This window comes from Cibotium barometz, chromosome 57, assembly GCF_041138505.1.
Source record: "Cibotium barometz isolate CiBa-2024 chromosome 57, ASM4113850v1, whole genome shotgun sequence".
Lineage (NCBI taxonomy): Eukaryota > Viridiplantae > Streptophyta > Polypodiopsida > Cyatheales > Cibotiaceae > Cibotium > Cibotium barometz.
In genome coordinates this window covers 2,198,068-2,342,246 of record NC_141102.1, presented here as the reverse complement: position 1 = coordinate 2,342,246, position 144,179 = coordinate 2,198,068, and the positions used below count along the sequence as shown (strand labels likewise).

General features: G+C 44.9%; 1 protein-coding gene across 2 annotated transcripts; it reads right to left on the bottom strand.

Annotated features, from left to right (window-relative positions):
• Nucleotides 1–44,740: 44,740 nt before the first annotated feature.
• On the bottom strand, nucleotides 44,741–138,920 carry LOC147606324 (mediator of RNA polymerase II transcription subunit 33A-like). 2 transcript variants are annotated; one of them, XM_086791760.1, is made up of 12 exons: nucleotides 138,535–138,920; nucleotides 121,922–122,032; nucleotides 117,617–117,970; nucleotides 102,112–102,434; nucleotides 101,938–102,029; nucleotides 101,457–101,829; nucleotides 65,524–65,731; nucleotides 65,280–65,394; nucleotides 64,799–64,960; nucleotides 64,002–64,704; nucleotides 46,173–46,379; nucleotides 44,741–46,076 (listed from the first exon to the last, which is right to left on the bottom strand). In XM_086791760.1, exons 1-12 carry the CDS (start codon nucleotides 138,804–138,806, stop codon nucleotides 44,929–44,931), a joined length of 4,068 nt encoding a protein of 1,355 aa, XP_086647886.1. In that variant the 5' UTR covers nucleotides 138,807–138,920; the 3' UTR covers nucleotides 44,741–44,928. The 2 variants fall into 2 exon arrangements, with proteins under 2 accessions (XP_086647886.1, XP_086647887.1); XM_086791761.1 differs by lacking the exons at nucleotides 117,617–117,970; nucleotides 121,922–122,032; nucleotides 138,535–138,920 and adding an exon at nucleotides 102,573–102,692.
• Between the last annotated feature and the right edge of the window lie 5,259 nt (nucleotides 138,921–144,179).

Below are 144,179 nucleotides of genomic sequence, written 5' to 3'. Positions count from 1 at the left end.
TAAGACTATGAGGATGAGACATATTAAGATCATCCCTAATAGTAGGCTTGAGACTAGCAATGAATTTTTTTCCTTGCTCTCTTTCTTTAACCTTCTCGATCACTTGAGTCTGTAATAGAATGCCTTAGTATTTGTCGATGTATGCTTGGACATTCTCTTTCTTGACTTGGTGTAATGTATCCCATCATTGATGAGCTTTAGCCTTGTATTGAGAAGGTAGAAAGTGCTTCTTTAATTTTTCTTGGAACTCCTTCCATGTCGTAGGTTGATGTTTACCCTACTTGATCACATTCCACCATAAAGTAGCACTTTCAATCAAATGATTACAATCACACTTAATCTTGTCCTTTTTCAAGAAATTTTCACCTGAAAAACAGTCATCCAATCGATTGAGTCATGCGATGAGTACTCGTGGGTCTTTCTTGCCATCATAGTTCTAGAAAGTGAATGCCTTTTAGCTAATCCGTAAATCTTTGTAGAAACTCTAAGCATGCAAAGTAGCTTCGATAGTGCGCCTAACATGATCACCTTACTCCTCATCAGAGTCGAAAGAGTCACCCTTGTGTTTAGAACGCTTCCCGTTGCTCTAGCTTGTGTCGAAGGTTACACTCACTTGAAATTTTCTCTTGAAATATAAAAAATTTCTCTTGCATAGCCCATGGGTTGTACAAGTAGGTTCGCCCCCATTGAAAAAAAAATAAATAAATAAAGTGTAATTTAATAATGCGGATAAATAAATAAACACAAGAAACCTAGCTCTTGAACCGTGTTGAATTCGGGTTTGAAATTTATCAAGCGGTTGATCTTAGCATCATCCTTTACTCCAATTCCAAATGAATCCTAAGGGTGGTCAAGAAGCTTGAGTTTCGGTTGACTTTGGCAAGATTTTTAAAGCCACTTCAAATTCCTTGAGTATTCGAAAACCCTACTGAAGCTTGATGTGATGAAGAAACTGACATCAAAGATAACACCTTTAAAAAAATCAGTTTTTGATCCCCTTTGATGATGCCCAAATTTTTTGGTTGCAAGAGACCTTCCATTTTTTTTAAAAGAAAGGAGAAATCTAAGTTTTTCTATAATTTCTGGCAATATTTAGCAAAACTAAATTTTCCATTTTTGTAGAACTCCCTCTCTTTAACTGTGAATGGTTTTTGAGCTTTATGAGATATAGGTTTTGTGAAGGCTTTTATGAAATCTTCTCAGTGTTATAAGCTTTTTGAAAGCTTATACTTAAGACAAGATTTAAAGCCTAAGATTTTTTTAAAAGTAAATAAATCGCGGTCTTCCTTGGCTAAATAGTGTGCATCGCGTCTGAGAGGATGAAGCTTCTACCAAGCATTTTTGCCACTATTGCCACCCACGTGAATGGGAAAAAGAAAGGAAAAATTCAATTGCTTCAATTCCCACTTACAAGATTAAGTTTTCTCCACTTGATTAATCTTCTTTTATGGAATTTCATTAGAAGCAGTGGTTTAGTAAATTGACAGTGGAGCTAGTTCCTCCCTTGTATGCTGATTAATCTTCTTTTATGGAATTTCATTAGAAGCAGTGGTTTAGTAAATTGACAGTGGAGCTAGTTCCTCCCTTGTATGCTGATTTAATCCGTATAGATGGATCAACAAGAGGTAGAAAGAATTTGAAAACTTCTTTTCAAGAGAAAGGGTAGTTTGGTGGTTCATGCATAGGTGGTTTTTCCATTGTCTTTTGGTCTTTGCCCTTTGGATAAAAGCTTACAACTCTTGAAACCTTTGATTTATGCTTTCAAGCTTTTAAATCTTGCCTCTATCTTCCTAGACCCATAGCTCTGATACCACTAACACGGATCCACTTCTAGGAAAATAAAGACTCACAAGAAATTAAATTATTGAACCCAATTAACTAATCAAAGACCACAATTTCAACATATTCAGGAATTAAATTTAATAAATAATAAGTAAAATATTTAGCTCAAGATAGCCACTCAATAGTGGGTGCAATTGTTTCCCCTCATGTGTATAGCCTTTCCCCACCACCACACATGAGTATTTACGTAATTCTTTCATTCCAAAATAGGCCATAGCTTCCAAAAATACAAAAATGTGCTTTTACTTCCATGGCACTCTCTTATGCTCAAAATAGAGTGTCCATAAAGTGAGGCTAGAGTTAAAGCATATCATGTTGTACCAAAGTCTTAAAGTTCAAGTCTAAGCTTGATAAATCAAAGCTTTCAAAATAAATCAAAATGTGCACAAGCTAGGACATGTATTTTACAAAGATTATTTACAAAAACGTGTACCAAAAAATAATATTATGCGCATTCTCCTCAAATCTTTTGAATTCTTTTCACCTATAAAATAACTCCCTATAGTCTATAAGTATACAAACCATCACCACACACATATTTGACAAGCATAAGTAAACCCAAGAATCACCCTTCCATACAAACCAACTGTAATAAACATTGGAGGTCCCAAACATACGTCAATGTATACCAAACATATTAATATTTATAATAGCATCACCAATGATATTATCATGATTTAGCATGATACAAAGATAATCCCAGCATCCCCAAATTATCTAAGAGGGTTAAATAATATTTTAAGAGATTAAAATATATTCTCATAACAACTTCAAATGCATTTTTCTTGCCTTGGTACTTGTGCTATACAACTTAACCAATGTATTCCATGTATCCTCACAAAGCGATGAGTTTATCAATCTTGTAACAGCAAATTAGTTTATCAATCTATTTTTTATAATTGTATTACTTTAGGTTTTTGGTAAGGCCTTGATTCGTTAGGATGTTTCTACGATTGAAATGACATGTTGGGCGCACACACACACACACACCTTTAGGTCCACATATCCTTAGATTTTTCTTTTTCTTGGCCGTAATTACAATTGGGAGAAACCTAGTCAATATGCTTGATTTCATAAATGAATCTCATAGCAACAATGAGAGCTTATCAATCTTCTCCTTTTAACAATTTATGTGAGTACTTTGGATTCATTTGGTAAAGCTTTTAAAAGCTTGTGGGTCAAAATCTAGTATCAAAGGGAAAGTGGAAGGGGAAGGGGCTGCCAAGCCAAAATCCTGTATCGAAGGGAAAGGAGCTAACAAGAAGTCCTGAATCGAAAGGCAGAGGCCAGGCACACTAGGGACCGGTCTCTGACCATCCTTTTAATTTAACCCAAATCACTTTCCAGCCTTCTACTCATGGATTATTAGCCCAAGATATAGAAGGCATTGTTAGGTTGCCCATTCAGGAAGCTGTCAAAGATATTCTTTTGGACTTTGAAGAGAAGCTATACGCCAACCATAAGACCTTCAAAGAGAAGCTATAGGCCGAACATAAGGCCTTTGAAGAGAAGGCCCTTCTATGATTAGAATAGTATGTTACACCACTTCTAGTTAAATACCCTTCATGCCTATGTACTTTCAAACAAAGCAATCCTTGAGTTCTTTTAAGATATCAACCACTTCTTTTTCCTCATCAAGGGTCAAGTCCTTAGTAATGAATATTAGTTTGCAGTCCAAGTTCTACTATGTCAATCTCCTTGACTTGAATAGGCCCATCATATTGATATGTCTCTTCTTGCCCCTCTTCTTATTTTTGAACCATGATACTCTTGGCTTCCCTTTTAGCTTTAGTGAAGGCTTTATTCCCTTTTCTTCCTCTCAGTCTTGGTGGTGAGTTGAGGCTCTGTCTTCTCCTCAAGTTTTTCTTTTGTTTGTTTCTCATCACCATTGTTCACTAACTTTTTTTCAAGTCTTCACCCAATTTCTTAGAGAATTCCTCATGTACTTTTGTGGATTTAACATATCTCAACCATTATTGAGCATCTCTTGGCTTTCCCTTTTAGCTTTAGTGAAGGCCTTATTCCTTTTTCTTCCTCTCATGGATCTGTCTTCTCCTCAAGTTTTTCTTTTGTTTGTTTCTCACCATTGTTCACTAACTTTGTTCAAGTCTTCACCCTATTTCTTAGAGAAATCCTCCTGTATTTTTGTGGATTTAACATATTTGATTGAGCGTCAATTGGTTTTTTCCCTCCAGAGGGTATCATTGCGCTTAGCACTATAGCATTTTTGTATTTTTTGAGTGGCAAACCTCTCCGTTTCTCCTCATTATCTAAGCAATTTTTACTAGATGAAGTATTATTGGTTGTGAATCCTAGCACAAATATCAAAGTCAAGAGGTCTTGGATTGTTATGTCCCTCTCTATCTACTTGGTAGCACATCAATGGTGGCTAGCACATGTGTATCGAGTTTGCACTAAAATCAACAGGAGGGAGCAATGTGTACATCCTATCCTCTTCTAAAATGAGTTTTTGTCTCCACTACTAAACCAAGGTAGTCCACTCTGTTGTGTCAATTCCAAACAAGTTGCCCTCCATTGGTGGATGCATTTTCTTAGTCTGTAGGTCCACCTTCAAAACTTAGGTATTTCTTCTCAAGTCTAATGCCCAATCATGCACCAACTTGGCTTTTCCCTTATGAAGAGTCTGCCTAGAATAACATTGTATGACTCTGGTTTGTGTAAGAAGTTCATTATACCACAAATTTATAATGGTAATGGAGCTTGAGACTTTCATCATCTCAGGTTTTTCAAAACTCTCATGGGCCTTACTAAAGTTCAATTTGCCATTTTCACTATGAGATCCATTTGTTCTTCTAAGGTAGTTTTTTTTTCATTTTTCTCCAACATTTCTTAGTGATAATGCTAACTCTTGCTCCTCCATCTAGGATCACAATTTCCTAATATGCATTATGGTGGATTGGAATCGTGACATTAGTCTCACCACTCTTGTAATAGGCAACCTAGTTTGTTCAATGGGATTTGGAAGAATTTGGGACTCACCTTCTACTCATTCCTTAACATCTTCCCACTTCATCATAGAAATAACCCTATATTAGCATATTTGTGATGATAGGAATTCCATAGAGCTTTCCATGTTTGGGGATTCACTAAGTTCCCTAAGTCAAGTGGAAGCCTCTAGCTTGTGTACAAGAGAATTTGCTTATTCTTGATGATATGGTGTTGGAAGTCTATCATTGGGCCTATTGATCCTTTTTTGTAGGATTCGCCACCATCACTTTCTATGAACATGCCCTCTTCACTAGATGAGATAACCTTGAATAATCTATGGTTTCTCATTGCTTGAACTATCCTGAATCCAGACCATAATTTCTCCCTACCCCTATCTTTGTTTGTTTGATTCAGAGGTTGAGATTGATAACTGAGCACTTACCTCATATATACTTGTTGTTGGTGGGTTAGGGTATAAGTTAAAACATGGGGCCACTAAACATCTAGGTTGCACTCTAACTATGGCAAGATTTGTAGAGTTGATGCCTCTCCACTTGATTTGTATGGTCAGTCTTTGATTAAGTGATTCACTCCTCATTTGGATTATATAAAGGCTGAAACACTCATCATTTTCACATGAGCTCTTGGTTGAGTTGGCATACTTAAGTGCCTTGAGTGAGGTGTCACTTTTTGGGGTCCTTTATAATGGAAGCATTGCATTAGGGCCCTCCTCACCATTGAGTTAATGTCCCATCCTTTCACTAGACACTCAGCTAACTCTAGCTGACTGCTGACTCTGGACAACATTCTACTCACTAACCAGCCTGACTATTGACTACTCACTACTGACAATTTTATTCTCTCCCCTTTGTTTCAATTTCTATGTGCATGCATACTTAGGTCTTGAATTTTTTCTTCTTTTTCTTATTCTTCTCACTTGCTTGTTTATGCATAGCTCTATTTTGTTTATTATTGTGCCTCTACTTATAGAATGGAACTTGTTTTTCAACGAAAACTCTACTTCTCAACAAACATTCAACTCCTCTAAACTAAGGTAAGAACACGTGTATTTTATTGTGCATGTAATTATTTTTTAAAACTTATACATAAAGCCTCTTTGCATAAAGCTCATGAAACCTTTATGCATGAAGGCTTTATGCATTATGGCGTGGTCTCAAAACATTACTACTGTATGGCTCCTTGTAGTGTAGAAGTCACAATTTATTCTAAATATTCCTCAATCAAGACTTGATTAAATGATGGCTAAGGTGGAAGTGGTGGGTACTCTATACCTACCCCTTGGATAATTTTGCACATTTTGCATTGGGGCCAATAGCCAAGTTAGCTTGAAAAGTGGTGCTGGAAAGATTGCTGCCTTGGTGCAAGAAAACTGATCTATTGGTTGTGTAGTCTAGGTAACCTACACATGGTGGTATCATGATTCCCTAAGCAAGAACAATAGAGAATTTGTTTGGGTTGCAGATATATAGGCACTCTATTCTTGTATATGTCTACTTATCAACAACAAACACTAGATTTTAGCTCTCTTCTTGTCATTGTTGAGTCAAGACCCGACACTTCAGTGATTCCAGACCACCGAGTCAACTCCTAAAGAGCAACCACTAACTTTACCTGTGCCCAATATGATAAGCCAATGCCGAGCATTGAGCTACTAGTGTGCCCATACATAGGGGAGGTAACAAGGATTATGTGTAGGTTAGTTTCCAATTCATTCAACCTAATCTAGCCTCCATAGGTGTACTCAACTTAGTCATAAAATTAGCTATGTCATTCTAGTTGGAGGGCCTTAAGGCTCCTGCTTGGTGTGCAATGTTCACCATTGCTGCATACCTTGTGTAGTGCTTTTTCCTTCCATTCGCTTAAGCTTTTTTGTCCCAATTCTTTTTGTAGATTTAGTTGCCACTCTTCTTTAACCTTTTTTTCCCAATTGGCCCAACCTTGGAACCATTTTCTCCTTGGACTGTAATTCCTTAGCATGAGCTTTTCTCATGGCGTCCATTTGTTCTGCTCTCTTCTTGATTTTAGCATTGGCAGTTGTCAATGCCATGTTAAGCTCATCAATACTCCTTGCCTCTACCTCCTCCATTAAAGTTTTGATGGTCTTGCCACCTTTCTTCTTTTATTCCTTGTACTCCTCGATACGTACTCCAACTCATCCACCCAGACCCGTAGTGCTGCTTCATCATTCATTTTCTCTTTGAATTTCTTTGTGGCCGCTCACGCATGTTATTTTAGCTCATTTGCAGGGATTTGATCCATTGTTGAGCCGGTCCACAACAGTATTTCTTTGCCCTTTCCTTATACTTCTTCTCTACTGGTTTCTTTCCCTCTCCTTTCATGGTGGCATCTCGAGTTCCTATCATAGCTCTACATTTTGTTTTTGTAGTTCTTTAGACTGTCTACATCCATTGCTACCTCATGCTTCCTTTTCAACTCCAGTTGAGGCCAGGGCATTCGTAGCCTTTCCAAATTTTGGTGCCAATAATGTAGATGTATCCGGATGTCCTAGCACTCCATGCAGATTGCTGGGGCTGATGTAGAATTATATGTTTACAGGTAGGTGTGGGTGCTTCCATTACTGATTTTAATTTCTCCAAGTATGTCTCCCATAGCTCCTTGAGGTCCTACAATGCATGTATCTTCTATGTCTCCATCCTCTCAGCCTCCAGCTCGTAGACCTCTGGATGCTCTTTGAAATTGAGCACTACCAATCGTGCCTCCACCTTCACCAGGTTCACTTTGTCCTTGTCTACTCTGTTCTGGACATCTATTACTATTCTTAGGTGTTCCTTCCTTATCAACGCAACCTGTGCTTTAGTGCTCCTTTGCCTCTCTATGGCCGTGTTCAACTCCTCCTGCATATGTTGGGCTTCTATGTCTCGTTTGGCCATGTTTCTTTTTAATTCTTTCACCTCCTACCCTAGCCCTTTGTTTGCCTCTTAGAGCATTGTTAGCTGCCTTTGCAGGTCCTCTACTTGGCTAGCTTCTACTCTCCTCTTGCACAGTTCTTCCTGTAGTGGCTCTTGTTGGCTCCTCAAGTCCTGCAGTGACTTTGTCCTCTAGGCACATACCAAATCCTTCTTCCTGGAGTTCCTTGAGGCCATCTTCTATGCATCTCTACAAGTAGCTTAATGCTCCTTATACCTAGTCCATTTCTATGGTCTTCGAAAAACTGGATGGTCCTGGTACAATTGGGGATGATTTGGACATGGTAGATTCCAGTTGTGGAAGTTGCATCCAATTGTATAGTAGGGTGATGCACTTTGGTTCAGTAAGTCCTGTCAGAGGAAGCCGATGATAGGTCATTGTTTGCTACTATTGTTGGCTCGAGCCTCTAAGTCAACAACATGGATCAGCCCAGTGCAACCAGATCCTCCTCCATCTATTGGCAGCATGCTTGGCACCTCCATTCCTCCATTAGAACCTCCTTTGAGTATCTTCCTCTTCTTAGTGCTAACCTTCCTTTCTCCAAACTCAAACAATCTCTTTTTGCCCTAACCTATGCTGGGTGGTTCTTTGGCTTTTTTGAAAGACTAAGAGATTTCAGGTTTTCCAGTGGCATGGTCCTTTGTGCCGTCCTCTTTTTTCCCTCTCTGCTCTCCTGGTTGAACTCTACCTTTGAATAGGGTGTCAAGATACGACCCGATTTTGATTTTGGTGTTGGTGTTCAACCTCGCAAGCTTTTTGATGTGCTCTTAGAGCACCTCTGCCCATGCCACCCCTATACCTGCCCTACCTCTGCAGCTTTCGCCATCCCAAATGTTTTCCTAGACATACAATAGGGTTTATGTATGAGGTTTATCATTTCTACCACAAACCTCATTTGCTTCTACCTGCCTTTCCTTCAAGTGAGCCAAAATCTACGATAAGATCCTCATCTTCTACATGCTTGATTTTTATGTCCCCTTTTGGCGGCAAGTGGAATACCTTGGATACATACATGGGTGTGAACTCCTTCTTCTTTCTTGATGAGGGCAATGTGATGCCATTGGAGTGTTGAAGCTGCTCCAGCTGCTCTTCTGCCTTGAAATTGTGCTAGATCTTCTCCTAGGGAAGCTTTGCGCATTCTTTCAAGCCCATCTTATCCAACCACTCTATGAGCTTGTTTGCTTTTTTGTACAAGGTGGATGATAAGTACTCGAATTTTACCATCCTAGGTAGCTAGAAGAGGGTAAGAGAGAGTAAGGATCACAACAAAGTTTTAGCAAAGAGAGGGCATGGAACATACAGCTTAGTGAAGAGAGAGCATGGAACATAGATGTTGCACAATAGCGAGATGCAAACCAAGCAAGGGGGGCATTTGAGTGAGAAACTATAGCGTATGCCTCCCCTTGGTATGGCCATAATTTCCTAATATTTTCATAATTTTCTAAAATTCTTTTTAGATATTGTTTCTTAGTACCTATTGCACAGGTTATAAGGTTAACATGTGTAATAGGTACTAAGAAATTGATGTGACACCTTTGCCCTTCCATCCATGCACTCTTTTATGGGGTGCCACTTAACAACTGGCTCTTTGCTTTCTATACATACTAAAATTACATTTATATCGATAGTTTTTTATCTTAGATCTTGTTCTTATTCCTTTTTGCTCTTTCCAAAAGTATGTCCCGATTCCAATTCCTGATCTTGACTAGATTCGGATTTTGCTCCTCCCTAGATACTTTTCGGTTCCTGATGTGCTTGTCCTGCTTGTGTTCTTTCCTATTTTGACATCCTTCCATGATAAGACTTTAGCCTATATCTGTTCACCAACTTCTTTAACCTCTCTCCATCTAGTTTGGCCAGTCCAAAATTTCATGTTTCTATTTTCTTGATGATTCTATATGGACATGTCCATCTCATTTTTAGTTTTCCTAGGTGAGGCCCCATTTGTGAGGAGAATAACATGATTATATCTCCTTCCTCAAAGATTTTGAATTTGGCCTTTCTGCTCACTTAGAGCTTCCTTCTCTTCTGCACAATCTCAGCTGTCCATGCACTATACAGTCTTTTTTCATCTAATTTAAGGAGTTGCTCGATCTTGTGAATTTTTTATTCTTTCAGGAATAATATTTCTACCCATGGCTATTTTGAGACTTTGTGTGAGAAATTCCATAGTCACTATTGCTTCTAGCCCATACACCAGGCTAAATGGTGCAAGTCCTATTGTATTCTTGTAGGCTAGAATGCCCACAATGTAGAGTGCAGTTTGGTGTCCCAATCTATCTTGTTCTCATTGACTATCTTGATCAAATTTCCTTTCAGGATCCTATTCATGGATTCCGCTTGTCCCCATTGGCCTATGGGTAGTAGATTGTTGATTTCTTGTATATAATCATGTGCTACTCTATCAGCCTCTTGATCTCTTCATTGAGGAAATGGCTTCATTGATCGCTAACTATCTCAATTGGGCATCCGAATCTTGTCATGATTATTTCGTACATAAATTTTACCATTGATGATGACTTGCAATCTTCAGAGCTTTTACTTCTACCCACTTTGAGTAGTAATAATCTATGGCAAAACGAGTATGTATTTGTTTCATGTCCTTTGAGGAGCTACTGGTTTAAACAAGCCTACAAAATCCAAACCCCATTTTTGGAATGGCTCGAGTGGTAGTATAGGGTTGTGAGGCATTCTATCATTCGGCTGCCCTAGCCTTTGGTACATGTCACACTCTTTTGCAAACGTGTGGGCATATGTTAATGCTGTTGGCCACCATAGTCTTGCTTGGAACACTTTTCTTCTCGTGTTTTCTCCAAAAAAGTGGCCTTTATTGATTCCTTGATGTGCAGAGGCAAGCATAGCTTGCTATTCATGTTCAGGAACACACCTTCTCAAGATTTGATCTATGTCAATTTTGTATAATTGTCCTACTACCACCATGAATGACTTGCTCTGGAGAGTTAGCTTTTTTCTCTGATCTCTTGACATGTCCTCTGAAAAAAATAAGTCGGAAAAGAATTACATCATTTCATCATACCAACTTGGTCTTTCTCCATCTATGATGATGAAGAGGTGCATCTGGAAAATCATCCTCCACCCCATCTGGAGCTTCTCTTGATGCTAGTCTGGATAGCAAATCTGCCACATTGCATGTTTATTTCCTATGGGTGTTTAATGGTGAACTCAAACTCCTACAACAATAACATCCATCTGGCTAGCTTTCCGAGTAAGTCTAGCTTGTTTACCAAAAATACAAGAGTCTTATGGTCCACATGAAATTTAAAAACATTCCCCAATAGATAGTGCTTGAATTTCTTGATTGAGTAAATCATTTCCAATGACTCTTTCTTTGTGGTGGAATGATTCCTCTTTGGTTTTGACAGTTTTGCTTACATAATACATTGGTAGAAACCATCCTTCATATGATTCTTACATTAAAGAACTTCATGAACCTGTTGTGCCACTTGATTAATCCCAAGAATCCGGCTAACTTCTTGTTATTCCTAACTTCACTATGATCTCGACTTTCAGTGGGTCCACTGCCAGTCCTTCTGTGGAAAGTATATGTCCCAAAAAAAGGATCCACTTGCAACGCACACTTAGTTGGGTTAAGACTCAATCTAGCTCCTCTACATTTTTCTAGACACATTATTAAGTACTTTATGTGGTGTTTTTTTCCAAACACACTAAAGTCATCTACAAAAACCCTCATGAAGCGGGTCAAATATTCATAGAATATTTCTTGTAACATTCTTTGGAATGTGGCTGGAGTATTCTTCAATCTGAAGGTCATCACATTAGAGGTAAAATCCCCCTATTCGGTCACAAATGCTATTTTCTCTTTATCTTCTAGAGCATGCGCACTTGATTGTAACCGCCGTGCGTTGAATCCATCTAGAACTAAATATATCTCATGTCTTGCGATAATATCCAATAATGAGTCTATGAATGGAAGTGATTTGATATTGTAAAGGCATTCAACTTCTTGTAGTCTATGCAGACTCTGAGCTTTGTAAGTGATAGCCATTTTGCTTTGCCTATCAAGTAGATGAATCCCACTCTTAATAGCTTATCTATCTCTTCCGTTATTTACTTAGTGTAGTTAGGATTCATCATATATATACTCTGCCTTATTGGAATTGCATCCTCTAGATTGATATTGTGTTGATAGAAGCTGGGATCAATTCCCTTCAGGTTAATGTAGTTCCAAGCAAATACATCTTTGTAGGATCTCAACAACTCCATGAGTATTTCCTTAAAAACCTGGCTCAATTTTGCAGTGACTTTAACTATCCTTGGCTCTTTTTCATCTCCTAGGTTTATCTCTTCAAGTTCATCTTCTTGCACTCTGATGTTATGTCTCTTCAATTTATCTTCTTCCTGCTTGAGAACAAACATAGCCTTTTTCCGCTCTACTTGTATCTCTGTTATCTCATCCCGATTGTCTTGACTGTCTTTATCTTCTTCCCATTTTGTTCTTTTTTATTTCCTTCATTCATTAGCACCTCAAGTTGAGTCCAGGACTTCTAGATCATACCTTTGAACAATCTGCTCTATGTCTACTTCGAAGAGTGACAACAGGTCTAGATTCTCTCTCAGGATCTACTCTTCTTCATCATCTTCCACTCTTTTCAAGTAGTTTAGTCATTTCGCATGCACAGCTGACCGAACGTGTCTTTTTATGCAACTGAGACGTACACCTTCTCCTTTCCTTTCCTAGTTGTAATTATGTCAATTTTCTAATTATGTTTGATTTTTCCACTCCTGAGCCACGTTCTTCCCAACAACATGGAATACAGCAGTGAACATACTTCTTGCCACTTCAATCTACTCTCCTCTAATAATTTCGATTGGCCAAACCCTCCGCTGATTAGCCATCCTGAATTGGAATGGAGTAGGCTACATTTCTATGATTCCTAGCTTCTTCACCATGTTGTCTGATATTATGTTGACTCTATATCCCCCATCCATGATGACTCATGACGCAGACTACCCTCTTATTTTTATAGTCACTTCAAGAATAGCTGTGTTGTAGTCCTGAACTGTTTTCAGACTTCTACTAATGCAGTCAGATTCTTCATTTCCTAAGTGGGCACTTGCATCAACTTTCCACTTTTTGGCACTGTGGCCTGGAGAAATTTTTGCCTGTAGTTGGGTACTAGATTCACCATTTGTTCTAGTGTTATATTCAACTTCATTTTGCTAAGAGCCTCCCATAGGTCATATTCATGTTAGAGTTGCTACTCCTTACTTCTCAACTTGGCATAATTTGGCTTCTTCTCATCTATCTTTCTTTCTTATTGGCTTCTTTTTCCTTCTCCTGATCTTTCCTTGTTAGTTCTTTTATTCAGACTTGCTCCGGATTCTTTTTCAATTTCTTTTGCAAGATGCTTTTGTTGCTCTGGGCTGTTGTAGGCTCCAAAGGCATTCTTGCATCCCTTCTTGAGTCATCTTAACACTGCCTAGTGCCTTTTTGTCTATTGCAATGTCTTGTCTCTTCTTGACCAAGCTTGCTCTATCCAGATTAGTGTAAGTATGCTCATTTAGAAGGAGGCTTTCCTACATCATCTCTATACCGTTCCTTGTGCCCTCTGCACAAGTTTAGTGATTTGTTCTTGGACCCTCTACTGCCTTACCCACTATTCTAGCTTATGTTTTTCTTCTGGATCAGCATTCTTGCCTGTCACTATCTTGTCAGGTCCTTGTAACCTTGTCACTACCTTTACTGCTCATTCATCTACTTTCATTATGCAGGATCCTGAACATCCATTGCCTACTTCTTGCCTTTCTTCTTTTGGGGCTTCCACTCTTCAGCATCCAAATCTTGACTGGATCTAATTTTGAGGTGTACACCTTCACCACAGAATCCGACTCATAAGTTTCTTCTTCCTTCTTTTTCCTTTTATCAACTCCTTTCTTTTTCTTCTTGTGGGGTCTTTGCTTGTCTGCCTCAAAATTCCTTCAGCCCTGCTTAAACCTCCTACTACCACTTGTTGAAAGGTGAGAGTCTCCAAATCATAAGAGGCTACTGCTGTCCGGAGCTTCCCCCTCAATCCTCTCACAAACAAGTGACTCAATGTGGATGTTGCCTGCCTTTCTTCTTGTAGGGCTTCCACTCTTTAGCATCTGAATCTTGACTAGAGTCTAATTCTAAGGTGTCTTAACCACAGAATCCGACGTAGAAGTTTCTTCTTCCTTCTTTTTTCTTTTATCAGCTCCTTTAATTTTCTTCTTGGGGTCTTTGCTTATCTACCTCAAGATTTCTTCGGCCGTGGTTTCTCCTACTACCACTTGTTCAAAGGTGAGAGTCTCCAAATCATTAGAGGCTACTGCTCTCCGGAGCTTCTCCCTCAATCCTCTGACAAACCACTGACTAAGTGTAGATGTTGCAGGTTTGTTGGGCTTGTCTAGACACATTAAAAATGATCTAAATTTTGTTGCATAATCTTCTATTGGCCTCTTCTTCTGAGTCAGCCTTGGCATATTTTCTAGTACCTCAGTGGCGGTCTTGTCTCTTTGAAATCTATTCAAGAAAGCTCTCTTCAGTTCCTCAAATATTTGAAAGTAATCTAGACACTACTAGGTGTACCAATTGGTGGCCTTGCCACCTAGGGTTATTGCAAAATACTCTATCTTGTGTGGCGATGGGGCTCTGGTGGCTAGAAAGGTGGTCTCAAAGGCAAAGGCATGAGCATCTGGATCCTCCTCAGGTTTTCCCTTAAACTTTGGGTATTTCAAAGACATCCTTCCAAGGCTACTTGTTCCTCTCCTTCTTGATCTATCTACCTCCTGTTTTAGAGCTCCTAGTGTTCTTCCTCTCTCTCTCTCTCTCTCTCTCTCTCTCTCTCTCTCTCTCTCTCTCTCTTAGAGGCTCTTGATTCTATCATCCTTGCTCTTGCTGGTACAGAGTCCCTTCCAAAAATCTTCCTATACGATGTGGCTACCCTTTATTTCATGAGGCATGCGACTGCTTGTAATGCAACGGTACCACATTGCTCTTCTTGAACTTCCTTCATTCACCATGCACCATCCATTGCACTACTTTGACTCACTCATGAACATACTCGACACCATGATGTGCACATTTCCTCCCATGATCTACCCCAACTAGCCCCTCTATGTCAGAAGTGTTATAGAAGAACATGCATGTCATGCACCACACAATTCAAGCTTCATATGCAAACTAACACCTTACCTTCCTACTCCCCTTCCTAGTGTACCAGTTCCCCAATGTGATTGCCAAAAGTGTCATCCCATCAAGACCCAACACTTCAGTGGTCCACTTGGTCAAGCAACACCTTCCTCAAGTAGGCCATGTTGTTGCACATACTCCAAAGATTGCCAAGTAGCCTTATCCATGGGCAAATTGCTTCCACTTAATAAGGAATTCTTCAATGTTCCCATTCCTCAACTCCCTTGTCCTCTTTTCCACAATCCTTTCTGGCTGGAGAGAATGCCCACCACCACTAGGGAGGATAAGGCCATTTGGGTAAGCAAGGATAAAAAGGAATTGGTGATTACCTTAGGCCATAGTGACACTTGTATTGATCACATAGATGGAAAAGAAACTTCCCTTTTTTTTCCAACATTTATGTAGAAGTCCATTACCGAGCTTCCATGGCACATTGACCCTAAGAGAGAAGAAACCGCTTGTTTACCCTTGGAATTCAACCACCAAAGGAAAAGAAGTCACGAGACCACGATTCCCATAGTAGCCTTTCAACTGTGTACACAACATCAGTCCACAAGTTAGCCTGGCACCTTCAATGTTTATTAGACAATCTTTCTCATTTGCGAGCTTGTTTTTTGAGCTCTTGCTTATTAGCTCTCTGATGTCGTTGCACACAAGTTTCTTACCCTTCTTGTATGCATCATCATTCATGAAAGCTCCCCCTATCTTGATCTAACAACCCACCCACCTTGTACTCAACGGTCTTTTAAATGTACACTCACTTCAGGCTTCTTCTTTGGAGGCTTGCAAGCTTAATTCAAAAACTCAAAGATCCACCAACCTACTCACAAAGTTTTTTGAACTTAAGAAGAATTTAGATGAGTGTCAACTTAACTATATGAAGAGTATCCTTACACAGATTATAGGTATCAAGAAAAACATTAAGGAAGATGTCACTATAGTAGTTCTTCTGAAAAGTTCTCGCTTACAAAGAGTATACTAACATTGTTACCAACTTGCCAGCACCTTCACTCATGGATGTTGAAGCATCTTTATTGGGATGAGTTCACAAATTCAAGCAAAGGCAAGGCAACATGGAAGGGGATTTCTTCAAAACAAAGGACACTTCAAGAAGTTTGGTTCAAAAGCACCATGGGATATTTTGTTGAGAGAGGGTGTTGAAATAACACACCAAAATATAGCTAATGTGACATGTGGCTAGAGGGCAAAGGCTCTAAGGTCCTTAGGTTGATATTATACTACTATAATATGTTATTTGGGGTTCACATATATCAGTAGCTAGAAAAGAGATGCCTAGAGCAAGTGGTGATAGCTCTAGGTGGAACCCAAATCTATGATTTTGGTGCTCATTTCGATGGTGCTTAGTTCTAGAAGAATCTATGTGGAGCTCAGTACTTAATCTCTTCCTAATCTTTTACTCTTGCGTATTTAAAGGTTTTATCTGATGAAAGGGAAACCATCATTCTCCACTCTCATGTTGTCATTATGCTATCATCATATACTTAATCTAATTTTTTAATCTTAATCTCTATCTTAAGTTATGGCGATGCTTGTTCCATGTGATTGACTTCATGATTACATTAACATATTTCCAAAAATACCAAAATGGAGACATTGCCAACTTCTTTGCAAATGGATTTCTAATAGACTATCCCATCAAGAAGAACAAAGCCATATGCCTCATCAGGATAAGATGACACATAAAGAAATTACATTTATGAAGATGTCTTTGTTTTTGTTTCTTAAGAAAGCCCATTGTGGGATCGTAGGTGGTGGACAAGGTTCTTACGACCAGACTATGACGTCCTACACTCTCTGGAGATGCAAGTAAATTTGGTAAACACTGCAATGACCCTGTAAATTGGTCCAAGGTATTTTCACTAAACTCTAGTGTGCCTTTGAGGTCCGTTTATTGACAACTTTTCTCATGCCCATATTCTCACAAATGCTCACAAAATTTGTCTACCCACTATTGTGCCATCTGTAAGTAGATACGTACCCCTCCCCCCCCACACACACAAAGTAGAATCTCACCAATAAACTCAAGCCTAATATTGTACTCAAGGGACAAAAACTAGAGACGACATAACCATTCAAAATCCTCAACCAAGGTGGCATAGGGGCAACCTAACGACACTTCAAACAACCAAAATTCCTTTGTAGAAACAATGGCTTTCCCTGAAGCCCTATGTCCATGAACGGCCACAACATATGAGATCCATAAAGTCCGAGCTGAGAAGGTTCAAAAGGTACCCACCAAGAATATCTTAACAACCATCATCACTCGTGCTTTACCTCTAAAAAATCCCAAGTTCCACACATAGACCTCTTGCAACACCACAAGATTACCCCATGAGGACCTCTACTAACATATCAAGGAAGTAGTTCATTGACCCCACAAGATGTAGAGACTAGTGTTCTCATAGCTCCACCCAAGTATTGTGTATTTCAAAGTTAGTTGGTGTGGACAACCGTTTTATTAAGCCTAAGTCAAAAGATAAGTCTTGATGCCTATAAAAGCATGTACTTGGGTAGCTGTATCATAACGTGGAGTACCATTTGAATTGTGCAAATCTCTCTCTCTCTCTCTCTCTCTCTCTCTCTCTCTCTCTCTCTCTCTCACACACACACACACACACACACACACACACACACACACTCACTCACTCACTCACTCACTCACTCACCATGTCTATCCTCTATCCATGATAGTCATGCCTTGATCCTTCATCCCTCTTTGGCACTATGAATATTAACATGGTATTGGAGCCACCTTAGCCACATCTCCTCTATACATTTTTTATTTGAGCTATCATCATGCAATGCTAGGCTTTTTTGCATATGAAGCTGTGTGCTTTTCTTTGCTATATTGCGCGTTTTCTCCATATGAAAAGCTGTACGTTTTCTCAGCCTATGTTGCTTTTTCTTTTTTAAAGCTATGGGCTACCCCATATACCTCTGCATGAGATGCCTACTATCCGTACAACCCGCAACCATCTCTCAGCATTCAACCATTAATACAAGGAAGAATATGCTCATATGCTATAACTATAACCTATAGAGCAAAAAATGCAACACATCTAGGGGCTAAACAATAAAAACATAGCACACATATCCAAGGTTCAAATCATCCCATTTTTAGTGTAGTAAGGTGGTCTACTTAGGCAACAAGACTCTCAGTAGAAGGTAATCTTATATCCAAATGTTAACCACTCCGGTTAACATGACCTTCACGCGGTTTACTATGCCGCCCTTTTGTAACTCATCTTTTTGTAACCACACAATGCGCTAATTGTAAATGAGACATGGGATAACTGAGCTTATGACATGTATAGAGGATTTGATGTACATAGAGCTAGTAAAACTTGGAAGACTAGTTTTGGGCCTCCACTTGTGATTGGATGGCTGGACATTGTAAATATAAGCCCATGTCTATAAGACATTTTATGAAATATGAAAAGGGACAATCCCATTTGTCTTAATTGAGTTTTTCCTTCTCTCTCTCTCTCTCTCCTCTCTCTCTCTCCTCTCTCTCTCTCTCTCTCTCATTTGAGCTTATGGTTGCTTGCTTGCTTGCTTTGATTATTTGTGCATATGAGTAGGAATGGTAATGCTCTCCTTTCTCTCCTTTCTCTACCTTCTCCTTGCTATCTACCATGTCTTATTGGCATATGTATGGCATATATGAGATAGAGGTTGAGCTCTCCATAGCTCCTTCCCTCTTGCTTACTACTTAGCATTGGATCTCTCTTGGGGTGACACAAGGAGAGTGTGGAATGAGCCCCTAGCGGCTTCACATCGAAGAGTTAACCCTCATAGGGTTGGCTAAGTGCTATTCCCCAGATTCAACCCCTTTGCATGCACCTTTCTCTTGTGTGTGCAAGGTAGTATGTTACTAACTAACATTTTTGGCATCGTTACCGGGGAAGGCATCTTCATTTGTTTGAGATGCTTTGCCTTTAATCGTGCTTTTGCAACGTGCTATGGTCTCGGCCTCTTTAGCTTAGGGTCCTTCACTTGATTCATTAGCTAGAGTCTTTGATTTAGCCCAGTTGGAGTGGAAATCCATCGGTAGGTTGATTAAACTTGTTTTGTTTTGTGTTTTGATGATGATTACCTAGATTTTGGATTGTTGATCGAGCATTGGAGCATTCGAGTGCTCACCCCAAGAGAGCAAGGAGAAGCAAGTGAGTGTCCTTATCTTACTCTTAACATTCAAACAAATTTTAATTTTTAGTGTTTTTTCTTCATGTTTGCATTGTAGCTTAATCATCCAATTAATTTCAGTTCATTAGCCTAAATCATGCATCAATAAGAAGCTAGAGACTAGATCTAGCTCCTTGTTAAAACAAAAACACAAAAAATCCAGGAAGATACTTGAATCAGCAGGAGAAGGAAGAAAATCCCAGTCGAAATTGCATTCTGTCGGGCAGCTCTAAGAAGCACATGTCCATTCGCTCATCAGGCCACGGCCATGGAAAAGTTTGCCATGTCCATTCCATTTGTCTGCAGACCATATCTGACATCTACTACCTAAATTTGGCAGAGGCATTAAAAATAGATTAAATGCATTAAATTGGGCATAAAGTGCATCGAAGTGCATTCAATCTAGAAGGATATTTATTGTACTGATAGAGAATATCCAGGTTGGCCATCAGACCTGTAGCATTAAGCTCCAGTCAATTCTAAAAATTCCCAGCCTGACAGTGATGCCCTCGTATGTTCCCAAGGGCACATCTGTTCCTAAACTTGCGACGTCTGTTCCTGCCTTCATTTGCGCCACGCTCGTTCCATTTAGCACTCAACTTTGAGCACCCATTCCCTTCTGAAGCACACACCTGTGCCCAAAAGTCCGTTTCACCTTCCATACCCAAAGCACACACTTGTGCCAAAAAGTCTAAGGCGAACGTCCATTCCCTCTTCCTTCAGACGTGAACGCCTGTTCTCTTTTCATTCTGAAAGCGTGCGCCCATTTGAACACAAGTGCACCGTCGTTTTTTTTCCCAAAAAAAACATAATTTTTTTAAGAGGAATTTTGCATAGTAACCTTATACTTCCATGCACCTATAATTGGACGATTGGTTCAAAACAACCCTCTTTTCGACGAAGTAAGCTCTCAAGATGCTCCTTCGCAAGTAAGATCGGACCCATCGGTAAATACCGTAGAGTCAAATGGTGCTTGTCTTTGAGACAGTATTAGTAGTGGATGAGGGACCCCAGAACCCGAGGTAAGAGAACATGAAACACAATGTACGGACATACCGTCTGTCCAGGAACCAACTGTGATCTTTCCAACACATTCCTAGCAAAGCCTTGCATCGAGGCTTCACAATTTTATCATGGGAAACACACAATCTGAAGATCCGCAACCTAGGGTGAGAGATATGGGACAACCCCAAGAAAGTGGGCGTGAACTGCCTTTAGATCCTAGAGTGGAAGTCAGCCATAGCAAGAGCCATCACACCGAGTTACCAGTCTAGAGAGCCATACCTGTCTCAGGGGTGGTTGATTCCTTCAGAGCTCCAGAAACTTTACTGGGCCAAGAATAAGGTCCATCTTTCAAAGGCCTGAGACATCATACCAAAGCAGGTGGATCTACCCGAGCCCATTACAATGACCAGGCCTGCCTATCTATCAGCAGTACCCACCTCAAGGGGCACACCCAGTATACCAAACGGGACCACATGGGCCACAACCCAATCCTCCCAAAGGCCAAAGACCTCTGATAGTCTATTATCCACCCGGATCCACAACCCATTCCCCAACCAGCACCTGCCATGACAGGGTTGACACCTGAAACGTTAAGATTAGCCATGGAAATAGGGAGGGAGGTAGCCGTGGGCATTGATCCCCTTGCACCTATTCAACCCAGACAAGAACAAACCAAACCAGCAAACATCTCTAAGTTGATCACAAAATTTGATGGTATAGGTGACCCCATTACTCACCTAGAGATGTTTAATCAGATTTGTGAAACATTTGGCCACATAGATGACCAGACTAAGATAAGTGCTTTTAGCCAAGGACTTTGGATAGCAAAGCTGGCCAATGGTTCAGATCTTTGAAGACAGAAGATAAATCTTCCTTTGAATCTTTAAAAGAAGCTTTCAAGGTGGGGTGTTCTCGTCAAGGTACCCGATGGAGTCCTGTCAAACAGTTGAATAACGTCAACCTAAATAGGGTGAAACCATCAAGGATTACATTCATAGAGTCAGATATCTCCACTCACATTGTAGTGCCAGAGATAAGTTCTCTGATGAGAGATTAATTACGAGATTTCTAGAGGGACTCAACGATATTTCCCTTCATAACTCCTTGTTTGCCTTAGACTATACCTCCTTTGAACAATGCTACATGAGTGCTTTAAAGTTTGAGGACAACTTCAAGGGAACATGTTCCCGACAACTCCATGAAGGCGCATCAAAAAGCTGCCTTCAAGACCACTAGCACAAAACCTAATGAAAAGGGAAAAGAGTCTACGTCAAAAAGTGTAGAGCAATTGGTTGTTGCCCTAATGCAGCAAATGACCCAGTAATCTCCTTACCCGCACTTAAGAAGATTTTGCGAAGCATCGAGAGCTCGAGGCCACTATCCATGCCTTACAAGAGCAACTGGATGATGCTGAAGCTAGGGCAGCCCTGCCTCCCCCTTCACCCTTTGTTGCCTCATCTAGCACCATGAAAAAGAAAGTACCCTTGATGGAGATCACGACTGAGCTACCAGTTTTGACCTTCCCTTTGCAAACCCATTATTAGCTCGTCGATCTCTAGTTCAGGAGAATACGCCTCAACCTTTTGGAACATAACCTCTACATCGACGAGCTGTTCTCCTACTAGCAATATGCCTATGCTCTCACCAAACTCCCTATTGACAGTCTAACCCTTTCCCACACGTCTTCTTCCAAGGGCTTCTCTCGTTCCAACACCCACATGATTTTTTGAGCTCCCCATGCACCCTCTTCAAGCCATCTTGACAGGCTGGAGCCTTCTCCTCCGCTATGGCTTTCCATCCGACTCCGTTGATTTACTAGATTTATCTATCCCCGATGGCGTATGCCCTTACTCGTACCCCTCCGAAATCTCCCAAAGGGCATTGGAGTACTTTCAGACCCTCCAGTGGCATGTGGTCAATGATGCATACCTATCTCTTCTACATGATCCTCTACCACCATACTCCGCAGGTGGATTGCTCCTTATGTACCACAAATGCTTCCTGAAGATAGAAGTTATGGCATCCAGTAGCATCTGCCAATTTGATGATATGCATGTCACCTTTCCTTGGGAGTATAGTGAAGCTGAGGCTGCCACGGCTGTTCATTTTTTTATGCTAACGGTCCGCAGGTTGTTGCTAAAGCTAGCCTTGCCTTGGATGACGATGACGATGACAATGATGGGTAGGGTAGCTTGCCAGCTCCACCCCCAAGAACTTCTTCAACCCCACCTCCTCCTCTCACCACCAGGTTCATTCTCTTTACCTCCCCCTAACCAACCCCCACCTACCACCCCCCTTAGGCACATCGACCCTCCCTCTTTTTTTGGCACACTCTTCTTCACCTCCCCTTCATTTTCCCACTCCACCCCCATCACTCACACCCCGCTCACCCCCTTTATTATCCCTTCACTTAGGAATGCACACCACATTCCGGGGGATAGGCCCTCTACATCCACCAAGCCCCCACCACTGCTTGACGTTAGCCTTGCCACACAACCCTCATCATCATCAGCCCCTCCACCCAACCACTTGAAGGATAAATCTCATCGCACCACCTTCTCAGCAAGAGGAAGCCGACCCTTCACTGAACCCCCTGAACTAGCACGATCCCCTAGATTGCATGGAGTTTTAGGCAATAGCCATCTTGCTCGATCGACAACTGCAAGCTGAGCCTCTTAGCCGTGTCACCGACCACCTGGACGTCCACATTCTTTGCCCATACCTCAACTCAAAGCATAAATACTGGCGGTGTGACCACCCACCCCTCAACTCATGACGGCTACCACTGGCCCCTGTCGTCGCTGCTCGTTCCATAACGTTTGATCTCATGGGCGAGCAGTCGGCTTGGCAGCAACCGCTCCTCACAAAGCTCTTCATCTAGGAAGCTTACTTTAATGTGCCACGTGCCTTGAGGATCAGCCCCGACTTCCTCCCCATTCGATGACAGTGGGCCTGGAAGACATTCCATATAGAGCAGCTAAAGAGCCCCAAAATCCAGTTCAACTTCCCATGGTTCGAGCCTCCATCCGCACAGCATCCCTGCACCGAGAAGCATATGGTCAAGCGCTTCAAGCAATGCGCTAATTATAAATAAGACATGGGATGACTGAGCTTATGACACGTGTAACGCTAGTTAGGAGGATTTGATGTACATAGAGCTAGTATAACTAGGAAGACTAGTTTTGGCACCCCACTTGTAATTGGGCGGTCGGACATTGTAAATATGAGCTCATGTATATAAGACATTTTATGAAATATGAAAAGAGACAATCCTATTTGTCTTAATTGAGTTTCTCTCTCTCTCTCTCTCTCTCTCTCTCTCTCTCTCTCTCTCATTCTCATTTGAGCTTATGGTTGCTTGCTTGCTTGTGCTGTTGCTTGCCTACTTTCATTGTTCGTGTATGTAAGTAGGAATGGTAATTATCTCCTTTCTCTACCTTCTCCCTGCTATCTACCATGTCTTATTTGCATATGTATGGCATGAGGTAGAGGTTGAGCTCTCCATAGCTCCTTCCCTCTTTCTCACTACCTAGCATTAGATCTCTCTGTGTGTGACATAAGAAGAGTGTGGAGTGAGCCCCTAGTGGCTTCACATCGAAGAGTTAACCCTCACAAGGTTGGCTAAGTGGCATTCGCCGGATTCAACCCTCACCGGGTTGTTCAAGGTAGTATGTTACTAGTTAACACTAAATCAGACACTAAATCAGGTTTGATTCTAGCCACAACAATATAATAGAATGTGTGCTATCAAAAGGGACAAATCTAAACACCTCATCAAGAAAAGGTTACCGTCGCCTATTCTATGAAGGGGACAATATTTTTGATAGTAGGAATGGTCCCAAATGACATAATGAGAAAATGTGTTCATGAGAATGATTACATCGCTATTCTCGAGCATGTGTTGGAGCAAGATCATTTTGGTATAAGTGGAGGGATTTTATCACAGACACAACAACTCATTAAGGTAGGATGCTAGCCTATGGGGTGACCTACACTCTTTGGAGATGTAGCAAATTTATCAAACCTTGTGATGAATGTCAAACATTTGCTATGTTACAAGAGGAGGAGGATTTCATGATGTCCCTTACCCCTATTATCTCAATATAACTATTCTAAAATTGAGGCATAGACTTTGTGGGTGTCCTATTACCCTAGCTGCTAAGGGAACCTAGGCAAACTATATCATAGTCATCATCGAGACTACTTCACCAAGTTGGTTGAGGTTAAAGCTACACAGCAAGATGATGTGAGATCTACCACCAAGTTCCTTTATAAAAATGTATTTACTCACTTTAGATTCCTTTTATAAATAGTGAGTGATCACGATACACATTTCATAAATAAATTGATAGCATTCCTTCTCAAGGAACTACTTGTGGTGCACAAAAGTCAACACCTTACTAGTAACTCATAAGCAAATGGCCAAGCCAAGAGCACAAACAGAATGTTGTGTACACCATCCTCACCAAGATGGTTGAGGCATCTAGAAATGATTGAGAGTAGAAATTATACACTATTATCATGCTAATGGAACACTTGGTTCTAAGCCTCTTGATTGTAGCTAGATATGATCTTCCAAGAAATCCCCTAACAATAGAGAGGGTGGTTATCTTAGAGATGAGTAAGCAAAGATTGCATTCCACATATGGATTGATGATTATTGAAAAACTACTATGTAAAAGTAATGGTTTGACAACCAACTTAAAGATAAATGCACGAAGGAAGGTGACATGGTACTCATGTATAACTCATGTATGTAATGTAAATAATAAAAAAACACAAACTCAGGTGCAAAGACAAAGGTTCTTTGAGCAGGTCACAGAAATCACTCCTCAAGAAGGAGAAATGAAGACACAGACTATCGATGGAGTTAAAATAGTATTTCAATTGTAGTAAGATGAAATGCTATTATGGATAGAGCATCAATTATGGCCATTGAATTGCATAATCAGTTGGCAAAAGAGATCCATTGAGAGATCCGTAACACTTAATCTCCTCAACGAGATAGTTATTGTACCTTAGGTACCTCTCAATGTCCAAATCCTCATCGTCATCCAAATACTTTCTATCAACTCAAGTAACTCGTCAAACTCAACAATCCTCTGGCTTCATTTTGTTGCCTCCCTCCTCAAATTAATATGGTGATTCAGAACTTTGTCAGCAAAGATGAAGACTGCCTTCCAAGTAACAATACTTTTCAGGTGACTCCTCAAACTTAACACTCCTCTTGTCTCATCCTAAGCATTGCATGCCCCCTCAAACTGATATGGTGATCCAAAACCTCATTGAGAGAGATGAAGACTACATTCCAAGCAATAATACCCATGAGCACATGAATACTTGGCAGACCACCTTTTAATCAAAATCCTATCCATGAGTAGAAGTACGACATGATGCCTAAATGGATACTTGGTAGTAGCCACTTTTCAATAAAAACCCTATCCAGGAGTAAAACTATAACACCAAGCAGCACGGGAGCCCCAACACTACCCATAACATGAGCCTATCTATGAGTAGAAGTACAATTACCAAGCTACTAGTAGATATGCTAGTTGATCAAGGCTATTATTTTATGAACCTTTAAGGCTGTTTGGGTGTCCTAAAATCCTCTATCACCATCACAAACTCCTACGCCAAATAGAGTAAAGTGGTGGCCTTAACCTTAGTTCAATCCCACCAAGTAATACCCTACTTATTTCAACACTATATTTTGACAAATTTGTTAGAAGGTCAAGGCTTCTACAAAGGGAATCCTCACCTTTGGGGCCTTAGGTCACCATAAGGCTCTATAACCAAGCCTATGGATTCATCAATAAGGCCAGAGCAAAGATGGAGTAGAGACCTAAGCTGAGCCTAATGGCACACTCAAAGCTTAAGAAAGAATGGAGTAGTTACCATGTCTACTCTCACGACCCAACACCACCTCTACTCAAGAGCTAAAACCACCCCCAAATAAGCCAAAAAATTTCTTGAACACCATGCTTCAAGAGGCAATACCAAGTACATGAATGGTGGGCTCTACCTATTTCCACTTCCATTGAAGTCAATGCCAAAACTCCAAGATACGTACGCACTCCCTTGGCACCACAATCTCAAGGCTCAAAGGGAATGTGTGGGGAAATTCCCCCCTGTGCCATGCCACAACACCAACTCACTAGTTGTTGGAAGGTCAAGACCTAATCAAGCATTGCATCAAAGTTGACTCTAATTTTTCATCATGCATGCTTCACTTGTACATGTAGTGTTACTTGGGAACGATATATATTTGAAAAAAAAACCTAGGCTTCTCCCTATTCTCAAAAGGCAAAGATCTTAAATATATCCTCCTTGTAAGAACTTTCTAAAAACCTCACTTCTGTATTAGTAATTTGGGGTTAGGCTGGCAAATGCTCTGGGCAATACGCCATCTCCTCTATGAGAAGAAAAGATCAATGGCACCTCTTCAAGTACCTACAGCTCACACCATCTCTCTCTTTGACTCACACTCATGCTCTCTCTCTCTCTCTCTCTCTCTCTCTCTCTCTCTCACACACACACACACACACACACACACTCATGCTCTCTCTCTCTCTCTCTCTCTCTCTCTCTCTCTCTCACACACACACACACACACATACACACACACACACACACACTACTTACACTAAACCCAATATGGTTCACCATGCTTTCTTTCCCCATTTAAAACTAACCCATATCCCCATTCTATACAACTTCCCCCTATTCATTCTAAAAACCTCTTCCTCCTTTCTTGTTTTACCCTAACTCCCATTTTGAAAACCTACTAACCCCATAACACTCTCCCATTTCTTAAACCCCCCTTTTATAATTATTAAAGTATATTTCCTATTCATTAAAAATCCCCTTGCCTAGTGGGGATCCTTTTTATTTATTACTCCATCATCCCACATAGTAAACCTACCCTACCTCTATCCCATGCCCTAACCTAACTACCTTTTGCTACCCAACCATGGCCTTTTTACACTACACTTCCCCCATCACCTTCATATTTTCTACACTGTCTTTTAGAGCCCATATTGGCCACCCTAGTCCACCACTCTACCTACACTTTGCACCATCTAGCCTTCTAAAGCAACACTGCCTAAGCTCTCCACACTAGCCACTTCACTTCACTCCACCCAATTGCTTCCCTCCACGTCAAGCTCTCCACACTAGCCACTTCACTTCACTCCACCCAATTGCTTCCCTCCACGTCATGCACTATTATGGCCTTCTTGCTCTCCACACCTTAAATCATCAGGCATATCCGATTGGCCCCACCACCTTCACCTCGTGTCTTCTCATAGTACACACTTTAACACAGGCCCTATATCTGACTCTTTACACCGGGCTCCTCCCTTGCACTTTACATCGACCTTTGCCCTAAGATCTTCACATATGTTCCCTACCTAGGCTCTTCACACCAACCCTTTCCCTTGCGCTTCACACCCTCACCTTGCACTAGCTCTTATAGCCTAGCACCTCACACCAGCGCCCTACCCATGGTAATCATCACCACACTACCTAGTGTCACCCCTAGCCTAGCTACACTAGCTATACTCCACATCACCTAATCTCTCCACACCACCCTAGCTGCACTCCACACTAGCCTTTGCAGCTCTCATAACCCCCCGTCCTCAAGCTCTCAAACAGTGTGACGTGTATCCCAAATCTCACCCACACTAACTCATCTCTACCCAAGCCCCAGCTCCTACCTAGCCTTAGTAGTAATTGCTAGCCTTGCAAGATAAAGAGAAGGAGAGGATAATGCAAGAGTCATACCGGTTTGCACCTCAAGCCTCTCTCGGTAGAGTGACTCTCTCTTGTGGAGAAAGATGATCCTCAAGCCATGCTTGGTAAATTAACTCTCTCTTGTGGGGAGCTAGGGCCCTCAACCCTGCCTCCTTTGTTATCACCACAAGTAAGCTTTGCAAATGGGTGGGGAACAAAGAGAGAGAGAGAGAGAGAGAGAGAGAGAGAGAGAGAGAAGGAAGCATACATCAACACCGTAAGCATGCATGCAATAAAGAAGAAGAGCAAAGCATACAAGCAACTCAATCCAAGAGCAAGAGGACTCAAAACTCAATTGTGAGAATGGGGTTAGTCAAAATGTCTTATACACAATACTCATTTGTATAATGCTCGCCCATCCAACTAATGTCCAAGGGCCTAATAATCTAAGCTAGTCTAGGCTAATGTTTTAGCCTAAATGTACATCACTGGCATTACACAAGTTATAAGCTTGGTGTTTGACTTTCTTCCGTCATTACACGTCATAAGCTTAGAGATTTCCCATGATTGTTTTACATGAAGTGCATTTTGCACTGTATAAAAATATGGCTTGAAGAAGTTTTCACATGTGGAGTAATGTTAGCTAATGCGCTTAATATAGCCCCTCTCTAAATCATAGTTTCGTTCTTGGAAACCGCATTGAAGTTCGATGGGAGGCTAGTGGGTAGAAGTCATTGAAGTTATAGTAAAAGTCAAAGCGGGACTTCGTATACTAGGTGGTTTGATGGAAGGCTTTGTAGGATGTCCAAAAAGATTCAAAAGTGAGCTTTGAAAGTGAGCATACGCCAACCATGCATCCACTGGAGTATCTGGTGAAGTGTGGGACCCTTGTTGATGTCGAAGGCTATGCCTTGTTGACCTTCATCAAACGCATGCCATTCTGGGAATTCCACTACCATTCTTCAGTGTGAGGACAAGGGGTGGTTGAGGTGGAGAGATCCATGGGAAGTTGAACTACAACTTTGGGTTCTTCTCCATTTCCTGCACAAAGTGGTCCCATGCCTATCTGCATTCAATTGGAAAGTAAAGTGGGCTTATCCTAAGATACTGTGGGGCATAGCAGTATAACTTCCAATATCTGGCCCCTTCAAAAGATATGGATGTCGCCATATGGGTTTTTTACCCATAAGATCATGCGTGATTGGAGCTGTGCTAGCCTATGGTTGCTTATATCCTCCCCTGTCCTTCTTGTTGTGCAAGATGAGATCAGGACCACTTTCGCACTTCTTCTCTAGATAAAACTTGATAAGGTTAATATCGAGGCAATTAGTGATCGTGTTGGTGTCAAGGGTAGGGTCTTGGCATTAAATTTGGTGCAAAATTTGGAGGGCATGGTCAATATCTATCCCGTCAAGATCGTGTTGGTGTCGGGGGGGGGGGGGGTAGGGTCTGAGAATTGCCTTTGGTACAAAATTTAGAGGGCATGGTCAATGTATATCCCGTCAAGATCGCACCAGTTGAATGGGTGGTCAAGGGGGTGCATCTACTATTATTTAAGGGGGGAAGGTGCCACTAAGGCTTATACCTTCTCTTTGCCTTTGGTAGAGGGGCCCGAGTAGCTAAGAGGAAGAGGGAAAAAAGGGTGGCTTTTGAAGTTGATGGCTCTTCGGGCACTTTTAGGGATGCTGTGGGATGTGTCACTAAACGCGGTTGACACAGCACATGCCAAACTAGCATTTGGATTTGTAGGATGCCTACCTGGTGGGGGTATCCATGACATTTATCTTTATAATATTGGCAAAGGTTTCACTCGCCACCTGTGGGCCTCTTGGTCCAACTTTTGCTTCTTGTGGATGGTGGGGGACGGAGCCACTGGGGTGGGGTGGGGTGTGGAGGGGGTCTACTTGGGGTGGCTACACTGTGCTAGAAGTTATAAGGTTCAGGAGCACTTCCTAGTCCTCATCGGCTCAACAAAGTACCTTAGTGAAGACCAACTTGTGCTGGTGGTGGGGTTCACACAAATACTATGGAGCTCATGATGAAAGTGGCTGACCCAGTTTGATGGTCTGACCTAGCAAAGTAGTTATATATATCCACCCAACAAAGGTTGGTTAGCATGGTAAGGCCACGGGCATGGGTGCCATGTCTTATCTTCCCGCTTGACACTATCCTTGTTTACTAGGCCCTTATGATATTGCAGACCATGCCATGTGCACGCCGCTCAACTTCTGGTACAATTCTGTGGCTCCAGGTAGTTTCAAGGCCTTACAAACCACATCGATGGGGTGAGGACTCATAGATGGTTCTGATACTGAGATGGGTATTATAGGAAGATAAAAATAAAAAACAAGTGGTGAGGTCGAGGCCTCAAGTGGGAAGAGCAGCAAGGCACTCTTGCGACCTAGTAGCACTCTTGGGTATGGTACGTGAGCTTGTGCTCGACCTTCTTGCCCAACTAAATCGTCCGACTAGATATGGCTATGGATCATGTGGCTATCGACTTCTCAAAGTAGCTCCATGCCAAGTGGGGAGAAGTTAGTGGCAAATTACATGTTTCTGATACTCAGAAGCTTGGCGACTTTGGTGGCCTTTCTCTTCTTGGTGGCAGCAGTGAGAAGTATTGTGTTGAATACCCTAGTAGTAGTTGCTAAGATGAGAGTAGAGGATGCTAAGGGCTAGAATGCAAGGAGAAGGTAGGAAAAAACTGGCATATTTTGGCTAGGTGTAGAGGAAATAGTGGAAAATGAGAGGGAGGCCCTTGTTTTTATAGTTTTTACTTGGGAACATATGTACGCAATAGTGGGTAGGTATGTTTACATGCCATTCTTGGGAACATGCATACGTAGAATGGTATATGCACGTTTAGACCTCCGAACGTGCATGCTAAGGTTTGAACCTGCATGCACAAAACTAGAAACATGTGTGCACAGTAACGTGCATATGTAGATGGAAACAGAAATGTGGGTGTATAGATGGAAACGTGCATGCGCATCTTGAACTGGATTTTTTTTGAGGTGGTGGTATTTTGATCACTAGTAATCAAGGCGATGTGACATACCATAGGCCTTGCCATGGCCCCCCATCTTGAGATATACCGAAAAGGCTAGTTATTAGAGAACCAAATGTGGGCATCCGAGTTGACTCTCCATCCTACAACAACGTTCTGTTTCTTATTTCTTCACACTACTTTCTTTGGCTCTTTTTCTGCTTTCTTTGACATTTTTCAATGAGATTTTTTTTATGAGTGCCTTTCTTCATTTGGCAAGGGTAAGGTACCTATTTTTTGGCCACGTGGTGAGGCTTGCAAGGGAGACTAGTGGCAGTAGGGAATTGTGTGGTGCAAGTCTCTCTACTGCATGAGAGGTGGTTGAGTGCAAGATGGAAGGAGTATCATGTCACAAGTATGTTTGGAGATGGTTCTCGCCTCCATGGATTGGGTAATTTTTTCCTTGCCATTTTCAAGGTCTGCATCGAGGGTTTCCATGTTGCTAGAAACCTTGGGTTGCCATTGCCATTGATCCTTGGTGCTTTTTTTTATGATTGAAGAGGTTGGGATAGTCGATTGTGTGACCTTAGGGGACCCAAATGCCCCTGTTTCCTGCGTTACACCCTTGGGCCACTAGAAGCATGTTAGGAACACCCAGCATCTTTATGGAGTGAATTTTCATGGAGGTCGGCTTGCTCCATGAGGCATCATGAAATGCTTGGCAAAATAGCCCTAGGTCTCCAACAACTCCCTTTACGAACCATGTCTTTGGTTTCGGGGGTTAAGGTATGGTGCTTGTGTACATGGTTTAGATCGTGGCATAGATTTGATTGGAAGATGCTGGACCTTCCACTTAGGTACCCGTATTTTTAATTTCCCTTTTGTAGTAACCTTGTGCTTGGAACAATACTTATGGTACCCAACCACCACTTGTTGCGTCTGATGGAAACATTGGTGTTGGTGGGGACGGATGGGTGGTCCAGATTCTGCAAGGTTAAATGTGTTAGTGGTAGTGATGTTAGTTGGGTTAGCTCTTGGCGAGGCCACTTACATCAGGGGTACTCAGCAATGAAGTTTGATCTTTCATTAGAGTTTGGTTATTCACTCTTGTGGTCAAGGATAGGAGATGCCTCTTTTTAAGCGACTTGAGGGTACCTTTTGATGTTCGATGAATGCGAGTATGTTTGATAGATGCGAGCACTTCTTTGATGGGAGAAAGGTTCTCTGGTGTTGAATTTTGACAAGAATTGTGATCCTCGTATGTCATAAGGATAGTTACTTGTCCCAACAGTTTAGTTACAAGGCAACAGTTCTCGAGAGTCCAAGTCTATTTGGCATCCATTGTGTCCCATCCATCCTTGTCCGAGAAACACTTCTTCATGCATGGTAACTACATGCAGACATAGAACTTCCCTTCCAAGGCATTGTTCCCAATGGAAAACATAGCAATGAATTATCCTATACATGGGGTTTTGATTGTGTCTACTTTTTTAACCGCGTAATTGTGGGTGTCAACAGTGGTCATTTGAAGCGCACACCAAGTTGCATGTGACATTAAGTTATGGCTTGCACCCATGTCAACGAGGGTAAGCTTATGTTCTTGGCCAGTCTCAGTGGTCATGTCAAGACAAAGTTTGGCAGACTTCACCTCCTTATCCTCCTCTTCTAGGTCAACAACTTGGGCCATGTTTATTGAAATGTGATGGTTGTGCAACTTTTCTTGGCGAGCTTTAGCTTCTCATTGGGCCTCTCATTTTAGTGCAGCTTCTTTTATCTTTTCTTCTTTTTTCTAATAATGAATGGTCTTCAAGGCATTCTTAGTCAAGGGAACATAGTAGCATCTAAGTTTGCTACCATTGAAGAAGCCTTGCATTTTGACACCACTTAGTGTTTCAATGCGCATTGATCCTTGTGGGGTGAGTTTGCAGATAAGGAATGGTCCTATCCCCTTATACTTGAACTTGTGCTTTTAGTTTTTTGTGCCATGTCCTCGACATCGATATCTTTATCCTTGATCTTTTCATTGAACCATTCCTTGCACCTCAACTTTTTGACTATCATTCTATAAAATACAACTGCTAGTCAAGCTTCATCCAAGCATTTAAGTTCAAATAATCACTTGATCAGTACATTCCATGTGAATCTCTCCTTGATGGCAATTCTTAAGCTTGGTACCAAGAATTCCATGGGCATGACAGTGTGTATTCCATATGTTAAGTGATAAGGCATCGTGTGGATGGCACCTTTGTAGGCCATCCTATAAGCCTAACGAGTAGTTGGTAACTTATGTTCCTAGTCATTGCGTGAGGCTTCTACTAAAGAGGTCAGGATAACATAGATAATCTTATTGGTGTGGATTTGGGGATAGTAGGGTGAGGATTTGCGATGTACGATCATGAATTCACTCAGCAAAAACTTGATAACATCATGGATAAAATGGGTCCCCTACTAGTTTAAGCGGACAACAAAATCTAGTAATTATGTAAAGGAATTCGGTTGTTGCTCTTGCATCAACCACAAGCCTCTACCCACTTGGTACAATAGTCCGTGGTAGCGATTATGTATCGTGCTTGAGTACCTCGAGCCACTTGGACTAATTAGTCTAACAAAGTCGATGCCCCACTTTCAAATGGTTAAAGAGACACTATAGGGTGCAGGGGCATTTTTGGGGGCTTGATATAAGAATTAAGCACAGTGAGAAGATAGATAGCAAAACAAAGTGCAATAACAATGCAATAGATAGAGAATTTAAATTTTTTTGGGTGGTATTGTCCACCCATGCGTTCTCAAGTAGAGCTTAGATGGCAATCTAGACAAACTCTGGATCCAGGAAGTACTAAGTGTGGAGGGTGTGGATACTCACAAGCATTGGATACCTTACCTTGTGATAATTGTGTCCATATATGGTGCTATGAGTGCACGTCTATATCAGAGACAATTATGCGATATGGACATAGTCACTACCTTCCTATCTTCTTAGTTCAATGTCTTCTGATCTTATGGGCAGCTCTAGCATCTTTCAAAACTTCATCAGTTGTTGGTAAGACTCGGGCCCACTTACGTTCCGCCCTTTGAGTACAAGAATCTGTAGCCTAAGTGACTTCATGAGTGGTGGCTCTCCTCCTATTCTGCATTCTAGTCACAACATTGAGGGGAACCTTTTGTAGCAGTAGATTAAGGTTATTGATGGGTTTGTGCTCATGGGTTGTATCTAGATTTGATGCTCTTAATAGGAAATCCTTGTACATGTCGTACCAAAGGTTCCAAGATGGTAGGTGAAACTACCATAACTTTCTTGATGGGAGACTTTGCCACATGGTGGGATTCCTTGTAGTGGTAGCACATTGTAATGGCATGCGGGCATTGATGTCCCTCTCCCTGTTTGATTGCACTACGGCTATATAAACTAGGTAGACACTATTACACTTTTGAATATAGTGGGTTAGTATTTGCCTTAGGGGGCTTTGAGCCTCTAATGGTTCTAGGTAGTTAGCATCTCTAACTATTCCCTCCTCCTTCCCCTCAAGAATTTCTATTAGGGTGAAGTGGTTTATGGGAGTCACTCGGGGAATGGGTGGTTATTGTGGTAATACCAGAGGCAATAGTGGTTGTTCTAGGATACTACCTCAGGGGAGGTACATTGGAGCAAACATGGGTCTTGTTGGTGGAGCTAGCAAGGCCAGGTGTTGGCTAGGTGGACCTAGCACAACCATTGGTTGTTGCCCTATGAGGTTGACTTTTGTAGCAATGGATAGCGTCATGGTTTCCCAACCTCATGCAGAAGTGCACCAGATATGTCCTTGCCTCTGTCTTAGGTGGGGGGAATTCTATGCTTCTGGTTGGCACAACATATTTAACACCAAACCAACTCTTATACCTATTATATCTTTCCTTACTCCAGCCTTCCATTGCTCAACCATTTGTTGCATAAGCATGGCCACTAAGTCTTCTATGGCTGGCATGGCCTATGATGCCTACCTTGGAAGGTATTGTGCTAAAGGATGATTCTAAAGGGTTCCTTTAGGGAGATTCCTTGAAGAAGGTCCAATGAAGTTATCATCAAATTCTATGGCACTTCTATAGCATTCCTCAAAGTTCTTATGCTTTTTCGAGTAGAAGGCATTAGGTGAGGTCAAATCTACGATTCCTGCCATGAAACTTACATTCAGTTGTTCGTCACAGAACTTGTCAATGTCTAAGTATCATGGTGAGTGAAGGTATCTCACTCTGTTAATATAACTTTAAGGAATGCTATAGAAGTACAACGCATTAGGTAAGGTCGAATCCAAGAAGTACATGTCAGAGAACTTGTCAATGTCTAGTATCATGAGCGAAGGTATCTCACTCTATTAATATATAGTCCACGATGCATATATTTTCTTGTTGTTTGACGTGGTAAAGCTGATCGACTGGGTTCCATTGGGTCCCCTGGGTGGAGTACCCAATTTTGAAAGTACTCTTTAGGGACTCAAAGTCAGATTTGTTTTCTAGTTTTAGTGATCAAAATTGCTATCCTACCTCCCCTTCTAGGGTAAGTCCAAAGGCACTTACTTTTACAAGGTCATCACGCCATCCGCATGTAGCACACATTTGGTCAGACACTTCAAATTATGCAATGGGGTCTCTAGTCCCATTAAACTTGGACATATGTTATTCTCAGGATAACTTTTGTGGTTAAAGTAGAGGTAGCAATGTAGTAGGTGGTGATTGAGGTTGTGGTTGACGGTGGTAGTATGGGTATGGATAGGTTGGTGGAGGCATGGCGTATTCCGAGTGTTTCCCTCATTCTTGAGGCAAGTTTAGGTACTATAGAGGATAACCATGCAAGGCTGGTTCGTATTGTGGCATGTCCTAGAGGTGAGTCTAACCTGGAGCTCCTTGTTGCATGGTTACCATGGTTGTGTATTTGGCAAGTTGGAGTGACTCCTTAGTCCTAGTAGCATGAGTGGTTGCTGTGATCACTATAGTCATGTTGAATCTTAATTCCCCTGCGTTGCTCATACCAAGGTTAGATGCAACAAAGCCTGAGGGAATAATGGGTCTCCAAGCTATTTTGAATAACCCGAGGTTTGTGTTCTGTGAATTGGCCAAGCTAAAAGCTGTTGAAGTAGTTGTTGTCTTAGGAACCTATTCCCATTGTGGTTCAAGGATTACTCCTAATTAGGAGTAGATGCCTCCGTGCTCGGTCTACCTAGTGGGTCTCTCACTTGGTCGGTTTGGTGAGTCTTTGACTCCCACTTCTCATTTAGACTGCCTGCGATGATATTTTTGATCACGTACAAAACTCCTTTGAGTTATTGTATGGGATTCAGGTGCTCCAACTTCTTGGTCCATATGCCTCTTCAAAGAAATAGGCCTCATTGCATCACTTGAATACCCAGTTACTGGGGGTGCTTGGCTTCTGAGGGGTTCTTGAAATTGGGAAGTGTGCACAAAATGCTCTTGTGAGGGTGCTCTACATCTAACATCATTCGAGGCACTCTCCTTAGGTGTGGAATTGAGTTCAAAAATCCTACCAGACCTCGCGTTCATGTAAGGGGGATCAACTAAGAACACCCCTCACAATGGCACAAGTCCTGTAGTGATCCTTGATATTCTAGAGTCACTTGAATTTTAAGTTTTTGTCTCTGTTAAACTTGGAACGTGCATTTTGCAAGTTAGGTACGAGCGACGAACATGCATGGGGATTGAGAACGTGCATGGCCAGTTGAAATATTTGGAGTTACAAACGTGTGTGTTTCAATTTACGAATGTAAGTGGCCAAGAAAGTTAGGGACGTGCATGGCTAGAGATCTATGAACATGTGTTTGCATTGGGAATGTGCATTTCTACTTTGGCACGTATACAAAATTCTGATAGGTCTACCACTCAGCGAACAGAAATTAGGGCCACATGATATGTAATTTCTAACCGATTTTATCATTATGGGCATTTATGTGAGGAATATTTTTTTGACCCCTAATTTGTGTAGATTTTTCTTGTCAAACTTGCAAACGTGCATTCAGACTTGAGAATGTGCAAACCCATGACTAGTTAAGTATGTACATAGGCAAAGAACAATTTTTTGAGTTTTAGCCTAAGAATTTGGAGAGGTTTACTACACAAGGCTCCTGCCCAACAGAGGGCCCTATCCGAGCAAATATCATAAGCTCAGCTCCACGTGACAAAGATTGACATGCTTTCGAAAAAAACATGGAATGAAGTATCTGACATGCAAGACATAGCGATCATAAAAGATCCAGACTTTTCCCTTTGATTACTCAATGGTACATATTTTTATTTTTATTTTCTGATAACAAGCTTTAAACTTATTGTAGCCTATCTAATGATGTGCACAATGAAACCTAATAGTGTCTATACAAAGATTAATGGTGAACAGAAACATAGAAAATTGCTAATGCATGAAGGAATCAACCAAAATCAATGGAAATAGAGTAAGAAACTTACTTGTACTACTTAAGCTCAAGGGATTGCTCCATCTTCCATTATATCAAAGAAAGCAAACTAAACCATTAAAAACATTAACAAACAAAGGTTAGAACTAGTGGATTGACACTCCAACTTGGCTATAATATTACTCCAAATTCAAAGTATAGCAAGGGAACCCTAAGCTAAGGCACTTCATTGATAGTGAGACTTCAATAAAGATGTTCAAAGGAGAGAACACTCAAGCCTTGCAACATAGAGAGAAATAGAGAAGAATGCAAAGGCCAAAATGGTGTGCACCTCAAGCCACTCTTGGGAATAGAAACTCTCTCTTGTGGAGAGCTAAGGTCCTCAACCTTGCCTCCCTTACTGTCAAGGGGGCTTTGCAAATGGATGGGGAGCACACATAGAGAGAGAGAGAGAGAGAGAGAGAGAGAGAGAGAGAGAGAGAGAGAGAGCTATGGAAAGCTGAAGCTCTACTTCTATGCCACAGTGAGTGAAAGCATAGAAGTAGAGCTTTCACTCACTATGGTGTGTGAAAGCTCTACTTGGTGTGCACCTCAAGACACTCTTAGGAAGAGAAACTCTCTCTTGTGGAGACTTAGGGTCCTCAACCTTGCCTCCCTTATTGTCAAGAGAGAGAGAGAGACAGAGACAGAGACAGAGACAGAGAGAAAGAGAGAGAGAGAGCTATGGAAAGCTCAAGCTCTACGTCTATGCCATAGTGAGTGAAGGCATGTAAATGTAGATAATAGAAAGAGAAAGGGAGAAGAGAGCATACAACAACACCATCACACTCAATCACGCAATCCTTAAGCATGCATACGTGACAGAGGATAACAAGAGTAAATTTGGCATGCAAACAACTCAATCACAAGAGCGAGAAGACTCGAACTCAATTGTGAGAGTGGGATTATGTCTTTTCTCAGTAGTCAAAATGGCTTATATACAATAGTCATTTGTACAATGCTCAACGGCCCAATAAACTATTTTAGGCTAATTCCCTATCCTACATGTATATCACCAGCATTACACATTGTAAGCTTAGTGTTTAGGTATCTTCTGGCGTTACATGTCGTAAGCTCAGAGAGTTTCCATAATCATTTTAAATGAATCATATATGGCTAAAAGAAGTTGCCGTGCATGGAGTGATGTTAGCCAATGTGGTTAATAGAGGAGAGCATATAAGATGGTTGTTCCTATAGTAATCAAAATTAATAAATAATAAAGGTAAATTTTAGAGCATGGTTTCATTCGAGCCATATCCCTATGGAGAGTAACATGTACTTTTTTAGAAAAAGAAGGATGAGACTCTCATGTCGTCGTATAATAGAGGATTGAATCATATAACCATCAAAAATAAATATTCTATTTCCAAGGTAAATGAGCTTTTCGATCGACTACATGGTTCCATCAAAAATAAATATAATATTTTGAGGATAAATGAGCTTTAAGATACTTCATGAAACGGCTCCATCGGCCCGTCTCGCATGTTTTCCTTGTGGGTCTCACCGATCACTTGCGTTCGTGCCCGGCTCGGCTCCCTCGACCTCATCTCAGGTCTTGCCTTCCATTCATGATCCGTCGGCACGGCACGGCTCACCGGTTCGCCGGTCCACCGTTTTTCCACCATTTTCGGTCCCGACTCCACGTTCGGCCCGATCATCGTCAAGGCGAGGAGAGCAACCCTCAGGGCACTCGACACCCACGGGAACCTCACCCGCACCCGGGAAGGCCTAACTTGCCTACCCGATGCGTGAGTGCGTTCCTAAGGTGCCTACCATGGGTCCGTGCTTTGCCTCTCCTTGCACCTCCTCCCCATATAGAGGCAAACTATTCGGGGCGGCGGGCTAGCATACCCTCAAGGCACCATGTCCCTTTGGATAGAAATCCCACCTCACATACACCCCCCTTTATAGAATTGACGCCCTCGTCAATTACTTTTGAAACCAAAGGTTGAGTGCATGCGCCTCATAGAATGCTCTATGTGCATAGTGATAGATATATAAGCTTATAGTAAAAGCCCACAATCCTCATCAAAAGGCTATAATTTAAAGCTTTTACCCCTCCTCACGCCTTGCTTCAAAATAAATCTATATCTCTCCCCCCAAAAAGCTAACTTCCAAGAATACAAAAGGGTGTTTTTCAAGAGTTCATTTTGGAGACAAAGGCAAACATCTCAAAGGCGAATTTGGGCTGGATTCTAGAACAGTTTTCTGTTCTTACCAAAATCTCATCCGCTCATATCATGGATACCCATTATTTTATTTCAAGATATATTATTTTGGATGCGTCTTTTATTTATATCATCTACCAAGATTAATGTGTTTAATCAAGTTGTGTGCACTGGTATGATGTTTATCATTATTAATGTGTTTAATCAGTTGTGTACGCTGGTACAATATGGTTAGGATTAATGTGTTTAATCAACTCTGTGAACTTACTAATATTATTTTGGATGAAGGCGATGATTAAGTCACAGATTATGTGTTAATCACGGGTGGAACATGTGTTGGATCACTATGGGATATTTTGGAGGACATATTAACATCTTTTATGGTTTCATATTTGGACATCAATATTTTTTGTAAGGCTTAGGCCTTATACCTTTATACATACCAAATAGTATTTTATACTTTTGGTAGGCCCAAGACTTTATATTAATGCTTGCTATATTTATATCGAGCTTGAACGCTTATAAACTCAAAAGCACCTACTTGTGCTTTATTTTTGGAATTATCTTTTTGAAAAGCAAGCGTTTTTTCTAAAATATATAAATATGGGAGAGTGGTACAAGGGTCACACTCTATCCAAGGGATATTCAACCCAATCTTGTGTCGATGGTGATCTCTACTCTATTTTCCATCTCTCTTGTTCCTTTAATTTGGTTTGTTAAGGTTTATGCTTTTAATTTATGCAAATATATGTTATGCTCTAATTTTTGTGTTGATAAATCAAGATTCCTTCTCCAAGTGTCCAAAAGGTCCACACACACACACACATAGAAGATGGGAGTAAGATGAATTGAGAGAGAGAGAGAGAGAGAGAGAGAGAGAGAGAGAGAGAACAGAGTGAGAGGGAGAGGGAGAGGGAGAGGGAGGATGGAAGAGAGGAAAGAAGGGGAGAGAGAGAGAAGGAGAGAGAGTGAGAAGGAGAGTGGTAGGGTGGGAAGGAGGGAGAGAGAGAGAGAGAGTGGTAGGGTGGGAAGGAGGGAGAGAGAGAGAGAGAGAGAGAGAGGGAGAGAGTGAGAAGAAGAGTGGGACGGAGAGAGAGAGAGAGAGAGAGAGAGAGAGAGAGAGAGAGAGGGGGGGGGGGAGAGAGAGAGAGAGAGAGATGGAAGTAAGATGAAGTGAGTGAGAAAGAAAGATGGTGGGAGAGAGAGAGAGAGAGAGAGAGAGAGAGAGAGAGAAAAGCAAGGAGCTAAGCTGGGCTGGAGGGGCGAAAATGGGTTGGGTTGAGACGTGTGGTGGAGGTAGTGGGAGGAGATGGGAGGAGCTAGTGGTGGAGAGAATGGAGAGATAATGTTCACATCAGGGAGGGTGGTAGGGTGGGGGAAGAGATAATGTTCACATCAGGGAGGGTGGTAGGGTGGGGGGGGAGAGAGAGAGAGAGAGAGAGAGAGAGAGAGGAGGGGGGAAGAGGGTGGTAGAGGGAGAGAGCAAGAGGAAGGGTGGGACGGTGGGGGGACAAAGAGAGAGAGAGAGAGAGAGAGAGAGAGAGAGGGGGGGGGGAGTGGGTGCGAGAGGGAGAGAGCGGAAAGGGAGGAGAGGGTGGAGAGGGTGGGAGAGGGGGAGAGAGAGAGAGAGAGAGGGAGAGAGCAAGAGGAAGGGTCGGAGGGTGCGAGAGAGAGAGAGAGAGAGAGATGGGAGTAAGATGAAGTGTGTGAGAAAGGGAGAGTGCAGGAGAGAGGGAGAGGGGAGAAAGGGAGAGTGCAGGAGAGAGGGAGAGAGAGAAAAGAGAGGAGCTAAGCTGGGCTAGAGGGGAGAAAGTGGGCTGGGCTGAGAGGTGGTGGTGGAGGTAGTGGGAGGAGATGGGAGGAGCTAGTGATGGAGGGACTAGAGAGAGAATGTTCACATCTTTAAGAGAGAAGGGTTGCCAAAAAAAACTCCCTCCATCAATCTCCCCAAAAAAACACTCATTTATGAACATTTTGAGCTATGTCCACCTCCTTTTTGAGAGAGTAGATTTGTGTTGACTCCCAAAGTAGGTTTATGATCATTTTGAGCTATGTCCACTCTTCTTTTTGAGAGAGTAGATTCATGTCTGTGCTACTGCAAAGCAGCACAAGGTTATGTCCACTCTTCTTTTTGAGAGAGTAGCTTAATGTCTGTGATTGCAAAGTTTTTGCAATCAGGGTTATGCGGGTCTCCATGGAAGAGGTGGTTGGCCATTCTTATTTCTAGACTTCTAAGATTTATGTTGTGAGTGTGGCCTAGGTTTGGTGACGTAGCCAAATATGATTGCTACCTTCACAGAAGCCTTGAGCTACATGCAGTTGTTTTTCCACACATCTTTTGATTCCTTGAAGATACCTTGAAATTGATTTACATGGTGGATATACCTTCTTTGTTGGGGCTGAAAGTTGGGTATTTTTTTGGTGTTTGCTAGTTGTGGTTTTTGTTTGTTTGGATAGTGTCAAAGATGAGGCTTGGGTCTACAATAGAATGGTTGCTGATATCAAGGTCACTTTAATGGATTTACCTTTGTAAGGGCCTTTGTTGTTGTTGTCGACTAACTAATGGTGTTTTTCAAGAGGGGCTGTCGATGGTGAGGTTTGGTGCTAGAAGTCTTTTTCTCCTTTGGGGCAGTTAGTCGAAGAAGAGCTCTTAGAGTAGAGGCTTCATCATGGATATTGTTGACATAGAGAATTGGCCTTGATTCTCAATGGTAGGTGTTGGAGAGGTTATACTCTTCGACAAAAGGGTCTATTGATGTTAAGGTTTGTGTGAGGTTGCCTGTCAAAGTAAGATTTGATCTTTGTTGTTGGTGTCGACATGGTCTGAGAGAGTGGGAGAGGAGTGGCTGTCGACTATGAGAAATTATGGATTTTGAATTGTTTTCTGGACAGAGAGGATGGATTGGAAAGAGTAGAGATTTTATCAAAGAAAGCTTTCAACAGAGAAGGTAGGTGTTCAAGTAGAGGAGCGTTCAGGGAGGAAGCTAACAATCTTTTACCCTTGCATCATCATGGAGATCGTTCAGTGTAAGGATCATCTATGTCACAAAAAACGGTATTATTATCTTTGTGTTTATGGAGCTTCAAGGTTATTGTGTTGCTCGTGAAGCATGTGGTTTTGCATTGGCGGTAACGATCTATTCACACCCCAAAAATAAATCTACATCCAACACATACTCAAGCATGAAAAACATGCAACTTAGGGGGTTAGCTCCCATATAGATTCTCATTTCAAGGTATTCCAAACATGGCATATTCATGTCCTAAACTTAGAAACAGCTTGTATTGCAAGTTGGCCTAACAAATTCCAGAGCTCAAAGGTCATGAGATTGTGTTCAGACCATGGATAGGTTTGATCTTGTAGCGTTTGAGCTCGTATCAATTTAATTTCTCTATCCACTAAAAATTCAACATTTATTCTAGGAATCTTTGAGTTAGAATCAAACACTAGGAGTTTCAACTCTTTCAAGGCTGCCTCCTCTTGCAAGAGCATTGTAAAATGCCTTTAGGATTGTCTAAGGAAGCCAACTGCATGGACTTATTAATTATGTAATGCACGTGCATTTCTAGACCCCACCAGGGATGATTCCTTTCGTGAATGTTTTTGGAAGGATCACATAGAACTTGCGTTCCATGGTTCCACACACTGTGAGAGTACAATTTGTTTGGAATGGCCCAAGATTTCAATTGGTTCTCCACTAGCATCTAGCACATCATAGTCTTCTCTAAGGGTGAGATTGTCGGTTGGCCCAAGGATACCTAAGTTTCTTAGGACATGATATTGTGACTAGCACCAAGGGTAACTAATGCTTTTTGCCTTTAACATTCTCACCCACCGGAATGTCTACCCAGACCTTTAAAGGTGTTTGAACAAGAAGTATTGAGTTTGGATTTCACGTTCATTTTCCATTGTGTAAAGTTCATCACCATGACTCTAGACATTGTCACCCTTCAGAATGTCTACCCAAATACCTTAAGGTGTTTCAAGAGGAAGTATTGAGTTTGGATTTCATATTCCTTATCCATTACATAGCAAAAGCTTGAACGACTACATCTTGAGCGATTGCACCATACACAAGGAGAAGATTTTTTTCCTTCTTCTTTTCCAAGACAAGGAAAAGAAATTTGCATTATCTTATTATCAAGAAATTGTGTACAATGCTCCTTATGGGGGAAACATCAAGCTACATCTAGACTAGCATCTATCTTTAACAAAAGTGTCCTAAAAATAGACGACAAGATTGGTGGACTATAATATCTCAATCGAATGCATTTTGCAAGAGCATCTTGATGGAATTCACATGATTACTTCCACATACAAGAACACCCCTCCTCAACCTCGGGAAGACAACAAAAACAGGAACACCTTTCTCTACCCATTGATTCTTACAAGCATGCAATAACTTCATGCGAAAACAAAATGAGATGAAAGCTATTGTCCGATCAAGTTTGATGACCACGTCCACCAATCTTTGCATATCGATGACCACCAAAAAGGTACTTTACCTAGAAGAACTCGACATCCAGGCATAAGACCAGCTGCTAAAAGCATTGAAATCTGCATGTGAACTGCCTCTTGCCCAAAGTTGCCGTGCATGTAGATGTGAACCGTCATCACATGTGCTGCCTTTTATAGAGAGAGGCAGGGCTTTTTACACACTGAAGAAACAAAGCATGTGAATGGCCTGTTGTGTGTAACGGGTTTCCGAGTGTAAAATCAAAAAGGTTTATATTAGAGGAACGTGTGACCGAGGGCTTGTGGAAAAACTTATAGAACATTATAAACAAAGAGGTTTAAAAGCTTCAAGCTTGCTGCAGGCGCCGTTGATTTCTGCGTGAGGACGGAGCAGAGAAGATGGGAGTTCCGCCGATGTGGTCGCCCACGAGAGACGAAACGACCACTTGAAGAGAGACGCTTTTGCTGCTGATTGGGCTGCAACTTGAAAGGCAGCTTTAATAGGCTTAATAACCTTATTTTTAATAAGGTTATTAAACACAGGTTCGCACTGTCCTTCTGCGCCTGCTGAGAGAAAGCCATGTATGCCTACGCTTGCCCGCTTTTGATCCTTCACTAGGGACTACTGCTGCAGACTTCCGTTTGCTAGCAGCTTTTCATAGTGGCTTGACCTTTCATGACTTTAACGCGATTCGTTGATGTCGACCTTTGTGGTGTCTCGCAAAGCTATATGCCTATAACCAGACTGTGATAAAACCAAAAGCAAAATAATCTAAGCTAGCTTACTCTATTCCTACGTACCAAGCTTGAACCACCATACACAAGGAGAAGAAAATAGCATTCTATTATTATCAAAAATACAATACTCCTTATAGTACATCGAGCTAGATATAGACTAGTGTCTTAAAAATAAATGGACTATGGTTCAACCATGTAATATCCAATTTATCAAATAACATTAAGCCCATTCATGCAGGCTGTCGAATATCACGAACTGATACAAACTCCCATCACGAACTGATGCCAAACTCCCCTGCAGCACCCATAGCTGCAGGACCCCCCCTCTCCAGAAGGGCTGCAGCAAGGTCATGTTCATGCCACATACGAAGGGCTACAGCTACTCTTCTTAATGTGTCTACATCAACATCCGAGATCCAGTTGAATGCACATGTTAAAGCTAATGACACAAAACCTGTAATATATGCCTTCCAAGTGGTCAGATCACATGCCAAGGACACCTTGCCATCTAATGCAGCAGCCAAGAATCTCATGTGAGAACCAAGAGCTCGCTTTCTTGGTGAGCTGACTGATGACACCCCTTTTGATTGGGAAACCCCCCACACAAGAACCCCTGAAAAAAGTGCAAAATACGCCATAGCATATCCTTCAAGCAATGCAGTACTCCCACTCTTGACATTAACTGACATTTCTTCCGATTTCTGTCCAGATAAAAACCAAGTGGGTAATGTCTCTGTGTAAAGCAGATGTGCTAAGGTTGTACCTCCAGAAACAAACAGCAAATCAGCTGCCAGAGTTGATGCTTGAGAGACTCTTGATACAGTTGTAGCCAAAGAAGGATGTAAGCAACGCAATCGTGTTCCACTTTTCAAAGCAGCAGTAGAACTTCCCCCTTCGTTTCCTATAGCACCCAATTCTCTCACTGAGTTTACCAGCAGTGTAAGAATTTCACCTGGAAGAAACATGATGTCATGTAAAAATGGGCAGATACGCAAGTAGAGAATGCCAGGTGGAATAGGATGCCAACCTCCTGCAAGATCATGCATCCAGTTACCGTGACCCAGCAATGCACCTACCCCGCCATGAGCTGTAAGCTTACTAAGTTGGTTGCTTGGGGTGCCCAGTGTGACTGCAAAGCAGCTTCTAAGTAGCCGAGAAGCTGCATTTTTATCCTTCTTAATTGCATATTGTGCTGTGCCAAACACAATGAAGTCATGCCATCGACGGACTTTCTGTGCCCATAATGCTGCAACAACTGAACAGCTCGGCCATGGGCTGCCACCTGCAATGTTCTGCAACGCTGGACCCGCGATACTTAAGACCACCTCTGAGAGTTTATCCACTTTAAATGTAATCGTCAAACTCAACAATGCTGCTAATGGAAGTGGCAAAGTAACCGGCAAGTTTCCAGAAATAGATCCTATGGAAGAGCATCCAGTCCAAACACCGTGTTAGTACCCCTTTGAGAACTTTGTTCTTCTTTGTAACAGTAATGCTAATAGCAGTGATTATTCACCTGTTACAGAGCTTGGAATATCGACCCCTGAGGCTGCTAGCAAATCCCTGATCTCTGCCTCAATGGACAAAAGATTGGCAGATGGGCTTGGCCAGTCCTTACCATTCATCGAAGCTGGCTTCCAAAGCCCACGTGTCACCTCAGCCTCTAAGTAGCTTACAATACTGGCAAGGGATGCAGGGAAAAAATCCACCAGATCTCTGAGCCCTTCAATACACAACAACAAAAACAAGTCATCTCTCTCTCTCTCTCTCTCTCTCTCTCTCTCTCTCTCTCTCTCTCTGCTTGGCTGCCCATTTTCATTTTTATTTCTTCCTTTCTTTTCTTTTCTGCTCCCTCCCTGCTATCCCCCGTCTTCTGTCCACTCCCGTCACCCTGACATGAGAACGTAAGGACAGGTCAAGTGAACCACCTGAAATACAGAAATCAGCACCAACAGCCTTTTAAAAAATCCATGACAAGGTCAGCCAAGTTGAATGGGCTGAAGATACCCTGAAGAAGCTGGATAAATTCATAGATGATACCCAAAATTCATCGTGGACCTAATCACACCGGAAGGTATGGCTGTAGTACTACTAGCGCTATGAACGTGTTAACACAGATAAACAATGAAGGACTTGCACAAACGCAACTCATACACTGCAACTACTCTAATCTTGAATTTATAAAAAGAATATTGTATGTACGATAGATGTAAAAATAATTTCTCCAAAAGGTGATCACTGCACAAGCTTCCCCCTGTGCCTGCTCCATGCTCTTGCACCTTTTTGCCTATACTTTAACAAATTCAATGCACTCTACAAATGAAAGAATCAAATAACTGTTGAGTCGAAACTGTATCTTTTCCCGTTGGTGATGAGCCCTTGCCAGTCCCGGAGCCGGCCCCTCCGACCCCACCAGTATGGCAACTGATACCTTGTCAAGATCCCCCCCGGAGCAAACCTACAGATTCTCGCCGTGACCGTCGCATCATTAGAGGCCCCTACCCTAGTCTACAACAAGGTTGCTGCCGTACGTACGTACGGATCCGTACGGTACGGTACAGCATCGTACTGTACGGATCCGTACGGAATCATTTAAAAAATAAAAAATGTGTGGCGTGTGGCGAGGCGCGCGTGTGGCGAACATGCGATTGTAGATAAGCGACCAAAATTTGGGCATATTGTGTGTACTTGCAAAATCGTGTCCCCTGTGTGTACCTGCAAAACTTTGCAGAGCAAATTTCTTCGCTCTCTCTCCTGTCCAGACTTCATCATGCCGCGCAAGACTAACCCAAACTGGGCAATCCACACCAATGTCCTGAGGGTTGTTAACACCCCTTCTCAGCAAGCGTCAGGTACTCGGCTATGGGCATGCAAATATTGCGGGGAGCAGTACACTAGCACCATAACTCGCGTCATCAAGCACATGACAGGTATCGGGTGCACCAATCAATGTGGTCCATGTGATAAAATACCACAAGCTGTGAGGGACCAATTGATTGCGGAGAATTGTCCTGCAATGGGTGGTGCAAGCAGTGTTAGAGGTGGTGAAAGTACGCAAGATGCTCTCCATGATGCTTTTATTGGAGATGTTACAGGTTCAGGTACACTAGATGAGGGTGAAAGTCTTTTGGCTTCAGCCCAATCCACCACAGGCAGGAAGAGGGCACGTATTGCCGATGATGAGGACCTCCTGCCACAAGATGCGAGAGGTACAAGAGAGGCATCAAAGCAATCCACTCTGCGTTCTTGTATCTCATCACAAGCTTGGGTAAAGGAGCAGCAAAGGGTGGCAGAAATGGAGATTTGTCGTACTCTTATTGAGTGTAATATATCCTTCAATGTGTTAAGGACAGACCAATGGAAAAGAATGGTGAAAGCAATTGCGCAGGTAGGGCCTACTGAGACGTGGACAGGTCTTGAGTATACGAAGATGCGTACATCCATGTTGGATGAGCAGAAGGCCTTGATAGACAAGGCGCTCACTCCTGTGAAAGCAGGTTGGCAGGAGTTTGGATGCACTATTATTTAGATGGGTGGGCAGACATTCGCAAGAGGCACATAATCAATATCCTTGTGTCATCTTGCTTGGGCACCTATTTCTTGCGTGCCGTGGATGCAGGGAGAGCAGGAGACAGGATCACAGGGGAGTTCATTTATGGCCACATTCGACAGGCTATCCTTGAGGTTGGGGAGGACAATGTTGTGCAGGTGGTGACCGACAACGCCTCTAACTACAAGGCAATGGGTCAAATGGTCGAGGCAGAGTTTCCACATATAGTGTGGACTCCATGTGCTGCCCATTGTCTTGATTTACTTATGGAAGACATTGGGAAGCTTGTTTGGGTGCAGCCCATTGTTGCAGATGCTGTAAAGATCACCACCTTCTTCCGCAAGAAGCATCAGGCTCTTGCTATCTTTCGGAGCCATAGCCCTTTGGATATGGTGAGACCCTCCAAGACCAAGTTTGCCTACATATTCTTGGTCTTGGATAGGCTCTACAAGATAAGAGATTCACTCTATCATCAACAGTTGTGGATCCAAGGTGGCGACAGATGCATCATTCAAAGGATGAGCGTACAAAATACTTGCAGAGGCGGATCCTGGATGATGATTTTTGGCAGCAAGTTCATAGCCTTTCAGTTGCACTTAAGCCCGTGTATGTCCTTCTCCGACTTACAGACATGGAGGGCTCAACTTTGGGGCTGGTCTTTCATTTGTTTATGCAAATGAAAGACCATGTTGCTCAGTGCTCCATGATGACTGCTCAACGGTAAGCAATAGTTCTAATTTCTTCCTCTTTCTTTGATTTTTATGACTTCTCGATTCTCGATTCTCATGACATGTCAGGACTGACATGTGTACACTTAGCACTATAACCTAAGACATGTATTTTCAATCTCTCATTTTCAGCCGAGGTGAGATCTTGGACATTGTAGACAAACGGTGGACATTCATGAGCCGTCCCATCCATGCGTTGGCTGCTATGCTCCATCCTCTCTACAGGTCGCCAGAGCTATGGAATAATACTGCTTTGAGCATGAAGCAGTCAGAGTATGTTGGAAAGATGTTCTCAGAGGAGGAGCAACTTCAGATCGATAGAGAGTTCACCACTTACATGAGTGGTATTGGAGCTTCATTTGCGAGACCTATGTCATTGAGGAAGGAAGCCATGAAATTCCCTTTGACATGGTGGCACTCTTATGGAAGGGTTGGTCTTCCAAACCTTTCACGCTTTGCTCTTCGTGTTCTATCTCAGGTAACTTGTAATTAATCTCTAAAGTATAGTCTTCGGAAGTGAAGCTTGATGTTTTAGCATTAAAAGATTTACAAATTTGCTCGCATTGCACTCATTTTTACACAGGATTGCTCAGCTGGAGCATGTGAGCGGAACTGGAGCTCATACTCTCTTATACACACCAAGATTCGGAATCGCCTTAGTACTTCTCAATTAGAGAAGTTGGTGTACTGCAGAGCTAACATGAGGCTCGTGCGAAGCTACCATGTTGTGGGGTCACCGAAGCAGGTATAAATTGAAATTTGGACTCAAGAAGAACTTAGAAGTAGAAATTTTTTTCTAGTTCAATGAATATCCAATATGCAATTTGTGGCATGTTTGAACAGGTTGATCCAACACTACTCAAATTGGTAGATGAACCCAGCCCGGAGCTTGTGGATCGGCAAATTAGAGATGAGCAAGATGAGATTTTGAGAGCTTTACATAGAGAGCTTGAGAGCGTGGATCGTTGTGTGACCTGCTCACGTGCACGATCTCTCAGCATTCCTCTACGCCAGGCAGCTCCAGATCCAGGCTCTACGAGACGAGAGAGCATTCACAGGGGAAAGCTTCCAGTTCGTCGCACCCAGCAGAGGCGTGCAAATGAGGCTGTCGAACTCATTCACACTCAGATTCCCGAGGCACATGACGAGGATGCACTGGAGCTTGTTGCTGCTGAGCCAGAGTTCGATGAAGAGGGCAATGGTATCAATGATGGAGGCATGCTCTCTTCAGAAGACTCATCATCTTCATCTGATGATGAGATTTGAGACTCTTGCGTCTAGACTCTAGAGTCTAGACAACTGTAGTGTTTCATTGTTTTGCTTTTTGCACTTGTGGACCAGGACATGTGCTGTAGACATGATATTTGTACTCTTTTTATCATCTATGACTTTCATGGTTCTTGCTTATATCACTATGACTGTTGACATGAGGTATTGTGTAATGGGCTTGGTAACTGATAATTGATTTAAACTTTAAGTAATGAGGTTCAGTCTTTATTTTAAGTATTTTGGTGGCTATGTCTACAAAATATTCAAGTTTCTAGGACTGTTTACAAATGGTACGTACTGTTTACGTACCTTAAAATTTGTTCCGTACAAAAGTATGTTCCGTACGTACTGATAGCGTGCCGTACACTACGTACCTTTCCACCTTGGTCTACAAGCTTGTTGGTAGCCACCGTGCGTGCGGACAACTCTTTGTCTTCATGCATACTTCCGTCACGGTACCTCTTCCCCCCTCTTACAGATACCTATATTGTGATAGATGGAAGCCAGAGCATGCATATGCCCGTGCTCGTACAAAGTGGCGCCACATGGAGGACAGGATTAGTGCCCATCTAGCGCGCCTTCGCCCCCGCACATGGATTGTGACTACTCCCCGTCTAAACCCTTGCCCAAGCCTCTTCGAGTGGAGGGCAGTTCCACTAGTGCCGCATCACACCGAGATTGATATGCGGATTGTTTTATGGAACATTTAGGGTTTAAGGGGGGCTCAATGCTTTTAGAGACGAGGCGTCCTATGAGGCAAGCTTCAGAGGGCATAGTGGGGGGACCCATAGACATTCTTTTCCTCCAGGAGCATCATCTCTCAGAGTGGCGCACCTGCAAATGCGGGAAGATTCTTCCAGGCAGGAGTCATACTTTCTGGTCCCCATCCTTTGGCCCTTCAGGAACGCAAGGAGGGGTGTGTATTTCTGTCACTGAGCAGCTGTTGCGGGCCGTGACAGGATCAGGAGTCATTGTCACGGGGTGGGCACAGTGGATTACCATTACTATTGGGGAGGATAGCGTTGGCTTCCTCAACATTTATGCTCAGAACGCTACTGCAAGTAGAGCCCTCCTCTGGAGCTCAATACGACAGGCCCTCCCTCAGGCTAACTTTTGGTGCTCGGGTGGTGACATTAACATGATAGAGGCAGCAGAGGACAGGCTTGGAGGTGGCACGGCCACAGTTTCAAGAGTAGAGTACTCAGCCTGAGAGGAGATGATTTTTGCAGTTAGGAGGCAGGACCCTTGGCATCTTCCCGAGTTTGGGCATAGACCTAGGAATCTCTACTTCTCGAGATCGGATAGGAGCAGAACTGGCCCCAACCTCTCTAGACTTGACAGGTTTTATGTTGATGAGTGGGCTTGCAACCGAGGGGGTCTGATTGGTATTTTGGTAGGTACTTCGTTATCTGATCACGCCCCGGTTATTTTGTCCTTAGAGGACCCCTAGAGGCATGAAAGGCGTGTGAGCTCGAGGATTCCAGACAGCCTCATTCAGGACCTGAGATATGTAGCAGGATAGAGCAGATTTGGGCGAGATGGGATTTTCTTTCAGGCTCTGCTGCGTGCACACTGGATGAGGGCTTAGGGGAGATCAGTAGTTTCTTGCAGGAGGCAACCTATAAGATATTGGCCAAGGCCATCAGCAGGAGACTTCAACCTTTTCTCCCAGACTTGATCCATGACACTCAGACTGACTTTGTTCACGATAGGAGCATCTTGGACAACATTTTTACCTTCTAGGAGGCGACAACTTTGGCCAGGATGCAGCAGCAGGAACTCATTCTGCTTCTCCTAGATTTCGAGAAAGCATATGATAGGGTGGATTGGAGCTTTCTGGAGGGCACGATGAGCCGGATGGGATTCCTAGAGGAGTGGATTCATGGGGTTTCAGGACTCTACTCAACCTCGCATAGCCAGGCCCTCATTCAGGGGGCCCTAGGTGACAGATTTCCCCTCTCCCGCTTGATTCAGCAAGGCTGTCCACTAGCACCTTACCTCTTTCTTTTCATCGCTGAGGCCATGAGAAGTTTTCTCTTTGCCCAGGAGACCGGGCTTCACGGATTGCGTCTCCCCTTCCATACGCAGGAGTTGCTGGATTTAGAGTTTGCAGATGGCACAGCAGCCTTCCTGTCAGGAGATGTTGGGAATCTCCAGAGATTCGCGAAGGCGATTGAGATTTTCTGCCGCGCATCAAGAGCGCAGATCAATTGGCACAAGTTGTGTGGTTTTTGGGTAGGTTCAGCACCTGCCCCGACTTGGAGACCAGTTGAGGCTTTCCAGTGGATCCCGAGGGGCACTCCAATTCGATATCTCAATTGCCACGTGGTCATTGATATCTCTCCCAAGCAGCAACTCACTAAACTTCTTTTGAGTATTTGGAAGAAGCTTTTATATTGGAGCTCGGCGAGGCTCTCCCTAGCAGGCAAAGTGGTGGTGGTGGCGAACCAGGTACTTCTAGCCACCATGTGGTACATCACTTCGTGTTGGACCTTTTCTCGAGCGTGTATTGGCCAGGTATAGAGATTGATCAGGAACTTCTTATGGGCCGGAAGTGATGGGAGGCCAGCCAGGGCCAAGGTGGCATGGAGAGCAATCATTCAACCACGTAGTAGAGGGGGGATAGCCCTCATCGATCCTGCTATCTAGAGCCGTGCCCTGCTCAGCAAGTTGATTGTTAGAGGACTCCTTCCCGGTGGTGGGCCCTAGAAGGATTTCTTACTGGCCCAGATCCAAAGCCTAGGGGGCCCATGGCCGCAGAGTACCCAATGGATCTTCACAGAGATGCGAGCCCGTGGCTTTAGCCTAGCTTTTGAGGACAGATTTGCAACCAGTTTACTTCGGGCTTGGGATCATCTTAGACCAACCCTCAGACAGATAGTACCAATTGCCTCAAAGGAGCCACTTCGGCAGCCTTTGGTCTAGAACCCCCTGATCCGTTTACCCAGTGGCCACATGTTAGGGGTCCAACTACATGTATCTTGGGGGGCTTTGAGCAGCCAGGTCTCTTGGAGATTGGATTGCACACAGGCAGTTACCCCGGGAGGAGCAAGAGAGAGGCCTCTCAGGGATCCGGGGTCGAGATGGCTATCCCTCAGGAGTGGCTGACGCCTATTCCAGACCCGACCCCCCCCCAGTGTGGCTAGAAGTGTTTACCAGACATGATATCCTTGTGGCAGTCCACAAAGTAGATGAGGACAGTGGTCTGCTCACTTTTTCTATTGGTTCCCAGGGCAGACTAGAGAGATCAGAGCTTCCCTTGGAGTATTTCACAGGCTGCATCTTGCAGAGGGTGAGGGTGATTGGTTTTCGAGCACGAGAATGGCACATAGACCCTGCACGGGCCAAGGTGGCTAGGGAGAGACTATGGCGGCTTTGGATTTGGGAGTGCCGACCTCTCACACGCCTGCAGTCAGACACAGGAGAGTGGACTTGGCATGATCCTGCAAATCGGGAGGAGATTCTGGATGCCCCCTTCTTTGCATATATAGCGCGGCTAGGCCGCATGGTCGAGATGCCTGAGATAGACAGCACATCGGTACTGACAGATCATTGGCAATCTCAGGGCCTATCACAGGGCTTCCTTTCAGACTTCTGGAAGAGGATTTGGACAGCTTTCGGCCTAGAAAGATCACACACTTTCTTTGGCTGATGGCACACAGGAGTTTGGTAGTCGGTACTTGGCTGGCAAATCGAGGTCGGTTAGCGGCCACCATCAGGAGTCTCAGCGACATTGCCTTTGGGATTGCCCCAAGGCTTAGCAGATTTGGCAACAGATTCTCTGCATATTCGCTATGGACAAGGCATCGACCCGGAGCATCACTTGGGGCACTGTCGCGTGGGCCACAGAGGATGGAGCCATCAGGGCTTATGAGGAGGATGGGGGAGGACTAGCCCTTCAGGTCTCTCACCATCATATTGCAGCAGTACCAGTCAGCCCCTCCTACAAGTGACTGGCAGCAAAGCTCATGCCCGAGATGGGAGATTTGCAGTAGCATCACAGCCTGGCACATTTGGCGTCCTGGATGCAACGCGGCCATCGAGGGTATCCACACTCCACCAGCTAATACCATCAGGACCATATGGCTTGACATTATTCACACCCTTTGCCGTCAATGGGGGAAGTTACAGGGAGGTTCTGACCACATGTGGAAGCGACGGGAAGCCTTCTTGAGACTTTGGAGGCATGGCCCTTTCCTCATAGATAGAAGCAGTGACCCCATTTGGCATTACAGACCACCATTGTGGTTGTTCCTCCACCCCCCCCCCCCTTGTATGAGATCACCTTCTCCTTACAGAGCGGCCAGCCAGAGGAGAAGCATCTCTTCCCCTTATGATCATAGCATGATTTGTTTTTGTTGACGGGCAAGGGAAAGAGCTATGGTTTGGCTGTCAAGAGCTATAGGTAAAGAGCAACAATGAGGCTGAATATTTCAGCCTATGCTTGGGTCTTGATGAAGAGTGCAGAAGAAGAGAAATCAAAAGGCTAATCATAAAAGGTGATACCATGCTCATCATACGGCAAGTACAAGGCACTTGGAAAGTCAACAAAGATGAGATGAAGAGCAGGTTTTTTAAGGTGAGAAAGCTTCTAAACAATTTTCAAGCTTTCCAAATATGGCATGTATCCATGGATGATAACAAGAGAGCCCATGAATTAGCAAAGTAAGTCTTTACCAAAGATGTACATGCTATAAAGGTCTAGGAGCCTTTGTATCAAGATAGAGAGTCTCTTCATGAGGAAGAGTATGTTCTTCTTGCAGGTTTTGCAAGAAAAAACTTGGATGCTTCAAAGAGGAGTCATTGTCAAGAGAGCCATGAAGTATGTTTTGATTGGTGATCACCTTTATCACAAAGGGATTGATGAGATTCAGGATTGTTTAAAGGCTTGCCATGAGGAGGGATGTGGAGGCCATTATGGAGTTGACATCACAAAGAGAAGATCTTGACATCCAAGCTTATGTGGCCAAGCATGAACCAGGATATTAATCATTGGTGCAAGAGTTGTCATGAGTATCAGGCTTTCCAAAAAAGGATGCTATTTCCATAGCCTATCCATCATATCATGAGTTATGGGGATTTTGAAAAGTGGGGTGTGGATGATATATGACCATTTCCAAGAACCAAAAACAAGAAGCACTATATATTATCGCTGCAATGGACTATTTGACTAAGTGTCTAACAGCCAAGGCAACACGCAATGCTACAGTAAAACAGGTGTGTAAGTTCCTTTATGAGATGATTTGTTATCGTTTTGGAGTCCCTTTAGAGTTGGTTATTGATCAAGGAAGAGAGTTTAGAGCTGATGTGATGAAGGATCTTTTTTTTTTCCCGGGGAAAAAAATCCTTCAATTAATTAAAGAAAAAACCCACAAAGGGCTAAGTACAACCATGAAGGGCTAAATACAAATTCGCCTCATATGAGGGCGGGAGATCACTATAAACACAAAAATCATACATAAAAATTCTAACAAAGGATCCAAGATATAGGCCAAGAACCCTATCCACCCAGCTCTGAAAACTAGCATATACATTAAGAAGCCCAAAGGGCATACATAATCCTGTAACAAAACACCCCCAAGGAGTAATAAATTGGTCTTCTTTTGGTCTTCTGGGACTATTCTAATCTGAAAATAGCCACTAAATCCATCACAAACTGAATATCTCTCATGCCCTACAACTTGGTCTAATATCTCATCCTGGAATGGGAGAGCATAGTGATGCCTCTTTGTGGCTGCATTAAGAGTTTTGTAATCTACACAAACCCTCCATTTATTAACCTTCTTAGGTACAATGGGGGAAACCCACCCTGCATCATCAACCGCATAGATAAAACCAGCTTGTAACAATTTAGTGACTTACACCTCCAAAAACTGTCTCTGAATAACACCTAGCCTCCTTAGCTTCTGAGCCATTGGCTGCACACCTTCTTTCAGCTTTATCTCATGAGCCACACTTGAAGGGGTCATTTGATTGTAATCATTGGCAAATAGCTTTGGATACCTATCAAATAAAGCCCCATACTGCTCTTTTTCCCAACTAGTCAGGTTACTAGCAAGCATCTCCATCAATTCAGCGTTTGGTACATTGGGCTCTATATCTTGCACACAAACTTGTTGAGTCATATGGCCAGCCATATCAGTCCCTCTAACCTCACCTATATATACCCCACACATGTCCACCTCCAACTCCAACAAGCTCTGATCCAATTCTATGTCATCATCACCTTCATTTGAGGATCCTGTAGAAAAGGTTGAATCAGCCCCCTGTATCCCTTTCCAATTTCTCTTCAAGCTCCAAAGTCTTGCCTGTCTTCAAATCATACCTTATCCTCTTCTCTTTAGGCCTGTCAACAAACAAGTCAACAAACAGTCGTGTCTTGACTTCATAGCAATCAGCCAGGGTCTTCCTAAAATGATGGGATATGCTCCAACCCCTGCAAGCATCACATGCATATCAATCATTACAATCTGGCCAAGAACATTCAGCTCCATATCTTTGACTACACCAAGACACTTCATTTTTGAACTATTGGCCATCTTCACATTGAAAATAGACTTTCCTGTCACCTCCAACCCAAGATTATACACAGCTTCATCGGTTATGACACAACGTTGGGCTCCCCCATCTTTGCTAACCTTCTTGCCATGAACCCAAACATCCACAATAGGCAATACATCAGAAACCTTACTCAACTAAACTACATTAGCCTTAGGTATTCTAAATCTAACTCTCCTAACACTTGCAAGCTTGTGCCACTGTCTTCTTATACTAGAATTCAGTTGCACAAGCTGACCATAAGTGATATTAGCCTTCCTATGTTTAACATTAGCCAAGAGACTATAAGGGGGTTTCCCTCTCCCAATTGAAAGCCATTCATACAAAATTTTCTTCTTCTAGCCCTGGCTCTTCCTTGCTTGCTAGATTCAGCTTGTTCCATGGTTGCCTGGCTCTTGTTTACTTACCTGTATCCTCGGATTCCGACCTTTGCACCCTCGTCCTCTTATTGGCCAATACATCAGCCTCATCTTCCTCTTCAACAATTGCTTCGAGCATATTCACATTACCCAATGGATCTTGAGGTTGATCTTGTCCTTGTCTTTGTCCGGGAACTTGATTCATATTACCTCCATCCCTATTGCCAGCATCCCTATTACCCTTTGGTCTTTGAATAATAGGATATATATCTCTTGGCTCTTGGTTGAGGACATTGAGGCACTATATTACCCTCTCGACAATTGTAGCACTGGAGATACACCATTCTGTTTCTTTGTTGCCTTTTCCCTTGTGGTCTTCAAACTTGGCTTTGAATAACCTCCATGGCAAGATTCAGGTTTCCAATCTGCTTTGTCAACCTCTGGATTTCTTGATGAAGACCATCCTGCCCTCTGTTTGTCCCGACAACCCTTGGAGCCTCAACACGTGGCTCCCTTTCCACATGCATGTCCATAGGGAAAGGCTCCACCACATGGACCTAACATATGGTCATGCCTAACATGTATGCCTGCTCCCCTCTCCTTTCTTGCCGACTCTTGCTTCCTCACCTTCTTCCTCCATTGTTCTAAGGCCATCCTCATTATAACATCAAATCTCTTTGTGGATTCTGCAGCCAACTTCTCCAGAATTCTTTTTCTCTTTTGCTCATGCTCTCAGTCTTCTTCTTCAATCACAAACTGCAGCTAAGTAAGCTCGGTAGCTCCAAGTTCCAACACGATTCAGATAGAGATCCTGAGCTTGCCTCCTGCATCTCTCAGTTGATCATTTGACTCACTCACTCCATCTTCTCTGGCCCTATCCACACTTTTACCGTACTGACAGACTTCACTCTGACCTCACCTTCTCTTTGAGTCTACCTGTGACTAGCCGTATTTCCTTCAGGGTCTCGCGCGATCTCTAGCCAAAAAACCCTCCTTATAAAACCAAAAAAGACCTTTTCTACCTTCCTTCCTCAAAAAAGGGTTGCCACCCGATGCCTTAAATCTCTTTCTTCTTTTTTGTCCCATGTGTCCTTCTAGATCATACCGTGCACCTTCATGAATAGCTTTCCCTTTTTGGCAGGTGTATGGCCTACCCACATGCCCTAGTTGTTTGATTTCAAACTATGGCGACCACCTTGGCAAACAAAAGCTCATTCTAAACTATCATATGTTCATTACATCCTTCTATTCATCTTGTTTGCATAGGCCACAAAAAACCCATCACATATTTGCCCCAACCTCACTGTGAAACACTTTCAAGTGTTTCACCTTGGCTTCTTTGCTCTACATGACTCTGATGTGGTATGGCCTCAACCTCAAGTCATTGACCCTGCTTGGATGCATCTTGCCATCAAGATTATTCAAATGGTAGCTTCCATTAGAAAAAATTTCATGCAACATCAGGACCTTCCCACTTCACTCTAAACTCGGTCTGGAAAGTGGTATCAAGAGCACTACTATATCTCAACACAACCATACCTTTCTGCAAATCCTTGCTGCTCAGCTTCTCATTGAATGCTTCAATTCTCTTATGACTAGTCTTCTCATACCATTTGATGGCTTCATCCCTATCCAAAAGAAGAGAGTGCAAGCTTCATCCTATTTGATGGCTTCATCCCTATCCAAAAGAAGAGAGTGTAGGCTGGTCCATCTCTTCTTTTCTTGTCCTCCTATACTAAATCTTGTTGTAAGATAAAATCAAGTGAAGGGAGCATGATATTAATTGGCAACACACACTCATCACCATAAACCAGATGATAGAAACTTACACACCTATTTTACTGTAGCACTGCTTGTCACCTTCGTGCTTCTGGATCATTCCCCCCACCTTAATGAATAGCGTTCCCTTTTTGGCAGGTGTATGGCCTACCCACATGCCCTAGTTGTTTGATTTCAAACTATGGCGACCACCTTGGCCAACAAAAGCTCATCTAAACTATCATATGTACATTACATCTTTCTATTCATCTTGTTTGCATAGGGCACAAAAAACCCGTCACACCGGGGTGGGAGGAGCCGAAAGATGGGGGTGGGGATCGGGGGTCAAGGGGTAGAGAGGGAGCTTGGAGAAAAAAGGGTTCACCTGCGAGGGAAGGGGGAGCTGGGCCTACGAGAGAAGGGCTGCCAGAGGCTCCGAAGGGTCATAGGGCCTCGCAAGAATCTGGATGCCTGGAGCAAGATCATGACAAGGTAACGGTCTCTAGAAAAAGGAAGGGGGGGGGGGGAGGGGGGGGAGGGGGGGGGGGCAGCGGCATCCGAAGAGGGGCATTAGACTCAGGGGGCTGCTGAGATAACTCCTCGTAATGGTTCTCTGATAACCATATCCTCTTGTGGCTCTTTTCAACCGGATCCTCAGAGGCCGGGACTTGGTGCTCTGAATCCTAGGGGACCGGAATACCCGTATCTTCCCTGGTGAGGAGCTGAGCTAGGGGAGGGGGGGGGGGTGGGCACGGGTGAGGCGCCTTCCTAGACTGGCGACGGGACAAGCTCTAGCAAGGTGTCCCATCTGCCGGCAAATGAAGCATCGTCCGAGGGAGGCCAGACTACACAACTCAACAAAATAAGAGCTCCACGAAGGCAACAAACCAATATGACATGAGGAACTGACTACGAAGAGGCTATACAGATACGAAGAGAGGGAATCCCTGCCGTCCTTGCTAGAACCAAAGCAGCGGTAGGGGGGATTTCATCACTCTCTCGATAACACCACCTATCACCAAGAGGAGGGGAAGGTATTCCTTCCTGAGACCAAGAAAGCAAACTATCACCGAAATGCCTGAGACACCAGCCAGAGGGTCGAAGCCATGCTGCCACCTCACAAAGAAGGGATGTGCCGTGCGCAGTGTGACGGCTCAATAGCATGAGTTTGTCCGATGCTGCAGGCGAATCAAACTCGACTTGGTAGTATCCATGCCCCAAGGGATGAATATCAGTGATCTTTCCAGGCTCGCCAATAAGGCTGGCTTGCAAAAGATCCTTGAACTATCCACGTGCCAGGCGGCTACCCACAATCTTGCAGACCAAGGTGGAGGCCACTAGGGGGACAACTTTTGAAGCGAGGAGCTGGAGGTCCACTTGTGAGAAGTAAAGGCAAGGGACGGCGGCCTCGGTCGGGGATGACGGAGCAGCTGCCATGCAGCTGCCATGGAGTCCTCCTTGAGGTGTGAAGACCAAAGGATGCCGACACTCGCCGAAGAGAAAAACAACCCCAAAGATGATAGTGAATGTAAAATAATTTCCTCACATGTGGCATACTCACCATTTTATGCCTCCAGAGCAACACCAAACTCCCAAAATTTACATGGCCAAACCTGGCATGCCATAACTCTACCTCTTGCATGGTAGAAGTATAAGTGGTGGCCAAGCATGCATCCTGTCCATTCTTCTCATATGTGTCCAAATGATACAAGCCTTGGTACAATGTGCCAGAAGTGACAATAGCATAGGCTTCCTCTCTAGTGGTAGCAAACCAGGTCCTTCTGTGGTAGCAAACCAGGTCCTTCTCGCTTCCATGTGGTACATCACCTCTTGTTGGGCCTTCTCCAAGACGTGTATTGATCCGCAACTTCCTTCGGGCAGGCAGCGAGGTGGAGTGGAGAGTCATCATTCAGCCTCGCCATAGAGGCGGCTTGGGCATTATCAATCCTTCTATGCAGAGCACAGCCCTTCTAGGCAAGCCAATCATCCGAGTACTCCTCCCACGTGGTGAGTCCTAGAAGGACTTTCTCACGACCCGCATCGCCGCCCGCACTCTAGTTCTTCGCGGTCGCTGGTCCCCGGGCCCTAGGTGGATCTTCATAGAGATGAGGACCCGCGGCCTAAGCGCAACCTTCCAGGATCGAGTTGTGGCTAGCCTCTTCCGAGCCTGGGACCACATTTGTTCTCCTCTTCACCAAACTCCCCTAGTCCTAGACGAGGAGAGACTTCGTCAACCACTAGTTTGGAACCCCTTGATTACCCTTCCTAGTGGCCACATGCTAGGCTCCCATCCTCACATTTCATGGAGCACATTAAGTGAGGGAACAGCTCAGTCTCTTGGAGAGTGGCAAGCACCTTCAAGCCGCTCCCACCAACCAGAGGCTCAAGGGGGGAGCCCAAATGGGATCTGACGCAGAGACATGCTCACCACCAACATCAACGACTCCATCCTGCCTGAGTGGCTCGCACCACCGCCTCCCCCTGAGTGGGTAGGGTTTTTTTACCATACATGATATCCCGATCGCAGTCCATGGTGCAGATGGAGACACCCACATGACTAGGGCCACAGGGCAGATTGAGCCAATCCCCCCCCTCCCCCCCTCTCCCCCCCTCGACAGAGGACCTCAAAAGCTGCACTTTATAGAGGGTGACAATGATTGGGTTTCATGACCACTGATGGCACGTCAACCCACCCCTAGCCAAAGTGACCAGAGAAATATTGTGGCGATTATGAATTATGGGAGGGCCAACCACTAATTCTGCTACAATGGGATCCCAATCAGTGGCAGTGAAATGATCCATTCACTCCCGAGGATGCCCTCACATCCCCTTCTTTTTGAGTACACGGTCCGTCTGGGCCACAGGATTCAGATGCCAAAGGGATGATAGTACGCCAGCAGGGAAGTAGTATACTGGCAAACATAGGGCATCCCCATGTGCTTTCTCCGTGATTTTTGGAAGCGGTTGTGGGACAGCTTCTGGAAGATTACTCTTTTCCTTTGGTAGATAGCTCACAAGATCTTGGCAGTGGGCACATGGCTGGCAGTTGGAGGTCAGCCAGCTCTCTGTTCTAGATGTGGAAACCCCTTGGAGTCACAGCGGCACTGCCTTTGGGATTGTCCCAAGGCGCAACAGGTTTGGTTGCAAACCCTCTGCATCTTCACCATGGACCAGGCACCAATCCACATCATCACCTGGGGGGTGGTAGCCTGGGCTTCCGAGCAGCACGAGCCCTAGCATACGAGGAGACGGGGTAGGATCTCGCCCCTCTCCTTTCTCACCACAATGACATGACAGCCCTGGCAGCCCCAGTAGGGAGGCCATAGTAGTCAAATGTTTCAAAAAACGCGTTTTGAAAACGTTTCATACAGGGAAGGGGGAGGGGGGATACTGGCCTCAAAAATCATATATATGCAGCTTTATTTATGTTGCCCTAATAAGCAGCTCATAGAAGCTATAAAACATGCTGCATTTACACATAAAAACAAAGTTAAGATTCAAGAAGAGCATGAAGTCTCTGGTCGATTTGATAAAAACGCCCAATTTCATGTGGATAGGGCTTGGGTGGGTATGAAACGTGTTTCATATGTTTGAAACGTTTATGAAACGTTTCATAAGTTTTGTACCGTACAAAACACATATCAAAACTACTATGGAGGAGACCCACAGACCCCTGTCAGAGGTGGGAGATCATCTAGAGCATATGGATGGACATCATACACACCCTCCGTGGCCAGTGGGAGAAGCTTTCTTTCTATGGATTTGGAGCAACGGTTCTTTCCTCAGGGTCAGAGACAGCGAGGTTACTTGGCCACCTGTTTGGCTGTTCCCCCCTCCCCCCTCTGAGAGCGTCCAGCCAGCGAGCAAGAGCCCCTCTCTGTCCCCTATTGTTTTTCTTGTCTCCTTTGATTGAGATTGGGTCAGGTATTTAGCAGTTTCAGCTGTATTTTTGGCAACTAACGGAAGGATGTTTTCTTGGGAAAAAAAAAGGACAATTATAAGCTCTGGAGGAATCCCCAAGAACGGATACCCACCTTTCCAAGACAGCTGTGATGCCCTAAAACTTTACCTCAGCAAACAGGAGTTGAATGAGCAGACAAGGATTCAAGGGATTCTTTTTGTCCAACAAATATGCATTTCTGAATCTAGTGGTTCGCAGCTTATTATCTACCCATGCTTGCACTTCCCTCATCCATACAGCTAAAGACTATGGGAACTGTGTGGTATTACAAAACCACTAGATGGCTCCTTTCTCTAGCATATCGGCTAAGAATGTTATGTATGTTGCATACTGTACACAAACAGTACTAGTGCTGAAAGTACTGATTGCAAATAAAAGCTACACTATATTAACTTTTAAGTACAACTATAAGCTCTTGCACTTCCCTCATCCATACAGCTAAAGACTATGGGAACTGTGTGGTATTACAAAACCACTAGATGGCTCCTTTCTCTAGCATATCGGCTAAGTATGTTATGTATGTTGCATACTGTACACAAACAGTACTAGTGCTGAAAGTACTGATTGCAAATAAAAGCTACACTATATTAAGTTCAACTATAAGCTCTTGAGGAATCCCGATGGATGGACACCCACCTTTCCAATATAGCTGTGATGCCCTAAAACTTTACCTCAGCAAACAGGAGTTGAATGGGCGGACAAGGATTCAGGGCATGCCTTTTGTCCAATAAAGATGCACATTTGACATGGACCCTATCTTGCAATAAATCTGAGCCTTTGTACATACCTTCATAAGATTGGAATACATCTAACCTTTACATATTGTTCATGGTGAATAATATCTGGATCATATACTTTAAATATATGAATCATTAATTACATGAAAAGCATTAGCCTGACAAGCTCATAACAAGGACTACATACAAGCGATTATATTGAACCATAACCCCTCTCAAAAAAAGGGAAAGACAGATGAACTTTTTTTCTGCGGGCAGGGGCACTGGCACAGAAAACAAAAACAAGACAGATGGAGGGTTTTTTCCCTTTTTTTTGAGGGGGCGAGGGCCACTGGCTTATGTATTCAATGAATGCAAGCTCTAACCCATATCTTGGTATTAGTTTTGGGACTTAGATTTGAAGTGTTTTAAAGAAAGGAACAAACCTGTTGTTAGATCACGAGGGGACAGTTTGCCATGACCACATGCTGTAAGCAATGCATCTACAACAAATGGGACTGCTGCCAAAAGATCCCATGCAGGCAGCAGTGGTTTTCCTCCTGCCTCATCATTGCCTGTGTTATCCACTGAAGTACCAGGAGTGGTGGGCATGCTTCCACTTCTACTAGTCTTTCTCATCGTCATAGTAAGAAGTCTGTCCACCACCTGGTGCACAGAATCACCACGTGCAAGTCCTGAAAGGCTTGATGCAATGCAGGACTGGTGTTGCCAAAACCATGCCTTCAGCTTGGGGAATGAGTCCATTGTTATGTATTGAGATGAGGGCTGCACCAAACCTTTACTAGCCTGAAAAACGCTGCTAGAAGGCAACACTTTTTTGACTGAATTTTGATCATCTGCTCCTGTTTTCTCAAAAGATGTACCCATCAAGGAAGATATTTGCATATTGTGCCGCATGAGCAGATACTCAAGGCTCATATCAGTGCCTAGAGGCGTTCCCCTGCCTGAAGTCCTATGCTCAACAGGAGGTCTATAGAACGTCCAAAGTTTGATCAAGATTAAAAAAGCCAAAGAGAACAATGTGAGCACAGAGATCTCTTCTTTAGATCCCGTCACCAAAGGTACCGTAGGAGATAGAGATCCAAAAACTTCACAGATGGGCAGCAAAGCTGCAGCCAGTTCAGGAAACTGTTTTCACAGGGACAAAAAAATGAAATTTGGCCAGGTTAGACACACCAACGAGTTATAAGTGAACCAACTAATTGAAGTGAGGTATAGTTACCATGCCATATAGTGACAAAATGTGAAGAACGTCATTTGAGTAGATGGCCACTAGAGCAGCATGTAGCATTGGTGCGTGTGGAATCAAAAAATGACCATTTACTCTAGCATCAACTGAAGCAGGAGGTGAAAGTAAACGCAAAACTAAGTACACTGCATGTTCCTGCATCCAAATGAGAAGCATTTAACAGATGATTACTTGGCCTTTCAAACACATGCATATCAATTTCAAAAAGGGACATCTGTGAATCCCTGAGTTCTTGTTTAGTTATATATGCCATGTATTGCTTGCGGGATAAGGCATTGAGCAAACAAGAGACAAGCACAAACACAAACAACATGCGTGCATACACCTGCCACGCACATAACAGAAACAGAACTCACCAGTTGCTTACTGTGGTACAAGGCAGTAAGCAGACTACATGCAGCATGCATGCACAAAATAAACTCAGCTACACGAATGCACATGGATCACTTTGCACCTGTACATTCCAGCCACGCACTAAAGAAGCACCACACAAGATGCTAGCCGCTGCGGGCCTTTCATCTTCTGGTCCATTGACTGCTGCTTGATATATCTTCTCAAGTTCTGCCACACTGCCCAAATCAACCTCTCGGTCAATATAACAAGCTGCACCTGAATAATGATCTAGCACTGCAACCAAACAATCCACTGATTTTCGTGACAGTTCCTAAATCACTGCACTTAGAACCTAACAAAAATACCTTTTTGCAGGGGTAGTAATCAAAGAACTTTTTAAAGAGCCACTTAAAGGAGCTCCATCCATGTACGCATTCCAAGGGGATTGAGGAGGTCCTGAAAGAGAGAGATTGCTAGCCAGTGTCCCCACATATCCAGGCCAGTAATATGCCGAGGTGTCTATTAAGCCACGCCCAATGCAGGCTTCCACAATTAGATGTTGCAAATTAGCCACTGTCACAAGCAGCGTTCATGTTACGCATTATAAAAATTAAAATCGCAGCAGAACCTAACCTAGACCAAGAAGAACGAACAGAAAATCCCTTAAAAATTGCATTAGTCTAGACTCTAAGATAAAAACTGAAGTCAATAAGACAGCACCCTTCCCACAGGCCACAGACTACACTCAATAATTTAGACTGGGAGGTTAATGACAAATAGGAGATTTTGAGAGCCTGATGCAGAATAGTGGTTAAGGACATTAAATATGCTGTGCATGGTACATGAATATCTTGATCACGTAGAGACTCATTTAAGTACGCTACTCTTTTCTATATCCAATATACACACACATGCACGCACATACATGTATGTGCTGCATGCAGACAAGCCTATGTGTACTGAAGTAATCTCAATAAATACAAAACTTAAGTTCATGGATGCATATTACATCTAACATGCTCATTGATTAATCAAGAAGCAACAAAAAAATAGGAGTTTACTGATCTCAAAGCTCAAACTTTTTAAACACTGATACAAAACGGAATATACAGTACAGAAAGGTAAAAATTTCATGGAAGACAGGGTTATATATACCTTCATGTATAATTATCTTCCATCTTCTATCTGGTGCACAAAGTCCATTCAGGGTTCACAAGCCTTTCATGTATAATCATCTAGCATCTTTTGGACTCATGTCACCCACAATCTAAAAAATTAAAAGCAAGAGTCAAGGCAGCTCCAGAATGGCTAAGTTTAGAAGGATAGGTTTCATCAGGAGCCAAAATGTGTGGTCATATCCCGTCACTTAATGCCATTCAAACCTTTCCTGTTTGGTAACATCAGCCATCGGACTATACCTCTTAGGGAACCTTTTGTCTTCCTTGCAAGTCATGCAAAGAGTTTCTTAAGATTTCAAGGGTTAGCCACTTTCCAGCATGAGCAATGAGGAGAAACACCTCTTCATGTCTCACATGCATCTTTCCCAGACAATACATGCATGTGTCATGTCAACTATGGAGCACTCAAATAAGAGTTTTTCACAGAGAATGAGCCATTGTGAGAACTACTGATAGAGGCACAAAGGCCCTAACTGTAAGTGAGGATATAGGTATCAACTTGACATTGATGCCAATGCATTTCCCACAAGGGAATCCGAACCCGGAGGCAGTCACAACACCTGAGAGCTAACGGCTCGAGGATAAGAAGAAGTGTAAAGGAACGCTAGTACCATGGTGACATGAGAGTGTGTATCAACGCTTGCAACCAGCAAGTGTGATGCCTTTCCACATGCTTCCAAGCTCAAGCATCACTTCACCTACTTATGCTTCTCAATCTACCCATACACTTCTCCACGCATTGAACACGTCGCCATTATAATATGCATCTCTTCTCTTCTTTCTCCCACAGAGACAAGAGACAAAGATGTAATTTCTCTCTTCAATTTCTTCTCCCACACGCCTCAGTAAGTTCTGAATCCAAATTGATGAAATAAATTCAGCAATTAAGCTAGCAATTCAACCACTAGCGAGCATCGATTCACAAGTTTACAAAACGAAGAGAAGAACTACTTTTCTCATTGCTTGAGCTAGCCTTCATATATAATTTAAAGGGTTTGCTACTTGGGCTAACCACCTAACCTCTTCATATCCCTTATCACCTCATTTATTAATCTTTGCAAATGAACCTTCGTATATGTAAGCCCAGCGGGGCGTGCCGTGATAGATTCAACCACGTGTCCAAGAGGTAAAGATAGATAGATAGATAGAGAGAGAGAGAGAGAGAGAGAGAGAGAAGGGTATAGAGTGATATCACTTTCAGCTAACCAGGTCTATCATAAGCTCGTATCAGAGAAAGATTGGGTTTCAGCCAAGTCCAATAAGGTGTGGGGATTGCACAAGTCTAAATCATGGTGGCAAAAAACTCTTATGCGTGGTTGGCAATCTAAACTCCCTTACCAAGGTAAGGTTTTCATTTGGAGGATGTTGGTGGGAGGGTTACCTACACACGATCAGCTCAACCGTCGTAAAATTACATTGGCCTCTTGCTTCTTCTGCACGACATGCACTGAAACAGTTATGCATCTGTTCATGAGTTGTCCAGTGGCCCGTCAGATTTGGTCTTTTGTCTCTCGCGTTTGGGAGGCAGTAGAGAGGTCTACTATTTCGGCTTATCAGTGGATATTTGGGATTTGTCCTCAAGTCATTACTTCGGACAGCCGCCTTGTGATATTCCATTTCCTTAGATGGACAGGACTTTGGCATATTTGGACTACACGGAATGGGTTCATCTTTGATTCCTTGTCTGGAATACATGCGCACATTCTACGTATCCGCGGTTTGCTGCTTTGGCAGTTTTCTTCTCTTCTCTCAGCTCAGCTACTGGATGCAGATGTTATTTCGTTATGGTCTACGTCGGCTCGGCTGGCTCATCTTTGATGCTTTTATCTGGGATGCTTATTTGGCTAGGAGGCTTTCTTATTAGTGTACAGGTTTGCATGGTCATGATCCTTTAGAGGATCTTTTGTGGCGGTTTTTTTGGGGCCATAGGTTCTGTGTGAGCCATGTGGCTGATGTACATTTTTACATATAATATAAAACACCATTTCACGAAAAAAAAAGAAGGGTATAGAGATCTTGCACAGTACACCACACTGAGCGGGGAACAAGGCCCACCCCCTCTCATGAATTTTGACAATGACGCAAAGAGCATCTTCATCCCTTCTTCTCGACGCTTGGACAAGGTCGGTAGCATGTGGTATAGGGTTGTCATCTGCATCTCTTGTTGGTGGGGGGTGAACATTAGCACTAATGATGGTGTCCAAGAGCTCATAGGAGGAAAGAATAGCCTTCATCTTGACCTTCCATAGAGGATAATTTGTTATGTTAAGCTTTCTATCAGCACCGAATGGTGGTGGGCGGGTCTTACGGAAGAATCCATTTAAATAGAACTGCTGGACAGCAATTAGCAAAGAAGTTTTGTATCGAGCCAGAGCTCTCATACCATGTAAGTAGATACATCATGTGGTGTATACAAGTTAAAACTCACAAGAAGTAGATCTTTCAGAGCACAAAACTTTCAAACTCAAATTTCACAATATAACAGAGATAGAGAGGAATATTGTATAGCTGAAGTGATACAATAGATGGCAAAGGCCCACACCCATGTGCTCTTGTGAAGAAAGCTCTGATGCTTGATTTGCGACTGCTAAGATGGAGGTTGTATTCTAGTAGAAGCTAGGGAGTACACTCACAGTGATGACTGATAAACTCTATAGAGAAGGGACTGGCCATGTATCTATATAGACCTATATATGCAAGACACCATAACATGACTGCGTAGGTCCACGGTCATAGTCAGTGCCACCTTCAACGGTGTAGACTCAGCCCATGAAGATGAACTACAAATTGCTACACGTATACCGCACCTCCCACGGCCATCTAGGATCATCTTGGGCCTCATAATGTCAAGATAGGGTGTCTAAGAGTAGAGTCTATCTACTCTATGCCTGGACCGTTATGAGATAATGTAGCATTTGAAACCGAGGTGGGTAGTACAATCCAAATTTCTAAGAATATTAAACTTCACATTAAAGACACTAAGTACAGATAGCTTCACTAGTTACAACCACACTCACCGACACTCACTTAATGAGTATTAAAGATTTGGAGAAGCCGACAACACAATGGGTCCGGAACGCCCACCCCTCCCTCCCCATAAATAAAACTTTATTACAGGAAGTATTTACCGATACATGTAGAGGGTGCTCTTGCACTGGATTTCCAAGTATCAAAGATGAAAACAATATAAAACAAGTTCCTCCACCCAAGCCCAAGGCAAGGGGTGTTTCCAGCTTCACACCAGCCTAGCGTGAATCTCACAAGAGAAGCCTAGTCTCACATAGTCTACTATGTGGATCTCACAAGCACTCCCAGTCTCACACTAACTAGATGCTCCTACAAAGCCTTGGTCACTTGGTCCTCAATCAAGAGGGACATACAGTAGCCTATGACAGCAGGCGTTTGCAAGGTGCCGAGAAGCATATGGGTGTTTATGAGCAGGAACTCATGGCTGTAATTCATGCTCTAAAGGTGTGAAAACACTACCTTTTAGGAGCTGAATTTACAACAAAGACAGATCATCAAAGTTTAAGATTCTTTCTTACTCAAACAAAGCCTTCTAAAAAGCATATGCGGATGGCCAACTTTCTTTCCATGTTTCATCTCCAAATCATTCATACCCCTGGAAAGAAGAATGTAGTTGCCGACGCACTCTCACGAAAGCCATATGTAACTTCTATTTCAGTCGCATCACCTGAGGATTTGACTATGATGCATAATGCTTATGCTACGGATGCTGATTTTTCATCTTTATGGGCTGATTTGCAGTCCGGGACAGCCCATATGCCATATGTATGTAAAGATGGATATCTCATGTATGCTACCAAATTATGTGTTACCAAAGACTTTAGGTAAAAAGTTTTGCATTAGTCTCATGCACCGCCTTATGCTGCAGAGCGTAGAGGAATTTTGCCAACCACTCAGTTTATTGAGAAGTATTTCTTTTGGCCTACTATGCGCAAGGATATTGAGGCATATGTACGTCAATGTATTACTTGCCAAAAGTTAAAATTCAGCAGGCACAGGACCCCCGGGTTACTTCAGCCCTTGGATTTCATCATGGATTTGCCTCGTACGCAGTATGGCAATGATGCCATATGGACTATTGTGGACAGATTCAGCAAACATGCTCACTTCATCCCACTGAAGAAGACCATTAAGCTAGACCACATGGTTAACTTTCTCTCACACATCTTTAAGCATCATGGAATGCCTAAGTCCATTGTGGGTGACAGAGATCCCAGGACTACTAGCCTATTTTGGAGGACTCTTTTCGACAATATGGACACAAAACTTAGCTTCCCGTGAGCTTTTCACCCTGAGACGGATGGACAGAGTGAAGCTGCAAATTCAGCCATCCTTGATTTGCTTAAATGCTATGTTGCCGAGCAAAACACCATGTGGGAGAAGTTTTTACCATTGGTAGAATTTGCCTACAACAATACCATACACTTGTTGGGTAGGAGGGAAGCTAGCCTGCACACAACAAAGAAACGTGAGTGCTGGAAAAGATGTACTCAATAATGATATGAAAATGAAAGTACAAGTGAGTACTAAAAGTGCCCAACATACATAAGTGTGTTCACACGAGAAAAAACCCGTGTCCAGTCACAAGGAAAAAGTGCCCGTGAGTAAGCTGGGTTCACACCTGAACTAGCCGGGAGTGGACATGACCAACAAACCCTCCTCAAGTGAATGGTGTGAACAGGTAGCAGCAGGGTGATAAAGCTGTGAATGCTGCCCTGCACTATGCTCCACAGTAAGAGTGAACTGCAGTGCCAATGGAAAAAGCAAGCACTATATGACATGGAAAAGAAGATTCCCCAATGTCATAGTGCTAATGCTAGAGCACTGCAGTACATAAATGCATCACCAGAAATGCATGCCAAAGATCATGTGGACATCACCTCCATGGCAAAGATCATGTAAGCTGCAGAAGTGAAACTCATCAATGGAGGATCCGATGAGGAAAAATCAGCAATGGTAGAGCTGATAAAGGTAAAAATTCAGCAATGTGAAAAGCTGAAAATGGGGAGAAAAAAAATGGGGGCTCGAGGCGGGCATCAGCCAATGCTATGAGAGGATAGGTAACCTCTCAGCGATGCCACGATCAGTGGCATGTATGGCAAGTGTAAAGATGCATAATCCCACAATGAATAATATACATGTGACATGTCAAAACCATGAGAGCAAGCCAACACTGGCCAAGTCTGTAAAAGGCACTCCGTGTAAACATCACATGTGAGAAAGTGACAATGTCAACACTGTAGAAACAATCCCGCTGCAAGGGAAAACAGCATAAAAGGCATCTCCAATAGACATCACATGAGAGAAAGCGTCTAGCATAGACCAGCATAAGGGTCAACAAGCATAAGTGACCATGAGGCATCACCAACTGCATGTGGGCAAGTAGAATCCCCCCTGAAATGCATCTGCCAGACAATGCATACCATGGAGTACATAATATAAAGCATAGTCATCAAAAGCAATGGCATCAGAAGACATCTCTGCAGGCAATGAAGATGTAAGTGTCAAGGCTGACACATGTGGCACCTGTGAAAGAAGATGCTAGCTGCTTCTTTTTTTCACTCTCAATACGCTTCCTGCATTCCTCTATGGTGTGCCCTATTTTCCTACAATAGTTACAGCGCTTTTTCTTTTCAGGCTTGTCCTCTGTCTTGGGAGGATCCGATGGGCTAGGTTTAGGCCCAAATCTATTCCCACGAAAAGGAGCAGCCATTACTGACTCAGAAGACATCATGTTGTTCCTGTTGGAACGAGATTGCTCTCCACTGAGCAAGAGAGTCACAAGGTTGTCAAAAGTGACCGCATTAGGTGCATTGCCAGCCAACAACCGTAAAGTGGTGCCAAATGCCTGATAAGAGTCAGGCAAGTTGCACAAAACTGTCTGAACAAGATAGCTATCTGTCAATACCTCATCAATGTTAATGAGCTGCTCTCGTACGTCATTCACATGCGTAAGGTACTGATCGATAGAGTCACCTTCAAGCATGTGGTCAGTCTCAAGCTTGCCCCGAAGGTAAGCTACACGAGCCTCATTGCGACCTGATTACGCCGCCGCCAAGGTATCCCAAGCACCCTTTGCAGTGATGCAAGAACGAATGTGCGGAATGATATGCCTGCGGCACGAGAGAGCAATCAATGCATGGGCCTCAGCATCCCTAGCATCCCAAGTACGTTGCTGCTGAGTAGGAGGAAGACGAGGAGGTGGACCTGCAAGAGGATGAGCGGGAATCACTTCACCTTCCGCTGAAGTAGGTGCAAGAGGACGCTCCTCAGTGCCATCCACATACAGCCATACATTTTTGGTGACCAAAACATGATGCATCATATAAGCCCACATAGGGTAGTTGTCTCCATTGAGCTTGTCCTTTTGAGATAGCATTCCAAAGAGGTCATTATTACTGTTGGCCATGATAGCACAACAAATCTGTCACAAGTCACCACGAGTATGCAATGCCCAACAAAACCGTAAGAATGAAGGAGATAAATAGCAGGATCACCAATGGGCTTCACCATGAGAAATACATATGCATGTCCCAAATCTGCAAGTGTACTGCACGATGATTCAAATCTGTCAAAGTGTCCACAATGGCATACATATACTGCAGCAAACCTGTGAGGATTACTGTTATTACTTAGTATTTCATCCACTATCTGTGTATTTAAGACTGAAACTGAAAGTAGACTTGAACACAGATGTTTGATTGATTGATTGAAATTGTGATACAACAGGCTCCTTATATAGGAGTTCAAGAGACACGAATGAAAAGACACATCCCATGACCAATAGTCATGACTCTAGGCGAAGAGACACATCCTTTGGACGAATAGCTGCAACCATTGGATGAAGAGTTGCAACCCTAGAGCGAAGGGGTGTGACCAGTCGTCGAAGGAGTGTGGCTCTTGATGAAGAGGCATGTCTCTAGAGTGAATAGTCGTGACCATCCGAGTGTAGGGGTCCTCTGTAATCATGTCACTTCAGTATCTGTAACCATAAGGAGACTGTGTATAATGAACTAAGTCACAATCGTGACATTCCCTCCCATTTAAAATAAAACTAGGGTAGTTGTTGAGACTCTGGAAGAAGGGAAATGATTGAATTGCTTCTGCATCCAAAGCTCTAGCTGCTAGATCCCATGTCATGGCATTATTGTTGACCATAACAATCTTGTATATACCAAACTGAATATTAACTACATCTGCAACTTGTCTCATCTTTACCAAAAGCATGAGAATCATATCTGTAACTTGAGTAGAACTTTTGTTAACATCATTGGTAACTTCAAGCTTTGTCCAAGAAAAGACTGAATCTTTATCTGCTTCAAGTGAAACTATTGGTAAATTATCTGATCGTGTCGCTACGCTTTCCGGCTGAGAGGCGACAACCACCTGTTGGATGTCTGAAAGGGATTCCACTGATTTTTCTGGAACACAAAAATCTTCAAGTGTTGTCGTAGGTTGAGAAGAAATATCTTCCATATGCTTTTCTGTGCTCAGAAAGTTGTTCTCGGGACAAGTTATGTCCAAAGATTCATTTGCACCACTGAAGGTATGGACTGGAGTCTTCATTTTTGAAGAATCATCATTCACCACGGCGTCCGGTATCTGGTCAGAGGCAAAGACTCCGTTTTGCACGGGCGGTGACGAGGCTATTGCTTCTGCCTGGGTCACGGCAAGAAAAGGGGTTGTGGACATTGTATTTGTCACACATGTACCAGAATCTTCTGAATCTTCAGCTTTCTCAGCAGGTATTAAGGCTTCCAATGTAGAAGGGGGAGGTTGAGGTTGTTTGCACCTCTTAGACCTCTCAAGGATCCTCTTGCACAACGTGAGAATGAGTAAGTCTTCAACACTGCCACCAAGAGCTTGCAAGGACTTGAATGTAGGGCATTGCTCGCGAGGGGAAACTTGTCCAACGTCGCGGCGTTCACGACCGAGTACTCGACTAGGGTCGGACACACGTGCCACTAAGTAAGCCCATCTTGATATGGCTGATTTCTTTCCAAGATGTGATCCTTTGGAAGCTTCATGTTGCTGCTTCTGTTGCTGATGATTCCAATGAGAAGTTGGTTGTTTAGAACCGTAACATTTCCAAGAATATCCATGCTAAGGCTTGCGTTGCTCGCACGAAGATACTTTGTGTCTAGTTGTCTCTGAAGAACCATGCTGAGAGAATTTTTGTTGAGAAACATGTTGAAGCTCATCGATACAAGCTTTTGGTTGTTGATGGAACATGGCTTCAAACCACTCGAATGCAGCTTGTTGCTGTGAATGTCATAATAAATAGTTTTGCTGGAGAAGAAGCAACGAGGTCATAGTCGTCAAGCTGCGGAAAACACCGTCATAGACCGCAGGAGCCTAGCAATGAAGAAGGTTGTTTTCGAGGAAGGGAGGCGGCAGCAAGTTGGCGCGCAGAAGACCAAGGCAGGCGCCATTTCCTAGGAACCCGTAAGTGTATGGGTTTTTTTTTTTTAAAATGCGCAAGTCGCTGGCTGGCCGTCTCTTTTTTTTTTCTTTTTCTTTTTTTTAATGCGCAGGTCGGCGGCTGTTCTTCGCTAGCAGGATTCCTTGCTTGCGCTGGCAGTGGGTGGCCGTTGGGTGCCGGCTGCTTCACGTGGCTGGTGGAAGCCACGTGTAATAAGGCTTAATTATAAGCCTTAGTTTATGGGTGTAAAGGTGACAGGCTGGATCGTTTCGTAAAGGCGCCGCTTCATAGGGGTGCGATGCTTCGTAGGGGCGCCGCCAGCAAAGCGAAGAGGTGAAGGGTGAAGGGCTTCGGCGGCGAGGGCTCAGGGCCGGCAGCTGCTTCTAAACAATCAAGGGGTCACGCCTGCCAACACTGCCACGCCGACCCTCCAAGACATTGAGTGAGTGCCAGTAGGTGTATCGCCACGGGTGGAACTCGCCTGTAGGGTGGCCAGGCACGGAGGCCGAAGGGAAACAAGGACCCGTCTAGGCACAAGGCGCGAGGGCAGTGACTCCGGGTGCGCGAGGCACGTTCACGGGACCACCGAGGGCGCGAGCACAGGGGAACGAGTGCAGGAACTCCATCGGGATGAGATGGGAGGAAAAAAAAATTCAGCGAGGCTTAATCTTTAGGCATCTGCTTTGCGGGTGAGAAGATCTTTCCTCCGCCTCCATACAACACCGAGAGGAGAGTAGAGCGGAGAGGGTGAGAGGCTCACAACCGTAGGCCCGGGAAAAAAAAATTTGCTCTGATACCACTGTGAGGATTACTGTTATTACTTAGTATTTCATCCACTATCTGTGTATTTAAGACTGAAACTGAAAGTAGACTTGAACACAGATGTTTGATTGATTGATTGAAATTGTGATACAACAGGCTCCTTATATAGGAGTTCAAGAGACACGAATGAAAAGACACATCCCATGACCAATAGTCATGACTCTAGGCGAAGAGACACATCCTTTGGACGAATAGCTGCAACCATTGGATGAAGAGTTGCAACCCTAGAGCGAAGGGGTGTGACCAGTCGTCGAAGGAGTGTGGCTCTTGATGAAGAGGCATGTCTCTAGAGTGAATAGTCGTGACCATCCGAGTGTAGGGGTCCTCTGAAATCATGTCACTTCAGTATCTGTAACCATAAGGAGACTGTGTATAATGAACTAAGTCACAATCGTGACAAAACCACAAATATATACATGTGCCGTGAAAAACACAATCAGCTAACACAAGTAAGAGCTGCAAGTGCGCAAATCCTGTAAATCTACTAATGCGATTGTCACCTGTACCAAATGCTGTAATGCCCAAAAATTGGGGGAAATGCCCCAATGCCAACCAAATGTGCCAGTAATACCCAAAAAATTGGGGGAAACGCCCCAATGCCAGCCAAATGTGCCTGTAATACCCAAAAATTTGGGAAAAATGTCCCAATGCCAACCAAATATGCCTGTAATACCCAAAACATTGGGGGAAATGTCCCAATGGCAACCAAATGTGCCTGTAATACCCAAAAAATTGGGGAAAATGATGCACCTTAGGCTTTTTTCGCTCACTAAAGCCTTTGCCCTCACCCTGCTCGAGCTGCCGCCTGCTCGCACCCCCCCTCCTCGCCCTCGTGACCTAGCCTCTCCGTGCCTGCTCGCTCCCCCCCTCCTCCTTTTCTCGCCCCCTGCCCGCCTGTTTCATTTGCGCCCCCCGCTCCCCCCCTTCCTCAGCGTCCCGCCCCCCCTGCCTACCCCCGCCCTCTCCCCCTTGCACGCTTTCCCCGCCCCCCCTTTCGTTTCCCGCTGCCCCCCCCCCCCCCCTTTCGTTCCCCCGCCCTCCCCCCCCTTTTTTTTTTCTTTTTTTTTCTTTTTTCCTTTTCTTTCTTTTCTTTCCTTTTTTTTTTCTTTCCTTTTTTCTTTTTTTCTTTCGCCCCCCTCTCCCCTCTGTTTTCTCCGCCCATCCCTCTCCTCCCCTCCCCGCTCCGTTTTCTCGTGCAGCTTGGCTCTTGCAGGACCCCCCCGTTTATCGCTTCGCCCTCGACTCAACTTCAGACTCTGATGGAGGCTCCTCCCCCCCCACCTCAGAGGGACTCTTCCGCAGCCCCCTCGCCCGCCCCTGAGGATACCCCCATCAGGCTTTCTCTTTCGCCAGAAGAGGAAGCGAGCCTCGCCGCAGAGGTGGAACGCCTCCAGGCACATTCCACCATCTGTCGTATAGTTGGCACCCGCCCCAGCAAAAGGGGAGATCCGGGATCTACTCCAGGCCCACCTTCTTGCAGATGTGGGCAAGATCCTGGACGTTCGGTTACTAGGCCGCGGACACTACCAGATTGAGTTCGAGATAGCCCAGAGCGTGGCCCAGGTCCTAGCCATGAGTCCCCTTGACATCACGGGCGCTCGGGCCTTCTTCAGACCTTGGCAGCATGGTTTCGACCCAGCAGCAGCGGCCGAGCAAGGAGAGAGCCTATTCCATGTTACAGATTGTTTCCCTGGACTTCCGCTGCGAGTACCTTCCGCTCCTTTCTAGGATCGGATCATTGGTGGGCTCGGTGCTTGAGACTGGCCCCACAACAGCTTCAGTGATGGCTAGAGCAGCTGGCCTGCCTTCGGTCAGAGTTTTGGTTTCTGACATCTCCTCCCTTCCGAAGGTCATTCAATTACCTAGGATAGGGGGGGGATGGATTGATCAGAGAGTGGAGTTTTCGGGGCGCCCGAACCAGTGTTTTATATGCAGGCAGGTCGGCCACCTGGCCAAGGCCTGCCCTCGCAGGAGACCCCGACCTTCACCGCAGCAGCAAACCCCCGATGGCCCACCCACAGATGCGGCTCGGCAGGCAGCCTCCGGGACACCTGCTCAGCCCATAGAGACCTCGGATTGGCAGCCTGGACAGGGGCGCCGTAGAGGGAGACAGCCACAGCAGCATGCCCAGAGACCGACGACGCAGCAGCAGTCACAGCCTCAGCATCACTGGGTTCCAGTGAGGAACAGCTTCGCTCCCGTCCAGGAGGAGACCCCAGCGCAGGCTGAGAATCAGGAGATGCCAGCACCCCCCCCCTTCGGCCTCACCCCCCCCTCCCCCGTCCCCCCCTCCCACCTCTCTTCCACCTTCGCCTCCTCCCGTTCCCGCTCCCGCTTTTTCAGCGGCTCCTTCTCCACCCCCTTCTCCCCCCCCCCTCCTCCCCCTTCGCTCGCCTCAGCTCCCCGGGAGACACTGGCAGTTCCCTGGCGCTCACCTGCAGTCCGGCGGGCACTGACTACCGACCTTGCTCGAGCACCGCAGAGGAGACCTACCATGCCGATTCGTGCTTCACGGATATCCTCTATCCGCAGTCGGCTGAGTAGTCTCGACACTAGACAGCACTCGGAGGCTTTCGACTACTCCTTCACACGCCTCTTTGGAGCGGAGGGCCCCCATGAGCTAGTACCCATCAGAGTTCATGTGGTGATACCTCCGGCCCGAGGGGAGGAGGCACTTGATTCAGCGGTGGCCTTCTCCTTCCCTCTTTGCGGCACTAGCGACCGGGAGTGGACTCTAGATCTCGCTCTTAGTGTGTTGAAGACTCAGCAGTTGAGTTTTCTCACCATGTGAGCGATTTGGAGATGACAAATGTGATAGGCCGACTCTGGAGTTGGCACATTTCTTTGATACCGGGAGTGCGGATGCCGCTGGGATTCGACATTTGGTGGTTCGCATAGTGGCAGACCTAGCACGAGACCCTGGCTATGTATGCATACATGAGGTTTCTCTCTTCGAGCGGGAGGCAATCGCTATGGGACACAGCCACTGGCGCCTGGTCCGAGACTCTTGCAGCACACCGAGTGGGCAAATTCGTAGCCGCTCGGATGGGGATTACTCTCCATCCAAGCCGCTTGCGAAGGCCCGCCGTATGGCTGAGACAGCCTCCACCTCAGCAAGTCATCCATGAGGATCATCTCATGGAATGTATAGGGCCTTGGCGGCGCACACTATGTACGTTATCGTGGTTGCTTGAGGCAGGAGCTTCAGAGATGCTTGGTTGGGGGCACTAATAATATTCTAATGATGCAGGAGCACCATTTGAGTGAGAGCAGGATTCGGAGATATGGGTCGGTGATGCCTGGTAGATGGGACACATTTTGGTCTGCAGGCTTTGGCCCCTTGGGTGGGCAGGGAGGAGTATGTATGGTCATTGCGGATGTATGGCAGCAGGCCATTGTGGATCGCGGGGTCATTGTGCCTGGTAGAGCACAGTATGTTATTCTGAGGATGCACGATGAGCACTTTGGTGTGCTCAATGTCTATGCGCCCAACCATGCTAGTGCCAGAGCAGAGTTCTAGACCCTTGTTACAGATGCATTGCCCAAGGCCACACAATGGTGTGTTGGGGGAGACTTCAACATGCTTGAGGACCCGGCCGATAGGGTGGGAGGCAGTCATGTTACAGTGCACGGCACAGAGCTTGCAGCTTGGGAGCGATCTTGTATAACTGCGGATCACTGATGCATGGTAGCATGAGGCTTTCTCTCGCTCTCAGGACAGTCTTAGTTTTTCTCGGTCGGATCGCCGGCAGGGAGGGACTAATCTATCACGGATTGATCGCTTCTATGTGGGCGACAGGTTCGGGGAGCGTGGTGGCTCTGTTGGCATTCTCGCTAGCACCTCTTTTTCAGACCATGCACCAGTTATTTTGACACTGGAGGAGAGGACACGGGAGACCAACTTGCAGTTGAGGATCCCAGAGAGGATACTTACAGATCCCAGTCTTTCTGAGGACATTGAGAGGATATGGCATGATAGCCAGAGCTCTGACCTGGATGCAGCAGGCCAGTGTGCCCAGGGACTCATCGAGCTCAGCTCTTTCCTGCACGCTAACAGCCTTGACACGGCTGGGAGAGACTCGAGAGCGGGAGCATCGCTTGAGACGTAGCCTTGCTTCGCTTCAGCGTCTTCAGGAGCAGCTGCCTACATGTGAGTGGGTGGCGTCCCAGCTGAGCCAGGCACGCCAGGAGGTTAGAGAGGCAGAGGAGCATAGACATGAGTTCTACTATCATCGCCAGGCCTCTCAGTGGACACAACTTGGTGATAGAGTGACTGGGGAGTTTTTTGAGATCACCGGACCCCGCCATGCTCGAGCAGGAGTACGCCCGCTCAGGAGGCAGGACGGATCGTTAGCCACTGAGCCCAGGGAGATTAGAGCCATTGCCACTGAGTTCTATAGAGACCTGCTTTCAGCGGAGCCAGCCACGGAGGCACGTGATGCTTGCAGACAGACTGTGTGGGCCCATGTGCAGAGGAGGGTCACAGATCGTATGCGCACAGTTTTGGGTGAGCCCCGTTCAGAGGATGAGCTTGTTGAGGCTTTGAGAGTCCTTCCGCGTCATAGTTGCCCTGGGGAGGACGGATTGACGCCTGCCTTCTTTATGCGCTATTGGGACCTTTTGGGGCCAGGCCTCCGCAGGGGCTTTCAATATGTTTTGGACACTGGGGTGATGCCACAGGGCTTTTCAGAGGGCTTGATCTTTCTTATCCCCAAGGGGGAGGGAGTGTCAGATGATATTCGGCATTGGAGGCCTATTACGATCCTCAATACTGTCTACAAGGTCCTAGCAAAGGCCTTCAGTTTGAGGATCCAGCCCTTCCTTGGGGAGTTGATTCATGCTACCCAGACAGGATTCGTCAAGGAGCGCAGTATCCTTGACAACATTTTCACCTTTTGGGAGGCGACGGCCCGAGCTAGATTTCTCGGTGAGGACTTGGTCGTGATGCTTCTCGATTTTGAGAAGGCATACGATAGAGTCGATTGGGGCTTCCTAGAGGGCACTATGCTTCGCCTGGGTTTTGAGCCAGACTGGATTCGAGGAGTGGCGGCTCTATACTCCACAGCTCGTAGCTAGGTGTTGATGGCAGGAGGATAGGGGCCGAGTTTTGAGTTGACCAGATCAGTCCGTCAGGGATGCCCTCTCGCCCCCTTCCTTTTTCTCTTCTTTGCAGAGGCTATGAGCATGTATCTGACAGCAGAGGACGTTGGTTTGAGAGGACTTCAGCTTCCAGTCCGGGGTGAGGACCTACTCGATTCTGAGTTTGCTGATGACACAGGATTGTTTCTACATGACCAGGAGGCCAATCTGCAGAGGGCAGAGCAGTCGCTACAGGTTTTTGGTGTGGCTTCGGGAGCATTGATCAATTGGCGCAAGACAATGGCTTTTTGGATCAGTAGCGCTCCCGCTCCGTCATGGAGCCCAGACCCGGGATTTCGATGGATTCCTCCTGGCACAGCAGTGCGGTATCTGGGATGCCAGATTGGACTTGATTCGTCACCTGAGCAGCAGATCGCCCCGCTTCTTCTGAGCATTCGGAAGAAGCTTTTATATTGGAGTACAGCTCGGCTATCCTTGGCTGGGAGGGTGGTGGTGACAAATCAGGTGCTTTTAGCGACTATGTGGTACATCACGTCTTGCTGGATCTTCTCGAGCTCTTGCATCAGCCAGGTACAGAGGCTGATCAGGAACTTTCTTTGGTCTGGGCGGGATGGTGAGCCGGCCCGGGCTAAGGTTGCTTGGGTAGTTATCACTCTTCCGCTGCCCCAGGGAGGCTTGGGCATTATAGATCCAGCTGATCAGAGTAGAGCCTTGTTGGGGAAGCTTATTGTTCGGGGGCTGCTTCCAGGCGGCGCTGAGCCTTGGAAAGAGCTTCTTTTTCAGTGGCTGCAAGCTAGAGCTCCCCCAACAGAGGGCACTTGGGCACCAAAGATACGGTGGATCTTCATAGAGATGAGGAGGACAAGCCTCAGTAGAGGATGGGAGGACAGATTTGCCTTGAGCATCCTGCGAGCTCGGGAGCTGCTGAGACCGGGGCTTTCTCAGAGACCTCCCACTTGTGATGAGGAGCGGGCCAGACAGCTGCTCATCTGGAGCCCCACGATACGCACAGAGCATGGTCATATGCTGGGTTCTCGGCCTCGTCTAGCCTAGGGACCATTGGCGGCATGCCCAGCACGCAGTTTTGGAGATTGGCAGGCCTTTTGCAGCCTCCCGGAGGAGATCCAGGCGGAGAGGCTGAGTCACTTCAAAGGGGGGCTGATTATGAGGGATGACATTCAGGAGGCACTCACTGAGGAGTGGTTCACGCCTTTCGAGCCAACGGCCCCACGGTGGTGGGAGCCTTTACACAGTTGGAGATCCTAATTGCTATCAGAGCTTGCACTGAGGAGGGTAGATGCCTCTACTATGAGATACAGGATGAGGGCAGACTTCAGAGAGTGGAGGCGGAGTCGCCTTTGGTTGCAGAGTGCATCTTTCAGAGGATACGGGTAGTGGCTGCCGCTTCTCGGAAGTGACATGTTGATCCAGACCCTACAGATGTGGACTCTGATTGGCGCATATGGGCATATGCTGCGCACCCCTTGGCCCGGCTTTAGTGGGACCCTGGCGAGTACGAGTGGCATGATCCTTATGCGTCCCCCGAGGCCACAGAGATCACCTTTTTCCAATACACTGTTCGGGTTGGGAGGCATATTTTGACGGCGAGGAGGATGGTCTCTCCAGCTGCATCGGAGCATTGGAGGCTACAGGGACTCTCACAGGAGTTCCTGGAGGATTTTTGGACCAGGCTCTGGGCTAGCCGACAGGCACGCAGGATCTCGATTTTCCAGTGGCTGACTTGCAGATCTAGAGAGAGAGTGTGGCGTGTATGATGTGTGCACTAGGCTGAAGCAAAATGTTGAAGGGCAGCATGGGGGAAAACCCTAACCCTAATGTTGGGGGGCAGCAGGGTGTAACCCTAACCCTAACCAAGCTTTGATACCAATGTTGGGTAGGAGGGAAGCTAGCCTACACACACACACACACACAACCTCAAGCACAGAGAAACGTGAGTGCTGGAAAAGATGTACTTAATAATGATATGAAAATGAAAGTACAAGTGAGTACTAAAAGGCCTAGGACAAAGTGCCCAACACACATAAGTGTGTTCACACTGGGAAAAAACCTATGTCCAGTCACAGGGAAAAAGTGCCCATCGGTAAGCTAGGTTCACACCTGACCTAGCCGAGAGTGGACATGACCAACAACACTCCTCTACTTCTTGCAAAGCACCATTTAAGGTTATGTATGGTAAAGTACTCTTGCCTCCCAATTTGCATACAAAAGATGAAATCTTTGCAGCAAATGAATATGTACGTGATTTGCAAGATGCTTTTGCCAAAGTACGAACAACCATTCAAAAGTCCCAAGAAAGCATAAAAAGGCTGCTGATAAGCATAGACTTCATATGGATCTCAAAGAAGGAGATTGGGTATTGCAGAAATTTGATAAGGCCAGACTTCGTAAAAGACCTAGCAAGGAGGGTGTGCTACTCCCAAGCTTGCCAATAGGTATTGTGGCCCTTTCAAAATTACCCAAAAGATTAATGAAGTTGCATTCAAATTGTCTCTCCCAAATCATTGGAAGATTCATAATGCTTTTCATATAAGACTACTTCAAAAATATATGGGACCAGAACCCGGTGAACCTATGGAGGAGGATCCTCCTGAAGTTGAAGAAATGGAAGAGATTCTCCAACCTGAGCAAATTCTTTTTGATAAAGAAAATAGGCTCCTTGGAGGTCGTTTACAACGGCGCTATCTAGTCAAGTTTCACAACTATCCTGCTATGGATGCGAAATGGTTGGATGAACAAACATTGAAAGATTATCCTCAAATTTTGGATGCCTACTTGGAAGCTTTTCAGTTGCGGTCAACTATTTAGAATCACTTGTAATTTATGTATCACTTGTTGCAACATAAATTACAGTGCACATACCTTCTCTTAGATATTTCTTCAAAGTACTTGAATCAAGAAAAGAAGTCGAAGAAGAGCTTCAGCAGGTTCCACACCTTTGTTACACAAAGGTTCCCCAACAACTTGTGTGTGAGAAGATGTTATTAACAGATGGCCACCCTTCCCAGAATGTTTACAGCCATGTGCTGAGGGAGAGACACCCTGAATGCAGCCCTATATGCTGTAAACTGCCCAATGGGGAGGAAAGAGGATTTTGCCAAGCTGTTCCCCCCGTCCTTCTCTATGTGCACAGGGAAGGCAGAGAGAGAGAGAGAGTGATTGCTGGTACAGTTGGGAGAGAAGGAAATGAACATTTCTCTGATTCAGTCCTGTGAAGGAGAAAGGGAGAGACTATTATCCCTCATTCAGTCCCGTATGGTAGGAACATAAACCAAGTTTTCATGAATCCCATGAGAGAGAAAGAATTCTGTTTTCTGTCCTGTGGGAACATGAGGAGAGATGCTTCAGTCGGCTGGTGGATAAGAAGAGAAAGAAAATGTTGAAGGCTTCTGGTCGCCTGTATGAGAGAGAGAGAGAGAGAGAGAGAGAGAGAGAGAGACATTCCCCCACTTCAGTTCGCCGGCTGTAGGAGAAGGACAGAGAGTCGGGTATCCTTTCACTTCAGGTTGCCGACTCTTTCCCATGCTTCTCCGCGTCGGTCTGTGAAAGAGTCCAGCCCGATTCCAACGCCAGCCCGCTATCCTCCTTTCCCCAACCTTGCTAGATCCAAATGAAGGCTTTTGTAATCACCTGCGTGGCCATGGTTTTAATGTGTTCAAAAATTCCCACGTAAATAATGTGGGGTTTTCTAAATATTGGAATTTTCCCTTAGATATAATTAATGGGTTTGGGTGCTCATTGGGGTGTTCACACCCATTTTTAATGTGGGTGTGAGCACTCCACCTTATAAAATATTAGTCTAATTGGCATGTGTACCAAATATAATCCAAGCATTTCTAAACCACGTAGACCACCTTCCCATGTGAATGCGGGGATGCTCGGCGCGCCTGGACTGCTCAACCATGGCTACTCCTCATAATGGGCGCTGTACAAACATGAGCTAACTGCACAATAAAATATGAGGTTGGAGCATTGATATCCAACATACTCAAATAAAACTGTTGAGGCATGTTCCTAAAGATCAAGCAAAGCAAGAATTTCGAGTTGTCCAGTCAAACCATGTCTGGGACCAAGAAGGTCAAAATATTAATTGATTGCATGTGGTAATCGTGAAGACTATGGTAGGTAAAGTAGACCTAAGACATCATCTGAAAAGCTCAGGTAGACCTATGATGTTCATGTAAAGGTAATTAAGACCTTAAGAACTCACAAGCTTGTACTAGGTAGTAGGCCAAGATGGATCTTACTTCATTGTTGCATAGGAGAAGTACACAAGTTTCTAGATACGACATAGCTATTAAAAAGTTCATGACATGAATGCTATATAAAGTTTTCCACTATTATATGTTCATGACATGAATGCTGGACTGATAAGATTGTCTTACCATCAGCGAATGGCAATATTGTAAATTGGAAGAGTATCCCAAAGATTACAATCAGCAGTGGGATAAACTTGGTGATATTCAAGAGGCCTATTTTACAGTTCTATAGAGTGATCTTGTTTATGAATAGACTCCAATGAATTGTGTGAATCCAAGTATGCTATTATGGGATGTGTATGCTACTTGTTGTAAGGATAAACTTGTGTGTTCAGATTGAGGACACCAGACGCATGAAAAGAGTTTTACGTTCATTCAACTCCTGCCATGCTAGTGTTTGATTGCTCTGTCATAGGCCAATCTGGCTCTCTCTCTCTCTCTCTCTCTCTCTCTCTCTCTCTCTCTCTTGTACTCACTGTCACTTTTGTACTCCCCCATATTCATGTATTCATGTATCCATGTACTCATGTACCCCATTTTGACTAGTAGCATTAGCTTCCCACTCTCCCTAGTTGCTGCTTCCGGATGTAGGGCTAGATATTTACCTTCAGTTCTTTCTTTTCTTTTCCAGACAATGTATCAGATGTCACTGTTAGAAGTCATCTCCTGTCCAGTTTTATACACCAAGGCCTTTGTTGTGGGTGTGCCCACCCTTATGAGGTGTTTTCCCATTTTTCCCCACTCTCCGTATTTTTCCCCTTATTTTTCTGTGGCTTGGGAGGCAGTTCTGAGTTGGCAGGAGCACTGAGTAGCTGGCCGACTGACCCAACAGCAGTCGTGGACCCCTGTGCTGCTGGCCGACTCGGCATATACAGTCGTGGGCTTCATTCAGTGCTAGCCGACTGATGCTACAGTCGTGGAGGTCTTTTCAGCAGGCCGACTGCCTATCTGGGGGCATATAAATAGGCCCCCAGCCCCCATACCACACTTGTATCATATTCGGGATCTTCTTGTGTATACCAGAGCAGAGTTACACGCCTACATCTCTCTCTCTCTTGTGCTGTTTTTCTGCCTGCGTTTTTTGCTCTTGTGTTCCCAGATCTGGTCATCATCTCTGCTGCGTATTCTGACATGGCATCAAAGCCCTAGGCTCTAGATAAGTCTTGGGATTTGTGTGAGCAAGAGGGGGCTGTTTTGTGGCTGATTGGTGGACTGTTCTGGACTGTTCGGGAAGAGGCGAAGCAAGAGGAAGGCGGGCTGATTTGCTGGACAGCCACTTGCAGGTATCAGTTCTTCTTTGTTCCCACCGACCCACCCTTTTCAGAGGACATCCCCGCAATGGCAGATCTGTTTGAGATGGCTGAGAGACATGTGAAGATCCCGACACTCCCCACGTTCCCGGTGGACCGTCAGTTGGACGGGAGCAACTACGGCATATGGAAGGTGATGATGGAATCTGTTCTGGAGTCTTACGACCTCGCCGATTTCGTCGTTGTTGGTGTTCCACGGCCGGAAGTAGAGGAAGGGGAGTTACCGTCAACCCGAAAGGACCGGGAGGCCCAGACACAGATGTGGGATCGTGTCAACGCCAGGGTCCGTTCATTTATTTTCCTCAACTGCACACCGCAGGTAATCAATCATGTAAAGCATGTGACGCTGGCCAGAGGTATATGGCAGCATTTGGCCTCACAAGTACAGATGCGGGTTATGAGCCCTGCAAAGTCGTCGACGATGCGGGAGCATATTAACAAGCTGCAGGCTCTTCAGCAGGAAGTTCTTCAGGCTGGGAAGGAGATATCGTCAGAGGACATGGCCATAATGTTGCTGTCGCACTTGCCCTCTTCGTACTCAGCATTTTACTCCTCTTAGTGGAAGGCTCAGCACCATCACGTGGGAGGAGCTTGTGCCCATGGTCCTGGACCAGGAGGAACGATTCACGAACCCTCCTCAGGGTGGAGGTTCGGAGGCCTTTACTGGCCAACGGTCGAAAGGCCGTAACTCGGGCAACGGGAAGGCTTCATCGGAGAAGTCTTCTGAGAAGAAGTCCGACGCTGACCGCGAGAAGCTGAAGGCAAAGAGGACCTACATAGTTGTTTCTCGTACGCGTACGAACCTGTTCGTACGTACGAGTCGTACGGTACGATACCGTACGATATCGTACGGTACTAGTTTTTTTTTTCCCCAAAAAAAAAATTTCCTTGAAAAAAAAATTCCAAATGCTAAAAAAAAATAGAAACCCTGCTTTACGAAGATCCCAAATGCTCGCAATACTTCGCAACTTTCGTGTCCACTCAGTATTCCATATGGGATTGTGGAGAGACCTAAAAAATCTGGCGAGGTAGACTGGTAGTGTACACTTGATTGGTAGGATGAGAGAATCTTGCTACATCACTTGGGGATCCCTGGTATAGGTAGGCTAGACAATTAGATTCTCAAGTTATGCACAAGGGAGAACATTTGGACATGGCCATTTTGATCTAGAGAGAAGTCCCACCCTAGATGCACTCCTCGTATTTGTGCAAGGACGGTCCCTTAGTCATAAACGCTACACTGGGAGACCTTTGGTATTGCATTACCCATCCAGGTTCTTTTTTGGAGACAATCGGGAGATCCAACCGGGAGAGACACATATCCATGTACTGGTTTCTCAAGCACTGTAGACTCCTCCCCTCCCAACCTTCCCTCACATTCAAGCTTGAAGCTCCATAGCTTGTAAGTGTAAAAAATAAAAACCGTATTTTATCGTACCGTATCCCAAAATTTCATATCGTACCGAATATTCCCGTACGGTATCGTATTTTCGTACCGTGACAACTATGAGGACCTGTAATGATTGTGGCGAGAAAGGCCACTACTGGAGGCAGTGCCCCAAGCGGAAGACCGAGAAGGGTGAAGATTCCTCAGCCTAGTGGCTGGAGGGCTGCTAGGTGATGCCAGGAGCACCCCAATGCTGGCCAACTGGACTTTCTTCAGTCGTGTGCATCTGGGCTGCTGGCCGACTTGTTCTAACCAGTCGTGGGCATCAGGCTGCTGGCCGACTGGTATTTTCTCAGTCGTGGGGTATTTTTCTCAGTCGTGGGCACCTTCTGTAGCTGGCCGACTGCTCACATGGAGATGTATATATTGCCCCTCAGCCCCCACCACTTTCTCATTCAGTTTTTCCGGATCTTGTGTATAGAGAAGAGTTTACACACCTATCTCTCTGTGTTTCTTGTGCTGATTATTTTCTGAAGTCTACTTGCTCTTGTCTACCCAAGTTTGGTTGTCATTTCCGCTGCATATTCTGACATGGTATCAGAGCCCTAGGCTCTAGGAGATCTTGGGCGTTTTTCTGAGCAAGAGGGGGAGCAACAGGTTGCTGATCGGTGGACTGTTTCGGGCTGAACGGGAAGAGAAGGTGCAAGAGGAAGGCGGGCAAAGGGGCTGGACAGCCACTTGCATATTTTCAGATTTTCAGATTTTTCCCAACCACCCACCCTTTCAGGTTACTCTCCGAGATGGCAGATTTACTCGAGATGGCTGAGAAGCACGTGAAGATTCCGACTCTCCCCACGTTCCCAGTGGATCGTCAGTTGGACGGGTCCAATTACGGCATCTGGAAGGTCATGATGGAGTCAGTTTTGGAGTCATATGATCTTGCTGATTTTATTATCATTGGGGTGCCACGGCCGGAAGCTGAGGAAGGGGAGTTATTATCGACGAGGAAGGACCGAGAGGCACAGGCACACATGTGGGACCGTGTCAACGCCAGGGTCCGGTCGTTTATATTCCTCAATTGCACACCACAGGTGATTAACCATGTGAAGCACATGACGCTGGCGAGAGGCATATGGGAGCACTTGGCTTCTTTGTACAACAGGGTGTCACCCATGAAGCGGATATCCTTGGAAGTGCAGATGCGGGTTATGAACCCTGCAAAGTCCTCCATGATGCGGGAACACATTAACAAGCTGCAGGCCCTTCAGCAGGAAGTCCTTCAAGCTGGGAAAGAGATATCATCCGAAGATATGGCCATCACGTTACTTTCCCACTTGCCTGGTCAGTATTCTGCTTTCTATTCCTCGTTGATCACGAGTGGCAGACTCAGCACCATTACTTGGGAGGAGCTTGTGCCAATGGTCTTGGACCAGGAGGAACGTTTCACGAACCCTCCTCATGGCGGAGGTTCGGAGGCCTTAACTGGCCAACGGTCGAAAGGCCGTAATACCAACAAGGGCAAAGGGAAGGCTTCACCGGAGAAGTCTTCTGACAAGAAGCCTGATCCAGAACGAGAGAAGCTGAAGGCCGAAAGATCGTGTAATGATTGTGGTGAGAAAGGCCACTACTGGAGGAAGTGCCCTAAGCGGACAGGGAAGAGTGCTGATTCCTCAGCCTCAGCTGCGAAGACTCCGGCATTTGTGCACTTGGAGATGGTGGACTCTGATGCTTCATCATCTTCGAGCGAGGAGGCAGTTGGCTTCACCGCAAAGTATACCCGGGAATGGATTCTCGACAGTGGTGCTTCCAGGCACATGACTCCATCCCGTGACTTCTTCCTGGATCTGAAACGGCAGTCAGGTCGTATCTTTATTGGCGATAACTCCACTATTCCGATTCATAGTGAGGGCCGGATGGAGATTATTCCTGACGGCAAGGGGGGCAAGCATGCTTCCCGTGTTCTTTATGTCCCTGCTCTGGGCTTTCATCTTTTGTCAGTGCATGAGGTATGCAAGACTGGCTTTCGGGTGGAATTTGAGGAGCATTCAGTTGCTCTAAGGGACCGTGAGACAGGCAAAGTTGTTTGGGAAGGCGGTGTGGAGAACGGCATCTACAAGCTCTCTGCACTCTCCTCACTGACAGGCTCTCAGGTCGGAGATTTGTGGCACTTTCGTTTTGGCCACTTAAATGTGGATGCTTTGCGGCGCGCCTTCCGGGACTAGATGGTTGGCTTGCAAGATGTTGGAAATAGGCAAGGACGCTGCAGTTCTTGCATACGTGGTAAGCAGCACAGGGAATCCTTTCCGAAGCAGGCTTCCAGGCGGGCTTCGAAACCTTTGGAGTTGATTCACACTGACTTGTGTGGACCACAGCAGATACCATCCTTGGGAGGATCTCTCTACTTCATGCTGCTTGTTGATGATTGTACCAGATTCACGTGGGTCTACTTTCTTTCACAGAAGGACCAGGCTTTTGCTCGGTTCAAGGATTGGCACGTGATGGTGGAGAAAGAGTTTGGATTCCAGGTCAAGACTCTCAGGGCTGACAAAGGAGGTGAATTCTCCTCGACTGTATTTTTCCGGTTTTGTGCAGACCATGGCATCAAGAGGGAATTGGCCAATACCGGATCGCCTTCGGAGAATGGAGTTGTTGAACGTAAGAACAAGACTGTGGTGGAGATGGCGAGGACCATGCTCGAGCATCGTGATCTTCCTCGTCCACTTTGGGGTGAGGCTGTGGCAACAGCTGTCCATACCATTAACCGCTCTCCGACGACTTCTGTATCCCATATGACTCCATTTGAGGCATATTTTGGCAGGAAACCCGATGTCTCGCACTTCCGTGTCTTTGGGAGTGAAAGTATGTACATATTCCGAAGAAGCAGAGGGGGAAGCTTGACTCCAAGTCCCGCAAGCTAGTATTTGTGGGGTATAACTCTCTTTCCAAGGGATACAGGTTGTATGATCCAAAGAGGAACGAGATTGTTGTCAGCCGGGATGTGGTCTTTGACGAGCATGTTCCAGCATCCACTGTCGAGGAGCCGCCACTTCTTGGAGATCCAGAGGAGTCTGATGATGATTCCCAGTCTACCACTCCAGTTGATCCACCTCAATCATCACAGGAGGTTGAGCCCGCAGCTGGAGTTGAGCCCCCGCGACCACAGGAGGCTCCACGATCTGTTCGAGTACCTAGGTGGTTGTTAGACACCCTTCGGGAGTCAGGTGTCACGGAGCTACCCTCCGAGTGGACCACAGAGGACGGCCCTCGAAGATCACATCGAGTCCGAGATAAAAGCAACACGGCGGAGCTTCTTCAGGTGAACTATGCTCTGATGTCTCGTATCATGCGGGATAAAGAGCCCACTTCCGTAAAGGAATCCCTTTCACAGGATACTTGGAGGGAAGCCATGCAGGTGGAACTTGACGCCATCGAGAAGAACAACACTTGGGAGTTGGTACCGAGGCCGTCGAAGCGGTCAGTCATTGGTGTCAAATGGGTCTTTAAGACCACGTACGCGGTTGATGGGTCGGTGGACAAACACAAAGCCAGGCTCGTGGCTAAGGGTTATGCTCAGCGGCCAGGCATCGACTACGAGGATACCTTTGCACCGACAACGCGGATGACCACGATTCGGACCGTTCTTGCCCTTGCTTCTTCTCAGAGGTGGCCCGTGTACCAGATGGATGTAAAATCGGCGTTCCTTAATGGTGACTTGCAGGAGGAGGTGTACGTTGAGCAGCCTCCAGGCTTTATTGTTCCAGGATCGGAAGGGATGGTTTACAGGTTACGTAAGGCCTTGTATGGTCTTAAGCAGGCTCCCAGGGCTTGGAATCAAAAGATTGATTCCTTCTTTATTCGGACTGGATTTCAGAGATCGGTTGCAGATCCGAACATGTATCTCTTTCGGGAACGCGGCATGGTCACACTTATCATCCTTTATGTGGATGATCTCATTCTCACCGGCGGTCATGTGGAGCACATTGGAGTGACGAAGGCTGCCTTGTCAAAGGAGTTTGAGATGACCGACTTAGGCTTACTCCACTTCTTCTTGGGATTGGAGATCTGGCAGACCCAGAGGGGGTTTTTCGTCTCTCAGCAGCGGTATGTTCATGAGTTGCTTGAGGCCTTTGGGATGGAGAACTGCAAGCCTATTACTTCGCCGATGGACCCGAACACAAAGTTAACCGTTACAGATCCTTGTGAGCCAGTTGATGCCTCGCAGTACCGGAAGTTGGTTGGTTCATTGATCTGGTTGCTGAACACCAGATTGGACTTGAGCTTCTCCGTGGGGCTGTTGAGCTCTTTTATGCAGACTCCATTGAAGACTCATTGGGACGCAGGATTGCGGATCTTGCGGTATCTGCAGAGTACGAAGGATCTAGGACTCTTTTACACAGGAGGGAATGGAGTCAAGCTCCAAGGTTGGAGTGACTCAGATTGGGGAGGAGATCCAGACACGAGGAGGTCTACTTCAGGATACACTTTTACCCTCGGCTCAGGAGCAGTTTCTTGGAGCAGCAAGAAGCAGCCAACTATTGCCCTTTCTTCGACAGAGGCGGAGTATCGGGCTGCTTGTGGTGCTGCTTGTGAGGTTGTATGGCTGCGGAGGCTGCTAGGCGAGATGGGGTTTCCACAGAGGGAGCCCACAGTCATCCAGTGTGATAACCAGAGTTGTATAGCTATTGCTCGGAACCCGGTTTTCCATGCCCGGACCAAGCATATAGAGATACAGTATCACTTTGTACGTGAGAAGATCTTGGCGGGTGACATCTTGCTACTTTATTGTTCGACGGAGGACAATGCGGCGGACCTCTTCACGAAGTCTCTACCTCAGGCTACGCTCAGGCGGCACTCCAGCTCCCTGGGGTTGGTTTCACAGCCAAGAGCTGAGAGGGGGTGTTAGAAGTCATCTCCTGTCTATTTGTATACACCAGGGCCTCTGTTGTGGGTGTGCCCGCCCGTACATCATTTTTCCACACTCCCCATATTTTTTTTCCCTATTTTTCCCATTTTTTCCTAGTGGCTGGAGGGCTGCCAGGTGATGCCAGGAGCACCCCAATGCTGGCCGACTGGACTTTCTTCAGTCGTGTGCATCTGGGCTGCTGGCCGACTTGTTCTGACCAGTCGTGGGCATCAGGCTACTGGCCGACTGGTATTTTCTCAGTCGTGGGGTATTTTTCTCAGTCGTGGGGTATTTTTCTCAGTCGTGGGCACCTTCTATAGCTGGCCGACTGCTCACATGGAGATGTATATATTGCCCCTCAGCCCCCACCACTTTCTCATTCAGTTTTTTCGGGATCTTGTGTATAGAGAAGAGTTTACACACCTATCTCTCTGTGTTTCTTGTGCTGATTATTTTCTGCAGTCTACTTGCTCTTGTCTACCCAAGTTTGGTTGTCATTTCCGCTGCATATTCTGACAACGTCCACTATCCCAGTTCACAGTGAGGGCAGGATGGAGATAGTTCTCGATGGCAGAGGGGGGAAGCATTCCTCCCTCTTTGAACAAAACCACGAGGCTGCGATACATACACCTCCTCATGCAAATCTCCATTTAAGAACGCAGTCTTTATGTCCAACTGATGTACATTCCAACCATTATGAGCTGCCAATGCACAAATGCTACGAATGGTAGTCATACGACAAGTGGGAGCAAAGGTCTCATCAAAATCAATGCCCTTTTCTTGAGCATAACCCTTTGCAAGTCTAGCTTTATAGAGATCAACACTGCCATCTGGCTTTCATTTCAACTTAAAAACCCACTTACATCCAATGGCCTTTTTACCAATAGGCAAATCACACAAAGACCATGTACCATTCTTTATTATAGCATCATATTCACTTTGCATTGCAGCAAACCAATTTTCTGATTTTTGTGCCTCATCAAATGAAAGAGGTTCTTCCTCTTCACACATACTAGACACAGCCAAAGCATAACAATCTGATGCATAAGAGGCATGCTGAAAACCTGAATGAGTACGACTAGATATAGGTGCATCAATTTTACTATCACGCAAGGTTTGCACCAGCCATTTAGGCATACCTCTAGCCTGCTCATTTTCAGCCCTATCCTCAAAAATTACATCCTGTAAATCTGCATCAGAAATAGGCTGATCTATGATGTCGTTTGAAATCTGCATAGGCTGAATATTTGCCTCATTAGGACTTACATTTGAATTCCCACCTGTAAACAGAGACAACAATGTATCAAATACATCCCGTGAGCTCACACCTGTCTCTTTGGTACATGCCTTGGTAGCTACTATTGGCGTTCCGGCACTTGGTTTTCATCTGTTGTTAGTGCATCAGGTTTGCAAGACTGGCGTACGAGTGGAGTTTGATGAGCATTGTGTTGCTCTCCGGGACAAAGCAACAGGCCAGGTGGTTTGGGAAGGCGGAGTGGAGAATGGAGTTTACAGGCTTTCAGCACTCTCTGTCCCAGGTCCTCAGGTTTGTGATGAGTGGCAGTCTGGTAATGGCCACTTAAGTGTGGATACGCTGCAGGTGCGGGCTTTCCAGGACCAGATGGTGGATAGCTTGCCAGTAGTTGGGAGCAGTTGGCAGGAACTTTCCAGTACTGATGTTGGTAGTTCTTGTGTTCGTGAGTCCCCAGAGGCACTTTGTTCGTAAACAGATCGTTGCTGATGACATCTTGCTAGAGTTCTGTTCGATGGAGGACAGTACGGTGGACCTCTTCACGAAGTCGCTCTCTCAGGACTTGCTCGGGCGGCACCCCAGCTCCCAATGGTTGGTTTCACAGCCAGGAGCTGGGAGGGGGTGTTAGAAGTCATCTCCTGTCCAGTTTTATACACCACGGCCTTTGTTGTGGGTGTGCCCACCCTTATGAGGTGTTTTCCCATTTTTCCCCACTCTCCGTATTTTTCCCCTTATTTTTCTGTGGCTTGGGAGGCAGTTCTGAGTTGGCAGGAGCACTGAGTAGCTGGCCGACTGACCCAACAGCAGTCGTGGACCCCTGTGCTGCTGGCCGACTCGGCATATACAGTCGTGGGCTTCATTCAGTGCTGGCCGACTGATGCTACAGTCGTGGAGGTCTTTTCAGCAGGCCGACTGCCTATCTGGGGGCATATAAATAGGCCCCCAGCCCCCATACCACACTTGTATCATATTCGGGATCTTCTTGTGTATATCAGAGCAGAGTTACACGCCTACATCTCTCTCTCTCTTGTGCTATTTTTCCGCCTGCGTTTTTTGCTCGTGTTCCCAGATCTGGTCATCATCTCCGCTGCGTATTCTGACAGTCACATGGTTGTAACTTTGGTCTCATAGGTCACTTTGGCCTTTTGAAGACGTTAATATAACATTTCATTTCTCTCTCGCCATCGCCCCCCATCTCCTATGTGGAGCGCTCTCTTTCCACATGTAATGCTCTTTGTCTACGCTGCCCACCTGCGCTTCAGCATGTAGCTTGCACGCCTCTGTCTACGCTGCCCACCTGTGTTGCCTACTCTGTGCGCCTCTGGCTGCTCTGTCTGTGCTACCCATCTGCGCGCCTATGCCTGCTCTGTGCGCCTCTGCCTGCGCTGTCCACCTGCGCACCTCTGCCTGCTCTGTGCGTAGCCAGTCACCTGTCTGCTGTGCGGTGCATGTGTCTGCTTTGTGCGTAGGGGTTTCCCTGTCTGCTGTGCGGCGCCTGTGTCTGCTCTCTGCGTAGGGGTTTCCCTGCCAGCGATGAATGGCAGTATTGTAAATTGGAAGAGTATCCCGAAGATTACAATCAAAAATGGGATAAACTTGGTAATATTCAAGAAGCCTATTTCACAGTTCTATAGAGTGATCTTGTTATGAATAGACTCCGTTTTCGTACACACCTTGCTCAGGCCCCCAAGGCAACAACTAGGGGTAAACATGTCTCATTCCCACGAGGGAGAATAGGATGGTGAAACAATCTTTCACACCCCCACGAAGGCACCAAATGCCTACCACAGAAGACTTTGGGAAGGGATCATGTCCCCTGGCTCACGAAGGCTTGCGAAGATGGCCCGACGAGATGAGGCACTCTATGAGGAGATACAGCTGCACATAAGGACAGAGATGAGCACCATGCGACAAGAGCTTGAAAAGGAATGGACTGAGCAAATGCATGCCCAAAAGAAAGTGATATATGAAACGTTGAAGGAAGAGATACATGCCCAATTGAAGGGAGAAATGCAAGCCCAAGTACGGGTTGAGATGGAATTAGCCCAAGCCTTGATGCACACGGAAATGAAAAAAGAGATGCAGAAATGGAAAGATGACATGCTCCGGGAGATTGGCACAACAGTTGCATCGTACGAAGGCATCTTGAAGACGTGTATGGCTGACCGCGAAAAAGACATCACAGAAATGCAAAACACTTTGGAATCATGTAAGGCAAAAGTGGCTGCAAATGAGAAGGAAATGCATTCATGGGCTGAAATTGCCAGTGCCACAAAGAAACAAATTGAGAAAGTCAGCCCATGGATTGTAGTAAAAAAGCAAAAGGATACACCCGTCGATAAAGTAGAGGTGATGAATGCTACATTGGAAGAGGAAGCCAAGAGACGGGCACGTGCCTTACATGTACGCATAGTTGAGCGGGAAGATAAGGGAAATCCCCAAGAGGATGCAAAAGCTCTTGCAACAAAAATTGGAGGCACTGATGTACCCATTACTGGAGCATGGCGAGTATGCAAAGATGAAACCAGGGCGAAGATATTGATCATCAGGTTTGGTGAGTTGGAGAAGAAGAAGGCCTTCCTCTCCAAAAGGATGGCCCTGAAGGGGGAAAAGATTTATTTGGATGAGGACCTTACACCGGCACCGATAGCACACTGGAAGAAACACATGCCGCGTGTGCTTAAGGCAAGGAAAGAGGAGAAATGGGCGGTATACAGAGATGGGTGAGTCATCATCACAGAGAGGAGGCCTGCCTGACAGTGCGCGGCCTATGAGACCTTGTGATTCACGGTGTGGAATTGCAATGGAGCCCTTAGAACAGATGCAGGATACTTTGAGGATACTTTCAGACACAGTGATATTGTTATGTATACGGAGACCCATCAGCGCACAAACAAGAGGCTTCCTGACGTGCAGGGTTATAGATGGGAGTCAGTGTTCCGCCCTTAGCCACGCATAGTGGGAGGCACCAAAGAATCTGGAGGAGTGGCAATACTTTTCAGGGAGGAGCTTCGTGACAAAATACATGTGGTACATAGAGATGCAGATGTGAGGTACATGTGCGTCCGAATATGCAAAGAGGGGCTACGCAAGCTATATGTGGTGGTATGCTACTTTCCCCCAGCCCACTCCAGATTTGCACTATCACGAGAGTCGCCCTACACGCCACTATATGATGATATCATGAGGTTTGCCAGCATGGGAGACATACTACTATTGGGAGACTTTAATGCACGTACAGGCACAGAGTAGACAGAGCTGTATGATACTCAAGAGGCTGTATACCGGGAGATCACGGCAGAGGATGTAGGGTTGCAAAGACCAGCACACGATGAGGGGGAGATTACAAATTATGCCAGGCATTTTTCTCACACTCGGGAGTGCACATGGGTTGGTCATATACAATGGCCTATCAAGATGACAAGGATCAGATGCTCTCACACACTAGAACTCTAAAGGGGGAGCGAGCACAATGGACTACTTGATGGGATCTCCTTCATTGATACCTGATGTACGGGGTTTCATGATTTCCAGTCGGCCCATTGGCATAGCAGCCGATCATGCATACCTGAGTTTCACACTAGTAGGTAGATCCCTGAGGGATGGGCCAGCCACTCATCTACCTAGGTACTGGAGATATCAGTTTACACGTGAGACGGTTGGGGTTTACCGAGATGCAGTATCTGATGGCTTGTTTTTGCTTTAGACCCGCATAACCCTCTGGACAAGATTACGAGAGGATTGGCAGGTGTACTACATGCATCCGCCTCATATGCGTTTCCCTGCACTATGATCCCTTCCACCCCCACCCCTCCGCAGCACTGCCCCGCAGAACAATTGGTATGATGATGAGTGTTGTGAGTGTGAGACACGAGCACAGCTACAACGTGAGATTGCCATTGGGACTCACACGCATAGACAGGCCATGATGATCTTTCGGTGCCTTGTGCGGAGGAAGAAACGAGCCTACCTGACTAAGTTAGAGGAGGAGATCTACCAACTCTTCCTGGGGAAGGACAGCAAGAGGGCATGGAAGATGTTTCAAGAGAGACAGCTTGGTACTCCGATTATTGCACCTGAGGCATGGCATGCTTATACTAGAGAGCTATATGATGCACCAGGACAGGCCCCCCTCCACTGAGAGCTAGACCGGCTAGCAGCACCTTTTTTACTATGCGGATGGTGCTAGATGCGATAGACAGGTTATAGATTGGAAAGGCACAGGATCATGATGGGCTAGTTGGAGAGCACTTCTCATATGCGCGCGACACTTTGGCTCCGCTCATCGTACATGTGTTTAATCATGCCATTTGTGAGGGTTTCTCGGCAAGCTGGACAAAGCATATCATTGTACCACTCTTTAAGAGTGGAGACTCCATGGTACCAGGCAACTACAGGATGATCATGAGTGGTCATTACTTGGCCAAACTATATGGCTCTATATTGGAGTCGGAGTTGAGCCGCTGGGTAGAAAGGCATGGTCATCGAGCACATGGACAGGCCGGCTTCAGGCGAGAATTTACTACCTTGGATCACATACTGACACTTCGGGCACTTACTGAAGAGGGCAGGGCACAGAAGAGAAGGATATACTGCTGCTTTGTGGACTTCCGCACAAAGCCTTTGATATTGTACAGATTGCATGACATTGAGGTACCTGAGGATATGCAGTGGGGGATATATGCTTTGTATGAGTCTATGATAGGCACAGTCCGAGCGGACTATCCAATATGGTGACCAGCACAATAGGGGTGAAGCAGAGATGCCCGCTATCGCCCACCCTCTTTGGACTATAAATTGATGTGGTCTCCGATTATGTAGACAGATTGGGAGGCCCAAGGGCATGCCTGGCAGGGGTGTTGATACCCATCTTGTTATATGCTGATGATATTGTTCTAATCTCAAACTCTCCGGAGGGATTACAGAGACATCTGGATACATTACAGGTATTCTGTGCGTATAGGGATCTGACAGTGAACCTTAGGAAAACCAAGGTTATGGTGTTTAACACTACACAGGCATGGGTGACGAGATCAGAGCCTCAGTTCACTTTTCGAGGGGAGCCGGTTGAGTACGTTAGGTCATGTCTACTTGGGAGTTACTTTCACAGGACCACGTTTCTCCTTGAAGGAGGCAGCAGCAACTAGATTAGCTCGAGGGCATGCAACCTTGGGGGCACTTGAGAAGCAGTGTGCACACATATAGTTTCAGGAGCCGGGCACCAAATTGTGGCTATTTGATACGCTTGTCACCCCGACCCTCCTATACGGAGCTCCAATTTGGGGGCCCAACCAAGGTTATGGTGTTTAACACCACACAGGCATGGGTGACGAGATCAGAGCCTCAGTTCACTTTCCGAGGGGAGCCGATTGAGTACGTCAGGTCATATGTCTACTTGGGAGTTACTTTCACAGGACAGCGTTTCACAGCAGCAGCTAGATTAGCTTGAGGGCATGCAGCCTTGGGGGCACTTGAGAAGCAGTGTGCACACATATAGTTTCAGGAGCCGGGCACCAAATTGTGGCTATTTGATACGCTTGTCACACCGACCCTCCTGTACAGAGCTCCAATTTGGGGGCCCAGCATACATCAAATCTCAGAGAGTGATGGATGAGGGATGGAGACAAATGGAGAGACCACTGATTATGATGATTGCCCGCATGATTCAGAGCAAATCATCATTACCACATGAGATTGTTCGGGCTGAGCTGGGTGCCGCACCAGTAGTGACCGAAGCCCTATTCCAGGCAGTTACCTTTTTACAGCGGCTATGGGAGCTCCCTCAGCAGAGGTACTCCCAATTGGCATTGACCTCATCCATTCAGTCAGCAGAGGATGGAGACACTCATTGCTGGTATGCTCAGATGAGATCATGGTTTGACCTACATGGTTTGCAGATAGAGGCACTACCAGCCTTTCAGTACAGCCTGGATTGTCCATTTTTGGATCTCAGCCGCTCAGAGCAGAACCGCGTGATCAGGATGGATATCATCAGAGTGGACACAGAGAGGACATGGACTAGTCCCCTTGAGCCCTTAGGCACGAAAATGGCTAATTACAAGAGCCATTTTCTACACCTCTCGCCTGGAATGTCCCCCGAAACATGATTATATGTGTTTGTAATCGCCTTGTGTTATAAAAGGCTCTAGTACTTCAGTTTATCCATGTTTTGAGTCAGGGGGTAGTTTAGAATGGCTAAAATGTGTGGTCAAGCCCCTTATCAGACCTAGCATGAGAGTCCAGGTTGGCCACTCTGATATTTTGAATCACATCTACAGTTGTGGGCCCAAATCACCATAGATATGAAGGTCAATCCCTATAACGCCACCTTAACTCCGAAGGGGGATTTGTTGGGTATTTCAGAGTCTCACTGTATGTACCCTTGTGTGTTTGTGTGTGAACAGACCCAAGACAAGCTATTGTTCTTTTATGTGTGTGTGAACACTCACCTATGTGAGTGAGTGAGTAAGTGTGAATCCACTTTTAAAGTGGTTAAGAATAATATCTAGATATTATATACATGTTTGACATAATCTATGATGTCACTCAGAAAAACCTCTAAGGCTATAAAAAGCATTGTACTTGGTGAAGCTATCAATTATATCAATCAATCTCATTGAGTCGTACAATCAATTTCTCTCCTGAGTATTGTGTCTTTCTCTCTCTATCACCAGCACGGCTCTCCACCAACCACCCTAGCTCATGTGTCTAACCCTAAACCATCAAAGATGGGACGAGGACAAGGGGATGAAGGACGGCAAAAAAAAGGAAGGGGGGGAGGGAACAGTCACATGGGGGGGGGGGGGGGGGAGGGAGGGGGCTCCAAGCTCTCGTTTTAACTACTCATCTCTTGTTTTAGAAGCTACTCTGTTGCTAGGTTACTAACTACCTTGGAGTAGAAGGAAAAAGTTTGGTGGACCCATGGGTGTCTATCCAACCCTGCTCATCCGTATCTTGCTGTACATGTCTGATGGGTGAGCCACCAACCATCACTGCATGCCATGTATATGTGACATGGGTGCCTGCATACCCACCACCCTTACATAGTTAAATGTGCTTCCATTGAAGGTTTTTGAGTGATTATCCTCTACAGTAAACATTATTGAAGGCCTGTAAGACCATTGGGAGTATCACACTTCCTATCTCTCACCATCAGTTTCCAGTAGACACAGTCCTGCAGGCCTAAACTATGCATGTAAAGTGTGTCGATCTGGCAGCTCACCCATTGGAGCACAGTCTAGCTATTAGATTGGTCCTTTACACTCCCGGAATTAATTCAATGGCAATAAACAGTATGTGGTGATGGAGGCCTTACATTCATCTACATACAGTTGCATAAATAGAGGCATCTTTTATTTAACTTATCTGGAGCAATGGTGTAAGGATGAAATTATTGTGCTCTGTTTTTTGCATGTTAGGTAGAAAAGATGAGTATTATAGACAGATAGTGCTGAAAATCATAGTGATGAAAAACAGAAAAGACTTGAAGTCTAATAGCAGACCACAAGGGTCTATGCAATGTGCATAGTGGCTTGAAACCAAAAAGACCAAAAATGACAACTACATATTGCAATGTAGCTGGAAAAATGCACCGAAAAAATAAGACAGAACTAGAAATACCTGTTCTAGTACCAGAACTTCCATCTGTTGTACCTAAACCTTCAAAGGCCATGCTTCCACCCTTAAATCCAGCAACAAATGCTGCTGCCGATGCTGCTGCTTGGTGAGCAGCAATGGCCACATGCTGAGGAGGAGAAAGAAGACCCTCGAATTGACCTAAGATCTTTAAGCTGGATGTAAATGCAGCACGACGGTTGCCAAAAGCCTTCCGCTGTTGGTCCTCGCTACCTCCAATGCAGCTACTCTCTGAGCCAACCATTGGCTGCTTCTCTTCTTCCTCAATGAGCAGTGCTGAAGCCAATGGCACAATGGAAAGCGGTATACATAAACGTGATTCAGACTGAGGTCTAGGACCTTCGACATTATCCAGCTCCTGCATTTTGTTTAGTTCAGGCTCTTTTATTCTGGTACACTTCAATACGATGCCTAGATTCCTCAAAACAATAGTGTTGCAAACAGCAGCTATAGAGCTCTAACTGACCCGCTGAAGTGCCCGTAATGCAGAAATCCACAGAGCTAGAAATGTGTCATGCCACAATGCATTTAGAAGAGACTGCAATGATTTCACTAATTCTGCAGATAGCAAACATACAATGTATGTGAATATAATTACAAACCAATAGGTCAGGGAGAAACTAATGAACTTGTAACCAACCTGCCAATGCCTCAACTACAGAAGTGGCCGGAATTCGTCTTCCAACCATGACATCCTCCATGAAAATATCAATAGGAAGCCATGCAGCTGCACGTCCAACTTCAGAACAGTTACCGAAGGACCAGCTATTAGTCCTTGACTCAACAAGCACCTGAACAACTGGAAACTGATGAGGCTTCAGCTCTTGGCTAAGGCCTTGCTGAAATGACCTGATCAAGTGAGTTATGGCTTCCAAAGCTCCCTTTGGAGCTGTGAATGATACATCTTTAGTCAATGCCTCCAGTGACTGAAGGCAGCATGCAACCATGCTCCACTGATCCAACCTGCAGAGGCAGTGCAATTGAGTTACCTGTAACCTGACAAAATTGTTTGCTCAAAAGCTCCAGAAAAGTTAACAAAAGCATCTGTCTGAGTGGCACAATGGAGAAAGATTTAGGAAAAAAAAGGGCAAAAGAAGTCACCGTTGATAAGCAGGACTCTTGCTAGCCTGCAGCATCCCCCTTGCCTAAAGCCTGCGCACCCCCCTCCAATGTGCTGGAGGGGGGTGTGCTGGCCCACTCACAGCCCCTTGCTTTCTCCCCCCACCAACACCTCACCTCCTGCCCCTGCAGCCTTGCACTGCCCCAAAGCCGCTCTACCTCTGCTTCCCCAGTTCGCTGCCCCGCCTTTGCGCTGCTCCCACCCATAGTAACATAAAAACACATTTCGCCCTGTCAAAATGCCACGAAACGTTTCTGTCACAAAACGTTTCAAAACAAAACGAAACATGGGCATTGAAACGGCCTTTCACCCAAATGTAAAATCAGGTCAAAAAAACAGGCGTATGCGTTTTTTTTTTTTTTTTGCAAATCCAATTTCGCCCATTTCCTGCCCGTCGATTTCGCCCATGTTTGCTGCCCGTGAGCTTGTTCGCGCATCCCCCATTGCTCTTCGCTTCCTCTCCTCCATGCCTCCTCTTCCTTTTCCCTTCTCTTTCTCTTCTCCTCCACGGTCCACCCCTCCTCTTTCTCTCCTTTTCTTGCCTTCCAACTTTCTCTATTTTCTTCTCACCTCCTTCCCTCTTCTCCTCTTCCCTTCCAACTTGTTTATTTCCTCTCTCTCTCTCTCTCTCTCTCTCTCTCTCTCTCTCTCTCCTATTCTTACCCAAATTTTGAAAATACCAAAAAATACTCCCAAAATCATAAATTTCATACCCAATCTCCCAAAATCATGAATTTCACATTATCTCCCCCAATCTCTCATTAACTTGGGCATTTTCATGCTCAATTTCTGAAATTTTCAGAAATTTCAGATTTCCCCTCAAATTTTCAGCCTTCAATTGCAAGTTCCAACTCTTCCACATAATGGCTCCTTGCAAATTCTCTAATACGCATAACATTTGGGGGGATTTAGTGCTCATTCACAAGTATAGGACATCTGGCACATCACCTCATGCTGGGCCTTTTTCGGGCTTCTATTGGCCAGGTACAATATTTGATCCGGAACTTCTTGTGGGCCAGAAGTGATGGGAGCCAGGGCCAAGGTGGCATGGAGAGTGATCATTCAGCCACGTAGCAGAGGGGCGCTTGGCCTCATCGATCCAGCTATACAAAGCCATGCCCTGCTGGGCAAGTTGATTGTTAGAGGACTCCTACCCGGTGATGAGCCTTGGAAGGATTTCCTCTTGGCCCAGATTTCAGCCCGCACTCCGAGCCTTGGAGGCCCATGGCCGCAAAGTACCAGATGGATCTTCACAGAGATGCGAGCCCATGGTTTCAGTCATGCCTTTGAGGACAGATTCGCAGCCAGTCTACTTTGTGCTTGGGATCATCTCAGGCCAGCCCTTAGACAGATTGTTCCAGTCGCCTCAAAGGAGCAGCTTCAGCAACCTTTGATCTGGAACCCCAAAACCGTTTACCCAGTGGCCACATGCTGGGGGCCCAACCGCACATATCCTGGGGCACCTTGAGCATGGAACCAGCCAAGTCTCTTGGAGATTGGATTGCACACAAGCAGTTACCTCAAGTGGAGCAGGAGACAGGCGTGACAAGGACCTGAGGTAGAGACAGGCTCAACATCGACATCGACTCAGCTATTCCTTAGGAGTGGTTGACTCCTATTCCAGAGCCCCAAACCCCCCCCTCCCCCCCCCCCCCAGTGTGGCTAGGCGTGTTCACCAGACACGATATCCTCGTGGGGGTCCATGGAGCAGATGAGGACAGTGATCTGCTCACTTTTTCTATTGGATTACATGGCAGATTAGAGAGATCAGAGCACCCCTTGGAGGATTTCAGAGGCTGCACCTTGTAGAGGGTGAGGGTGATTGGTTTTCGGGCGCAGGCATGGCACATAGACCCAACACCGACCAAGGTGGCCAGGGAGAGATTTTGGCGGTTATGGATTTGGGAGTGCCGACCTCTCACGCGGTTGCAGTGGGACCCAAGAGAGTGGACTTGGCATGATCCCACAGATCGGGTGGAGACTCTAGATGCCCCTTTCTTTGCATATATAGCACGGCTCGGCCGCAAGATCCAGATGCCGGAGATAGAACGCACACCGGCAGCAACAGCACACTGGCAGTCTCAAGGCCTATCAGAGCGCTTCCTTTCAAATTTCTAGAAGGGGCTTTGCGACAGCTTTTGGCCGAGGAAGATCACTCTCTTCCTTTGGGTGACGGCACACAGGAAACTGGCGGTTGGTACTTGGTTGGCAGTCGGAGGTCGGTCAGCAGCTTGCCCGAGGTGTGGCCACCCCCATGAGTCTCAATGTCATTGCCTTTGGGATTGCCCGAAGGCTCAGCAGATTTGGCAACGGATTCTCCGCATCTTCGCTATGGACAGGGCATCCACCTGGATCATCACTTGGGGTACTATTGCTTTGGCCACCAAGGCTAGAGTGGTCAAGACTTACGAGGAGGACGGGAGAGGACTTGCCCTTCCGGTCTCCCACCATCGTATTGCAATAGTACCAGTCACAGCCCCGCCGGCATGTGTCTAGCGACTAGGCTTATGCCAACGATGGGAGATTTGCAGTAGCATAGCCGCCTGGCACATCTAGCGTGCTAGATGTAGTGAGGCCATCGAGGGCACCCACACTCCGCCGGCTGAGACCATCAAGAGCATATGGCTCGATATCATTCACACCCTCTGCGGTTAGTGGGGGAAGCTGCAAGGAGGTTCTGCCCACATGCGGAAGCGGCGAGAAGCCTTCTTGAGACTTTGGAGACCTGGCCCTTTCCTCACGGATAGTGGCGGAACACCATTTGGCATTACAGACCACTGTATGATTGTTTCCCCCTCCTCCCCCTGTATGAGATAGCCTTCTCCTCACAGAGCACCCAGCCGGAGGAGAAGCATCTCTTCCCCTTTGATCATTTGTCTCCCGCCCTTATATAAGGTGAGGCTATATTTAGCCCGTCATGGTTGTACTTAGCCCTTTGCAGCTATTTTTCTTTAACTAATTGAAGAATCTTTTTCCGAAAAAAGAAAAGGACATCCAGCACAAAACAAAATGTGTGGTTTGCAAGTTTTGTGGAGAAGTTCAACGAGGAGCCGCAACCCGTGTGAAGACACACTACACATGGGAAAAGTCACAAGGAACACATGGGTGCACTCATGTTTTGGAAGGTGTCTTTCTTGCCTACGGCGGTTCACCATCAAAGTTTGCGGAAATACGAGCACTTCTCCATTTGCCTTTGCCTCCAGAGGCCATCAATGCAAAGGTGGAAGAAGCCAAGCAAAAGGAGGCATCAAGAAGACCGAGTATGGAAGTAGCAACATCGACACATACCTTTCAACAAGGGCCCTTTCATCCCAATTATGCATCTTATTCTCAAGTTCCCGTCACTCCAGATCCATCTAACATTGGTGAGTCCTCGCCTAATGTCGACTCAAGTGATGTGCCGCCCATTGCCATGCCTTCTCCAAGTTCATCGGACTTTGTTAGTGGTGCTAGTGGGTATGAACAGATGTCAATGCCCTCCCAAGTGCACTCTAGGGCAGCCACAAGAAAAAGGGGAAGAAAGCCTCCAAGACGCCAAATGACGCTCGATGCTAGCTATGCTCCAAAGTTGAAGCAAGAGGACCAAATTGCTGACCATCACTTCTTTTATCAATGCAGCCTTGCCTTTCACATAGCTCATTGTCCAGCATACCACAAGTTTTATAATGCACTTGTGACGGCCGCCACAGCGGGAGATACAGGCCTACATCCAATGAATGCCAAGTCTTTGAGGACAACTCACTTGACAGATCATGTGAGGTATATTGAGGATGAGCTCATCAGATTGAGAGCTTGTTGGCAGCGTTATGGTTGCAGCATAGTGTCAAATGGATGGAGTGACACGGTGAGTCACAAACTACCAAGTCTCGACTCTCCCCAACTACGCTTTATGTCAATGTTTTATGAAAATCTTTCATAAAAGTTTGAACTTTGTAAATTTATGATCTCTCCTCTTTCTCTAATGCATGGTTTTGCTATGGTCAGCGGCACCGTCAGGTATCATCTTGTGTTAGTGTAACATGCAGCGGAAGTATTCGTATTGGAGGATCCTGTCACACAAATGCTCACACCGTCTTCTGTATCCTGAGTTTCGCGAGTTCAGCAATCCACTTTAATGACTTCAAACTTTAAAGAGATATGAGAGAGAGATGAGAACTCTACACCATGTGGGGTCCCGAATTACCCACTAAAGGGCCCCCTATCCCATTACCGAGATAGTATTTGCTTTATTATCTTTAAAGAGATTGATGATAAGCCAAACGCAAGACCTCTGAAGACCAAGCGTTGGGCTGAATTGTACACTGCTGTAGAAGTACCAAAGATGTCCAATCTCGAGCCTATGCACTCTTCCCAATGGAATGAGGGAGGGATGCAAAGCTAGGGCTGTGTTTGGGACTATTCTAGACAGAGTATGAATGCTGTAAATGAATATGAATGCTGCGTTTTACCTTCACCAAGTGGCTGGAGCAAAACGATGATGAGATGTATGCTGAAAACTGTATGGATGCAGAAAACGCAAGGTGGGCTGAAGGCTGAATGCTGAACTGCATTTTACCGATGCAAGATGGCTGAATGCTCATGCGTTGAGGCGCCTATTGCTATAGGAGGAAAACGCTGAGATGAGGAGGCTGAAAACTGCAATTGCTTTGCACCTTGTGCTAAAGATGCTAAGCGCCTGAATGCTCCTTGGCTGAATATGAATGAAGGAGAGAATGGTTATGCGAGGGCTCTATTTATATGGGCTGAATGAGCCAGTCGGCTGGCTACTGAGCTGGCCGACTGCTCATGTCCAATGAATAATGCATAAATGTGTATAAAATGCTAAAAATGCTGGGAAAAATACCAGAAAAATACTATTAAATATCGTGATAAATATTGGATGATATCTGGGGTTCCTACACTGATCTAGATGCTATGCATGAATGTGCTGCAATATGTAGGATGCTTTCTGATGCAAACCCTAAGGTTTCTACTGACTGTATATGCATGAATGCGTCTCTTTAAGTGGGTTAAGGGACTTAGACTGACTGACTGACTTGCTATGGCTGAGAATGACCTACGTAGCTTGTGCCTGACTTATCCTGGACTGAGGATTACAATGGGGTCACGGCGAACGACAAATATCATCCTGAATGGTACTAATATTGTTACAATGTTGCACTGATGATGATGAGCCATTTTGTCACCATGCACTACAGTGCAAAGTGCATGTGACAGTTAGCACCACATTGTTGCGTGTTGTTGATGCATCTGCTCCTGGCTTAAGTATTACTGGTCTCATGACCCTGTGAATTTGTGCAACATAAGTGTGAGCATGGTGGTCGGTGAGCAAGATATATGTTTAAAGGTTCTTTTTACTACCCCATGTGGAGGGGGATAAATATTTTGAGAGGACAAAGGATTTAAAACCAATAAAAACAAAGGACCCCTTTGGATACAATTGTGGCCCTTTCAGGGAGTTTACGCTATTACTAGCGGGGACACTCTTTTTGGAGTAGTACTCAGCTGCAACTACAGGCGCATGTGCTTTTTGGCCAGTGGGGAAGGCAGGTGACTCGCGGGCTGCAGAAAAGCGTAGGGCTGGGCTGCACGTGGGTCTCTCTCTTTCTCTAGTCTCTTTCTCTAGTGAAAGGCTACGCAGGTCTACAGGGGCAAGCCGGCGGCTGCAAGACAAGAGGCAAACTGGATTGACAGCAACACGTGCTCCTCTCTCTCTCTCTCTCTCTCAGACATTGTAGTAAAGGGTACACAGGCAAAAGTCTCCTATATGGACAACAATGAGAAAATAGCAGTGATGAAGCAAACAAGGTCTCTCCAAGGGACAAAGGTATGGATAGCTGATGAACTCACCCGCTACAACTCAAGAAACAAATCGGCAGAGCTGAATAAAGTAAAAAAGCAAGAAAGAATGGCAAATGGGCAATATACAGAGGAGGACAAGCAATCATTAAAAATTCCGTACCCCACCCCTCTCAAGAGCAAATCCATCCATGGATGAAATATAGCTATTTTTATTTTTTTTTCCAGTTTTATGCCTCTTTGGCATCGATACCCAGAGTGGAATGTAAATGGATGTACCTGATCTGTCCCATAGGTCGGATTAGGCCTCCCGTGGACGTTAATATAACTCTCTCTCTCTCTCTCTCTCTTCTCTCTCTCAGACATTGTATCAGATCCACCATGATGTAACTTTTTGGTCTCATAGGTCATTATGGCCTTTTGAAGACGTTAATATAACATTTCATTTCATTTCTCTCTCTCTCTATGCCTCCCTCTCTCTCTGCGCCTCCCCTCCTCCTGCCCGCCAGCCCCCCTGCGCTAGCCCTCCCTCCCGCCCTCTCTCCCGCCAACCCCCTGCCCTCTCTCCCTCTCTGCGCCTCCCCTCCTCCTGCCCGCCAGCCCCCTCTGCGCCAACCCTCCCTCCTGCCCACTCTCCCGCCAGCCCCCCTGCCATCTCTCTCTCTGCGCCTCCCTCTCTCTCTGCGCCTCCCCTCCTCCTGCCCGCCAGCCCCTCGCTCTCTCTACTGCGCATACCCCTCTGCCCGCTACACCCCCCCCCCTCTCTTTGCTGCGCCTCCTACCCTCTCTGCCCGCCAGCCCCTGCGCCCCCCCTCCTCCTGCCCACCAGCCCCTCGCCTCCTCTCCTCTCTCTCTCCCGCCTCTCCTCTCAACCCCCGCCTCGCCCCCTCTTCTCTACCTTCCGCCTGTCCTGTGAGCCCCCGCCTCCCCCCCCCCTCTGCTCGATACCCCTCTGCCTGTTAACCCCCCCCCCCCCTTTTTGCTGCACCTCCTGCCCCCACCTGCACACCTGACACCACCTATGCGTTCTCCTGCCCCCGCCTGCACACACAACCCCGCCATTGCCCTACTGCTGAATCTTTTCTCTACATGGCTTGACCCCCCTCATGCTGCTGTTTCGCGCTGCGCGCAGGTGTCATGGATTAAATTCCAATCCATTGGCTGTGGGAAGTACTGCAAAAAGTCATGGCCAAGACCGGAGTTAAAGAGGAGCTCATGAAGGTGGAGGACAAGCTCAACACAATTATCAAAGAAAACAAGAAGATGGTCGGCTCTTCCGTTACCGCAATCATAACCGCCTCTCCAAACTCGAGAAGGGATTTGACAAAATCCAAGAGCTCGACGAGGGAACATCAAGGCAAGAGGCTGAGATTTCAGCCCTAAAGGAGGAACTAGTGGAGGCCAAATTGCATGCTAAAAGTCAAGCGGCTGAAATCTTATCCCTCAAAAAGGAGTTGGAAGCCACTTCACTAGGCAAGCTTGAGGATGGAAAATTTCAGCCCTCCTTGATTGAAGAGCTGAATACCATCCATCAAGGAACAAATGAGGATCATTCGAGAGGAGGAGGAGCAACATAAAGAGAAGACATCTTCATGGGTGGAGGTGATCACAGGGACACAAAAGAAGATGGACGAGGCGGAGAAATGGATCGAGGTCGCCAAGAAAGGGAAAGGTAAAGAATCGCCACCCATCCCCACTCCCACCATCATCAACATGACCCTTGAAGAGGAGCAAAGGAGGAAGACCCGGGCCTTACATGTACGAGTGTCCGGTCTAAAAGACCGTGATGATGCGGAAGGGGAAACCAAGGAGCTCTTCTCTATGATGGGCATTGAAGCCACGCACACAAAGGCATGGAGAGTGGGAAAGAAGAGAGAAGGTAGTGGCGAATCTTCGAAGGAGAGAGCACTTATCATTCGTTTCCCCTCCACGGAAGTGAAGAAGGACTTCTTGAAGGAGACGTCCTACACTCAAGAAGACGGGAATATCTCTTGGAGATGACCTCACACTCTCGCAGCTTGCCGACATGAAAGAAGTTAAGCCCGAGATAAGGGCAACCCGAGAGAAAGGGAAAGTGGCCTTCTATAGAGATGGTAGAGTGGTGATTATGGAGAGGCGCTCTTCATGACGGTGCGAGACCTATGGGACTACACTCAAAGTTGCTACTTGGAATTGTAATGGATCTCTACGCCTTGATGTAGGGGCTTTTGAGGATAGTTTCACTGGGAGGGACATCATCTTCTACTCTGAGACGCATCAGGCTCCTAGACAGTCCATGCCACATGTTAGTGGATACCGATGGGAGACTGCTTGTAGACAGGAGACTCGTTCAGAGCATAGAGGACGGGGCTCAAGAGGAGTGGCAGTATTGTTTAGAGAGAAGCTGCAACCACTGATACATATAGTCCGCAGAGATGAGCAGGCTAGGTACATGTGGGTTAGACTGAGGGCAGAGACGGGCAGATATCTCTACATTACTATATGCTATTTTGCTCCTAGTACATCAGTGTATGCATCACCTAGCGGGCAGTCTCCCTTTTCTATTTTGGATGATGACATTTGGGAGTTCTTCAGGGATGGTGACATCATTCTCCTGGGGGACTTCAATGCCAGGACCGCCCATAACCAAACAGTATTTTATGATACCTCAGAGGAGATATTGAGGGAGCTTGATGTTAGGGATATGGGCCTATCTAGACTCTCACAAGATGAGAAGCACACTGAGTATGGCCGGTATTTGATAGACATGGGGACTGCACATGGATTGGCCATCCTGAATGGCCTACAGAGATTCCCAGCAGCGGGCGGTTTCACTTGCTTTCCACATCCGCATGGTGCTAGTACAGTGGACTATGTTATGGCTCAGCCCAGTCTCATTTCCTCTTTTCAGGATTTTATGGTAGGCACTAGGCCGGTTGGAGTAGTAGTGGATCATGCTATCTTGTCCTTCACTCTCGCATTTCAGTTCAGCACAGCTCCATTGGGACAGGTCTCCACACACTCGTTATACCTTTACGAGGGAGACTGATACCATGTACACGGATGAGATATACAGACGCTTATGTGTCGAGGAGCCGGGACGGCCATTAGATGAGCTCACTCAAATATTGATAGAGACGCTTCATGCTGCGGTCATTGAGGCCACGGTAAAGGCAATTCGGGCTTTCTTTTATTGGCCGACCTTGAGAAGGGATGTTGATGCTTCTTTTAGGCAATGCATCGTATGTCAGAAGGTAAAGTTTGACCGTCAAAAGACACCAGGGTTACTTCAACCTTTACCAATTCCAGATAGACCATGGGAGAGCATTGCCATGGATTTTATATTTGATCTTCCGAGGACACAAACGGGGAATGATGGCATTTGGACTATCATATGCAGGATCAGTAAAGGCTCATTTCGGGACACTAATCCTGCCATATTGTACTTTTCACTTTTAGTTGGATCACATGGCTGCTATCTTACTGTATTGAGCAGCCTTCGTTATCAATGAGGTTTTGCTTTGGATGTCTTGCTGTATCACTAGAATGCAATCGAGGATGCTTGCCATTTTTCAAGAGGGCAGAGGGCGGTATGTCATGACCCGCAGCATAGGTGTGAGCATGGTGGTTAGTGAGCAAGATATATGTTTAAAGGTTCTTTTTATTACCCCATGTGGAGGGGGGATAAATGTTTTGAGAGGACAAAGGATTTAAAACCAATAAAAACAAAGGACCCCTTTGGATACAATCGTGGCCCTTTGAGGGGAGTTTACGCTATTGCTGGCGGGGACTCTCTTTTTGGAGTAGTACTCGGCTGCAACTACAGGCGCATGTGCTTTTTGGCCAGTGGGGAAGGCAAGCAACTCGCGGGCTGTAAAAAAGCGTAGGACTGGATTGCACGTGGGTCTCTCTCTCTCTTTCTCTAGTGAAAGGCTCCGCAGGTCTCCAGGAGCAACCGGCGGCTGCAGAACAGGAGGCGGACTGGACTCGCAGCAACACGTGCTTTTCTCTCTCTCTCTCTCTCTCTCTCTCTCTCTCTCTCTCTCTCTCTCTCTCTCTCTCTCTAGCGACTGTTGGGCTGCAGGGTTCTTTCATGCGCAGGCGCACATAGGGCTATAGGAGGCGGACAGAGCAGGTGCAGGATTTTCTCACGCCTTCTCTCCCTTGGAAGGAGGCATAGGGCTGAAGCCTTTCTTTTTTTTTTTTTTTTCGTGAAATGGTGTTTTATATTATATGTAAAATGTACATCAGCCACATGGCTCACACAGAACCTATGGCCCCAAACAAAACCCCCACAAAAGATCCTCTAAAGGATCGTGACCATGCAAACCTGTACACTAATAAGAAAGCCTCCTAGCCAAATAAGCATCCCAGATAGAAGCATCAAAGATGAGCCAGCCGAGCCGCCGTAGACCATAAGGAAATAACATCTGCATCCAGTAGCTGAGCTGAGAGAAGAGAAGAAAACTGCCAAAGCAGCAAACCGCGGATACGTAGAATGTGCCCATGTATTCGAGACAAGGAATCAAAAATGAACCCATTCCGTGTAGTCCAAATATGCCAAAGTCCTGTCCATCTAAGGAAATGGAATATCACAAGGTGGCTGTCTGAAGTAATGACTTGAGGACAAATCCCAAATATCCACTGATGAGCCGAAACAGTAGACCTCTCTACTGCCTCCCAAACGCGAGAGACAAAAGACCAAATCTGACGGGCCACTGGACAACTCATGAACAGATGCATAACTGTTTCAGTGCATGTCGTGCAGAAGAAGCAAGAGGCCACTGTAATTTTACGACGGCTCAGCTGATCCCGTGTAGGTAACCCTCCCACCAACATCCTCCAAATGAAAACCTTACCTTGGTAAGGGAGTTTAGACTGCCAACCACGCATAAGAGTTTTCTGCCACCATGATTTAGACTTGTGCAATCCCCACACCTTATTGGCCTTGGCTGCTGAAGCCTCTCTCTCTCTCTCTCTCTCTCTCTCTCTCTCTCTCTCTCTCTCGATCGGTCTTGGTGAAGATGGAGATTGAGGCAAGGATTATGGTTGCTCCGGTCACACGCTTGCGAGCCTAAGGAGTACATAGCTTCTCTTTCTTCCAATCAAAGGGCTGTTTGGGGGTTCTTCCCTCAGTTCCTTGTGAGAGGAGGAATTTGCAGCCCAAGAGGGCAGAAACAAGAGCAACAGTTGAGGTTCATGGACTGTTTCATGGCTGTGTTTTTGGCTACGTGCATGGGCAAATGGATTGTGTTCACAGGGCCTCATGAATGTACTATCTTGGCTAATTAGAGGTGAATACATTGTGGTGTTTTGGGGCACAAGGCTATGTGAAACCTCTATGCTAAGAGGTCCAGAGGACTAACAGTTTGGACATGCATATATATGAGCCATGAATGGCCATGATGTATTTAGTTTAACTCTTCTATTGAATTGAATAAAGAAATACCGAAAGGGGCGCCAAGCTTTGGGGCCAACAGGTGTCGTTCTTCTTTTTTGTGTAGGAGCACTCTAGCTCCCTTTTTATTTGTCTTATTTGCTGGACTACAACTATGTTTAGGTGACTGCTAGTCTACCGCACTTTGGTTTCTACCACAGAGCGGTTTCAGCTGGAGAGTGGATTTATGGCCACATTAGGCAGGCCATTGAGGAGATTTGGCCACAAAATGTGATCCAAGTTATCACAAACAATGGCTCCAATTGTGCCAAGATGGGTAAATTTGTGTGGAGGGATTATCATACCATTGTCTGTACTCCATATGCATCCCATTCTTTGGATTTGATGATGGAGGACATTGTAAAGCTAGAGTGGGTGCACTCTACACTTGATAAGACCACACAAATCATTAGATTCATTACAAGGAAGACTCGAGCACTAGCTCTCTTTAGAGCTATATGCAAGTATGATCTCGTGAAGCCTTCAAAGACAAGATTTAGCTATCTTTTCCTCGTTCTTCAAAGGTAGAAGCCGCAAAGTGAAGGCCCACACTATTACTAACTACATCTTGGATAGTAATTTTTGGGAGGAAACGACCTCTATAAAGACAACCATTACACCATTGTACTTCATTTTGAGATTGTTTGACCATGAAGCAAGTACGACGAGCTTACTCTACCACTACATGCATAGGCTCAAGGAAAGTATGATAAATTGTAGATGCCTTTTAAATGAGAGGTATGCAATCTTTTTAACTATTAATATTACTTACAAGTGGCATGCCACATTATCACATCTTATTCACATTTCAAATAGATAGAATCTATATTGGACTAGAATTTGTAGAGTGGATGATTTACGCCGGATTTGGACTAAGAGATGGAATTGGTTTTATAAACCAATTCACATGGTTTCTTACATGTTGCATCCTTTATACAAGGATCAACAACATTGGTCCAACTACATTCTTGTGAGTGGTTTGATATCCTATGTGGATAGGATCTTTCTCTCAAAAGAGCAAGCGAAGTAAGCATGTCACATTCTTTCAATAACTCATGCTTCTCTTATCTTTAAGCCATGTCGCATTCTTGCAATAACTAACTAGCAATGCCATCTTGTAAGATTAAAGAGGAGTCTATCCTGTATGATTGAAGAGGAGTCTATCCTCTACATCCATGATCGAGATCAATTCATGCAAGATGTGGCCATGAGACCAAAGCAACGTAGGTTCATTGTATCATGGTGGGAAATAAATGGACGTCTCACTCCCACTTTGCAGGCATTGTCTCTTCGAGTTCTCTCTCTCAAAAGTGTACTAGTGGAGCGGTTGAGCGCATATGGAGTATATGTGCCGATATACATACCAAGAAAAGAAATAGGTAAAAATAAAATTTAATCATAATTTTGGAGTTTATATGTGGTTATATCACATCAACTAGTTAACGATTTGAATTTATTACGGATTGAGCACATCTCAGCTTAATAGGTTGGTATATGTAAATGCCAACCTTTGCCTCTTGGGGCAACTTAAAGGCTCAAACACCACTGCCCGTGATGACGGAGGGGATATGTTGCAGTGAAAGATGAAAGAAGTCGATCCTAAAGTTCTTAGGAAGCTGGAGCTTGGCCTTGAGCGAGGAGAGCAGATTGACATATCATTTATCTAGAGGCATGCGGATGAGGGCATGGCCTATGATTTTTTTCGGGAGGATGAGGAACACTTTCGACGCGTCATTCATGCACAATCAAGGGTAGTTGCACGAGTATCCACTAGTGCAACCTTGATTGCAGTCAGATGATGCATCCTTGAGTGAGACAAATAACACTTCCTCTACTCCACGCACATACATACGACGAGGTGGTTGTAGCCGTGACTGAGCTATGGAGACTCTTGCCACCAGTGGTCATACTAGTGTTTCTTCCCAGGAGTTAGTGGCAAGGGTGGAGGAGATAGAGGACTACTCCCATGATAGTGATTTAGATGTAGATAGTGATGGCAAAAGCTCATATTAGCGACTCGCGAGTGGTTTAGGATTTTTGATTTTCCATGCATGATGCTAATAGCTATCAGCTATCAGCTACTCATTTTGAGATCTTGAGTTTTTGTATTTGACTGTTGAGATTGAGATTTTAGTCACTGAACTTTGAGACTATCATGTGATTTGACATCATAGATGCACTTTTTGTCTTGAGTCTTAACTCTTACTTGAATGATGAATCTAGGCTCTTTGATTTCATGCTTGTAATAATGGCTTGAATTAAATTTTATATCTCTGTATAGGTCATAGTCATACGAAACATGAGAAATGGAGGTGGGAAACGTGAGAACGTGTTTCACACCCCCTTCACACTTGGAAACGGCTGGAAATGGCCATGTCCTATCTTGTTACAAGAAATGGGAGAAATGCACGTGGAACAGTGGGAAATGTGGACAAACGGCTGCAAAAAATGTCCATTTATAAAATCCATTTTTTTTAGTCCTAAACATTTTTTTTTAAAGCCCCGTATCCTTTTTTTTATTAAAGTCCCAGACTAGTGGTTGAACCCCGTACCCGGACTAGTGGTTGTTGAACCCCATACGTGAACTACTGGTTGAACCCAGTACCCGAACAACCGCAGTACCCGGACTAGTGGTGGAACCATCAACCAAGAGCCACACCCACCCTTACTTCATCACGCATCGGGTGCGCTCCTGTCTTCATCGCTTAACAACCTTTGGACCCGGCGAAAGCCGAGCTTTGTTGAGGACGAGGCAAATGGATTGCATCAAGGAGTTGCTTGTGCGCCTCTCTGCACATATGGAGGACATTTATGTTCACGTGGGTCGTCTGGAAGCCGTTCGTCTAGAGACCCCCACTTCTCAGGCGGTTTAGCAAGGTTTGGCAGAGAACGTAGAGCAAATGCACAACACCCCTTGGGCTACGGCAGAGGAGGATTCCTTCTCGGCAGAAGATGTTGGCACACCGCCTCAGCACCAGCATGATGTTCATGCGGAGCACGGGATTGCGGCTCCAATGACTTCCTAGATTATGATGATCTGGGCTCATATGATGTGCACCTCTCTCCACTTTGAGTCTACTCATGAGTTCCAAATTGGCAAGATGTATTCGCATTGTACTTTATACTCTGAATTTAACAAGCAATTGACTTATCCTGAGGTCTCCTTTCTTTTGTTGCTCTAAATGTGCGCTTCGTTTATGCAAATTGGAGAAAGTATGGCTGAGTTTGTAATTACTCGTTTTGGTTCACTAATTTAATTAACCAAGTCTATGTGCCGTTTCCTACCCGTTTCCATTTCCGATTCCAGGGGGTGCAAGTTTCGTCCCCGTTTGCCGTTTTTGGTGACTATGGTATAGGTGGAGATGGCGCTATCAGGGAGCTATGAAGGGAAGGTGCCCAAGATAGAAAATGAGATAGAGACGGAATCAGCATGCAAATGCACACTCGTTGTAAACATTTGGAGAAGTAATGCGGCCACCTCAATATACTAGAGCTACAACAGGTTCAAAAGGTAAGCTGGTTGGAGGCAAGCAATGATTCTTCAATATTCGAACCATGCTGAGTGTGAATGAGATCTGATTCACAAAAACTAGAGACAAGGGCAAAGCAAGGACTGACTTCCTTCCAAAACGGCCACCTATTACTACAAGCCTCTTCTTGGATTGAAAAATGAAATGGCATTGTATCAAAATTCCTACAAAGGAAATAAAGCAGTCTAGAACAGATGAAAAAAAAAATCCCACACGTAAAAGAAAAAAAAACAAAAACAAATTGACTGATTTTAATAAAAAGTCATGGATGAGATATTACAGGTTCCTACGTGCTAGACGAAGCAAGCATAAAGTCTTCTTGTTCTGCATCAATTTTGACACAAGATCGATAGCTGCAATACAATTTGTATTGCATACTTGCTCGAGTTCTCCTCTTTGCTTCTCATCCAAGCCTCCATCAACCCCCATGTTTGTTTCCTGATTATTTGAATTCAGCTTGACTTTGTCTCGTTTTTCTGATGGACGGACAGATACACCCAAATCTTCCAATGTAGCATCCATTAATCTCCATACCAAGGTCAACATGAACTGCACAGCTGCTGTTCCAAAGTCTGTTACTGCCATCCCAGACAATAGAGATAGTTGCAAAACTTCATCAATACCTTTGACTACCCTGCAGCAACAATGAGCATGCAATTATTTTTTTAACTGTTCACACACGTTCAAATGGCTATGCCTCATCACAGACCATGATTCAATATACCCAATACAAAAACAAAGGAAAAAACTTCTAACTCGCATTCTAAACAAAATAAAATCTTTGGCAATCAAGATTCTCTCTCTCTCTCTCTCTCTCTCTCTCTCTCTCTCTCTCTCTCTGTGGCCACAACTCATTATGTGCAACAAGGAGGACTGGTTCGAGGACTTCTCCCAAAGACCCGGCATTGTCATCGTCAGGGATAGCAGAAAGGTTCCAGTCACAGGTAAAGCAGTCTTTAGAGACAAAGGTGACAAGAGGTACATTAAGGATGTTTTTTATTTGTGCTTGAGCTTTTCAAAAAAATATTACCATTAGTGCAATTACTAAAATGGGAACCATGTTAGAGTTTGATGAAAACTCTGTAGTCGTGAAAGATAAGAATAGGGATGAGATCCTTGCTCGCGGAGTTCAAGAAGGTGGACTCTATAAGTTGACAGCCTGCAGAATCCAAAGATACAGATACTGATTGTGGCACGAAAGATTGAGTTATACAACTCTAGTGAAGGCTCATTCCGGCTCATTGGTCCACCGTTCAGGGACTGCCCAAAGTCGGAGTAATTGAAGCAGTTTGCCAGACTTGCATGATGGGTAAACAACACAAAGAAGCCTTTCCAAAGGAGGCTACTTACAGAGCAAAAAAAAACCCTTGGACTTGGTGCATTCAGACATTTGTGGTCAAATAAGAACATAGTCCCTTAGCGGGGCCGTTTATTTTCTTTTGTTCATTAATGATTTGTCCAGGAAAACCTGGGTGTATTTTCTTAAATGAAAACGTGATGCTTTAAATGTCTTGAAAGAATGGAAGGCTGAAGTGGAAAATCAGACTCAGCACAAAGTCAAAGTTTTAAGGTCCGACAGGGGTGATGACTACACCTCAGCAGAGTTTGAGAAGTCTCTTGTGGAGAAAAAGTCTCTCGTGGAGACAGCTAAGGCCATGCTTCATAACAATGGTCTTCCCTGTGGAAGTAATTGCAACAGCTGTGCATATTATCAACCGCTCCCCAACTTTGGCGGTGGTGGACAAGACCCCAAAGGAGGTCTATATAGGTATAAATACATCTGTTGCTTATTTTAGAGTCTTTGGATGTGAAGAAGAAGCGGACCAAGGTAGAACCCAAGTCAAAGAAGTATAGGTCTGTCCACTCCCACTCGCCTGGGTCCCATTGAATCCACATCAAGGGTCGGCTCTCCCAAAGCCAGAGTCTCCAAGACCTATCCCGAGCTACCTACAATGGGGGAGGGTTAATGTGCAAACAGTGTTCATGGAAGCTGATGATCCGGACCCTCTGAAGTGAGCCACCACTAAAGTCCTCTGCTGGGAAAAGGAATGGACATCCATGACATCCGTCTAAGAAAATGAGAGCTGGTCCCCCGTCTACACCTAGGACCACCAAGGGGATGTCGTGACGCGTGAAAGCTCCTAGCCATTGAGGGGAGGGGTGGTCCTGAAGGGGGGTCTGCCAGTCACGGGGATGGCTGAGTCGATGGCGAGGAGTATATCTGCTGTCTGCCTCTAATCTCTGTGAGGCGTCTATCATGAGCCTCCTGAAGAAGCTACCTGAAGCTAGTCCACTTGCCAAGAGACTGGGCTGGGCCAGAGCTGAGGGGCCCGAGGCAATATGTGAACGCGCGCCCAGAGGGTGACCACTGGGCATGCTGAAGAGGCGGTTCCAGATCAGTGGCTGGCGGAGTCTCTCCTTGTCCGAGGCCGAGGGGAGATGCTGGAGGGCTAGCTTGAGGTGGCCCCAAGCTCTAATCAAACTGGCTGCAAATCTATCCTCAAAGGTGGTGCTCAAGCTTCAGGATCGGGCCCCTATGAAGCTCCGTCGAACACTAGGAGTCCAGGGACTGCCAAGTAAGGGAGTCAGGGTCGAGATCATACCCATCAGAAAGGTCTTCTAGGGCTCACCATCACGTAGCAGGCCTCTAACAATCAACTTGCCCCGTAGGGCTCTGCTATGCACTGCTCGGTCTATGATACCCAATCCTCCACATGTCCAAGGCAAAATAACCACTCTCCAGGCCACCTTGGCCCAAGCCGTTCGCCCAGGCAACCTCTAGAGAACACCCAACAAGAAGTGATGTACCACATGGTGGCCAACAGCACATGGTTGGCCACGATCACGTGGCCGGCGAGGGAGAGGCGGGCGGTGCTCCAATACAAAACACCGTCTACGGCGACGAGCTAATTGCCAACGGCTAGGGCCCTCCTCAAGTTGAGCATAGGAGGGAGGCTTGGCTGCAAGGGTCAGCTGGACAGGAATCTCCAACCTGGCCTCCGGTCTTGGAACTCCTGCTCTTGCCTGCAACACTTGCCGAGTCCTCCGCCGGGGGCGGGGGGGCATCCTCTGCAGGCCTGTCGTCGAGGGCAGGACCTAGCAAGGTGGCCCATCTGCCTGTAGCTGAAACACTGGCCTGTGAGACCGACATACTCTACCCACTAAAGAATTGGGTCACCTTGTAGGATCGGGAGCCCAATAACTTGCATGAGATCCTCTAGGGAAGCAATGCAAACTCTGATGGATCGTCCCCGGCCCCTCGGACGTCGGCCATGATCGCTTCGGCTGGGCGGGGGGGGGGGGGGGGGGGGGGGGGGGGGGGGGGGGGGTATAGACAAAAGAGTGGGGGGGTGGGGGGGCTCAAGTGATGGCGGACAACATGTGCAAAGGGCGGGGGGTGAGGGCGCACATGGATGCACAGGCAACAAAAGGGCAGGGGTGACATGATAGCGCGGGTGAGCTCCAGCTCCAATTCAAAGAGTCTTTATCCTTCATCAAGTTGCAATAGCTTTTAGTCATTATTAGCCCTATGATATTATTATAAGCTCTTAACCAATCTAGACCTCACCCTGCTTTTGCCCTTAGCCCACGTGTGAACCCTCTAGGCCCCCACACCCCAACTAAGCCTTGACCATAACCTGGGTTAGTCCATGTCACTAGTCCTAGTTCTAGGCTTTCCGGACATAACTCTCTCTCTCTCTCTCTCTCTCTCTCTCTCTCTCTCTCACACCCTAACCAATGTTAGTCCACGTCTCTAGCCCTAACCCTAGGCCTATCGGGACATAACTCTCTCCAACGTGCCCAACGCACCCGGCACCCGGACATTGGCCACGATCCCCTCATCAACTCCAGATCCAGGACATACTCCACCGCCATTACGCTACCTTTTCACGTGGCGTAGCTGAGGAAGACCTCTCAGCCATACTCATTAGCCCCATGCTTGATATTTTGGAGAGTGGTATACTATCTATTGGGGGATGATGCTCCTCTCATGTTCCATGTTCCTAGTATTCCAAGATGAGTTTCCATGGACAGTTTTGTATCACCCAAGTGAGATAGTTATGTTTTGTTTCTATTTTATTTTCCATTCCATGATGAGATATGCCATGGACATTATTGTATCACGTTGGTCTCATAGGCCCATTGGGTCTTTAGTAGATGCTTAATAAATCTTTCTTTCTTTTCTTTCTCTCTCGATGAGATTCTCTGACAAGTGAGTTGATTTGGTCTTAAGCTCAAATTGAGAACACGAATTCAAACCCTGCCTAAGTATGTGGGCGATTGTTATCATAGACCTTGCACCCCTTCAAAAAAATGTGCTAACAAGAGTCTAATTTCTGTTTGATAAGTTTCGTATACAGATACCTACAGCAAGCATTGCAAACTACAGCATTCTGAACTGTCCAATCAGCATTCTAGCTCTACAAACTTCATCTAACCCTTATACATCTTGCAGTCACAAACCACCAACCTCCATCATTCTGTAAATCCCCTATACAAAAACAACATATCAGACAAAATAGCCAACAAGTATTTCATTGAACCACTTTGTATGTCACAACAAGTATTTCATTGAACCACTTACATGTCACAACAAGGCATGGCCTTTGTGGAGCCAAGATGAAAGATATAAGTGCTTGTGAGATCCAAGTACATTGTGTACAACTCTGGACGGGAGAGCCGATTTTGCAAAACCCTAAAAGCCAAAAAATTAGTCTTTTAATTGCATACACTTCCCTCACTTGATTGCTGCAATTACATTGTGTTGAACAAATTAGACTAAAATTAAGAACATGCCATGGACCAATAGAGCTGAGGGGGACATAAGAAAAACCTAATCAAATAAGTAACTTGATACAGCCTTCAATATACACATACTTTGTTCTCACAACTAAGAAGAGCATCAGCAAATCTGCCAATATTCGCCAGGTGCTTGGAATCTTGATAGAAAATATGTATGCTTATATAGAAAAAAATGATTTTCAAGCAGATAGTAGAGGTTATAAAGTTGCACAACACCAACACAAAACCACCATTGAATGATTTGCATAGGTTTTCCCTTTAGGGCTTGTGTTAATCTGGACTCATTTAAATTATCTGATATATTTGACCTCTCATGCTGGCATTCATGTTATCCCATGTGTGTAGGAAACATTTAACCATGATGGCAAGTAGAACTCAGAGCTGCAGTCCAAGCTTTCTTAACTTGGCTGAAATGACAAACAGAGCGCACTACAATCCAATTTTCATCGGCCTCATCAGCCCATAAAACCCCTGAACTCAGGTTTACCAACCACATTCTTACACAACAACATTTTTAACACTTTCCAAAACTCTTTATGAGCATATCTATCCTCAACCTTAAATTCACATGTAGCAATGGTCAGAAGTTGCTTGAGGAAAGGATCGTAAACAAAAGCCCCCATTGTAGACCAACCATGAACATGATGCACATGATCAAAATGCACACACATTTCCTACAACAAGTTACCACCCGGTCTTATTCTGTTTACCAAATCTACTCCACTCCCAGGACTGAGAGTTGACATTTTAAAAACATGTGGTTGCACGTTCCAACCCAACTCCTTGGGAAAAGAATGCTATGCAAAAATGGATAACCAATATTGCTTTTCAAATCCAAAATGGCTTCGAGTCCTTTCGAGCCAAACACAATGCTCCCTTTAGCTTCTTGAATACATCTCTCAATTCTTTCTTATCCAATAGCGGAGTGACAACCTTAAGTAGGTCATTCATCTCCTTGTCCCCAAAATCTCCTTCTTTCCTCTCATGTTCTTTAATCAAAATGTCAAGGACCATCTCTTGGGCCACACTCACCTTGACATGTCTAGGTGTTGCATGTGGACTTCAAGTACACTTTATCTTCAATTATTCTCGTTTTCTTCCTACTAATTCCCTCTACACATGGATGGTCATGGTAACCCAAATGCATTGCACATCTAGTATAATTATCTTAATCTTTAGAAACACAATAATATTTGACCACAGGACACTGTTTTACACACTTAGGTGGAAGTCTACAATGACTACATACAAGAGTTCCAGTCTCTACTCCCAATCTCTACTCAAATTATGTGCGATATGCCATGTGCAAGAAAGAGAAAAAAACCTACATGCACTAAATAAACGGAAGACAGAACAGGAATAGGCAGCACACAAAGAAAGTGTTGCATAGCTCCTTACATACTCAAGCTTGCTTGGTCAAAGGATTGGGTTGATTCAAATACCAGAGACCCAGCTTTTCTCTACAGCTTCAAGAAGTGCCAAAGCAAGCTATTTCTACTCAACTCATTGGAAAACTCAATCCAAAGGAACTCATACGGAGGGCCTAAGTCAGGGTCCAAGTATCAAAGGACCGACTATCCATTCTCTTACCTCGGCTTCTTTTCCCCTGTTACCACTGGTCGGATTTGAGTAACCATTGCATGGAGACACTTTACCCATCCTCTCGAGGACAAGAGACTGAAGGACATCCAGATTGAATGCATTACATGACATCTGGGATGAGAGCTATGAGTAATACGGGAGAAACCAAGCCAGATGTTTTTTTGGCACGTAGTCAGAGGCTCTCACCTGCCATGCCTGAAAGGGCCCCGGTGAAGTATGTGGGTTTACGCCCATACAAAGTCAAGCACATCCTCCAAGTTATGTGAATGGAAGTAGGTTAATGAGGTACTTCAGCCATGTGGAGATGCAACCAAAACCACAAAATGAGGAGTTATGGTGGGCTGACGGGAGGCGGACGCGTGTATTGGAATCGTATAAATGTGAACAAGATTCTGAGCACTTAACACTTGAGCATTACAACCACAAAGCTGAAAATGACAGTACACCACATAAAGGGGCCGATGATAGGCTGACCCCCCCCCTTTAGGTTATATTACCAAAAGAGTCTGCAAGTACAAGTTTACGGGTGCCTGGGGATTCACCACCAGCCTGCACCTGATTCTACCAAATACATCATGTATGAATACATCTCAAACAAGAGAATCTGTAGGTACATCCGCCCTACACACAGGTACATCCGCCCTGCATAAGCCTCTTCACAGGTACATCCGCCCTGCACAAGAGTATCACAATCCTCACAGGTACTCCGCCCTGCACAGGATGTAAATGGATCTTTTGGTCCTGTTTCCTCGCGAGAAACTGATCCAGAAACCTGTGTTCTCCGCGAGCAAGTGTTCCCAATGCTTGCCCTAAACACCTGTTACACCAGGAACCCTTGAGACATATCCATGCTCACATATTCCATTGCTGTCCGGCCTGTTTTATGCAATAACCAGTCCAAAACAGCAACTTTCCATCGCGAGAAATCCACCTGTAAAGGGTCCTACAGCCCTGTGGAGGTCCCTAGAGCTGTCCTGTATTGTCCAAGTTGACTTTGGACACCTGTAACCAGCCCAAAACTCGCAATAACCAGAAAATACAGGTCTGAAATTTACCAACCAGCCCTTTAAAAGAGTGTGGGGATCGATATCCAAGCTTGTGTGAGTCCGGGAAGCAAGCAACCAGCCCTGTAGCAACTCCCAAAGCTTCAATCAGCTCTCCAATGTGTTGAGTTATGAATAAAACAGCCCAAATGGCCTCTTCAAGGAGGCGCCTTTCTCCAGTGCCACCTATGGGGCTTGGTGGGTACACATAATGGCTGACAAGTGTCCCCATAAGGTGTCCAGGTAGGTGTCCAGCCCATAGTGCTCCATTTGTCCTGTTTGTATAAGTTTAGGTCCAACCAAATGGGAAATGGCCATAAGCTGTCCGGACTTCATTAATTTTGGTCCAACCAAATGCGAACGCATTATAAGTTGTCCGGCCACTTATTAATGAGTGTGGACCTGCAAACCAATAAACTTTAGTAGTAAATGAAATAAGCTGTAAATTGAGTGTGGACGCACTTACCACCTGCAAAACCCATAAGCCCACAGTTTTAGGTCCAAACAGGTGTGCACACACGCGTCCACAAGGTGCCCGGGCGTCCCCGGTCCCTCAGACTTCACAAGCCAAAATAACAAGCATTGTCCAGGCAGCAAGACAATGTCACACAAAGTAAAATAAAGTTATGGCATGCATCATTTATGCATTGTGCACATGTAAACTTGGAGAACCACCTATCATCATTCTTGTACTTGAAAATATTCCGCCTGCCATCATAACACACTATGTGTGCATGGCCGGAATCCACACGGGCACCGCCCGAAAGTCCACAAATGTCCTGCCATGTCCTTGGACTCATATGCATCCACTCATATGATCCATACACATGCCCAGGTATAATACATACATGCATCCGCATGTTTCTAGGCCTGACACGCATCCGCATGTCCCTAGAATATAGGGATTTGTGACAAACAGAGCTATGAAAAGCTCTCCTATCGTGTCTACCTCTCTTTTGAGCAAGATTAGAGAAGGAGATAAGGAGAAGAAAGCAAACACTCTCTAGTGATGGAATCAATCCCACTCACGTGCACAAGGAGTAGAAGAAAGCATGCAAGCAAGCAAGAGCACAAGAGATCTCAAAGCTCAATTGTATCAATAGGATTGTGTGTGTTCTCATTATTCTCAGTTGTCTTATATACAAAGCCTCTTCATTTACATTTGGCTGCCCACGGATGTTTCTGGTTGTTGACTCATCTTCTACTTCTGTTGTGATTAAGCTTTTGGTCAGCCCGCCATAACTGTTGTGATTAAGCTTGCCCTTACTATTTGGAAACACTATCTTTTAGGGGCTGATTTTATGGTCAAAACTGATCATCAAAGTTTGAGATACTTTTTGACTCAAAGTAAGCTCTCTGAGAAGCATATGAGATGGGCAAATTTCCTCTCAATGTTTCATTTTCAGATTTTACACACTCCAGGGAAAAAGAATGTGGTGGCGGATGCCTTATCTAGACGACCACAGGTTCATGCTATTACAGTTGCATACCATGAGGACTTATCGGATATGCGTAATACTTATCACCTGGATGAGGATTTTGCACATGTATGGGCTGATTTGCAAGAGGGTATTGCTGTCCCATCTTATGTCATAAGAGATGGATATCTCATGATGCAAAATCGTATGTGTGTGGTAAAGAACCTTCGCCATAAGGTTATGGATGAGTGCCATGCTCCTCCATATGCAGGTCATAGAGGCATTTTGGCCACAGCACAAGCTTTGGAGAGGTATTTCTTTTGGCCACATATTCGCAAGGATATTGAAGCATATGTGCGTGAATATATGGTATGTCAAAAGGTCAAATTTGACAGACATAAAGCACCTGGATTGCTTCAACCTTTGCCTATACCAAATGAACCATGGGAAAGCATTGCTATGGATTTCATTATGGATTTGCCAAGGACGCCACAGGGAAATGATGCTATTTGGACCATTATTGACAGGTTTAGCAAGCAGGCACATTTCATTCCCGTGCGCAAGACAATAAAGCCAGATCATATGGCTAGGATGTTTTTGGCACAGATATTCAAACACCATGGCATGCCTAAATCTATTGTGGGGGATAGAGATCCTAGAACCACAAGTTTATTTTGGCGCGCATTGTTTGACAATATGGGTACAAAGCTGAACTTCTCATCAGCTTACCATCCACAGACAGATGGGCAAAGTGAAATAGCAAATTCAGCCGTCCTCGACTTGCTGAAATCTTATGTATCCGACCGTAAATCGGATTGGGAGAAGTATTTACCACTTGTGGAATTTGCCTACAACAACACGGTACATACTTCTACGGGCAAGGCGCCCTTTGAGATTATCTATGGCAAGGTGGTACTACCACCCATCCTTCGTACAAAGGATGAGATTTTTGCAGCAGATGAGTATGTCAGAGACTTGGATACTGCATTTGCACAGGTACGGACAGCCATAGAGAGGTCTCAAACCAAGAATAAAAAGGCAGCTGATAAGCATAGAAGGGATGTACAATTCAAACAAGGTGATTGGGTCTTGCTGAAATTTGAAAAGGCACGCCTTCGGAAGAGGCCAGGAAAAGAGGGAAAGTATCCTAAGCTTTCCAACAGGTACTATGGACCTTTTCAGATCTTGGAGAAGATCAATGATGTTGCATTTCGGCTTGTACTCCCAGATCATTGGAACATGCATAATGCTTTTCATGTGAGCCTATTGAGGCCTTATGTGGAACCAACACCGTTTGAGCCGGTTTTGGAAGACCCACCCGAGGTGGATGAGCTAGAAGAGATTCTTCAACCTGAACAGATTGTTTTTCACAAGGAACGAAAGCTTGCGGGAGGCAAACTTGTTCGTAGGTACCTTGTGAAGTTCAAGAATTATTCAGCTTTGGATGCGAAATGGATGGATGAGGCCTACTTCGAAGATTACCCAGATCTTTTGAAGGCCTATCTGGAGGGTTTTCAGTTGCGGTCAACTGATTAGAAGCCGGGGGGATGTCACAAATCCCTATATTCTAGGGACATGCGGATGTCAGGCCTAGAAACATGCGGATGCATGTATGTATTATACCTGGGCATGTGTATGGATCATATGAGTGGATGCATATGAGTCCAAGGACATGGCAGGACATTTGTGGACTTTCGGGCGGTGCCCGTGTGGATTCCGGCCATGCACACATAGTGTGTTATGATGGCAGGCGGAATATTTTCAAGTACAAGAATGATGATAGGTGGTTCTCCAAGTTTACATGTGCACAATGCATAAATGATGCATGCCATAACTTTATTTTACTTTGTGTGACATTGTCTTGCTGCCTGGACAATGCTTGTTATTTTGGCTTGTGAAGTCTGAGGGACCGGGGACGCCCGGGCACCTTGTGGACGCGTGTGTGCACACCTGTTTGGACCTAAAACTGTGGGCTTATGGGTTTTGCAGGTGGTAAGTGCGTCCACACTCAATTTACAGCTTATTTCATTTACTACTAAAGTTTATTGGTTTGCAGGTCCACACTCATTAATAAGTGGCCGGACAACTTATAATGCGTTCGCATTTGGTTGGACCAAAATTAATGAAGTCCAGACAGCTTATGGCCATTTCCCATTTGGTTGGACCTAAACTTATACAAACAGGACAAATGGAGCACTATGGGCTGGACACCTACCTGGACACCTTATGGGGACACTTGTCAGCCATTATGTGTACCCACCAAGCCCCATAGGTGGCACTGGAGAAAGGCGCCTCCTTGAAGAGGCCATTTGGGCTGTTTTATTCATAACTCAACACATTGGAGAGCTGATTGAAGCTTTGGGAGTTGCTACAGGGCTGGTTGCTTGCTTCCCGGACTCACACAAGCTTGAATATCGATCCCCACACTCTTTTAAAGGGCTGGTTGGTAAATTTCAGACCTGTATTTTCTGGTTATTGCGAGTTTTGGGCTGGTTACAGGTGTCCAAAGTCAACTTGGACAATACAGGACAGCTCTAGGGACCTCCACAGGGCTGTAGGACCCTTTACAGGTGGATTTCTCGCGATGGAAAGTTGCTGTTTTGGACTGGTTATTGCATAAAACAGGCCGGACAGCAATGGAATATGTGAGCATGGATATGTCTCAAGGGTTCCTGGTGTAACAGGTGTTTAGGGCAAGCATTGGGAACACTTGCTCGCGGAGAACACAGGTTTCTGGATCAGTTTCTCGCGAGGAAACAGGACCAAAAGATCCATTTACATCCTGTGCAGGGCGGAGTACCTGTGAGGATTGTGATACTCTTGTGCAGGGCGGATGTACCTGTGAAGAGGCTTATGCAGGGCGGATGTACCTGTGTGTAGGGCGGATGTACCTACAGATTCTCTTGTTTGAGATGTATTCATACATGATGTATTTGGTAGAATCAGGTGCAGGCTGGTGGTGAATCCCCAGGCACCCGTAAACTTGTACTTGCAGACTCTTTTGGTAATATAACCTAAAGGGGGGGGGTCAGCCTATCATCGGCCCCTTTATGTGGTGTACTGTCATTTTCAGCTTTGTGGTTGTAATGCTCAAGTGTTAAGTGCTCAGAATCTTGTTCACATTTATACGATTCCAATACACGCGTCCGCCTCCCGTTACACTGTTCCCTTCCTATTCTCACCTATCAATTTGGTCTTTAGTGGAGTGACATCACTGGAGCCTGGAGGGAGAGATGGAGTCTCTGGCAGTCTCTGGCTTTCCACCACACAAAAGTTGCAACATTTGTGGCCATCAAAGTCCTCTAATGACCCTTGTACTTTTTCTTTTTTCCTTCATGCAAGTTATTGGAGTTCCACTAGTGAACGCCATCTTCCACCTCTTGTGAGGAGGAGATGATAATTGTATTTTCTTCTTCTACTACATCTGAAATTGTGACTGCTCTAGCTGCTGCAGTTTGAGGTGGAACTCTTTCTCTTTGGTTGCCCCAGTTCTGGAAAGGAGTTCTGAGGTTACTCTGGACAGAGGCAGATGGCTGAGCTGGAGTTCTTTTGGGGTTACCCTGGCTTGGGCGAGACGGACCTTGATTGGACTGGTATGAAGGGGTTGGTCTCTAAATTCGGAATCCTTGACTTCCCTGTCCCCTTGACATGGCAAGAGTCGGGCAGTCTTTCAGTTGGTGACCAAAACCTTGGCATCCAAAACATCGGTTTTCACTTCTGAGTTCATCCTTCTGATTTCTTGAGAGAAGGGAGGCTCCTGAGAAAGTATTCTGGGGGAATGGTCTTCCTTCACTTCGGAATCTTCCTGCATCCTGATTTTGACATATCCTAATGAGCTAGCAACCATGTAATCGGAGACCTGGAATTCAAGATAAATGACCTCTTAAGGCGGTGTAGTCAAAGAAGATATCGACAAGAGGACACTTCTAGAGTCATTGATTGATTGCAAAGGTCGAGCACATTAAAGAGCTATGAAAGAACTCCAAGACAAACAAACTTGGTGCTCCAACAATTGGCTTCACTGTCACGTGCATACCACACTTGGATGCCACATGGACATATCTATACAGCAGGTGCAAGAACTAGAGTGGTAACTGCTCCCTTGTGAGCCCCAGTCCAAGACGAGTTAGCAAGGGTTCCAATCTAAGCATCTAGGATCACATGTACAAGTCCCGTACATGATCTTGGTCAGCTGTGCAAGCCCTGCACATGAAGCAGTGCCAATCTGTACCATGAGTCACCCTCTCGAATGATGAAAAGTGTTCCAGGCATTGATAGGCTTGTAGCCAGATGCAAGGCACCTAATGAAGCACGTAGATGCATGTAGAGTTTCATAGAGTGTAGGGGCCATGGATTTACCCATGTTGCCCTACACTTGGGCCATGTGGGGCAGCCCATGGACCATGGTTGTGGCCCACAAGTCCCATAGCATGTACTGGCCAGCCCTTTTAGGGCATAGGCCTAGTCGGCCAGCCCCTAGGGGGCAAGGGCAGGCTGTCCGCCAGGCCTAGAAGGCCTGGGCAGGCAGCCCGCCAGCCCCTACAAGGCCCATACTGCAGGCAGCCAGCCCAGCAAAGCGGCCAGTCACTTGGGTGGCCACCATGGTAGAAAAGGTGCCTATTTGAGGCTGAATAAACAGGTCGTGGGTTTAATGAAACAGGCCAACCCCTTTCCACCAAACCGATCAGCCCTTTTTGGGAAGTCACAAAGTGCTGAAGGTATTCAAAAGGCCAGGACATCCAACGGAATCCCAAGCAAAAGGTGAACTTGAAGGTCAATGGTCAAGTACTACAGGCTGCAGATTGACAGCCAAGGTTACCTACAGAATTCCATCCTTTTCTCATCATTCAAAGCAAATACACCACTCCTTGGTGGGGGCCCTTTAAACGGTATTTGGGACCCTATCGGGTGTACCTTGTCTTTATTGTTCTTCTCTCTCTCTCTCTCTCTCTCTCTCTCTCTCTCTCTCTCTTGCATTGTTATCTCTACTACATTGTGCAATCGTCAAGTACCAAGGTGCTATCAAAGTATAATCCTATGTATACGCTTTTTCTGCATGTTACAGTAGTATCAAAGATTTACCTTTTTTAAGCAGAGAAAAAAAAAAAGAAGAAAAAAAAATTCACTCGTGTGGTTGGTTTGCAGACGCCGATTGTAAACAAAGGTAGGAACGAATTAAACATGTCCTGTGAGCATGAAAGTATGGACTGAATTGAGTTTTCAACAAAAACAATATCTCTACTTACCAAAATCCGCTTTGAGGTCGGATGGTAGAGTCTATATCCCTTGCTTTCTGAATTGTATCCCACAAATATGCATTTAACTGCCTTATCATTAAGCTTACTGCGTTGTTGCTAAGACACGAGCATAAGCAAGACAACCAAAAACACGCAAATGAGCCACAAAAGGCTTCCTGCCATGCCAAGCTTCATAAGGAGTTTTAGACTGCAAGGCCTTGGTAGGGCATTTGTTCGACACATAGTTTGCGCACATAGTGGCCTCTAACCAAAAACCATGAGGTAAATCTTGGGCTTTCACCATACATCGTGTGATGTCCATGAGAGACCTGTTCTTCCTCTCAGCCACACCATTTTGCTGAGATGTGTATGGCACTGTACATTGATGTCTTATGCCTTTTTCAGCCATATATGCATGAAATTCCTTGGACATATACTCCCCCCCTCGATCTGAACAAAGGGTGCCAACTTTACATTCACATTAATTTTCAGCCATGGATACAAAGTGCCTAAGGCACATAAAAACCTCTGAATTCTACTTTAATGGATACACCCAGCTATATCTGGAGTAATCATCAATAAAAGTGACGAAGTAGAGATATCCCCCAATAGATGGTGTCCTCATAAGACCACATACATCACTATGTATAAGCTGTAATTTCTTAACAGCTCTCACAGATCCATCCTTTGGAAATGATGCCTGATGTATTTTACCAAGAATACACCCCTCACATACATGTCTAGCAGGGGTCTCAAGAGTTGGCAACTCAAACTGACACGATATCATGCCTTTGAAGGCGTGACAAACTGCCATAATTCAGATGGCAAAATCGTGCATGCCATAATTTTGTATCACTCATAGTACGAGTCGTAGAGACTGAGTAAGCATCATGCTGCAACTTCTCAAATACATGCATCTGGTATAGGCCATGAAACAAGGTACCTAAGGCAATGATAGAATAACCATCATTTCTATCCTGAATTGTCATCTATCATCCACAAATTCCACCATCAAGCCTGACAAGGCTAAGGCTGAAACTGACAGCAAGTTCTTCTTAATGCCTGGCACATATAAAACTTTAGAGAAAGTAAATGCGCTCCCATTTGCAGCACAGTGAGCATAACTCTACCAACTCCTTTGACAGGATATGAGGAACCATTTGCACATGTGACGGTTCCTGTACTTGGGACAGATTCCAAAGACAAGAACAACTTTTTTTGTGAAATAATGTGCTTACTAGCACCACTGTCAAAGTACCAAGCATCCGATTCTGCCACTGACATGCATACATCATGAACAGAAGGGTCATAACCGCAATGTACAATCCATGCCCAATCATCTTGAGCAAAACTTACAGATTCCTTCTTCTCTGTACTTGGTGTATATGTCTCAGCCACAACCATGCCCGATTCTTTCTTTTTCTCCTTCTCTAGCCTTTTCTTGCACTCATATATGTAGTGCCCTGGTTTCCTGCAATAGTGACACTTACCCTTCTTTTTAGACTTATCACCTTCTTTCTCTGCATCCTTACCTAAGAATTCTGATTTTGACTTATAGCCACCATGTGAAGAAGCTTTACCTTTGCCTTTCTAATTGGCAACAAAAGCTTGGTCACCAACTTGCATATTAGATTTGTTTTGCCTAGACTACTCTTCTTGCAAGAGTACTGAAACCAGCTCATCAAATGTAAGGGCATTTGGATTTCCCTTCATCATGAGTATAAAAGTAGAGGCAAAACTTTGATTAGGATCTGGTAATGCATTGAGAACTGTAGGCACCAATGTACTATCAGGATATATCTCATCCACACTAGCAAGCTACTCCTTAAAATCTTTGATCTTGATCAAGAAGTTATCCATTGAGTCTCCCTCGATCATATGCTCAGACTCCAACAGTTTGCGCAGATATGCAACACGTGCTTCATTGCGTACCTGGTATAATGCAGCAAGTGCATCCCATGCCTGTTTTGAAGTCTTACATGACCGAATATGAGGAATAATGCTTCGCTTCACAGAAAGTGCAAGCAATGCATATACCTGTACATCTCTTCCATCCCATCTCGTTTGAGCAGCAGTGGGAGGTATTGGTGGTGCATGTGGAGGAGCCACATCTGTATCAGATTCTACTTCAGATGTACCTGCAGCACCTGGTTGCACTGGTAGTTGTGAAACAGGACGAGTTTCACTACCACTGACCACATTCCAAAGGCCTTTAGCAACCAGTACATGCCTCATCATATAGGATCACAATGGGTAGTTAGTCCCATCAAGTTTGTCCTCAGCAGACATGTTAAATACATCACTACTGCTAGCCATGACTGTCTACTAACTGCAAAATCTTTCAACACACTGCAAGTACTCAGTCATAGTTGCCAGGCATTTCATGAAACGTGTTTCATAAACATTCAGAAACGTTTCATTCATTTTCCAGAAGTTTCAAAAACGTTTCATACAAAAAGGGGAAATACAGGCCTCAAAATTTATATACAGGTTTATAATATGTTAAAAATATGTTGCCTTCCCTGCAAAACAATATTAAACATGCATCATTTACACATTAAAACATGTTTACAAGCTAAAACTAAAGAATCTGGGTGACCCAGTTACAGTGGGCACCCAATTGAGTCACTGACCAATTGGCATAAATAAATTGGCAACATCAAGAATCAAGATCTGGATTTCATCATCAATAATGGCAACTACTAAAAAATGGAACTCAAAGTGATCACAAAAAGTTTGAATCCTGAGCTTATACAAAAAAAGTAAACTGAAGTCTGAAATACACAAAGTAAAGCATGCTGAAGCCTGAAAGATGCAATCATGCATGAATGATGACAGATAGTAAACTAGAGGAGCTTGACAGCCCCAAAGACTAGAGTCCTCAATATGGAGTGTGGGCACTGCCAACTGGGCACTCAATCCTCAACATCCTCGATGTCCTCATCGGTACTCTCCTCGGTGACTTAATGTCACCCTTCGAAGAGGATGATGCTGGCTCAACTGCCGCACTCGTCTCAACTTCTGCACTAGTACTAGCACCTCCTGATAATGCTACTGTAGATGCTCGTGTGCCATGAGCAGGTGCCATCAACTCCTCATATAACATAGCATATATGTCGCGCTCCTCGCGAGGAATCTCTGGGACATCTTTTATCTTCTCAATGTCGATTTTATCGACATTGACCTGACGAGGCTCTATCGGATTGCTCGACTGCTCAATTAGGCGGAGATTGCAATGGCAATACACCAACCGCTCCAACTGAGCAGTAGACAACCTGTTTCTCTTCTTTGTATGGAAGAGGACCCATGTGCTCCAGTTCCTCTCAGCAGGACCCGAACTGCAATCCTGTGAGAGGCACCCTCCACATCTGCATATGACAGCATAGCATTTGAATTGCTAGTGGCTGTCCTGAATGTGTCCCAACTCTCTTTCTGGCAAAGTGCATAAGAGAAAGGTAGCTTTGAACTCATCGTCCATTGCCAACTTTTGATTGATGACCTGGCTGACAACACCATTAAACTCATATAGATGGGCTGTCATAGACGCCCCTTCGTTCATTTGAAGACCTATAAGTTTCTTCAACCAATACACTTTGCTTGAAGCACTTTGCTGGGCATACAAGTCCTGCAATCTTTGCCACATTCCCCAAGCTGTCTTTTCTTCACGTATGCTGAAAAGTAAAGTGTCTGACACAGACATGATGGTGGATCTTGCTAGCTCATCCATATCTTCCCATTCTTCAGCAGTAAGAGAAGCGGGCATTACACCCCTTTCTTTGATAGGCTTGGGCTGCTTCTTCTGGAGCAACACAGTATAGCACTGGGTTTGCCAAATGTCATAATTATGTGAGCCTTCAAGCTTCTTGATGTGAAGCAATGAAGAGCTCTCACCTGTGGTTGCCATAGCAATATGCAACCTTTGACACAGTCAATGCCTGACTCCCTGCAAGATGTGCAAACACTGCACCAAAAGCACACAAAGTGCTCACAGTTGTTCTCCCAAAGTTTATCTCCCACTGCGGAAGCACGAATGCAACTCTCCTCCCACTGAATGTGATAAAATCACCAAAATCTGGTTGCTGCAGATTTATGACAGCACCTTAGATGTGCTCTGTTCCCCTTCCAAAATACTGTACAACAGTACTAAGTGCTCACCAATGATGTACCAAATCTGTACCGGCAAGTACAACAACTGAAAATGAGCCTTTTCCTCACTCAAATCAATGTACAGCCATGCCAAAACTTGTACAAAGTTGTACCAAATCTGTACCAGCAAGTACAATAGCAATAAATGCTCTCCTGGCATACAACAGTCTCGGACAGAAATTGGGCAAAAGCCCCTTGACTGCAAGTGGATTACTGAGGGTTCAAGGCATAAAAGTCTTCCCTGCTGCTTTGCCAAGCTCAACAAGCACAAAATCTTGAAAAGCCCCTTGATTCAAGATCAATTTCTGATCATGAATGGTACATTAATGCACATGAAAGGCATCCAGAGTCTTCACAATGCTTCCCCCTGGCCACATATACATCCAATACATAAAACCCCCTTGATTTACTGGCACATTGTGTGCTTGACAGGCATCAACACATTGCCCAAAGCATCAAATGCCAGTGCCTGCATGCAAATCAACCCAATTGGCACAAAAGCCCTTTGATTTGCACACCAATTTCCTGCAATTTAGCCCCGAATGTGAGATTGCTCACATCATACAGCATGTATGAATGCCTAATTGCACAATTACATCAAAAGCCCCAAATGTTGACACCCAATTTCCTGCCAATTGACCCGGAATGTGACCAATGTCACCCAATGTTGCCAATTGTGCTCAAATCTGAGCCATTAGGACCTGTACCTGCTCAATTGATGATAATGGACATGCAAAATCCCAAAATTGAAGCAAATACCTCTGAAATTTCTGATTTCTGTTGCAGGAAAGGGGGGGGGGGGGGGTTCGTATTTGCTGACTCGTGAAGGAGCTGATGCTGCTGCTGTCTGAAAACTGCTTGGCCTTTTCGAAGAGGAGGAAAAGCGCAACGGCAACCCACGGCCTGAGGTCACGGCAGAAGGGGCCGATGTCAGAGGAGGAGTGAGCGGCAGCGACGCTCATCCACAGCTCCTGTGGGACACTAAGCACCTCCTCGCCTTGGCTTACGGCACGCTGGTGGATAAGGGTGGGCATAATGCCTTTACCCCAACACTTATGGGGTCGACAACCGACACACTTACCTCCTATACCTGAGGGCCAACCGTTAGGGCTCCACTCAACCCTGGAATCTGGATACACCACAGGGAACCCAAGTACACATATCTCCTACAACACAGGTACCACTTCAGTTTTGGGACAACCCATTCAAGGAGTGGTATCTGGTAATGATCCAAATCAATTTCCTGCCTTTACCTCATATGCTTACCCATATCAACAATATGGGCTTTAAAGTTTATGCAACCTAGTCTGCTTCTCGGACAACCATCAGCTACTCCTCATCCCCCCCAATCTCCTTCTGCTCTTGTGAGTAATTTGTTGTTGATCTGCATAAACAATTACAGGAGTTATGCTCCCACACTCCCCAAGCTGCAGCTAGTAAACTCCCCACAGTTTTTTTTCCACCCAGATCTCTTCTCCGGAGAGCAGAAAGCGTGTGAGGAGCTTTACATTGATAGTTGGCTCGGGATGTGAAATGCTTTGTTTGATCTGTATGGGTACACTGATGATGATCAGTGTATCGTCCAGATACAGATTATGCTTCAGCATAAAGCATTCGCTTCGTGGAAGGATCTCTGTGTAAAGCCGACGATGTGGACTGATTTTCAGCTCGGCTTCAAGGCAGATTTTGTTTCTATGAACAAAATCAACAACTTACGGAAGTTGTTTAAGCTAGAGATGGGGAAGAAGAGCCTTGATAACTATTTGCAGGAGTTCAAGGATTTAGTGAACTGCTGCAAGGCTCTTGAGGAGCCACACGTGTTAGTTTATATCCTTTATTCGTTCAGTCTTCCACTGGATTATCAGAATATTCTACAGAACCAGATTCATTCACTAGATGTCATATACCGCTGTGCCAAAAACGTTGATGATGCCCTTGTTGTTAAAAGGAGTGGTGCGCTTGCAAGTAACTCTCGTAAACCTAGAGCCAAGAAAAGATCAGCGGCACTAACCAGTGAGGTGTTGATGAGTGCGCGGAAGGCACCCAACTAGGAGCTAGAGTGGTCCAAATTGCTTAATGCTATTTTGCCCCAGAGATGTCTGCCTTCGCTCGGGATGTATTGCAAGATGGCCAGTCTCCTTATGCACCACTATTTGCAGATATTGTGGAGTTTTCTCAGGTAGAGGACATCCTCCTCCTGGAAGACTTCAGCACCTGCACAACTAATGCAAGGATGCAGATGTGTGACTTCCAAGCAGACCTTGTTCTCCTCTCAAAGATAGATCTGAGGGATTTTGGCTTATAGAGGACTTCAAAGGATGAAGGAGACATCATTAAATATGGCAAGACATTTCTTGGAGATGGGAACGATGCATGATCTAGCCATCTATAATGGCATGTCACAATGGCCTAGCATGTTTCCCTTATAGGGGAGGGTCGAGCACAGTAGATTATCCAATGGGGTCTCCTGCTTTTGTCCATCATATACAGGACTTCGCATTGTAGGCCTTCATAGCTCCCATGTAGATTGTAGCTACGGCTTGTTCACAGCTAATTGAAGTATGACATTGTTTTCTTGTTCTTGAAAATACTCCGTGATACCATGAAAGCATTATTTTGTTGTAAAGGGTCCATATGAGAAGGCTTACCAAGTGAGCCTTACTTCATACTTGCAGTAGCTTGAAAGTTCATTGCGTGGCTTAATGAAGGCCTTTGTTTATTTCTGCTCAGTTATGAGAATAGTTTCATGTTCACTACCTGAGAAATAATTTAAAGGATAAAGGGGTGCAAAGGTACGGAAAACAAGAAGACCTGCTATCTATTCTATTCGAATGCAAGTTCCAGTAATTCATCAGAGTATTCTAGGGTTTATATGGTTCTTTTCTTCATGCCAATTTGCAGAAGTAAAGAGAATGATTTCTTTTTTTTTTTTTAGAAAGAATCAGCTACCTGGGAGTAAGTAATCCAAGAATGTGGAAAGAGGAAACCAGGTGTGAGGCCATGGCGTGGTGAAGATAGGCAGAGAGGGTGGAGAGGGGGGCCAAACTGAAGACGCACGTGACCAGGGTCTGGCCGAGCTGGATGCTCGGGATGTCAATGGCAGCGTCCTGGAGGCACCTGGCCACGTCTACAGCCCACAGGAGGGGCGAGTCGCCCCGATCCAACGCTGCTCTGCTCATCTCCACGACCTTTTGCATTATCGGGCAAGCGTCTGCGTCCATGAGTCTCCTCACTGAACTCTAATGATGCTGCTATGCATATATATATGTGTGTGTGTATACAAGTGTGCATTAGCAAGGGTGTGTGTATATATATGTGTGTGTATATACAAGTGTGCATTAGCAAGGGTCTTGTTCGTGTATGTATATATATATATATATGTGTGTGTGTGTATACAAGTATGCATTAGCAAGGGTCTTGTTCGTGTATGTGTACACACAAATGTATATGTATACGTGCGTATTTATGTGCACATGTGTATGCATGTATGCATGTGTTTGTGTGACTCTCACATAAACGCATATATGTGTGTGTCTCTCTCACATGCATTCTCTTTATGTTTTTATTACTAGTGTCGTGGCCTGTTTCCGACAGGCAAGAAGCATTTTGCATTTAGGTACATGCAAAAGATATATGTGTAAAATCACTCTTCTTTTTCTTTTAGAAGCTAGGCACATCGAGCTACACACAAACACGCATAAAGATGTACGTATGTATGTACATGTACGTATGAGTACGTGTACGTGAAATCCATTGAAACCATACATGCCACAACTGGAAGATGTGTATGAATGCATGTGTGCATGTCACATACACACATGTAGATATGTGTCTGTGTATGCGCACGCACCCATAATATCCATAGATATTGGTCACACTCATACATATATGTATACATCGCTCTCAACTTGCCAAACTAATATATAAAAACATGGTGATTGCCATATATATCCATATAGAAGCTCCTAGCATTACAAACCCATAAAATGATGAGTATCTTAACACACATGAACACAACCTCAAAACATGAGTATCTTAACACACATGAACACAACCTCAAAACAATCTTCGAACAATAGGATTCTCTCTCCTCAGTAGCCTATATCCCGCGCCTCCATCTAGCAAAATGTATACCATAAAAAATATTAGCATTGAAAATATAACTCTCGTAAAAAAAAGTTAGATAACTCTCGTAGAAAAAAGTTGGATAAAGATAAAAGCTTACAAAACTCATTTGGTGGATCAATATTTGAGGCGAACAACGTTTGAACAGGCTTGTAAATAGTAAATCGAAAAATTGTGTATTGTCCGGTGCCTATGCACCGAAAATCTAACTTATCAGGCTTTTCATAATCCACAAACATTACACGTACATGAAGCTGATCTACAACCTTCCACAATCGTAGATTGTAAATTCATAGGAGCCCAAAGCTCTCGTTATCATAACTGTCTCAACCATACAAACCCAACAATAATCTTGGTTCTAAAAAGTGAAGATATTCCCTGTTACAAATTAATGTTTCAATAAAAATATAAATTAATCAAACAAAACACAAAAGCTACATAAAAAATTATAGCAAACATCTAAAACATTTACCTTCAATATCTTGTCCATCACCATAAACGAACAAAAATGATCTCCTTGCCACATCCATCCTAAGCAATATATCCCTGATATCAAATATAACTCTCTCTCTCTCTCTCTCTCTCTCTCTCTCTCTCTATATATATATATATATATATATATATATATATATATATATATATATACACACACACACACACACACACACACAATATAAGGACACTGTATATAAAAGCAATCCAATAGCAAACAAAGACTGAACTTGCACATCTTCAGAAACATTCTCTAATCAAATGCTTTCTTCATTACACAAAGATAGGTATAAATGCAGTCTCTTACCTTTTCAAACTGCCATTTACATTGTGCCACTATCATATTCCACAATATGCTTTACACACACTTTCACTGCATTGGATGATCTAACACGTAACATAGCGACGTATAGTTGTCCATGTGTGAATACTTGCATGGCCAGATAAAGTCCCAATACACTCAATGTTTGTCCTTGGGACTTATTTATTGACATACCAAAAGCTAACTTGATAGGAAATTGCCTCCTTCTCATGTCAAACGGCAATTGAAGCATAGTAGGCACAAATGTTATCCTGGGAATAAAGACTTTGTCTCCAATGTTTGTACCTATAATGATTTCTGCTTCTATCACCTTTGAGTTAAATTGCTTCCATATCAATTTGGTACCATTACAAAGTCCCCGTCGGGGGTCCAAATTGCAGAGCAAAATGATGGATGCATTAATCTTTAGAAGTAAGCGGTGAGGAGGGTAACCACCACCTAAGTTCAAACTATTTAAGTACTCAATTGGATACAGTATTGCATCATTCTTGCAAGAAACAATAGAATCTACACTAAGGTATTCTCTTCCAAGACTAGGCAACGAACTCAAGACTAGTTCATTGATCTCATCAACCTTTAAATTTCGTGGTGCAGGAATAGCAAGGTCTTTGAAGAAGCATGCATAATCCTCAACTCTATAAAGATCTTTGTATACCCATTCTACCAAACTCAAAACAGAGTTGCCATGGATCAACATTTTCGATGGAATTACTACTATGCCTTCATTGTTTGGTTGACCTATAGTGCCATTCCCAATTTGTAATGTCCATTTGACAAATTCATGTTCTATACCACAGTAAGCACTCTGTCTAACCGCATGTTTTGGGTGAGCTTTAAAACACTCACATATCTCCAAATATGTGACCGGCATAACGTTGCATCAACAATGTCTTCGTGCGATCCCTTTGGCAGAACTGGTAAGATTTGCCTAAAGTCACCACCAAAAAGCATAACTTTTCCACCAAACACCGTATCACTTTGCATAATGTCCTATCCAGTGCTTCATATGCGTACCTATGCATCATTGGAGCCTCGTCCCAAATGATTAACCTTGCAAGCTTCAACACCTCGGCCAATGGGCTATTAGCTTTGATTCCACATGTGCTAGAAGCATTAAGTACCAATGGAATTTTGAAACGTGAGTGAGCTGTACGACCATTCGAGAGTAATAATGCGGCTATTCCAGATGATGCACATGCCAAGGCAACATGTTTCTCTCCACACAATCGAGATAGCAAGGCATTGTAAAGATAAGTTTTGCGTGATCCACCTGGTCCATCAAGAAAAAAAACACCACCCTGGTTCATAGAAACGGCTCTAAGGATAGTATCAAATGCTCTTGATTGACAACTATTAAGACTCCTTTCCATGGAAACAAACAAATCAACCTGCTGAATAGAATCAAACATCATCTCTTCCATTAGCAAACCATTGTTGACAGTGGCAAAACTTGATCTATCCGGAGTAGGCAACCCTTCAAAATCAGTTAATTGCTTTCCATACTAGTGTAAGAGATCTTGCATGTGCAACAAAGCCTGATTCTTTACTATAGAATGACAAACACACACCCTCTTTGTAGCAATGAATGCAAAAAATCTTCTGAAAGTTCAACGGAGAATTTGTCCCAAAGCTGCCCAGGGTATATAGGCTCACAAAAAACCATTATAATGACAAACAATTGACGCAACTGAAATCCTGTATTCTGAATTGCAGCTTCATAGAGACACATGCACCACTCCTCATCACTCTCTAGCATCCCTCTGGCTTCACATGCAGCTTTAAAACATGGATACAAATGTCCATTCACTATTTGCAAATCCTCAAAAGATTTGCACCCTTTGCACACTGTGAGTAACATCCGTAAGCATTCGTAAAAGTAATATTGCTCACCTGCACTCAGACTAACATTATACATACGTCAAATCATATTTTCCCTTTTTCTTTTAGTCCATGAGCGAAGAGCCGAATTCCATACCCACTTGCAAGGGAAATCAACATATAGTATGCTATTTGCATCTGTATACAATTGATTGGCTTTGAACCATTCAGTGAGAGATGTTCTTTGGTTTCTCTCACAACTAATCACATCACGCAAGTCATCTTGGTCATTGAAAAGCACATTATTGTGCATTGGCAGATGAACATGTAACCTTTGTATATCGGGCTTTTCATCATGCAGATCATATTGATATAAGCGCTAACATGCCTCTGAAGCAGAAATGTACCGTGCATCCAGATATTCACTAACCTCGTCAATAACCCCATTTTTGTCTTGCAACTCTATAGTAGCTCTATCATGTCCTTTGTATACATACTTATACAAATATTTTACAAACTGTAATGGTAGAGCATACTTCTATGTTAATATGGGCTTTGTACCTCAAAGAGAGAAAAGGGTTATATGGAACAACCCATCGACTATCCACCCTATAATCCTTTACTTGGATGAAACTACCATCATCTTGTCTCATGTAAGTTGGATACCCATTATCATCAATGCTAGTACTTTCTCGCAAAAATTCCGTGGATACCGATGTTTGCAACTCCCATTAACCATGCAAAGAGAGCGCATATTCAGTTCACCACATGGTCCATGGACATTGCAATGACTAATTATGTTATGCAACTTTGGAAACATCACCTTGTCTCAGGAAGTTCAGCACACACCAACATATCATAGTGAGGGATCTTGATCGGTTTACATCCACTTTCCAAAATCAATAATATATATACATGTGGCAAGCCTCTTTTTTGAAATTCAATAACAGAAACAAATCCCAACACCGTTCCAAATATTGATTTTTTAACCAATAAGTGCATCATGTCCTTATGCTTCTCATAAAAGACCTGTGCAGTCAAGTCGAGTCGATCTTGGGCAACCTGACCCGCGGCAATAAAGCATTGGTTATTTCATCCCACTTAGGATTGCAAGTAAAGGTGATAAATAGGTCAGGTTTACCCATCTTTCTAATAATAGCCATTGAATCTGGTACAATTGATGCATATATCTAGGCCCCCCAGTATATGTAGATGGCATCACCACCATGCGTCCAGCAATGCCTGCAGAGACTCTATTAAATCCATCACTTGAATTAACCATATCTGTAAGACCCTGGTATACTTCCACATGCAATACTTTCTGGTTATTGCGTATCCATACTAATCTAGATTCTTCCATGTTACTAAATGCATCAACAATGTACTGTTGCAAAAGACGACCACCGCGTAGAAGGCATGCATTTGTATCTTCCCTAATCTATAGTCTATAAGCATAATATTATCGTTGAGTTACGGTCTTTGTATCCTCATTTGAGCCTTCTCTATTGAGTGGAATTCCAACATGCCAACCATCCTCTCCTTGAGGAAATAGAAGAACATATAATAGAGGCATATATGAGCGATGCAAGGTAGATATTTTTTTTATAGCACCTGTGCGTGACATTATTTGAATGTCTCTATGCCCCACATGAAAATCATCTCCTTGACCCGGCATGATAGCTGCAACCTCACTTCTTGTAGGAACCAAGTATTGCCGTGAGGTTGATCGAGCTTTAGTGATGAGATGACCATTCTCAAATCTGCATGTGGACTTGACAGCAACATTCTCTCATTGAACGAAGTGCACGGGCGTATGGATTATGTACATACATCATTG

Bases quoted from the DNA above. Each gene is read 5' to 3' on its own strand.
- LOC147606324 (XM_086791760.1), bottom strand. From the start codon at position 138,806: ATGGACGCAGACGCTTGCCCGATAATGCAAAAGGTCGTGGAGATGAGC. The intron at 117,971-121,921 runs GTAAGTGGTTCA...TTGTTGCTGCAG, and splicing joins GCCATGCCTTGTTGTGACAT to GGTAGTCAAAGGTATTGATG. The intron at 101,830-101,937 runs GTCAGTTAGAGC...AACAAAATGCAG, and splicing joins CATTACGGGCACTTCAGCGG to GAGCTGGATAATGTCGAAGG.